The sequence below is a fragment of the Chelonia mydas genome, chromosome 7 (genome assembly GCF_015237465.2).
Source record: "Chelonia mydas isolate rCheMyd1 chromosome 7, rCheMyd1.pri.v2, whole genome shotgun sequence".
In the NCBI taxonomy this organism is placed as follows: Eukaryota; Metazoa; Chordata; order Testudines; family Cheloniidae; genus Chelonia; species Chelonia mydas.
In genome coordinates this window covers 53,903,901-54,044,594 of record NC_057853.1, presented here as the reverse complement: position 1 = coordinate 54,044,594, position 140,694 = coordinate 53,903,901, and the positions used below count along the sequence as shown (strand labels likewise).

General features: G+C 50.3%; 4 protein-coding genes across 11 annotated transcripts; 2 read left to right on the top strand and 2 right to left on the bottom strand.

Moving 5' to 3' along the window:
* Positions 1 to 20,691: 20,691 nt before the first annotated feature.
* HIF1AN (hypoxia inducible factor 1 subunit alpha inhibitor) lies at positions 20,692 to 34,331 on the bottom strand. The gene is made up of 8 exons (XM_007053374.4): positions 34,112 to 34,331; positions 30,373 to 30,623; positions 28,663 to 28,811; positions 26,502 to 26,647; positions 25,538 to 25,644; positions 25,011 to 25,074; positions 24,484 to 24,594; positions 20,692 to 23,106 (listed from the first exon to the last, which is right to left on the bottom strand). Exons 1-8 carry the CDS (start codon positions 34,292 to 34,294, stop codon positions 23,062 to 23,064), a joined length of 1,056 nt encoding a protein of 351 aa, XP_007053436.1. The 5' UTR covers positions 34,295 to 34,331; the 3' UTR covers positions 20,692 to 23,061.
* Positions 34,332 to 46,913: 12,582 nt separating this feature from the next.
* Positions 46,914 to 54,101, top strand: NDUFB8 (NADH:ubiquinone oxidoreductase subunit B8). 2 transcript variants are annotated; one of them, XM_043550349.1, is made up of 5 exons: positions 46,914 to 47,009; positions 48,439 to 48,565; positions 51,235 to 51,334; positions 53,288 to 53,443; positions 53,881 to 54,101. In XM_043550349.1, the coding sequence occupies exons 1-5, from the start codon at positions 46,952 to 46,954 to the stop codon at positions 53,971 to 53,973; spliced, it is 534 nt and encodes a 177-aa protein (XP_043406284.1). In that variant the 5' UTR covers positions 46,914 to 46,951; the 3' UTR covers positions 53,974 to 54,101. The 2 variants fall into 2 exon arrangements, with proteins under 2 accessions (XP_043406284.1, XP_037761168.1); XM_037905240.2 differs by lacking the exon at positions 46,914 to 47,009 and adding an exon at positions 47,568 to 47,720.
* Positions 54,102 to 57,601: 3,500 nt separating this feature from the next.
* Positions 57,602 to 97,579, top strand: SEC31B (SEC31 homolog B, COPII coat complex component). 6 transcript variants are annotated; one of them, XR_006291989.1, is made up of 27 exons: positions 57,602 to 57,757; positions 63,457 to 63,545; positions 65,396 to 65,519; positions 66,550 to 66,745; positions 67,956 to 68,051; positions 69,242 to 69,382; positions 71,269 to 71,411; positions 71,651 to 71,750; positions 72,680 to 72,841; positions 74,733 to 74,885; positions 76,097 to 76,327; positions 78,114 to 78,188; positions 79,445 to 79,531; positions 80,070 to 80,178; positions 80,536 to 80,714; positions 82,767 to 82,893; positions 83,746 to 83,891; positions 84,998 to 85,171; positions 85,768 to 85,956; positions 86,948 to 87,146; positions 87,557 to 87,859; positions 92,780 to 92,835; positions 94,209 to 94,355; positions 94,730 to 94,846; positions 95,562 to 95,633; positions 96,203 to 97,011; positions 97,072 to 97,579. XR_006291989.1 is itself a non-coding variant. In XM_037905237.2 (27 exons), exons 2-27 carry the CDS (start codon positions 63,467 to 63,469, stop codon positions 96,232 to 96,234), a joined length of 3,534 nt encoding a protein of 1,177 aa, XP_037761165.1. In that variant the 5' UTR covers positions 57,602 to 57,757; positions 63,457 to 63,466; the 3' UTR covers positions 96,235 to 97,579. The 6 variants fall into 6 exon arrangements, 5 of the variants coding, with proteins under 5 accessions (XP_037761165.1, XP_037761162.1, XP_043406282.1 ...); XM_037905237.2 differs by adding an exon at positions 89,371 to 89,467 and having other exon boundaries at positions 96,203 to 97,579; XM_037905234.2 differs by having other exon boundaries at positions 96,203 to 97,579.
* Positions 97,580 to 106,245: 8,666 nt separating this feature from the next.
* WNT8B (Wnt family member 8B) lies at positions 106,246 to 135,728 on the bottom strand. Of its 2 annotated transcripts, XM_007072265.4 has the most exons (6): positions 135,487 to 135,728; positions 120,103 to 120,136; positions 117,558 to 117,696; positions 115,527 to 115,652; positions 110,127 to 110,269; positions 106,246 to 108,329 (listed from the first exon to the last, which is right to left on the bottom strand). In XM_007072265.4, exons 1-6 carry the CDS (start codon positions 135,552 to 135,554, stop codon positions 107,772 to 107,774), a joined length of 1,068 nt encoding a protein of 355 aa, XP_007072327.2. In that variant the 5' UTR covers positions 135,555 to 135,728; the 3' UTR covers positions 106,246 to 107,771. The 2 variants fall into 2 exon arrangements, with proteins under 2 accessions (XP_007072327.2, XP_043407987.1); XM_043552052.1 differs by lacking the exons at positions 117,558 to 117,696; positions 120,103 to 120,136; positions 135,487 to 135,728 and adding an exon at positions 116,065 to 116,181.
* Between the last annotated feature and the right edge of the window lie 4,966 nt (positions 135,729 to 140,694).

Sequence of the window (140,694 nt, the reverse complement as noted above, 5' to 3'; positions counted from 1 at the left end):
ATCAGACCCTGCTGCAGACACAGAATCAGGCTGTGGGGTCTGATTTTCAGAAGCACCCAGCCCTGGTTTCACTCTGCTTCCACTGAAGTCCTTGGGAGTTTTCTCACTGCATGTAGTTGGAGCAGAGTTAGGTCAACCCTGAGTGCTTTCAGAAAATCCCAGTGATACAGTATTTCTGCAGCATCACACGTAAGCAAACATGCTTTACAGAGAATGGGCCTACACAGAGGTGTTACACTAGGTGCTGGGCATGCACAAAGTAAGAGACAGTCCCTGCTCCACGCTCTGTTTGCGGTCTCAATGGACAAGACAAAGGATGTGTTCTCCCCATTTTGCAGGTGGGAAATGGAGGCCCGGAGAGATTCAGTGATTTGGTCAAAGTCATAGGAATCCTGATTCCCTGCTGAGTACCTTATCCACAAGCTCTCCCTATCGGGGCAGGGGAGGGGAGAGCCTGCATCACCACTGCTAAACCTTCTGCAGGAGCTTGAATGTCCTGAGCAGCCAGCGGATTGGTGGGGAGCGCCAATCAAAAGTAGGGAATTGTGAATGCAGCTGAGTTTGGATCCAATTCAGGGGGCCACAGCTCCGTTCAAGGGATATATATGCCCTATAAAGGACAGTGTGTTACATTTAACTTAGCCAAGGTATGAGGGGCGTGTGGGTTTTATGGACAGCACTTTTGGGCTGGCCTCGTCACCATTCCTAAATACAGCCAGCCATTAGGATGGAGGCTGGGTCCATACCTGTCATATTGGCAGATAGGTGTTCAAAGCCCTGAGTTTGAAGCCAAGTGTGTATGTCTGTAGTGACCATGTATGGATATGCACAGGGATTCATTAGCCATTATCACAATGGGGGCGTTATTGCATGCATCTGATGCATGTGTGTCAGTTTCAGGGTTGATCTTTATGAATCAGAGACTGCAAAGTGAGAATCTGGCTGCCCCTCATCTCAGAGTGCTGACGGGGCGCTGCACAATAAAGGGACAAAAGTAAGAGAAGGGTGGAAGGGAAGGCAATACGGTCTAATGGGGAAGGCATATGATTAGGAGCCATGGGTTATATTCCCAATTCAGAGGCTTACCTTCAACAACTCACTTCATCTCCCCCTGCTACCGTCTGTCTATTTAAACTGCAATCTCTTCCTGGCTGGGCCTGTCTCTTCCCGTGTTTGCACAGCACACAGCACAAGGGGCTCCTGAACTCTAATTAGATTAATAATTAAAATTACTAGGATTATTTTGTAACTAAACTGAAGTGGATGAAAATATAAACAGAGCCATTTATTCAACACTCCCACCGTTGTTGCCCATTTATTATACACAGAGTCGAAAGTGGGTGCATGACATGGCACAAACAGAAGATGGTACAGTCCCTGCCCCACGGTCTAAAGGCTTGATCCTGCAAAGAGATTGATGCAGCCCTCGTACTGCCCTGCCAGAATGCCTCAGCACAGACCCAGAGAAGCCACCACCAGAGAAAAGGGAGGAGATCAGCCTCTGTGGCAGATTGGCTCCTTGGCCGCTCAGCTGAGCCCACAGTCACACACTGGCCAAGCGTATCTTCGTCCCTGTCATGGCTGCACCACATCTATGGGCCCATGATTTTAGATCCAGAGGACCGAGGTTCGAGCCCCATAGAAGACCCACCCAGGTGGTGGCTTACATGGGGATCTGAACTGCTGGTCCTCTGATGTCTGGGATGAGCTTCCCCAGCCAGTGAGTGCTGGTGGGGATGATGCTTTGAGGGATTAGCAGGGGTGAACGTTGGCCGGTATGGTGGACCAGTAAGAAGCCAACGTTAACACGCTGCTGTGGCAAAGGACGCTCTTTAACGTCATTGGCCCTTTTGCCCGGGCCGCTGATGCGGGGGGCAAAACGGGTGCTGCCCCAGGGCCAGCGATTTAAAAGGGCAGCAGCCAGAGCCCCCATCCCTTTTAAATCACCACCAGAGCCCCGGGCAGTGCGGGCCAGGCAGCATGGTTGGGCTGGCTGGGGGAGGCTCACCCCCCAACCCCGCCCCTTCTGCCCGAGGCCCCACCCCTTCCACCCAAGCCCCAGAGCCAGGCCCCGATACCGGTAAGTGTTTAATATTACTTTCATCTCTAGGGATTAGCCACTAATCCACTTGATCCCGTGACCATTCCCCCAGGCAGGACGGTTCTGAGTCAGTGACTACACGCATCCTCTTCAAAACGTAGTAGTGAATGGCCAGGCTCTTTCAGGAGTAGAGAGGTGGGCTGGACGGCCACCTCCTGGCTCCCTCATCTCTAGGCACAGGCACCTGGCCATGGGACTGAAACCCCTGGCAGCTGCCTTGCTCTGGAGGACAAGGCTTGTTGAGCATGGCTGAGTGATCCCAGCCGCTCCTGTCATCACAGCTGCATGAATCCTCGTTCTCCCAACGCAAGGCTCGCTGCCTCTCTGTATCACCCCATTACATTGCTAATATCTTATTGTTCTTTAAGATTTTGAAACTTGCTGGGAAACATTTACAGATAATTTTTTTTTTTTTGCCTGCAGTCACTGTGCCTAATGCCCAGTCATTGAGTGCCATATGTGTTTATATGCACTGCAATTTTCCACTTGATTACATTTTACCACAAACAGTTTCATCCACTCTGCAAAGACAGCAGCAACATATCCATAAGGTTCAGAGCAGCCCGAAGAGTGCCACCAGCCCAGACCGACAGAGCTCAGACAGCGGCACGGCCAGTGTCCAGAGCAGCCCAAACAGCCGAATGAACCGACGCCCAGACACCTCCAACATCATAACCCAGGATGTCTCGAGCCTTCCAGACCCCTAAATGGAGCACACAGAGTTACCCTGCCGTCCCTAGCTTGCACCTGGAATATCTGGCTGTCTGAGAGGCAGCAGAACACCTGTAAGAGGAGGGCACACCTTAGACAACTCAGGCTATCCACGAGATACAGACTCTCCTTGGCGTTCCTGGGCACCTGGAACTGAGCACACAGCTGTTCTGTGAGAAGGTAACAGCACCACATGCCAAGAATATTTTATTCCCCTCTCTGTCCCTGGGCCCCAGACCGTCTCTGTCAGCGGGTTCTGCATGCCTAGGCTCTAGCATGGCCTCTAGGCAATCTGTCTGAGTGGTACCTTTCCCCCAGGGCAGAGGTTGTCAAGCTTTTCTAAAGCATGGCTCACATCTCACGGGTTGTCTCATGGAGCACGTCTTTCCCATTTGCAATCGGGTGGGCCATCTTTTCTCCCATTCACAACCATACAACATCCTGGCAGCACCTACAATTGCTTGCATGGGAAAAACTCCTATTAACAGCCATGGACTTTGGATCAGGCCCACTGTGACTGTTTAGGCCCACAAGTCTGTCCTGCTCTGAAACGATCGATGTCACCAGCAAAGTGGAGGTACTGGATGTAGGAACATAGAATCACAGAATCATAGACATTAAGGTCAGAAGGGACCATTATGATCGTCTAGTCTGACCTCCTGCACAACGCAGGCCACGGAGTCTCACCCACCCACTCCTGTAACAAACCCCTAACTTATGTCTGAGCTATTGAAGTCCTTCAATCATCGTTTAAAGACTTCAGGGTGCAGAGAATCCTCCAGCAAGTGACCCGTGCCCATGCTGCAGAGGAAGGCGAAAAACCCCCAGGGCTTCTGCCAATCTGCCCTGGGGGAAAATTCCTTCCCGACCCTAAATATGGGGATCAGCTAAACCCTGAGCATGTGGGCAAGTCTCACCAGCCAGACACCCAGGAAAGAATTCTCTGTAGTAACTCAGATCCCACCCCATCTAACATCCCATCACAGGCCATTGGGCATATTTACCGCTAGTAGTCGAAGATCAATTAATTGCCAAAATTAGGCTATCCTATCATACCATCTCCTCCATAAACTTATCAAGCTTTGTCTTGAAGCCAGATATGTCTTTTGCCCCCACTGCTTCCCTTGGAAGTCTGTTCCAGAACTTCACTCCTCTGATGGTTAGAAACCTTAGTCTAATTTCAAGTCTAAACTTCCTGATGGCCAGTTTATATCCATTTGTTCTTGTGTCCACATTGGTACTGAGCTTAAATAATTCTTCTCCCTCCATGATATATTTATAGAGAGCAACCATATCTCCTCTCAGCCTTCTTTTAGTTAGGCTAAACAAGCCAAGCTCCTTGAGTCTCCTTTCATAAGACAGGTTTTTCATTTCTCAGATCATCCTAGTAGCCCTTCTCTGTACCTGTTCCAGTTTGAATTCATCCTTCTTAAACATGGGAGACCAGAACTGCACAAAATATTCCAGATGAGGTCTCACCAGTGCCTTGTATAACAGTACTAACACCTTTTTATCTCTACTGGAAATACCTCCTCCTGATGCATCCCAAGACCGCATTAGCTTTTTTCACGGCCATATCACATTGGCGGCTCATAGTCATCCCGTGATCAACCAATACTCCGAGGTCCTTCTCTTCCTCTGTTACTTCCAAGTAATGTGTCCCCAGTTTATAACAGAAATTCTTGTTATTAATCCCTAAATGCATGACCTTGCACTTTTCACGATTAAATTTCATCCTATTACTATTACTCCAGTTTACAAGGTCATCCAGATCTTCCTGGATGATATCTCGGTCCTTCTCTGTATTGGCAATACTTCCCAGCTTCGTGTCATCTGCAAATTTTATTAGCACATTCCCGCTTTTTGTGTCAAGGTCAGCAATAAAAAGATTAAATAAGATTGGTCCCAAAACCGATCCCTGAGGAACTCCACTGGTAACCTCCTTCCAGTCTGACAGTTCACCTTTCAGTGTGACCCGTTGTAGTCTCCCCTTTAACCAGTTCCTTATCCACCTTTCAATTTTCATATTGACCCCCATCTTTTCCAATTTAGCTAATAATTCTCCATGTGGAACTGTATCAAATGCCTTACTGAAATCGAGGTAAATTAGATCCACTGCGTTCCCTTTGTCTAAAAAATCTGTTACCTTCTCAAAGAAGGAGATCGGGTTGGTTTGACACGATCTACCTTTTGTAAAGCCATGTTGTATTTTGTTCCAATTATCATTGATCTCAATATCCTTAACTACTTTCTCCTTCAAATTTTTTTCCAAGACCTTGCATACTACAGATGTCAAACTAACAGGCCTGTAGTTACCCGGATCACTTTTTTTACCTTTCTTTAAAATAGGTACTATGTTAGCAATTCTCCAGGGGTACAACCCCTGAGTTTACAGATTGATTAAAAATTCTTGCTAATGGGCTTGCAATTTCATGTGCCAGTTCCTTTAATATTCTTGGATGAAGATTATCCGGGCCCCCCGATTTAGTCCCATTAAGCTGTTCGAGTTTGCCTTCTACCTCGGATGTGGTAATATCTATCTCCATAGGCCTTTCTCACTTTATCCTACATGTTCTGACCTCAGTAAGGTAGCTTTCCTTGCTAATCCCTCCCATCTTCCCTTCCTTGTAGGCTTTCTGCTTTTTCTTCCAGCTTGGTCTACAACTCCTGCCTATGAACATCCAGACTAACAAAACTGTCCCCACTCCACAACCAGGGCCCCCAGTAGAGAAATGCAGTGTGAATTCTATTCCTTTCTTTGCATCCATTGCCCCTGGAGAACAGAGGATGTAGCAGAGGATTTCCAGCTACTAGGGACATCTGCACAGACACTACAGCTGGGGGACATTTTTTTGAGGAATAGTTTATTCACCAAAATATACAGCTTCAGTTGATCTCAAACCATTTGCAAATTTGACACAAGTTTGGCCCAAAAAATTATTTCAGGCTACAGTCACAAGGGGACGTCAGCTTCATTCACAACCCAACTGGAGAAGTAGGTGGTGGTACCAGTGCTAGCCTTATAACCCTTTGCCAAGTAGTTAGAGCACTCACCTGGAATGGGGGAGAAGGCAGGTCAAACCTCACTCTGGAGCAGGGGTTTGAACCCGGGTCTCCCCTGTCCTAGGTGAGTGCCCTAACAGTTATAGGAAGGGCATCACCAACACCTTCTCCGTGAATCTAGCTCTTTAAAAATACCTGGACACAAAACATTTCGAGTCGAACAGTGTTTTGTTTGACCTGAAATGGACTTTTTGATTTGCCTAAAATCCTGAAAGAGTTCACATTCGATTCAACCCAAACCAATTCTTTCTTTTCTTTAGAGCTGCCAATTAATTAAAAATCAGTTATCCTCCCAGCTCTACGAGACATGTCAAATAATCTGTCTAGGTACTTCCCCTCCATATATTCTAGGTTACATGGACTCTATGTTCTTAGTTAGAGAAAACCAAGAGCTCTCAAACCTAGCTCAGGGGAGTTTACTTCAGAGCAGCTTCCTGGAAGAGCTCCTTCTACACTTCTATCGCTACGTCAGAGCTGGATGGGAGACAGTTTGCAAGTGGGGACCGCAGCTTCAAGCAGTACGATTCAGCTGTATACTCAGGCTGCAGTGTTTGTTATTCTCCCTTTATCACAGATCTATGCATGAGATAGCCAGTAAGAGGGGGCTGCATACCCAAGGCTCATTATTCTATTACACGAATAGGTTTTCAGATGGGTTTTGGATCTAGCTCATCTCACCGCAGATCTTTAGGGATTTTGCCCCGGCCACCTGGTCCTGCAGGGATCACCTGGCGTAACATGATGTGGCATTGGACAGGCATGTGCTAGGCCTGGTTCTGCTCTCATGCTGGTGTAAACTAGGAATAACTCCACTAACGAGACTGAAGGTGCCTGGTGTCAAACCAGCATAAAGCCAGAACACAGTCAGGCTAAAGCCACTGTGATTTTAGCAACATTTGGACATTCCTTCCCCCAGCATGAGGGAGAGTTTTCAGATGTGACCTGTGATTTTGGGCATCTCACATTTTGATTACCCAGCTCTCAGAAAGTATACTGCACATCCACCCTCTGAAAAATCCAGCCTTTTTAAAGGGTCTCACTTTGGGTTCTCAAAGTCACTAGCGACTTTTGAACATCTCAGCCATAGGATGGCTAGGTAACTCGTGTTACTATTTCACATTAATGTTTTCCATCATGGTCAGTCGTCATTTGTCTGAGATGGTGAGAAAAAGGCAATTCCCTCTTTTAAAAACAATGATAAAACTGACTTTGCAAACAAAAGTAACAATAGAATTCAAATGAACTGCTGGAGTTCAGAGCTACCTCTTCCCATGTTAGTATACTCCCTTTGAGCTTGGAGGGAGAGAGGAAATACTGCAGTGAACTGGTGAACGCATGTGTGTCACCACTGACCTCTACTGGGTGTGGTCAGAACTGCTCAACTGTGCATCACCGGCCCTATACTGCAAAGTCCCTGGGGATCATCCTTTAGCAGTGGCTTTGAAGAAGGGGGTGAGATTTACCCCCCAAAGAAAGCCATGACATTCTAAATGGCCAGGGTGGGCAATTTAGAGACAACCATAAAATCCATAGCTGTCTAGGACTTGTTACCATACTTTTTAGCCATCCAAGCTGATCAAGGTCCAGGCACTGATAGCATTTCGTAAGCTGGCCTGTCTCATTACTCGCATAGATCCTTTCTGCAGGTGACCAGCACTGGATAAACGCTGTCAAGGACACTGGACAATTTCACCTCTTTTTACGTTTTTATATTTAGGAAAAGTTACTTACTCCATTTTCTTGGCTCTGACAATTCAACCACCAGCGTGTCGCTCAGACAATCTCAGGCTCCCTCTGGAAAATACAGATCCACTAGACAATGATCTGTGGCCCCAATGGGCCACCTCCGAGCAGCTAGAGGACTTACCCAAAGTGAGTCAGATTCAGAGCTGGGAGTAGCGCTCAGGTCTCCTGACTGCTAGTCCTACACTATAACCACAAGGCCAGCCGCCCTCCCCATCAAGATGTGCAATATGGGAATGGTTGTTCATGACGTGCTCCCACACAAAGGGCTCTGGTTGGGCGAAGTGCGATCACCTGCCCATGGCCCAGTGGGGAACCACCACAGCTCTGCCAAGCACTTGCAATCCTCTCTTTAAACTCTGCTGTGCAGAGTCTCAGGCACAAAATCAATACCCCCTTTAAGGAAACATCAGTGTGAAACAATGAGATGGTGACCTCCTCACCAGGCTCTTTCTCTGCTGCTGCCGTTGGAGGTCAGGGGCATGCTGTGGGCTGGCTGGGAGGTATGTGCAGCCGTCTTTCAACAAGGGTGCCCAAGAGGAGCTCTGCCTTTAGACACGTTGCTGAAGAGCTAGCATCCCCCTGGCTTTGTGTCACTTCATCCTCTGGAGACACAATTTGTCTTCAGTGCCAACAGGCGAGGAAAGACATGGTGAGGGAGTCCCCACTCACCTTTCCTAGTAGCTGGTGGCCACACCACTTTGGATTGTGACTGTATCAGCTCACGCCACCCTGGGATTTCTCCGGTCTGGGGAAATCACAGGGTACTGCAGAAAGTAGGTGATGCTCTCCGCTCTGAGTCTGTTGGGAACTTATCTACACCCCAGCACAGTGCCAGGGAACCCTGAGCCTACTAGAGATACCATCTTTCAGTTGGGTTGTGTTCCTGAACCCATCTAGTCACTAGTGATCTTGTGTGTTTCACAAGACGAGGCATGTAGCCTCTACCTATGTGAAACGGGGTAATTACATCCTTCCTGCCTAAACTCCTCCTAGAGTTTTATCAGACTAGAGGTTTCTTTTCCACTGTGTCCAGAAGTTTAGTGCCACTGTTGTGTAGCTGCCACATTTAGTGCCACAGTGGTGGCTGCATTTCAGCGTTGGGGAAAGTAATCCCTACCTTCATCCGGTCTCCTTCATGCTCATGCCTGGCTCACGCTTACATTTCCATACTGTAGCCTCTCATCTAGAAGGACCCTTTTGCTGTCCCGTAGGCTCAGCGTGAGGCACCTCTGCTCAGGTCGGCCATCTTTCATCATTTTCGACTCCCTTTTCTCTTTCTCCAACTTCCCATCTCTGGGATTTTTCATTTCAACCTCTCTCTGTATGCTGGGCCTTCTGACCTCCCCAGACTCCACTCTGAGAGGAGGAGTCATGTGATGCTGGGAAGTGGAGTTTGTCCACCCTGTGAAGAACAAGTCCTTCTAAAAGCCTGTGGAGCTACTGGCCTAGGGAGAGTGGCCAGGTTAAGAAGCCCCTCTAGGAGCAGAGCAACCCTCGTCCCATGCTGAAGCACTGGGATTTGGAGATCATTCCTGTTACGTAGAGGAGAGAGTCCCTCCAGCAGCACAGCACCCCTTGACCCCTGGCAGAGGTAGAGAGATGCTGCATAGCCAGCTGAGAATGGATGGACCACACTTCCCGCAGCACAGCTCTCTGGCCCTAGTCTGGCTCAGGCTCTGAAGGGCGTACGTACCGCATGCTCTCCCCAAGACTCTACTGGCTGTGGAAGCATGTTGCACATCCAGGCTATGATACAGTGTGTCCATGGGAAATGAAATAGACACACAAAGACAGCCTTCTTCCTGTATAGGACAAAAGGAATTCTGGGGGTAGTGATTCAGGCTGGCCTCCAGCCAAATACTGTGATCACAGGTGCCCTCGATAGTCCATACGCAGATGAGGTTAGAGTCTATAGCTAGATCGGGTGAGATTCCACAGAGGTGGGCGCCAGGGGGAGCCATAAAAGATGAATAGATTTTAAAGCCAGAACAGACAGTTATGACCATCTATCCTTTCCCTTTGCTCCTTTCCCCTCGCCACCCCTCTCCTCCCACATCTCTTCCCTCCAACCACTTGGGTGGATGCTGTTATTTCCTCCCTCCCTCTCCCCCCCCCCCCCGCCGATTTCTTCCCATCCAACTTTGCAGTGAAACCAAGATTCAAGAAATGACATGTTCAAGTTGCAGGGAAACGACAGATCCATCACAGCTAACAGTAGCCCACATGGCGCCCGGCCTGGCTGGCGTCCCGCTGCCCATTTCCCAGCTGGCAGTGACAAGGGTCCCCAGTTTGCAGCGGTGTCACTCCGGCAGAAACGGCTGGGCTGATTGGTGAGAGAACATGAGGGTGTCAAAAAGGTGCTCGCAGACATTTCTTGGCTGCCTCAAGGAAATAAAGGCCATTGCTGAACCTGTCAAAATGATTAATAGCTTACACAGTATGGGGGGAGGGAGGGAAAGAGAATGGGAGGAAGGAGAGGAAGACAGATGGGACGGGGGAGATCTATAAATACTGGGAAGAGCAGGAGATTTAAATAAATACAATATTACCTTTGTGCTTGGAGAGGAGATGGGAATAAGCAACTCGAGGGGCTCATAGTCACATGCCCAGAGATACAGGGGGAAAGGAGAAAGCCAGAAGATGAGTGGGCAGGAAGTGGGACGCTCCAACACCAGAATCAGAACCACAAGATCCAGGCCTGGGCCCAAGCCTATGGAACAATCAGAAGCTCAGACTTCAGAGTGTTACCCCAGGACCACCAGTTCCGTGTATGGCCTCATCTGAATGCAGGCTCACCAGTGCCAAGCCCCCAAAAGCCTGTGAGTGCTATCTTGGGAGTGGCAGGCTCATAGGGAAGCCCCACACAGTGCCAGATCCACACGAACAGCCCTGTGAATGCTGGCCTACAAACATAGCTTCACAAGCAGAGGCTGCCAAACTCCAGGCTGACAAATTCCAGGCCCCCCAGCTCCACTCCCTGGAACAGGTTGCCAGCATTTGCCCCACATTCTCATCCTGAGCAGCTGGCAATCCTGCTGGAAAGTGTTTGTGTGTTTTGATAACACACTGTTGCAGGTGGCTTCTTGCCCCCATGGGATTATAAGGGAGGTGAAAGCAGTTCTGAGAGAGAGGAACTAGTATGTGGGCTGAGCAGTTCTCAAGGAGGAACGCTGGGAGCAGCCAAGCTCGGGGAGTAGGTTTGGGGTTGATTTTCTGTTTCATTTTGAGTTCCTTTGGGGAATACAGCCAAACCTCAGGAAATGCAGCTTGTGTGGTCTGCATTTAATGCAGGTTTGTCACTTGGGCTCCATGTATACAGGCTGATGCTTTTAGTTCTGAAGGGTCCCAGTTCAATCCCCTGTCAAACAAGATAATGGTCATTACACAGATATCTCCCACTGAGCCATCCAACCTTTCAAAACTAAAACAAAAACTCTAGCCTTCATTGAGGCAAATGAATCCAAAGACTGTGGTGGTTCCAGACCAAACCGTTCTATGGACAAGACACAACCCAAAAAGTCAGAACAGACTTGGAAAGAAAAAAAATCAGCCTTTTCCCTACTTTCTGAACGCTCCAGAATGGCTCATCCAATGAACCTCAAGCTTTCCACACACAAACATCGCCCTGATGCACGAGAAGTTTCAAGCAGAAAGGACTTGTTTGAGGCAGCTGAGGGAGCAGCCAACACTGGGATTCTGGAAGAGAGCGAGAACTGGCTACAGCAGCTCCATAACTTGGTTTGGTTGTTCAGCACTCATGCACTTATTCTAAAGGCTACTTGGTAATAAACTGAGCTGCTCAGAAAACAGCCAAACAACAAAACCAAAGCCAGAAGACCAGGGTTTTGACTCATGCAAGCCCTGTCTAGAGTCAGGCTCAGTGAGGAAGCTCTACTCACAGGGAGCCCGCTCTAGAGCTGAGTTTAGATTCAGGTGCTGGTGGACATGGGGATTCCTTGCCACCATGAGAAACAGTGCAATCGATTCCAGCTGTTGGGCACTGATTTTACCAGAGGCCTTTGTGATAGTTGGAACTGCTAGGACAGTGTCTTCCAAGAGTCTCCACTAGGATGTAGCTGTGACAATGCTTCTTGCTAAAAAAAGTGTAATCAACCAGCTTGAGTCTAGCGTTTTAGGAACACAGAAGCTGCCAGAATGGTCAGAGATCCAAAGGCCAGAAGGAACCATTGTGATCATCTAGTCTGACCTCCTGCATAACACAGGCCAGAGAACTTCTGTAAAATAATTCCTTTTGTGTCTGACAATAGCTACCAACCAGATGCTTCAGAGGAAGGTATAAGAAACTCTGCAGTAGGTTGTTATGGGAATAGCCTCCCTCCAAGAAAAGTGTCTGCACTGAAGCAGGAGGGTTTATATTAAAGCTGGTCAACATTGTTTCGGATTTCATAATTTCAGTGAAAAAATAGGATAAAATTTGAGTTCTTTCATCATTCTGTCGGATTTTGATCATTTCCTGTTTATATCCCTTCCAAAACTTTTTTTTTGCGGTGGGAGGGGTGAGAGTTCTTACGGTTTGGGAGTTTTGTAAATGATTATTTCTCATTCTAAATCTGCAGTAAGTGTGAAAACTGCTGACGGATAGTGCAAAAGGGTAATTAGGGCTTAATGATTACCAAACATCCGTGCATGAATTTCTCTGGAGCCTAGAGTTGAAGGAAGTGATAGGAAACGAGCAAGTGAAGGAACATGGTAATGGAAACAGATAATTCTTCTGAAGTAAGGCGTAAACATTGTCAGGAGTTGTTAAGTAGCAAGACAGAACAGATTCCTGCTTACCTCAAAGTGAGCAGAAAATCGGTGTCTCCAGCCTCTTCAAGATCAATTGAGCCACTGAATGAAACTTTGCTTGTTGAAGTGGTAGAGCAGAATATTGTATCCAAGCTAAAACAGACGCCAAGGAAGGGAGGGGACTACGGGGCAAAAGTGGGAGAATGGAAGCATGGAGGGCAGAAGGAGTGGGGAGGGAATTGGAACAAACACCCAGCCAATCAGGAGAGGGGGGGAAATGTCCAGACTGAAAAAACTAGTTGACCACCAATAACATCAGAAGCCCTTGCACTCTGCACCCTCTCTTCCCTGCTCCTGCTGACTGAATTTCTGGGTAATGGTTTCTTCCTTCCCTGAGCTCACATGGCTTAGAAAAGGGGTGAAGGCCTCGTAATTGGTTGAATCAATTTGAAAGAGGACCAATGGCCTAGCTTCCCACTGCAACTTGGTGGAGCACTCCAGAAGTCTAGAAATAATAGTTTGAGACTTCAAGTAAGGTGAAGTTTCTAACTTCCAGGGTAATTAATCACCAGAATAACTCACCTAGGGACATGGTGGTATCTCCCTCACTTGAAGGCTTTAAATAAAGATGGGATCTCTTTCTAAAATGTATGCTCTAGCTCAACCTCAAGATATGGGCTGGTTGCTTAGCTGGCTGCTTAGCACATTCAGATCAACTTGATCAACAATAATTTCTGTTGAATGATCTTCAACCTGGGGCTCACAAGCAGGTATAGAAGGACATGACCACTTTTCCCTTCCTTTACGGCTAGATGGGAGGGATCCCTGATACTTCTCTATTGTACCATCGGGTCATAGAATCATAGAACTGGAAGGGACTTCGAGAGGTCATCTAGTCCAGTCCCCTGCACTCAAGACAGGACTAAGTATTATCTAGACCACCCCTGACACGTGTTTGTCCAATCTGCTCTTAAAAATCCCCAGTGATGGAAATTCCACAACCTCCCTAGGAAATTTATTCCAGTGCTTAACCACTCTGACAATTAGGAAGTTTTTCCTAATGTCCAACCTAAACTGCCCTTTCTGCAATTTAAGCCCATTGCTTCTTGTCCTAGCCTCAGAAGTTAAGAACAATTTTTCTCCCTCCTCCTTGTAACAAGTTTTTATGTACCTGAAAACTGTTATGTCCCACCTCAGTCTTCTCTTCTCCAGACTAAACAAACCCAATTTTTTCAATCTTCCCTCATTGGTCATGTTTTCTAGACCTTTAATCATTTTTGTTGCTCTTCTCTGGACTTTCTCCAATTTGTCCACATCTTTCCTGAAAAGTGAATCCCAGAACTGGACAGAATACTCCAGTTGAGGCCTAATCAGCATGGAGTAGAGCGGAAGAAGTACTTCTTGCATCTTGCTTACAATACTCCTGCCAATACATCCCAGAATGGGGTTTTCTTTTTTTTGCAACAGTGTTACACTTTTGACTCATATTTAGCTTGTAGTCCACTATGACCCCAGATCCCTTTTCGCAGTACTCCTTCCTATGCAGTCATTTCCCATTTTGTATGTGTGCAACTGATTGTTCCTTCCTAAGTGGAGTACTTTGCATTTGTCCTTATTAAATTTTATCCTATTTACTTCAGACCATTTCTCCAGTTTGTCCAGATCATTTTGAATTTTAATCCTAACCTCCAAAGCACTTGCAACCCCTCCCAGCTTGGTATCGTCCACAAACTTTATAAGTGTACTCTATGCCTTTATCTAAATCATTTATGAAGATATCGAACAGAATTGGACCCAGAACTGATCCCTGAGGGACCCCACTCGTTATGCCCTTCCAGGATGACTGTGAACCACTGATAACTACTCTCTGGGAATGATTTTCCAACCAGTTATGCACCCACCTTATAGTAGCTTCATCTAGGTTGTATTTCCCTAGTTTGTTTATGAGAAGGTCATGCAAGACAGTATCAAAAGCCTTACTAAAGTCAAGATATACCACATCTACCACTTCCCCCAATCCACAAGGCTTGTTACTCTATCAAAGAAAGCTATCAGATTGGTTTGACACGATTTGTTCTTGACAAATCCATGCTGTTATTTACCACCTTATTATCTTCTAGGTGTTTGCAAATTGATTGCTTAATTATTTACTCCATTATTTTTGCAGGCACAGAAGTTAAGCTGACTGGTCTGTAATTCCCCGGGTTGTCCTTATTTCCCTTTTTTAGATGGGCACTATATTTGCCCCTTTTCCAGTCTTCTGGAATGTCTCCCGTCTTCCATGACTTTTCAAAGATAATTGTTAATGGCTCAGATATCTCCTCAGTGAGCTCCTTGAGTATTCTCGGATGCATTTCATCAGGCTGTGGTGATTTGAAGACATCTAACTTGTCTAAGTAATTTTTGACTTGTTCTTTCCCTATTTTAGACTCTGATCCTACCTCATTTTCACTGGCATTCACTATGTTAGACGTCCAATTGCCACCAACCTTCTTGGTGAAAATCAAAACAAAGAAGTCATTAAGCACTCTGCCATTTCCACATTTTCTGTTATTGTCTTTCCCCCCTCATTGAGTAACAAGTGTACTCTGTCCTTGGTCTTCCTCTTGCTTCTAATGTACTTGTATTTGTATGGTATGGAAAAGGCCAGGAGACCTCAGGCTAGGATGATTAGATGTCCCAACATTAGGGTCTTTTTCTTATATAGGCAATTATAAATCCCCCTCCCCCCCAAAAAAAATAGTGTCCCGATTTCTTACATTTGCTATCTGGTCACCCTACCTCAGTCGTGTGTTCTAGTCCCAGCTCTGCTAGTGAGTGGCTGTGATGCCTTTGGCAAGTTGCTTGAGTTCCCTGTGGCAAGAGGCAATCACTGTTCTACTTACCTATCTCACAGAGTGGTTGTGATGCTTCATAATGGCTATCTGGAACTTGGAGATCTTCTGCTGATGGTTGCCATATAAATGGCAGGAGTTATCACACACAACCAGGACTAGGCCTGGATCCTCCAAAGGCAGAAGGGAAGGGAAGAGGCTCCTTAGAACAATGCTAACTTTGGTGCATGAAAAAAGACCTGCCTGCATTTTGTTTTGCCCATAGGCTGTTGTGAAGGCCAAGACTTTAACTGGCTTCAATCACCATTAGCCAAAGATGGTCAGAGATGCAACCCCATGCTCTGGGTAGCCTTAGGCCTCTGACTGGCAGATGCTGGGACTGGACAACAGGAGTGGATCACTTGATGATTGCCCTGTTCTGTTCATTCCCTTTGAAGTATCTGGCATTGGCCACTGTCAGAAGACAGGACACTGGGCTAGATGGGCCATGGGTCTGACCCAGTATGGTCATTATGTTCTGATGAAAATTAGATGCACCATTACCATGAATGGTGATGACTGAGGAGTGGGTAGGAGGGACTGTCCAGCTACACCCCTTGGGCAATTTCAGGAAGAATTGTATTATTAACAGTCACAGCAATTATTTATATCACTATAGCACCCAAAATTGGATTGGGGCTCCATTGTGTGAGGTGCTGTACACACAGGCCTGCTCTAAACTACGCAGTCAGGTCGATGTAAGGCAGTTACGTTGACCTAATTATGTCAGTGTCTACACTACAGCCTTGCTCCTGCCAATGTAAGTGCCCTACTACACGGACATAACTCCACCTTGACATAAGCCCTACGCCTCTTGTGGGTGTAGTTAGGGCAACGTTTAGTGTTGGTGTAGACACTGTGTTATTTACATTGGCTGTTGGCAGTCTTGTCAATTTCAGAGCTCCATGCTGCCCCTGTCTGGCTCCCCGCTCCAGGAGGAGAGAAGCCTTGGTGGTGCCCCCCCACACCTGCTCCTGGCAGGGAACAGGGAGACAAGAAGCCTGGGTGGCAGCTTGGCTCCAGGTCGGGAGCTGGTGGTTAAAAGTGGTTTTTTTGGAGATTAAACTGGTTTAGATGGGCTACAGCCCCTGCCATAAGCACTGCACTTTTATCACTGTGTAGGATCCCTTTAGATTAATGCAACACCCTCAAAGCCCTTCAGGGCAAAGATTGTGTCTTGTGTTTGTACAGCACTCAGCAAAATGGGACCACAACCCCTGTTGGGATCTTTGGATGCCACCATACTATAAATATTTACTACTATATTTGTGTCTGAAATTGGCTTATCTACGAATGGTACAGGTAATATCTAGGCTTGTTGGAACTTAAGAGCTCAAAGGGGAAAAAAATCAGTTTATTCCCTATGTATTTGACAGTACTTTGTGCATAGTAAATTTTACCATTTCTCAAATTTGGGAGTGTCTGACCCACAGCAACAGGGAGAGAAAAGCTTTAAGAACAGGAAAATGTGACTGTAAAAGACACAAAAATTGGCCAGGGAACTTGGGGGCAGATGGAAAACACGAAACTCGTTTTTTGAAACTGGCTACGTTGCCAGTTAATGATGTCCCTTTAACTATATTATGGATCTATGCTTCCTGGCATCTTGTGAACACTCCAACTCAAAAGTGATACTATAAACCAGTGTGTGAACAGGTTTAAGCTATTGTTTTCCTATCTACTGGATTTGCTCTTTGGAACACAAGATCACAGAACTGGTCTATCATGTCAGTCTGGTATCTTGCTTCTGCCAATAACCAGTGCTTCAAAGGAAAGAGCATCAGAGCTAATTGTGTACTGCTATAAGGATGGAGAGAATTCCTTCCTGAGCCATGCAGCAGTCCTGACATGCTGATGCATAAGCTTTGAAAGCCTTTATTTTTCAGCATCTAGAACTTCAGATAGTACTTGTACTCCGGTAACAACTACACCAGGTGAGGCACTTGTCCATACAGAGAGGAAGACGCAACAGAAATTAAAATCCAAGACAAAGAGGAGGAAGACAATCACAATATACAAGAGAGTTTAATATGCTTTAAACATATGCATCTATTAGATATACCCCAATGCCACGCCACAAACCCATTAGTTGCTGGCTAATTTCCTCTTGGCATTAAAGAAGTGAATCCAGAGGAGAGATCTGAAGAAGAGTGCAGCAACCTGATGTATCAGTTCAGAGAGAGCATTCCATGAAAGAAGGGGCAGCATCCAAGGAGATGGTTGCAGGAGATGCAGACAAGTGGGCAGTTTAGTGAGCACTGGTCAAATTAGCCATTGATGCTATGGGACCAGATGATGTCCTATGCTAGTGAATGAGAGAGAGAGGCTACCGGCTGTGTGCATACTGCTCCCTTCTTTATTTGCCTATCATGCATCCATCAACCACCTCCTTGTTCTCATATGCTGCATCATCATCAGGAAGGGAGCGTGAGCAGCGTTCACTTTGCCCATCCTAATCTTACATGTGTCAATCAAGACCACTCTGGCCCTTCTCTGCCTTGTGAATCACTGATCTGAGTGAGGCTTTAGGAAAAATTCTCTGCAAGACTAAGCTGTCCACACACCTATTGCTGGAGGTTTGCAGCAGGGCCCTAAGAACTGAGCCCAGGTGGCTGAATGCAGCAGGGAGGTGGATCGGTGATGTGATCTCTTCCTTACAGAGCAGTTGGCTCGGAAGCATTGACCAAATGGAAAGATTTTGCGCACGGTGATTCCCTGAAAGTTTTTTGGCCGTGCACAAGTAGGCCTGTGGTCCCCTTCACAGCCCCTCAATGCTACTCCTCACCTGGGCAGAGGAGGTGCTGTAGAGCAACACTGACACTCCGAGTTGCATGCCTGAAGGCTGCCTTGCTGTGGAACGCCTGGCACTGTGGTAGCCAAGTTGGCGGCTTCTATTGTTTGTGCGATATTTTTCCTCCCTTCTCACATTCTCCTAACAAAGATTCTGATTAATGATCGCTCATTCCTAATTGTCAAATTTCTTTTCCTTCATCCTGTGTCTAATCACCAGTGACAGAAGCCATTACGCAAATGAGAGCAGACGACTTCCCACAACTGTTCTCGTTGGTAAAAGCCTTGTAATTTAAAGCTCTGATTTGTAGAGGAAAGCTGCGTTTCCCCAAGGCGTCCGGGCATCTGTTCCACTTACACTCCGAGAGCCTCCACTTCCGCTCCCTCCCCCGCCAATTAATCCTCTGCTCGCAACAAATATTTGACTTGAAAGGCAGTAATTAGAACTTACTTTGCATGCGTTCACCACAGCGAGAGCTTCGCCTCCTTCTTCCTCGGCTTGCTCATCTCAGAACCCATCCCATGCAGCAGCAGAGCAAAACAATGCACGACGGAGGTGGTGACTGCTTGCCTCCTCAGAGGGAAACTTCCCGCTGACCTCCAACCTCCCAAGACATCGTGGTGGTTGAAGCCCAGCTCTTCAACTGGAGGGAGCTGAGCTCCAATAGCCATCAAAATGCACCAGGAACCGCCTTACAAAAAGAAGGTGGCGGCAGAGGGGAGAGCAGAGATGTAGGAATATAAAGGAAAGACCAGTGGAAGGAAAACACAGTGTTTCCTACCTCATATGATGGTTGTGAGGCTTAATAAATGGCTCAGGGCAACACACTAAGCTGTGAAACAGAAGGCTGCAGCTAAGGGAGCTGGGAAAGCTGCATGATCATGGACTGCATACCATGTCTTGAAAGCTACTGCCTGACCTCCCTGCTCCCTTGGTGCCCCTTAATGCAGCCAGCCACAGGGCAGTTCATCTGTATGAAGACAGTAGCAACCTGCCACCTTTCTACAGGACACTGTTCAGCCATGAAAGCACATACAGCCTGGAACCCTATGGCCAAAAGGAGGCCTTCCACTTCCCTAGGAGAATCTGCCTTCAAAAGAACGGGGGAGAGGGTAAAGACAAAGAAAAGGAAATGGGAGCTAGAGAAGAGAAAGAGAAAACTAGAGAAGAGACAAGAAAAGGATGTAAATTAAACACACAGGAGTCAGATCAGGGGTGTTTTTCTCAAGAGCTCTAACACACTCACTGCATGACTCACTTCACTTTTGTGCCTCAGTTTCCCCATCTGGAAAAAATGCACGAATTCATCCCTCCCGATTCTGTTGTGAGGCTTGTTTGTAAGGTGCTCTGTGTTCAGTGGATGCAAGCAGCCACCAAAGGGCGAGTGGACATTTCTGAACTGTGGCCTGTCACCAAAGTAAGTTACTCAAAAGGCATGCTCACAGCACAGACACTAGGCAGGGTTAGGACAGGCACTAGGAAAGGGTCAAGCCAGGCACTCTCACACATACCCATAATCTGACTGCACCATCCTAGAGCTCCTCAGACCAAGTAACCCACTGCCAGTACCTCTGTCCACCCAGCTGCCCAGCTCTCCACCACCCCCTCCACTCCCACCACTTCATACTTGCCATTTCCTCTCAAACAGAGATACCAAGAGACCTAAGAGCAATCACACACTCACCACCCCCATTCTGCAGTTTTGTTTTACAGGTTAAACACAAAAATCCAATCAGAACATTGGGTTAGGGAAGTTCCCAAAACACCTTCATGAAGAAGCCTGATCTTGCCCACCCAGCCCTTCCTCAGCTTACTACACCTGCACAGTAGTTACCTAAATCAATTCCCACCCATTGAGGTTTCGCAGATGGCTGAATACACACGACAGTTCATAATGAGCTACCAGGCCTGTATGTACTCATTTCCTGGAAGTGTAACAGACATGAGGCAATACCCATAGGCATTGATGCACACCTGAAGTATGTACAGGCAAGCTCCCACAAATACTAACCTGGACCTACAGGTGCAGATCTGCTGCTTACCAAATTAAGTGAGGAATTGGCTGAATGCACAATGGGGATGAGATGGCTCAGGGGACTGATAATGGGATATGCGGCTTTTCATCTCTACGCTGCGCCTGCATCTCCAGCACATGCTGGTGCTGACTGACAGTCATGACTACCTGACAGACTGGGTGGTCTCTGGGAAAAGTTCTCATGCTTGTTGCCAAAGGAAAAGAGTCCATATTGAAGGCCATAAATCAAAGAGGACTAATTTACACTCGACAGTGCTCTCAAAGGTAAAGGATTGGATCAGCCATATACTAGACTCCCTTCTCACTCTTACAGGCATGGTTCCTTCAGATCAAGGGAAGGCTGCTTGGAGGGGCAGTGTTCGCAGCTTGCACTGCTAATACTCCTGCTACACTGGCTCTGAGGATAAAAGGATGTCAGAGGCTAGGGCTCTCAATCAGGCACCTTTCACCTGCACTGAATTCATTCAAACAATCTGAAGTGAAAGAGTTCTGAGTTCTAACCTCCATCTGCAACCAGCCTGGGTGGACACCTCCATGTCGCTTCCCACAGGAGTCCTGATTAGATGCCTTCCTGTTCTCCTTTAGGGAGCAGCACTCATACAGAATAAAAGCCACACACTTCTGTTGTTCAACATTGGTTGTATTTAAGAACTACATTTCAGAAGGTACCATGTGTTTCTCACACACACATACATAGCTTCCCAAGACCAGGGCAGGGGCACTGAAAACACAGGGTGGAAAGGGGGGTGGGGGGGGGGGGAAGAGAGAGAGTCCATCAGTGCATTGTAAACTGAGCTTTCATGCCAGTCAAGTGTAGCAAAAACTGTTCTGACACTTCAAAGTTAGACCTTTGGCAAATAAAGAAGAAAGGATCCCAAAGTTCCAGATATACCATCCTTCATGAGCCCCTTGGAACTCTCAGCCTGGGCTTCAGGAGCTGGTGGTGCCCAATGAGCTGCTCAGAACACTGGCTGAGACTGCTGTGCTCCCAACAGTGGCACGCAGGTGAGATTCCAGCTGAGTGTCTTCCCACCAAGGGGAGAGAGAGTGCACACACCAACAACTCTCGGGAAGGCTTCACTTTCAGGCAGAGGCAGAAGAGAGTCCTTCCTCCCTCCCCCAAGGCTGAACGTTGACACACATCCAGCTGAGTGACCTTCGTTCTGATCTAGACAGTGCTCTGCAGAGGAAGTTTGTCTCCTGCTGCTCTCTTTGACCTTGATTACATACTGCTAAGTCAGGGACACAGAGGTGTTTGGTAACAAGACTCCTGCTCTGTCCCATAGCACCTCTCTTGGTATCAGAGCCACAAATAGTGATGGTCAACAGTTAGACACCGAAGTTCCATCCAGATGCTGTCCAACAACTCAGTTTTGCTGAGTCTTTCTTCTATTCCTGCATAAGAGAAGTTCACAGTAAACGGTACAAGAGTCGTCCCAGCACAAGATGGGACATGGCATGCCATGGATATCATTCTGTTTCCCCAACAACATCTCCTCCCTGGGCTACACACTTCACAGAAACCCAAATGTCACAATCAGCCCTAAACAGTCAAGGAGACAAAGCACTAGGAAACATAGTGAAGAGAACACCCTTCACTGGTCAGCAGGGTGAATTAGATGGGATCCAAGCCAGCTTTTCTCATCTTGATGATCAATTACAACCGTGTTCAGTATGCAAGTTTCCCACCCAGGAACAGCAGAGCAGGGCAAGGCAAGGCAAGGCTCCATGTGAGTTTGGAAGGCTCTGCAGGGAAAGGACTAGGAAGGCATGCTACTTTTTCAGGGCGATTGCCAGGACTCTAAAAGGAAGTTCTGCTGCTCCTGTAGCCTCTCTCTTCTCATTTTGAAAATTGTCGTGCCAAGTATGAGAACACAAAGGATTCAAACAAAATGAACACAGGTATGAAAGTTTCCCCGCCTTCCCACGTGACCGTACAAGGAAGGGAGCAACACAACAGCCTCACAACACACAGAGTTAATTAGTAAAGGGCACTTTCTGTGTTTTGTCCAGGAAGCCGGCACCCCCTGGTGGAGAAAAGGGAAGCTGATTTTAACTGGGTATTCGTCAGTCTCAGGGCCCCAGGAGATCAATTTTGACATGGTTTCGTCATGGGAGACTTGGTGAGTGCCCTCGTAATCTCTGTCTCCCTCACCACGTTACATCCACTTCTAACCATGCTGCAGCTTTAGAGAAAAGCAGGAGACCTTCACTCCTCAAAGAGCTCTGCTGTGAACGGGAGAGAGGAGGTTTCCTGTGACCCATTTGACAGAGGCAGGACTCAAAGGGTGGCGTTGTGTGCACACATACTGTATGGATTCAACTTGATCACCCTGCTAGGTACCAAGCTCCCAATACCCTGAGCACTGCATCTTTTGGGAGGGGGGTGGTGGGGGGGTTCCAAACCATCTTTCCAGTTTCTCCTCAAACAAGTCATCACATGCTCATTCCTGCTGTCCAACAGTGCCAGGACCCAGCAAGGACAAGACCTCTAACACAACAGGATCATGGAACCTAAGGCTTTCTGCTATCCAGGCTGACTGTCCCAGATTTCAGGGGTACTGTGTCCACTGCCAGCTCCATCACAGAAACCCAGCCACTGGGCTTGTGGAAACAAGACCACTCCTGGCTCCCTTCCAAACTGTTCTTTCAACACTTTAAATTAAAACCCAAAGAAGGAAAGCATTCGAGTGCCAGACGCCACATTCCTCGTCTCGGCAGACAGGGGAAACACACTTATTGGAAGCTGGATTCTTGCTCACTAAGTGCAGGTTCTTTCTTGGGAGATTCAGTTGGATGACAGTGAGGGAAGGGGGAAGGAGGTGGGCTAATGGTTTTGCAGTTCCAGTAGTCCCCTTAATTGTTGTGGAGTGGGACAGAGATGGGCCAGCAGCCCATCAGTCTTAAGTGCTGCGTGCAATACTAGCGCTCAGTATCTTCCATTACTCGTGAATGAAGCAGCTCCACCGTCAGTCACCCAGGTGGCCAGGGACTAGTCATACCGACCCTTAATCATCATGTTCAACAGGGGACCCACCTGTTCAAGGCAAAAACAGATTATTAGCCATGGCAAGCGCACAGCAACAAGGGCGGCACAGCCTGCAGCCTGACTACCTCAAGCTGTTATCTCATCAACTCCCACAAGCTAAGCTGGGCCAGGCCAGGCCAGAGAAGGGAATCTCAGAGGAACACAGATTGGGAAGAAGTGGAGCTGGTTATTCTGCCCGGTTAGCAGTGAACCAATCTCCTGATAAGATTCAGAGGAGATGTCAAATGAGTCTTGATCGCTTATGGTTATTAAAGATCCCCTAGCATCTTCCACCAGAGTTAACCACAGTGTCCTGGCCAGTAGTGACAACTTTCCTACACAAAATCCCACCCGCAGTTTCAACTGGATACAGTTTTCTTCACTTCCTGTTCTAATCTTATGCCACACTGAACAGGGGCTGCTTTATTTTGGAGTGGAGAAGGAGCATTTCCTCTGTATCACCAGTAAGGTACTCTGGGGTCACTTAAAATCACAAGCATTATAGAAAGGGAAGACAATATTTGTCCCTCAATCCTAAGGTTTGGCCTGCAGTCAAGGCTGCTCCTATCCCTCAGCATTCCCTGTGAATAGCCAGGGAAGGAATCTCTCATTATGCATTAGTAATGAAAGGCATTTTTATTTGGATCATCCAGATAGCACGTAAATTGGATAAAGAACATTTGTTGACATTATACAGAGATTTAAGTGTTCTTGCACTAATCAGTGGTCTAGGACCAGTGCTTGGAAGGGTTTACTGGCCATGAAAACATTTGTATTCCACACCCAGTATTTCAACCTCCACCAAAGAGGTAACAGCCCTTCAAAACCAGATTCTGATTCCCAGTTTAATCCACTGCATCATGAGATGCCAGCTGGTAAAAATCATATTGGAACTCAAGTGGGGGGAAAAAAGCAAGGTGGTATTCAAAATGAGTCAGTTTTGAGGTCAAATCTCTCTCAACCCAGCAGAGCTAAAAAATAAAATTGTGTATCCCACTGAAAAACTGATTATGGAGCATTTATTTATCACCCTCCCTGCTCCTGAAATATCATACCTTAATGTTGTCACTAGTGCCTCTGACCAGCATCCTTTTCTGCCAGCATCCGCAACCAAACAGCGCAAGCTATGGGCAGTGGAGACTATTTCCCAGTTTTTGCACTATGTCACTGGTTGTACTCATCAGCCCAAGCACTGTGATTTGAGGATCTCAGCCTTTTGTGTCCAAGGACTATTAGGGTAGAGGATGAAGAACTACCACTAGTGCGGTGTCACCCCTCCCCATTAATATCACAGGCAGCCTCAGGTGGTTTGCTGGGATCCAGAGTTCTGCAGTCCACACTTGGACATTTCAGTGGGGGTGGCAGCATCTCTAACTTTTACTTTACCTCTTGTGGGTTTCCCAGGGCCTCTCCCAGCATCTTCTCAATGTTCCTCATTATCGCCACTTTCTGATGCGCCTTTAAGGGATACTCAATTCTCTTTGGGGTGGGAGCACCCTGAAAGTAAAGAGAAAGAACACCTCATTGTGTCCTTCCTGAAATGCCTCAACCTTACCCCAATCTTAGCAAACAATGCCACTCACACCCAAGCACCCTGGCTATTCAACTGCAATACCCCCATGCCTCCAGAGGAAGAAACCTTGCTAGTGACAAGTCCTTATAGACAAGATTAAGAATGGGTTAGAAGAATACATGCCAGGGATAGTCCAATCTAGGCACACTTAATCCTGCCTCAGCTCAGAGGGGTGGACTACATAACCCCTTGAGGTCCCCTCCAGCCGTAAATTTCTATGATTCAGGCAGTAAAGTTCTCCATGCTTGCCATCCTGTCTTCACGGTGGGGTGCCACAGGGACAGTGGGAATCCTACTGAATAATGGGCTACCACAGGAGTGCAGACGGACATGTGCTTACCTTGTACCAGAAGTTCACAGTGATGGTGGTTCCGCCATTCAGCAGAGACTCAATGTGATGCCACCTACATGGAAACACAAAACGGGAGAGCTACTATCAAAAGAATGAGCTACACAGACATAAAGTGTTGGATGCAAGCCAGAGTGCAGGAGAGGCACCTTGGCATGTCACTCAGTCACCAGCACAATTACTTGAACAACTCCCCTTAGTTATTTAAACGTGTATTGCTAGAGCACATCTCACTGTAGTATGCGAATGCCTCATGCATATTAACAGATTTATCCTCAACATTCAGAGGTAGCGGATATTATTACTCCCATTTCACAGATGGGAAACTGAAGCATGGAGTGGTTAAGACTTGTCCAAGATCTCATTACAAATCTGTAGCTTGGCCAGAAATAGGAGCTGAGATCTTCTGAATCGCAGTGCAATGCTTTAATCAAAAGACCACCCTTTCTGTCTAAATCTCTGCACCTGCTGGCCACACTCCCTCCCCTCCTTCTCCCAGCTCATTGGATCCTCCTTACCAGTACATAGGGATGTAGAGCACATCACCCGGGCCTACCACTGTCTCATAGCCAACCACGTTCTGGAAATTGGGAAACTTCTCATAGTCAGGATTGTCGAAGTCCACCTAGCAGATCAAGAGACAAGGATGCAGCACTGATCAGCCAGAGGGAGGAAATTCAGGAGTGCACTCTGCTCAGACAGCAGCCTCTACTGCAGGTTCTCCCTGCAGGTCTGTCCTGTGCAGCAGTTACATTCCTATACAGCGTACCAGTCCCAGGTGCGGTGTATAGTTCCACACACACTTCCAACTCCTGCAGCACAGCCCAAGGCAGATCTGCATCAAGTAGCTCTCTTGGAATAGGTGTCTTGTTAAATACTTAAGAAAAAGAGGAGAGGAGGGAAAGGTACGAGAGAAGAAGCAATGTCCCTGTTATTTCCCATCAGCAGGAAATGCTTATGACTAAAAGAAAAACGTCTTTGGACCAAAGCAAACAAAATAAGAATACTGGTACCATTCCAGAAGAGTTATGTTCTGTGGCTGACAAATGCACCACTCAAACACCCAAAGCACAGTGAACAACACTTGGCATTTCTACAGCATCTCAAGGAACTGCCAACATTCAGCTTCATAACACCAGTGTGCTAGACAGAAGATGGGAAAACTGAGGCACTGAGACTGACGTGCCCTACTCAGGGCTAGAGCTCTGTCGGCTCCAAGCACTAAAATATACTGCCTCACAGTGACACTAAAGAAGTCTAATTCATAACACTGATGCACAATAGAGTCCCATTTTCCAGCACCACATATCAGTACCAAAGGTAACAACTAGTGGACGTGCTCTAAAGGCTCAGCACCAGGATAGGCACTGGTACACTGTACTGATACTGGCATATCGCCCATGGATTTAGTGATTTTTATGCACTTTCTTTTCTGGTGTGTAGTAGGGAATAGATCCAGTTCACTATAGATCTTATTCTCACCTGGCTCTGCCTGTCACATGGATGGTGCACAGGGTAAGGGTAGAGGCATTCAAACTGATCTGGAGGGAACAGGATACACCGCTTGTAGCCCTTAATCTGAGCGAAGAAGTTCTGTTGCTCATCATAGTGAGCTGGTGTCACATTCCCTGGACAAAGAAAGAGACTGATAACTCTCACGTATACTTTAAAGGCTTGGGCAAAGGAACAGGTTATAGGCCTCACTGGGGCAACAACGAACTGCCATACATGTCTATAGAACTAAACAGAGCAAAGGATCCTAAAGCATTTTACAAACCAGGCATTACAGCAGGGCTAGCAACTGCTAGAGTTAAAGTTACAGAACATTTTCCATTTTAACCCCCATTCTCAGTTACTCCCAACTCTCACTTTTCAGGATGAGTTTTTCCAATTTGGTCTCAGCCTGAAGGTGGAGGGTAACATTTATGGAAAGTTTTAAGAAAACCTGTTCAGCTGTTTGAGTACAAGAGTGGGAAAGAACCTGTTTTAAGAAGACCCAATAACTTAAGAACCTTGATGTCTGGAGAAAGGAAGATGAAAATATGGCATAGAAACGGCCCTCTCTAAAAAGGGCCCTACATGGTACATTTGCATGCTTTGCTCACAAATTTCTTTCCACTCCCATGAGATGCCAAATGACAGTTCCTTCACAGTAGGTCTTTATAACATGACTGTCCCTCCCCTTTCTCTGATACTTTGACCAGCAGTGAGATAGTTAGCAAGACTGATTCTTTTGGTTAGACTTGAGTCAACTAGCCCTTAAACCAAACCCTGGACACCACTCTGAGCTATTGCTTCTGTAAATTCAGACCTCACTGCGTTGGTTTACATTTTCTTTGCATTTTGAAGGTATCTTAGTGACCACAATGGCTAGACACTTAAAAGAAATTAACTGGAACTGTAGATTCTGAACCACAAGATGGCAACCTCCAGAAACATGTCCCATTTCACCACAGCAAACTGACCCAGTCTGAACCCTCGGTGACTGACTGCCCTGATGAGAATTGGAATTCATCTGACCAAGATACGACCCTTTGAAAAGTGCCAATGCAGTGTTTTTGAAGGGTTACAGAAATACACACAAAAAGCTGCTCTGCACATGGATGAATAGCTTACACTTCAATGCATAGGTATAAGTGTAGCCAGAACTTGAACAAGCCAGCAATTTGAGGATTTTAAGATTGTACCCCAGGAGATACAAGTATGATGGACAGCTGGATTACGTTGCATCCAGCATGCCTCAGAACTTTTAAAGTTCATCCTCAAAATGTCAAGGTAAAGAAATATCAACCTCCTACTAAAATGCTCTGTATAAAGGAAATGAAGTAGTGTACACATTTTCCAGTACCTGAGTCTACATATCAGTCTCTAAATTAATTAGAGGTTCCACTTTATGCTATATTTTAGGAGTTATATATTTCCAAGTTCCCCAGTGCCCGATATAATTTTGCAATATCAGATTTAAGTCTCATTCAAGAGACAGCTCCTCCCTGCAATACACTGCCCATTAACACTATCCTGGGGCACTGCTTCAGTACTGATTCAGGAAAGAACGTCTCTTAGTAAGTTACCAGCATCTCCTCCTGCAATATCTGGGCTTTCCTTGGTGGTCTCCCATGCAAATATTGAACAGATCTAATCCTGCTTAGCTTGCAAGATCTTAAACTCTGATCTTCTCAGTTCTACTGCTGGTCCCTGCTTGCAGTTAATTCGAATACATAAAAATAAGTTAGAGGACACTGTACTGAGCATCAAATCCAAAAAGCCTGAAGTGCTCAAGTAAGACACAGGGATCAGTTCATCTCCCACTGATATATGCCAGGGGTGGCTATGTCAACTATTAGTTCAAAACACACTGCACAACTCTTGTCTGTATCAGAGTTGACACTTCAGCGAGTAATTAGACACGTAGAAATTTATCTTCCAGCAACCACAAGCAGAAGGGTACTCTCCTGACCCTCTCTCCATGCAACAAATTAAAAATTGGGTGTACAAGGAGTCCCCCCTTAAAGCTATCTGTGCTGCTTCAGAGACACTCTGCAAACAAGTGGTAAGTTCAGCTGAAAGCGACCCCCAGAGTTGAAATACACCAGAATTAGCCAAGTCTCCCTCATGCCCTTCAGAATCAACACTGGTTGCTTACCTTCCATGCCAATAAGCAGCAAGTTGGAAGTCAGTTGCCCCCAGCCACGCTTCCCTTGCTGCTTGTTAATCCAGTTCCAGTTAAAGCCCAAGAAATCCACCACAATCTTCCTTCCAACCGTGTCATTCAGAGTCTGCTGCAGATACAACCTGTATTTCCCAAGGGAAAAATGAGTGTTAAGCATACATATGTATACACAGGCATCTTCTCATCCACCCTTAGAGAGATGTCTTTCCCGGTCTTCACACACACACTCCACACTAACAGAGACAGGTAAATTTCATGTATGTGAAACATGTTAAGAGGAGACCAATATCACAAGTTAACCTCAGGAACTGCCTGGAGAATTACATGTCCCACTCAGCTCTCTGCAAAAGAGGGAGATCTAGTTTTTAGAAATTCTACTCTGTCACCAACAACAGTGGCAAGGAAAACTATAAGAAATGTAGGTGTCTGTGGAAAGGAAAAGTTCCAAAAATCCGAGGGATCAAACTTCGCCTGCAGAATTTCCCACCACAGGAGGAAATTAAATCTAATTTAGATCAAACAGTAATCGGTTGAGTAAAGATTTTGGGATGAGTGGGGCTTTGGAGCAATCCAAAACGAATTCTGAAATCTCAGAGGAATGGCTAGAAGAAACACTAACCAGCAAGTGCAGCAGGAAGGAAGCTTAAATCCCAATCCATTATCAAGCAAGCGACTGTACAGTCAAGCAAAGTTAATCAATATCCCCCAAATTAACTCTTCCACTTACTTTCAGTCACTAACCACCAGAGGGGCCTCTCTGATTAAGAGTTCCTGTGGGCAGAATGTCTGTGAGGGAATATAGCACATCAACCTCAGATCTCAGCTGGTCATACACCAAGGTGCCTTTAGTTGTAGGAGACCAAACTATCAGTGCCTCAGTCACTGCAATCTCAGCGGTACATGCATTAGACGCCCTATACCCATATTCACCAGCAAAGCTGTGTAAGGTCTGTGATAGGTTCTGCCATATCATCTAAAAGGGAAAACCTGAGGGGGAACTGAATGGCTCTGAAAACTGGTAATGGTATACAGAGCCACTGGGTGGTATATAGCTGGTTCAAACTCGGCCAAGGTTAATAGCATCCAGAAGTTGTTACCATCCAGTAACTGCTTGGTGGCCTGTTGAAAGCAGTTGCTGTGATAAGTCTAGTTGCTAGTGGATAAGCATCCACATAAATATTGCCAGCACAACTGCCACTAATTTGCACCATTGCTAGCAGTCTCAGAAGAGAGGCCATGCAATATACAATAAGAGACTCGACACCATTCTCATCTGCCAAGTCAGAGCTAGCATACATTGGTTGGGCAGCATAGGAAAAGTTGGATTGCCAGTGGGTGACTTTTCTAGGGATCATGGCCTTTAGCCTTCAGCGCTGCCAAGCAAAGCATCTTTCAAGAGCACTGTATTCCTGCCAAAGAACGTGAAAGTCCAATCAGGAAAACACTGAAAAATTCTGTGATAAATGTAGACAGACATCTTTGAAATACTTAACAAGTGGATGACCAAACCCAGGACACCTGAGAACACCACCCTCCTCCAACACTGAATCTGAGGAGGAGAAATCATAGTGAAGATGAAAAAAAGCGGGTCCAAATGCTCTCTCAAATCATTTACAGTTCCTAAATCTCAATCGATCACCAGTTAAACCTGTGCAACTGGAGAGCTTTCCAAGTATCACCTACCTCTCACCACTCCCTTGCTGCTGTATTTCCTGGAGTCTCTCCACAAACTCACTAAACTTCATCTCTTCCCTGTTCGACTTCGGCTTGAAGTTCTTGAAATTGGCCATTTTCTTCTCATCATAGTACAAAAACTTGTATGTGCTGGCGTTATACACTGAGAAGTCCCCATTGCCAATGTTCTCCTGGAGGTAGTCCAGGTCCCACTTCAGGGCAGGATACACCAAGTTTGTATCTGTCAGGACCACTGGCTCCTACATAGCAAAAGAAAGCACATTGGTTCAAGGATTTCTGGAGAAACTGGGAGATACGTAACTCATTATCATAACCATACAGTTTCCCTTCTGAAGCAGTAGGAAGGGGGAGGAGGAAAATCAGGCAACAGGGTCTGGGAAGGAGGAGGAAGAAAGTCCCAAAAATACAAGAAAAATTAGGAACTAGTCACCACTTTCTCGTGACACGCTCACAAAGGAGTGCCAGATGCCACTAATCAACTCTATAAACCAGTCATAGAAGCATGTCAGGGAAGGATACAGAAATTACTTTATTTGGTTATACCACATGGTCTTTCTAGTCCAATATCCTGACTTGGACAGCAGCTAGTGCGAAGGATAATACACCCCCACAATACATAGAGTATAGGATAGGATATGAATACTCCACACCGCCTTATAGTGGTCTCGGGTTTGATTCCTGGACGGGTGAATCTAGGAATGATGCTGAAGAAGAGTGTTCTGTTCCAGGAAAGTAGGTAGAAATATTTGTATTGATCCTTAGAAGCCCCTTTGGTAAGTTAAGGAGCAGTGCTGAAATCTGAAAGGAACCAGTCTCTGTCTCATCCTCCTCCAACAGAAAGGTCAAGCTGAGGTACAGGCAAAGGGATAGCAGAGATTATCCCATTTCCTAGATGGACACAGATGTAGTCAGAATCCTCCCTAGAAGGAAATTCCATCCATCTCCCCATACCATAAACAGTTACTTGAAAACACCCCAGCCTTTTCCATACTTCTTTCCACACATACTCCCCAAACTTCTTAAGAACCACCCCTATGTTTCTAAAAGCTAATCTACACTAGAAGCACTATATCGGCACAGCTGCACTGCTGTGGCGTGTCTGGTGAAGACGCTCTTCCGTCAGCATAACGCCAACTCCGCAAGAGGCCAATAGCTGTGTCGGCAGGAGAACATCTTCATCAACATAGCGCTGTCCACACCGGCGCTTAGATCGGTATAACGTACGTTGCTCCGGGGAGGTGGCTTTTTCACACCCCGAGCAACGTAAGTTATATCAACATAAGCGGAAGTGTAGACGAGTCCTGAAACTTGCATGCCCACTTCCCTTCTTATGGATTTGCTTCCATGAAACCACAAGTACCTCACTCATTTCATAGACATTAAAGATGGGGAAGCCTTACTAAATCCCATCTACTTTGAACCATGGCAACGAGTATAGGATTGGTCCCTACGGTACTGTCTTCAAATTGGTGACAACACCCAAATTTGGCATCAAAGTCCAAGTCTGTAAAAACATTACTTTCCAAAATAAAGTTTTCATGATTTACATTCCAGAACAAAGATCTAACTTTCCCTGAAGCTTTCGCAACTGAAACAGTGCAGCAACTAACAGAAAGGCTAACATTAATTTTTCAATGCCCAAATTGAGAAAAAAGGGAAACAGCCAATGTGAGAAATGATAATTTAATTACTTTCAATATTAATGTTGTTCCTCACAACACAAGAAATTAAAGCACTGCTTACAGTGTATGATCTTGTACATGGCAATGACTCAATTGGCTTCTCTTGGGAGGTGATTCCACAGCCCAATTCTCTCTCCTTCAGAAAGCTTTCCCCATACCTAACCTACATTTCCTCTCTAATCTTCTCTCCTTTACTCTCAGTTCTATCACATATACCACCTTCAGAAATCCCGCTCTTGCTAGGTGCTCTCAGCCTTTGGAGACTTCCTCCATGAGCCTTTTACCCACAGCACATAGATCCCTGGGCTGCTAACACCATCCAGAGTGAGTCAGCAGGTGCTCACACCTGCTCACCAGGAACCCCAAGTGCACATGATCTCCCCCACACAAACACACTCCTTGACAGATACACATCAGCCCCCGCTATCAGCCCCAGCCTCCCACCCATGACACCCCCGGGCCTTGTCCCCACACACCCCCAGCACTACCAAGTGCCCTGCCCCCCCACACCTAGTGATCCCCCCACCCCCATCACACTCTGTACCTCAAAGCAGCACCCTTAACCCCCATATTCAGTACTGTCATATAATTATGATATGTTCTGTTCAAAGTATGCCTTGTGAGGTATCATTTTAAAAGGCTTGATCTGTTGAACATTAATATTCTGTTGGATTGTACGTACTATCATTGTATGTGAGGTTATTAAGTTTTGCTATGTGTGTGTTACTGAAATATGTTGTGAGGTTGGGAAGACCCACAACCAGCTTTTTAGATACAACAATGTTGTATCCAGAAGTATTGATGGCCCATTGAAGGGAACCCACTTTCCCAACAACCATCTCAGAGAAACCACACATACAATGGCGACTGCTTGACCCACATCACAGCAAAAGATCTTCCCAGCAAACTTGAAGACAGTATAAAACAGTGGAAGTGACATCGTCATTTAGCCTAACTCCCCCCACAACTCAACACCTGGAAGAAACATCTAGAGGACAAAGACTTTGAACTGGGGAGGGTGGTCCTGGGCTGGAGGCATAAGCGCCAACTCCGGAGGTGCTCCAGCCCCAGAGCACCCACAGGAAAACAATAGGGGGAGCTCAGCACCCACTGGCAGCCCCATGGAGCAGCACCTCCTGCCCACCACAATCAGCTGTTCAGCAGCGTGCAGGAGGGGAAGGAGAAGCAGGAGCGGGGTGTGCTTGGGGTAGGGGGTGGAATGGGGTGAGAAGAGGCAGGATGGGGATAGGGAAAGGGCAGGAAGAGGCGGGCGTGGGTGGGAGCTTGGGGGAAGGGGTGGAGTGGGGGCAGGGCCTGGGGCATAGCGGGAGTTGAGCACACCCGCCCCGCCCTGGGAAAATCACAAAGTCAGCACCTCTGGCTGGAGGAGAGTCCCAGGCTGTGTACTGAGGAACTATACTGTCTGTCAGGGCGAGACACTGCTTGATTCAAATCCTGTTTAGCTTATATAACTTAGACTGCAAATTTATTTTATTTCATTTCTTAGGTAACCAACTTTGATCTCTATGCTAGCTATTTATAATAACTTAAAATTCTTAAATTTCTGTAGTTAATAAATCTGTCATATTTTACCTAAAACAGTGTGTTTTGGTTGAAGTACTTGGTAAGTCTCTGCTCAGTTTACAAAGGCTAGTGTGTGTCTCCTCCAGTCGAGGGAGGGGCCAAGTGGGTAATGAACCTTACACCGGGCAGGCTTCTGACCGGAGCAGAACCTCACAGCTCTGAGGTCCGAGGCTGGGGGGAACTGGCTGGAGCCTCAGTGTTGTTGGTTCATGAGCGTCTGGGAGGAGCATTCATGTAACTCAGCTGGGTGTGTCCCTGCCTGTCCACGTTTGCGTAAGCCCAGCACCCGCCAGAGCTGTCTGGCTTGACACAGCCTCACCCTGTGAGGGATGCCCCCGGCTGGTGGGACAGAGGCTCAGCAGCCCCGCAGCCCCTCTCGCCTCGCAGAGCCCTCCCCACACCCAGCGCTCCCCACCTCACGCCCCTTGTCACGCAGGCGTCAGCCCCCGCGGCCCGGGCACCTCGTTCTCGATCAGCTCCTCGGCGCGGGGGTCGCTGTGGCTGAGCCGGGGGATGGGCTGCGTCCGGAAGGTGTAATGGCGGAACTGCGACTCGCTCCAACCGGGCCCCGCCGTCTCCTCGGCCTCCTCCCGGGCCCCGGAGCCCCCCGCCTCCGCGGACGAGGAGGAGGAGGCCGCCGCCATCGCCGCCTACACCGGGAATGGAACCCGGAACCGGAAATACCCGACTTCACCTCCATAGTGACGCCGGAAACAGAAGGAAAGCCATAGAGAGGAGAAGCCCGGGGGGCTCCGAAGTGGGAGCGGCGCCCCCAGCAGCACGGGTGGGAGAATTGCCCTGGGGAAAGGCTACAGCGCCCCCAGCGGTACAAAATGAGATAGTAACAGGGAGAGGACTGGGAACCTCAGGATTGTATTCAATAATGTAAGGCCCCAGTTGAGGAAGGCCCAGATCCTCAAGGATATTTTAAAATTTTATTAAAGCTAATGTTAAAAAATATATATAATACACAGGTTGGGAAAAGAGTGTCTGTACATCTGGGTATGGTGCTTAGATTATCCACAAATACAAAGTTAATTTTTAAAAGTCATATGATACCTAGAATCAGAGGGGTAGCCATGTTAGTCTGGATCTGAGAAAGCGGCAAATAGTCCTGTGGCACCTTATAGACTAACAGACGTATTGGAGCATAAGCTTTCGTGCGTGAATACCCACTTCTTCAGATGCAAGAAGTGGGTATTCACCCACGAAAGCTTATGCTCCAATACGTCTGTTAGTCTATAAGGTGCCACAGGACTCTTTGCTGCTTTCATGATACCTAGAGTACATAATCAGCAATAACCCAAATTTAGGTGAATAGATTAACAATACAGTTTAGATATCAGCATCTGAATACTCTGGTACATCAGTCATGAAAAGATGTACGGAAATTTGGTTGTGGAAAGCAAAATATATCAATGCGTGGAGATTGTCTGCTCAGTAGTTGAGAATTAGGTTGGTTCAGAGGCAGATTTACCATGAAACAAACAGCGCAGTGGCACTGGGCCCCCAATGACAGTGGGGCCCCCAAAACGCAGGACAAATCTCATCTGACAACCTGCCCCCGAGTCCCAGCCGGCGGCGCAGCAGGAGACCTGCTGTCCCCATCCTCACAAGCAGTGTGCAGAGACATGCCAGCAGCAGGGCTAAGGCGGCTCCCAGCTCGCTTTGCCTCCCTCCCTCTGCGCCGCTCCTGGAAGTGGCCGGCATGTCCCTGCAGCCCCCGGGGGTCTGTGTGTGTGTGTCTCTCCATGTGTTGCCACCGCCCTGACTCTGCAGCTCCCACTGGCTGGGAACTGCAGCCAATAGGAGCTGCTGGGGCGGTGCTTGCAGGCAGTGGCGTGCAGAGATCCCCTGCCCTCCCCCATCTAGGAGCCACTACCAGAGGGGTGTGCCGGTCGCTTTGGGAGCCATGCCCCCAAGGTAAGTGCCGCCCCCTGACCCCTCCCACACCCCAACCTCCTGCCCTAGCCCATAGCCCACACCCTGCACCCAAACTTCCTCCCAGAGTCCTTAGCCTCTCCCAACCCCGTCCCAGCCCAGAGCTCGCACCCAGCACCCAAACACCCTCCCAGAGTCCACACCCCCTCCTGCACCCCAAGTCCCTGCCCCAATCAAGGTACCTCACTTTATTTTCATTTACTTCCTATTACTTATCATATAGGAGGAGGATGAAGAAAAAAATAATGAAAAATGGGGTGGAGGGGAGATAAGAGAATGTTCTTTTTTTTGGCTGGGTCCTGGGAGGAGGGCCGGGGGGGGGGGTGCAAAAATGAAGCTGGACACAGGGCCCCACTAACTCTAAATCTGCCACTGGGTTGGTTGTCCATTTAGAAAATACAATCCATGAGGAAAGTATTTGTTACTTTCCAGACTGTGACTTTCATCAGCACTCCAGCTCATCCCTCCTAGTATTGCCGATGTCCAGTGATGTGTTCTATGTAGGTGTCCCTCGACCACCTGATGCTGTCCGACACCATAAGTTGCCGCATCAGCCGAGCGTAGCATTGACCGATTCCACATTCTCTCAGTAGTCACTTGTTCCTGGGGTCCCATGTGCCTACGGCTCCAACGATCAGTGAGTGTGTCTGGACTGGTAACCCTTAGCTCTCAAGGTTTCGGCCAGAGGGGCATATTTCTCTACCTTTCAAGCTTGGGCATCATGGAAGGCCGGGGTCCTGTTCTCGAAGGACACTGTGACGTCCACCATGATGATCTTCTTCCGGTCCTCGTTGGTGATGACGATGTCCAGTCACAGTTGGCTGTCAGTTCCGGAGATGGTGGAGTTTACAGCAACCTTCCCCACGGGGGGCGGGACGGCTCTGGCCAAGTGATCTTGGATGGCATTGTGTCGCAGCTGCCAACCTCTTGAGTGGGGCTTGCAGCTACACAGGACATGGGGTAGTGTCTCGTTGACGTAGCCACACTTCCTGCATCACTTGTCCCGATTCCCGTAGCAGACGGCTCCGTTCAGTGGGATGCAGTTGAGCTGGGCCCTGTGGATGAACCTCCAGTCGGCAAATCGGGTGAAGCTGCCCCCGGGGAGGAAGTGGCTGCTGGCATCCCCCTTGCATGTCACCTCGAACGCCTTTCCTGGTCTGGCTTCCGTTTCAGGTTTTCCACATATTGGCAGCGGATGGCATCCTTCAGAGTCCTTTCCAGCATGGTTCTAGCTCTTGTAATGATGATAGTGTGATTTGTATTCTTCACCTGTGACACCAGGACTCCCAACTCCTGGCTTTCCTCGCACCACATCTAGTGGCAGCCGATACACTTCTCCAGTCGTCACATAGCATTGCGGGCACGAGTCCAGAGTGAAGCAAAGTCTCCCCTGTCTCTTTCAAATTCACCTTCCAGCGAGTATTAAACTCCTATTGATTTCTGTGGGAACTGGGTGGGAATACCTTCAGGAAGTGGGTACAAAACCTTCAAGGACATAACTCTGTCCATGTTCTACAAAGTGCATGCTTCAATACCACCGAAGTCAAATTAAACACATACTTGAGTGCTTTACTGAATAGGGGTCAACAGCAGAACTAGGGCCTAGGGCTGAGGTTTCTTTGGGCTGGATAGGATGGCTCCACGCACAGGTTTCACTGGATTAAAATGTTGCATGTCACTTTAACGTGGCTTGTGTAGTCGTGGCATAGTGCTGGGAGAGAGCTCTCCCAGCGCTCTAAAAAAACCCCCCTCCGTGAGGGGCGGTGCTCTGTCTACACTGGCACTTTACAGCACTGAAACTTGCAGCACTCAGGGGTGTGTTTTTTCATACCCCTGAGCGAGAAAGTTGCAGCGCTGTAAAACGCCCGTATAGACAAGTTCTAAGACAAATAAGTTTGTTTACATTTACAGGTTTGTAAAAAAACAAATACATTTGTTTACATTTATACTGCCCTCTTCTTATTTACATCACCAGAAAGTGAAAGCAGGCATTTGTGTAGCACTTTTGTAGCCAGCATTGCAAGGTATTTACGTGCCAGATATGCTAAGCCAGGGGTCAGCAACCTTTCAGAAGTGGCGTGCCGAGTCTTCATTTATTCACTTTAATTTAAGGTTTTGCATGCCAGTAATACATTTTAATGTTTTTTAGAAGGTCTCTCTCTATAAGTCTATATATTATATAACTGAACTATTGTCGTATGTAAAGTAAACAAGGTTTTCAAAATGTTTAAGAAGCTTCATTTAAAATTAAATTAAAATGCTGATTTTACGCCGCTGGCCCGCTCAGCCCGCTGCCAGTCTGGGGTTCCGTTCACCTAGGCTGGCAGCAGGCTGAGCGGGGCCTGCAGCCGGGACCCCAGCTGGTAAGGGGCCAAAAGCCAGAACCCCAGACCAGCAGTGGGCTGAGTGGGGCCGGCAGCTGGGACCCCACACTGGCAGTGGGCTGAGCGGCTCAGCCCCCTGCTGGTCTGGGATTCCATCCGCTGGCTCCTGCCAGCCAGAGTCCCAACTGCCGGCCCCTCTCAGCCCGCTGCCGGTCTGGGATCCCGGCCCTGCCCACATAGAGTGGGTACCTATCTTCTCCCTAGTTCTAGCCCATTCTCTTCCTCTCTCTCTGCACTGAGCGGAGGGTGGGAGTGCACTGAGCACAGGGCTGGGGGTGAAGGAGCAGGCTGGGGGTTAGGGTGCAGGGTCTGGCCAGGAGCTAGAATGAGGAAGGGGGCTCAGGGTTGGGGCAGGAGGTTTGGGTGTGGAGTACTTACCTGGGCAGCTCCCATTTGGTGCGAGAGGTTCGGGTGGTAATTTGCGGGGGGGGGTTTACAGGGGTTTACAGGAGCTCCCGTTTGGTTCTCAGGCTGGGGGTGGGAATGTGGGGGGTGCAAGAGTCAAGGCATGGGGTGTGGGGGATGCAGGAGTCAGGGCAGGGGGCTGCATGTGTGTGAGGAGGGTGCAGGAGTCAGGGCAGAGGGCTGGGGGCATGTGAGGGGGGTGCAGGAGTCAGGGCATGGGGTGTGGGGGGGCTAGGTATGTGTGGGGAGTGCTGGAGGCAGGGCTGGGGTCGTGGGGGGGTGCAAGGGTCAGGACACAGGGGTGTGAGAGGGTGCAGGGGTCAGGGCAGAGGGCTGGGTGTGTGTGTGTGATGGGGATGCAGAGGTCAGGGCAGAGGGCTGGGAGTGTGGGGGGGGGTGCAGGGGTCAGGGCGGAGGGCTGGGGGTGTGTGAGGGGGGTGCAGGAGTCAGGGCAGAGGGCTGGGAGTATGTCGGGGGGTGAGGGGTCAGGGCAGAGGGCTGGGGTCGTGGGGGTGGAGGGGATATGCCCTGATTCTACCCCCCCTTCCCCAAGGCCCCGTCCCCACCTCTTCTCCGCCTCCTCCCAGTAGCAGCGAGCCCCCTGCGGCTCTGCTTCTCCCCCTCCCTAGCTAGGGCCATCAGCTGATCGGCAGCAGGGAGGGAGAGGAGGAGGGGCAGGAACCCAGCACACTGGGGGAAGAGGCAGGGGAGGAGGGAGCTTGCACAAGCTTCTTCACCCTGCCCCCATGGGGGGGTGGAGAACAGCAGGCCAGGGCAGGCAGGATTTTTAATGGCACACTACTGCCTGCCGAGGTCCTGGCCTGGGTTCGCAGGGGGCTGAGTGGGGACCCGGCAGGCCACAGCGTGCCATTAAAAATCAGCTTGCGTGCTGTCTTTGGCACGTGTGCCATAGGTTGCCGACCCCTGTGCTAAACATTCATATGCCCCTTCATGCTTCGGCCACCATTCCAGAGGACATGATTCCATGCTGATGATGCTTGTTAAAAAAAGAATGCATTAATTAAATTTGTGACTAAACTCCTTGGAGGAGCATTGTATGTCCCTTGCTCTGTTTTACCTGAATTCTGCCATATATTTCAAGTTACAGCAGTCTCAGATGATGACCCAGCACATGTTGTTCATTTTAAGAACACTTTCACTGCAGATTTGACAAAACGCAAAGAAGGTACCAATGTGAGATTTCTAAAGATAGCTACAGCACTCGACCCAAGGTTTAAGAATTGGAAGTGCCTTCCAAAACTGGAAAGGGACAAGGTGTGGAGCATGCTTTCAGAAGTCCTAAAAGAGCAACATTCCGATGCTGTAACTACAGAACCCGAACCACCAAAAGAGAAAATCAACTTTCTGCTGGTGGCATCTTACTCAGATAATGAAAATGAACATGCATCAGTCTGCACTGCTTTGGATTGTTGTCGAGCAGAGCCCGTCATCAGCATGGACGCATGTCCCCTGGAATGGTGGTTGAAGCATGAAGGGACATATGAATCTTTAGCACATCTGGCACATAAATATCTTGTGATGTCTGCTACAACAGTGCCATGAGAACGCCTGTTCTCACTTTCAGGTGACATTGTACACAAGAAGTGGGCAGCATTATCTCCTACAAATGTAAACAAACTTGTTTGTGTGAGCGATTGGCTGAACAAGAAGTAGGACTGAGTGGACTTGCAGGATCTAAAATTTTACATTGCTTTATTTTTAATGCAGTTATTTTTGTACATAATTCTACATTCAGAAGTTCAACTTTCATAATAAAGAGATTACACTACAGTACTTGTATTAAGTGAATTGAAAAATACTATTTCTTTTGTTTTTTTACAGTGCAAATATTTGTAATAAAAAATAAAGTGAGCACTCTACACTTTGTATTCTGTATTGTAATTGAAATCAATATATTTGAAAACTTAGAAAACATCAACAAATATTTAAATAAATTGTATTCTATTATTAACAGTATGATTAATCACAATTAATTTTTTAATCATTTGACAGTCCTGATGCATATGCTTAACTTTAATCACGTGAGTAGTCCCTGTCACAGTTTCCTCTATAGTTCAGCAAAGGCACCTACCCTTAGGCTTCTGGCTGCCAAGCCATCGCCTCTCTTGGGTCGTGACCTGAATCTCTCTCTCTCGCTCCTGACCAGGTGTGATGCTGTATGATTGAATATGATCATTTATATCATTGATATCACCACTGTTATAAAATTGCAACATATCTTGTACAAAGTATATCATGTCAGGCATCAATGGAAAAATTATGAGTAGCTAACTATGATTATCCTGTTTATAAACATGTATCGTCTTTGTTTCTGAAGTTATGAATATTGGCCATGTACTGGTATGTTATGCATATGTTGTAACAACCCTCCCCAGCCCCCAGAATTTACATTAGGGTCAGATAGCTATGTGTTGATGGCCCATTAAGGACACTCAGCTCACAATGGGCCATAGAAGAAGTTCATCCTGCCCAGTAAGCCTTTCCTGTGGATGGCCTCAGAAAGAATATGGATAACAGCTAGTCCTGTGGGTCATCAAAGCATGTAAGGGCATGTGATATGATCATGTGACCCTGGATTCCATCTTGGGCCACTAATTTTCCATGCATCTGGGCTGTGGGCTTTGTTTGGGACAGTAAAATTCCATGCACACGGCAGAGGATGTCAAAGGACCCCTGAGAGATCTCCATTTTGTCTTCATTTACTGCTTATTTCTCTGGACTGGATTTCTAAGAAGACAGCTTTGAACAAGGACTGATGAATCCCAATCTGTTTGTGAGCTAGCAATTTATTCCATGACTGCTGTGATGCTGATCTATGAACACTGAAAATCAATTGTATGTATATGATCTTGTGACGGGATCCCTGGGGTGCAGCCTGGGATTGTGGGACCACTGTGTACCCTTAACTCTCCAGCCTGGGCTGTCTCTCACAATGCTTTGCTAGTGACAAGCAGCAAACTCTTCCAGGTGCTGTTATCCCTCAGCACAATCGCATGTGAAGCCCCACACCCAGCTAGATTGCATGAATGCTCCCAGAGCCACTCATGAATCACACAGAAAAAGGCACCAGCCAAATCCCCCCAGCTTCCAGCCTTGTTCCCCAGGAATATACCATCTTGTAATCTGCCCTATTTCTCAGTGGTCTGTCCTACATTTGGCATCCTCAACTGTGACCCACTAAGGTCCAATGACACCAGGGTATTTTAAGGCCAAACAGTTCCCTGCCTTCACAGTGTTCTTCTCAGCAAAAAGAGTCTGTCTGAACAGACCTGCTTGGTTTCTCTTCCGAGACTGATAACAGTGTGACTGCCCAGTTATAAATTACCACACAGTTCTTCCTATGTAAGCTTACTCTATTCTTAAGGTAAAAGCACTACTGAGAAAACATATTAAAAACAATAAAAGAACCTACATGCAAGCTTACCAAAGATCACCCCAATCCTAACACAGAGTCTGGCATGAGCAGGCCTTCCATCTCCATCGTAGCTTCAGCTCAGAACAAGCTCACAGTCTTATGGGGCCTCAATAGGACCAGTCCTTCCAACCCATCTCTCGGGTGTGGACCAGGATTCCTGTCCATTTGCTAGACCTGGCAGAAGGCCTTGAGCCCCTTTAAAGCCAGGCTACTTATCTAAAAATTCTTTCTTTGTGCGTTGTTCCCTGGAGAATCCAGTTTGAACTAGTTTATGCAAACCTCTCCTGCTTCAAAAGAGGATAACTGGAGAATTACATTAGCATCCCCCTCCTCCTAGAGGAGTTATTGATACACAATTGCAATTTTAATGCAATGGACCCCAAAGATATTAAACCTAATTCAATGAGGTTTAACTTCATTCAAGAGAATTTATCTTAATTCCGTAAGGTTTATGCAGGATATTCTCAGCCTGTCATAGTCCCTCTTAAATCAATGCAATTACTCACGTATACTTAAAGTAAAGAATCCTTTAAGGTATTTAGGTGCCTAGTTCCCAATGATTTCAGTGGGAGTAAGGCTTCTAACTACCTCTGAGGATCTGGGCCTTAGCGTTTTCAGAACTGGGACATACGCTTTGATCCTGCTCACACTGAAGTTAATGGCAAAACTTCAGCTGACTTCAGTGGTGCAGGATTGGGCCCTAAATTAACAACTATACTAAATAATTTAGGTCCAGAATCCAAAGATATTTAGACTCCTAACTTCCATTGAGACAAATGGAAGCTAGGAGCCTAAATACCTTTCTGGATCTGTGCCAAATTGACTTAGGAACTTCACTGCATGCTTGTTGGTTAACTACAAAGGACTTGGCAGGGCTCAGCTACCAACATCTAAACAAGACAAGACATTTTAGAAAAAATTTACATAGGTTCAAATTTCAACCTCCCCACCCCCATCCACACACTTGCACTGTATTTCAGATACATCTACGCAGTTTATCGCTGTCTGAGCTGTAGCTCACGAAAGTTTATGCTCGAATAAATTTGTTAGTCTCTAAGGTGCCACAAGTACTCCTTTTCATTAAATTAGTAGGTTTATAATTAATGTTGTTATTAGAACAAATGAGTTTTATGACAAATTATCTGTGATAAGTTTTGATCTGCAAAGGTTTATAATGTAGATCGTTATAGAGACATTACCCGTTATGGCTGATGTGAATAACTGAAGGAAAATGAGTTCAACTACCACCGAGTTTACATAATGAAGTAAACTGTAGAATCTGTTAATGTTAATATCGATCTTATCTACAATAATATATGGCCTATATTTGAAAAATAACATCAGTAAATTAACATACTTTTTCAGCTGTTCATATTTTCCTGGCTCTACCAAGATAAGACAATTACATTCCTGTATTAACTTTAATAATATTGATACTGATACAGAAAAGGCAATCTGCATAACAGAGCCAACTGCAGAATTGATCTTATTTAGTATTGATCTATTTTTCCAATAAGATGCTGCCCTGTATTCGAAAGATAATATCTGTAATAAATTCTCATTAACATATAGCAGATGATGACATCCAGAGAGAAATATCACATCCATGCCCTTTTCATGTATTAGCTTTTAAATCAATATTATAATAACAATAGTTGATTAAATAATATTTTTAGATGTGAGATTTTACTTCTTGAGAGTAGGTTTTTGATGGGTAGGCACAAACTGAAAATGCAATTCTCTCAAGTTGCAAGAGTGTGTATGTTGCGTCCTTGAGCAACAGAATGGGCAGAAACAAAAGGGTTGACACCTAATTTCGTTCCCTTTGCTATATTTGTCAAATGAGAATCTAAGGCCAGGTTTATACTAGTCACTTTGCCAGCACTGCAATGTCAGTTTGGTGTGTGATTTTTGTGAGTGCAATATTTCTATGCAACAAAAGCCCTAGTGCACGTGCACTTATACAGGCATAAAAGCGCTCTTGCTGGGATAGTTTATTTCACACACCAAATTGATATGAGCTATTCCAGCAAAACTTTGTAGCATAAACTAGGTCTAAGGCATTTCTATCCATTTGTGAGATTCACTATTAAAGGAAAGCAATTTTGGCATAAACTAATAACACTTATATGGACAACTAGGAACTTTTGAGAGAAGCTCATGAACAAATCAAAACGAAAAGACAGTGTTGCTCAAACCCATTTCAGATTAAGGCTCTGATCCCGCAAAGACTTACACATGTGAACCATTCCACTGAACCAGAGGCCTGGTCTAACCAGCAGCAGCATGTGAGCAGAATCAGTGGGTGCTGACCAATGCACAATTCATTGTGGATTGAAGCCTAACCTCTTATCAGTACCACTGGCCCAGCCCATGGCTGCATTGTACCTGACATAGTCACCTCTGGACAAAGTGAGTATGGAGTGCTACCAACTCAGACTCATAACATTACTATGTTTTTGTCTAGGTACTTGGCTTCCTTTCCCTAACAAGAAAAGGAGTACTTGTGGCACCTTAGAGACTAACCAATTTATTTGAGCATAAGCTTTCGTGAGCTACAGCTCACTTCATCAGATGCATACTGTGGAAAATACAGAAGATGTTTTTATACACACAAACCATGAAAAAATGGGTGTTTATCACTACAAAAGGTTTTTCTCCCCCCACCCCACTCTCCTGCTGGTAGTAGCTTATCTAAAGTGATCACTCTCCTTACAATGTGTATGATAATCAAGGTGGGCCATTTCCAGCACAAATCCAGAGTTTAACAAGAACGTCTGAGGAACGGGTCGGGGGGGGGGTAGGAAAAAAACAAGGGGAAATAGGTTACCTTGCATAATGACTTAGGCTTGAATAGAGACTGGGAGTGGCTAAGTTAATTGTATCCAATTTGCAAATGAATTCCAATTCAGCAGTCTCTCGCTGGAGTCTGGATTTGAAGTTTTTTTTGTTGTAAAATAGCGACTTTCATGTCTGTAATCGCGTGACCAGAGAGATTGAAGTGTTCTCCGACTTGTTTATGAATGTTATAATTCTTGACATCTGATTTGTGTCCATTTATTCTTTTACGTAAAGACTGTCCAGTTTGACCAATGTACATGGCAGAGGGGCATTGCTGGCACATGATGGCATATATCACATTGGTAGATGTGCAGGTGAACGAGCCTCTGATAGTGTGGCTGATGTTATTAGGCCCTGTGATGGTGTCCCCTGAATAGATATGTGTGCACAGTTGGCAACGGGCTTTGTTACAAGGATAGGTTCCTGGGTTAGTGGTTCTGTTGTGTGGTATGTGGTTGCTGGTGAGTATTTGCTTCAGATTGGGGGGCTGTCTGTAGGCAAGGACTGGCCTGTCTCCCAAGATCTGTGAGAGTGTTGGGTCATCCTTCAGGACAGGTTGTAGATCCTTGATAATGCGTTGGAGGGGTTTTAGTTGGGGGCTGAAGGTGACAGCTAATGGCATTCTGTTATTTTCTTTGTTAGGCCTGTCCTGTAGTAGGTGACTTCTGGTCACTACTACACTACTTCTGATCACTACTACAGGACAGGCCTAACAAAGAAAATAACAGAACGCCACTAGCCGTCACCTTCAACCCCCAACTAAAACCCCTCCAACGCATTATCAAGGATCTACAACCTATCCTGAAGGATGACCCAACACTCTCACAGATTTTGGGAGACAGGCCAGTCCTTGCCTACAGACAGCCCCCCAACCTGAAGCGAATACTCACCAGCAACCACATACCACACAACAGAACCACTAACCCAGGAACCTATCCTTGTAACAAAGCCCGTTGCCAACTGTGCACACATATCTATTCAGGGGACACCATCACAGGGCCTAATAACATCAGCCACACTATCAGAGGCTCGTTCACCTGCACATCTACCAATGTGATATATGCCATCATGTGCCAGCAATGCCCCTCTGCCATGTACATTGGTCAAACTGGACAGTCTTTACGTAAAAGAATAAATAGACACAAATCAGATGTCAAGAATTATAACATTCATAAACAAGTCGGAGAACACTTCAATCTCTCTGGTCACGCGATTACAGACATGAAAGTCGCTATTTTACAACAAAAAAACTTCAAATCCAGACTCCAGCGAGAGACTGCTGAATTGGAATTCATTTGCAAATTGGATACAATTAACTTAGGCTTGAATAGAGACTGGGAGTGGCTAAGTCATTATGCAAGGTAACCTATTTCCCCTTGTTTTTTCCTACCCCCCCCCCCACCCGTTCCTCAGACATTCTTGTTAAACCCTGGATTTGTACTGGAAATGGCCCACCTTGATTATCACACACATTGTAAGGAGAGTGATCACTTTAGATAAGCTATTACCAACAGGAGAGTGGGGTGGGGGGAGAGAAAACCTTTTGTAGTGATAAACACCCATTTTTTCATGGTTTGTGTGTATAAAAACATCTTCTGTATTTTCCACAGTATGCATCCGATGAAGTGAGCTGTAGCTCACGAAAGCTTATGCTCAAATAAATTGGTTAGTCTCTAAGGTGCCACAAGTACTCCTTTTCTTTTTGCGAATACAGACTAACACGGCTGTTACTCTGAAACCTTTCCCTAACAAGATAATGGTGGGTGAACTCTTGTAATGACAAGTTGCAGCTCTGAGCCACGGGGACGGAAGAAAGAGAAAGCAGGGGAAGTCCTGTAAAGTAGCTGGATAAGCGTGAGCTGGAGAGGATGGCAAAGGGGAAATGGGAAAACAGGAAAGCTACTGTAATGCTATGGTGGGGAGCCGATGGAACAAGAGGAATGAGAAGGCATCTTATAATACTGCAACATGGATGTGAGACAGGGAATAAGAACACAGAAGAGAGCTAAGGAATCATGGCTGCTCCTGTAATGCTGAAGGACAGGGCTGTACCGGGAAGGCAGAGAAGGTTTTTGCAGTTTGCATTGTGGAAGAGCTATCCCAAAACTGGCAGTAATCCAGGTAACCACACTGATTAGGGCTGGTTTAGTTTTCCATATGACCTCCCTGGAAACAGGTGCCTTTAATTGGTATGAGTCTCTCTCTGGCTCTGTAGAGCTGCCAGTAAAATAGCCCATTCCCTATACCACACAGGATTAGGTTTGTAGAGTGCCATTTGGGAGAGCAACTGAGCAATGAAGTGCTCCATCCCCTGGAGAAGGGCAAAAGGAGAGGGAGAGGCATCACTGCCAGGTTTGGGGCACAGAGCTGTGAGATGCCTGCCAACCAGCCACAGCCCAGGGCAGGAAAGGGCTGCAGTGCAGCTGGCACCTCAAGAGCCACCAGCTCACCCAGGCCTCTTTAATCCCTTCTCTGAGGCCCCCACCTCTTTAACACCTCACCTAAATCCCCATCTCACCTCAAATCACCTGAGTTCCCTGCCCCATCCCACCCCACAGCCCCTCTAACCTCTCTGACCTAACCCATCCCTTCCATTGGGCCCCAGACCTCCCACATACCTAACCCATCCTGTCCCCCAAACTCCTCTAGGCCCCACCATCCTAATGCTGCCAACCCCCAACCTCTCCAAACCCCTCTAACTTCCCCCCCCAAACCCCTCTAACTTCCCCCCTCCTCTCCAAACCCCCCTCCTCTCAAAACCCCTCTAACCCCCCCACCTCTCAAAACCCCTCTAACCCCCCCCCATTTGAGCCCCCCACCTCCCCTAACCCCCCGAGCCTCTGACTTCACTCCAGCCCAGCTCCGCCCCGTCTAGTCTAGTAAATCCGAATCCGCCCCTCCACTCTATTGACCGTACCCGGCCGCCGTCCTTTTAGCGCCTGCGCACTGTGGGCGGAGGGGAGCTGATGGCGGCGGCGGGGCTGTCAGGTGTCCGCTGGCTGCGGGCGGCGGCCTTGCTGCGGGCGGCGGGGGGCCGGGCAGCCCCGCTGGGGGCCCGAGCAGGTCAGCGAGCGAGCGGCGTCCTGCGCCGCGGGTGACGGGGCAGCGCAGCCCCGGGGCAGGCCTGGGGGGCCGTGTCCTTGGGCGTCTGCGGCGCCGGGCTCAGTGGAGGGAGGGGGCTGGCTTGGGGCTCTGGGTGCCCCTGGGGGAGGGGGTTGGGGGCTAATTGGGGGAGGGGGTTCGCCCTCTTTAGTGGGGGCAGTCTCTTGTGCATCCGTGGATCCTTGTCTGTGATTCAGGAATTGCAGAATCAGGTGGGGAGGAGGAGGAGCTGCCCCCGCCCCCCGCACACAGACCCTGGATTCTTGTGTCTGATGCCCCCAATGCAGATGATTTGCCCTCTATCCTGGGGGTGATCCTGTGAAGCATTCCCTCTTTTCACTGTCTGCCATGTATTGGGGTGCAACCATCATCGGCTGCTCCCAGCTGTGCTCTGCCCTGAACATAAGCACGGCCATACTGCGTCAGACCAAAGGTCCATCTAGCCCAGTATCCTGTTTTCTGACAGTGGCCAATACCAGGTGCCTCAGAGGGAATGAACAGAACAGGTAATCATCAAGTGATCCATCCCCTGTCGCCCATTCCCAGCTTCTGGCAAACAGGCTAGTGACACCATCCGTGCCAGTCCTGGCTAATAGCCATTGGTGGACCTATCATCCATGAACTTACCCTGTTACGATGAGCCTCCCAAAGAGCTTTGACTTGTGTTTTCTGCCTTCAGCTTCGGGCTTGCCCAAGCACTTGATGCCTGGACCTTACCCCAAGACCCCAGAGGAAAGGGCAGCTGCTGCTAAGAAATACAATATGAGGGTGGAGGACTATGAGCCACATCCGGATGATGGCATGGGGTGAGCTACATAAGGCACTGAGATTATTAGACCCTTGAAGAAACGCAGAAGCAGGTATCAGCTGGTACCCGGCTGCAGGGAGGATCTATTTAACTGAAAAAAACTGAGGGGTCCTTGTGGCACCTTAGAGACTAACACATTTATTTGGGCATAAGCTTTCGTGGGCTAGACCCCACTTCATCAGATATATGAAGTAAAAGATACAGGAGCAGGTATAAATACATGAAAGGATGTGGGTTGCTTCACCAAGTGTTAGGTCAGTCTAATGAAATCATAGAATCATAGAATATCAGGGTTGGAAGGGACCTCAGGAGGTCATCTAGTTCTAGTCCAACCCCCTGCTCAAAGCAAGACCAAGCCCCAACTAAATCATCCCAGCCAGGGCTTTGTCAAGCCTGACCTTAAAAACTTCAGAGGAAGGAGATTCCACCACCTTCCTAGGTACCAGTGTTTCACCACCAGTGCTTCACCACCCTCCTAGTGAAAAAGTTTTTCCTAATATCCAGCCTAAACCTTCCCCACTGCAACTTGAGACCATTACTACTCGTTTTGTCATTTGCTACCACTGAGGACAGCCTAGATCCATCCTCTTTGGAACCCCCATTCAGGTAGTTGAAAGCAGCTATCAAATCCCCCCTCATTTTTCTCTTCCGCAGACTAAACAATCCCAGTTCCCTCAGCTTCTCCTCATAAATCATGTGTTCTAGTCCCCTAATCATTTTTGTTGCCCTCCGCTGGACATTTTCCAATTTTTTCACATCCTTCTTGTAGTGTGGGGCCCAAAACTGGACGCAGTACTCCAGATGAGGCCTCACCAATGTCGAATAGAGGGGAATGATCACGTCCCTAGATCTGCTGGCAATGCCCCTACTTATACAGCCCAAAATGACAGGTTTCAGAGTAACAGCCGTGTTAGTCTGTATTCGCAACAAGTCCTCCTTTTCTTTTTACAGCCCAAAATGCCATTGGCCCTCTTTGCAACAAAGGCACACTGTTGACTCGTATCCAGCTTCTCGTCCACTATAACTCCTAGGTCCTTTTCTGCAGAACTGCTGCCTAGCCATTCAGTCCCTAATCTGTAGCGGTGCATGGGATTCTTCCATCCTAAGTGCAGGATTCTGCACTTGTCCTTGTTGAACCTGATCAGATTTCTTTTGGCCCAGTCCTCTAATTTGTCTCGGGCCCTCTGTATCCTATCCCTACCTTCCAGCATATCTACCTCGCCTCCCAGTTTAGTGTCATCTGCAAATTTGCTGAGGGTGCAATCCACGCCATCCTCCAGATCATTAATGAAGATATTGAACAAAACCGGCCCCAGGACTGACCCTTGGGGCACTCCACTTGATACCGGCTGCCAACTAGACAAAGAGCCATTGATCACTACCCGCTGAGCCCGCGATAAATCAATTAACAGCAGGATACCAAGGGACGAGAAATAACTTTTTGAAGTGGTAAGAGAGTGGCCTGTTACAGACAGTTGACAAGAAGGTGTGAGTAATAGTAGGGAGAAATTAGTATTGGGGAAATTAAGTTTCGGTTTTGTAATGACCCAGCCACTCCCAGTCTTTATTCATGCCTAATCTGATGGTATCTAGTTTGCAAATTAATTCCAGTTCTGCAGCTTCATGTTGGAGTCTGTTTTTGAAGTTTTATCTCATTAGACGGACCTAACACTTGGTAAAGCAATCCACATCCTTTCACGTATTTATACCTGCTCCTGTATCTTTTACTTCATACATCTGATGAAATGGGTTCTAGCCCACGAAAGCTTATGCCCAAATAAATTTGTTAGTTTCTAAGGTGTCACAAGGACTCGTCATTTTTTGTTGTTGTTTTGTTTTGTTTTGCTGATTCAGGCTAACACGACTACCTCTGAAACTTACAACTGAAGTGCTTGAGGTACGCTGCTGCAATATTAAAACACTTCATGTACCCCTCAACGCTCCAGAAAGGCAGTGTACTCTAAAAGGTTAAATAAAAACAAGTCACTGGAGCTGAGTGTGCAACACATTATGGAGGACAGAGAAATAATGTTGGGATGGAGGATGATTGTATAGGCACTGGACTGGGACGCAGAAGGCCTGGGTTCAATTCCAGGCTTTGCCACAGACTTTATGACCTTGAGCAAGACAGACTGTATGACCTTGAGCAAGTCATTTTCTATGCCTTAGTTCCCTGTGAAATGGGGATGATATGTCCCTTCTTCAGAGGGGTCTTGTGTGGCTAAATTAACATTTGTGAGGTGCTCAGTTACTATGACAATGGGGACACAAATATCTGGAATATGGTGTTAATGGTGATCTAACTGCAAAATGCCTTTCAAGTTAAATGCTTTAAATGTGGGGAGGGATGGCTTGAGATAGTCACAAGGAGAGAGGAGGAGAAGCTGAGCATATTCCAGTAGCACTTGCAATTTGCCCGTATAAAGACAAAATAAATAAACCAGGGGAAGAGGATACACCATATAAGCAAAGTCATCAGTATGAAGGCAAGCAGTGCCGTGTTAGTTAACGTGTTTTTAAAAGGTGTTTACAAAATACTGTAGGTTCAAGAGCTACTATAGCTAATAATTTTCTTGCTCTGTTATTCCATTTTAATAGATTTTCCTAATGATCTGTACCATACAATGGATTTAAATAATTTCTGTTTTATTTGTATGTTTCCAATAGGTATGGTGATTATCCCAAACTTCCTGACCGATCTCATCATGAGAGAGACCCCTGGTATCAGTGGGACTACCCCGGTCTGAGACAAAACTGGGGAGAGCCGGTAGGGATGGTGGATCTTTTTGTTTCTACTGAGCATTAATGTTCAACTAAAATAATATTTATGTAATACTTTACCATCTCACACCGATGTTTGGAAAGGAAATCTTAGGCCAAGAAAGTCAGGGTAAATCCCTATTCTGCCCCCTCTCCCATGCACCCCAAAAAAGGCCAAAGGATTTTCAGTGTCCATACAGATGAGACAGGGCCTCTGTATCTTAGTATCTTCCACAGTAAGTTGAAGGGCTGAGTCAATCATACTGGGATTTGAACGTGTATCGAAGAGTCTTAAATGCTTCAGATCCAATGCCTGCATCACTAAACCATCCTTTCTGCTAGATCACAGAAGTTCACGCCCTTTCAGCCCAGTGGGTCCTGCCTCTGCTGTCACTGGTTCTGGGGTTGCTTTTCAATGGAATGGGTGCTGGGTGGCCTTTTCCCTAGAAACTGCTTGAAACTTCCTTTCTGACACTAGAAAAGTAGACTTAAGAGCCAACTCCCAATGACTAGTAACTTTTGCTGGTAAGAGAATGTGGGGTTTCTGTAGGTGGTTGAAACTGAACCATAATTATTTCACTTGGTGGATGACATGAGCTGTCCCTAAGCAACAGAACTAGAGGGAAAACAAGCTTTTGTGTGTGTACTGGGGATTCCAAAGTGCCCGGTTGAAGAAATTGATTATAGTGGAGGGATAACTAAAAGGAACTCAAGTCAATGTTTTTACCCTGTAGTAATGCTGCGACTTGAATTTACGTTGAGTAGTTATCTAATCTCTCTCAGTACATTCTCTCATGTAGTGAGGATCATAGGTGCAGTATAGAAAGGCTTGGGAATCGTCAGCTTGGCTATTGAGCTTTTAAAAGCAATGGTGCATGAGAAGTGTTGCAGTGATTCAAGATACCTATGTCCTTTGGCTCTCTCTAATGCTGAGAAGGCTCTGTATTGATATTTGCTGTCCCTGGGGTGATTTGGGGTTGTGGTAATTTTCCGTTGCACATACTGTCTCTTGGTCACAGTGGAGCACAAGTTCTTTCAGTGAGAAGTGTTGGAAATAGTAAAAACTGCCCTCTTTGCTTGTAAGAGATGGTTTCGTTTGTAATGGTGAGAGTATGGCTCCCCTGGTGTTAGATCAAACAGCTGTGCAGTCAGGCCCACCATCAGCCACCATCTGAAGTAATGAACTGGGAAAGTGAAGACAGTATGTGATCAGAAACACTGAGTTGTCTGCATTCTGGTTATGTGTTCTGCTTAGCCGCTCATGTTTAAGATGCTTGACTTTTAGCTTCTAGGCTGAAAGCCCCTTGTGAATGAGAAGCTTAAATGTGCATCTGTTCAAGCAATTGTATGCAACCTGTGGAGGTCATAGGATAACTCCCATCCCATCTTTAATCTGTTAGAGTTAAATAATGGTGCCTGGTGCATTATAGACAAGTATGTAGATAAGGAACGTGTTCCAAAGTAGCAGGAAATCACTTGTGATTTTTTTGCTGTTCTAACTCTACTCAGCAATATACATCTGTGGGGTCCTCGGATGCCAGGAACTCCTCACAAACCATTGTACTAATTCCTGCTGTGCCTTTTTGTGAAGCACCATGAGAACAAAAGAGGTTCGGAGACACAGTTGAAGTGGTTGTGGGTGGATAAATGTGGGTTCATGGTATTTTTTGAAAAATAAACAAAAATTGAAGTAGTATCGTTTAATTGTTTGAGCAGAAAGCTGGAACTCAGGGTTCCTGAGTTCTGTCCTTGACCACCAGCAACTCACCATGACCTTGGACAAGTCACTTAGTTGCTCTGTGACTGTATCCCCATCTGTAAAATGAGGGTAAAATTTTCCTTCTGGTAGTGTTGTGATGTCTAATGTCTGCAAATTGCATTAAGTTTCTCGGATGAAGAGCCAGAGAATTGTAGAGTGCTATTGGAATAATGTAACCGAGCCTCCCCCTTTATTGTTTAGATGCACTGGCACTTTGACATGTTTCTCCGGACCCGTGTTGACACGTCCCCCACTGTGGTACCCTGGCACACCATGCGCAATCAGTTCTTCTTCTTTATTGGCTTCATGCTGTTTATGTTCTGGCTTGGAGAAATGTACCCATCCTACATGCCTGTGGTGAGTAATGAGGTGGGGCAGGGGGAATAGGTCTCCTAAGAACTGTTGCTGCATGCCACTGCCAGATGCCCAGAGCAGTGTCCTCTTGAGGTTGAATAACTTGGGATACAAAAGCCCCGCTGCGCCAGCGGTGTGGCTTTGGACAAGTCACTTAGGCCCAAGTCCTCAGAGGTACTTAGGCATGTAATTCCTGTAGAAATCAATAGGAATTAGATGCTAAAATACCTTTCAGGCTGTTGGCCTTAGTGTGTCAGGGCCCCACTGTCTCCATCTGTAATAGTGGTAGAACATTTTGCTTCAGAGTGGTGCTGTGAGTGTTGCATGGTGCATCAAAGAGACAAAACACTCTGTGAGTGTGAAGTATTTGCCCATAGGTTTTCTAAGTTGCCTGTTTGAATGTGTTGAGCTTGCTGCTTCACAGTTATGTTCCTCTGCAGGGACCGAAGCAATATCCCTACAATAACCTGTACCTGGAGCGAGGGGGCGATCCCAGCAAAGAGCCCCCAGAGGTGAAGAACTATGAAATCTGAAAGATGCATGGAAATGTAGCTCTTCTCCTGGGACATTTACTCTGGGGGTCCTCCAGAATGTTCACTGCAGGATGCACTAAACACTTGTTCTCTAAGACATTTACTCTTAATGAAATATATTGTGAAAACTCTTGTGGTGGATTTCTTTTCTTTGAAGAGGCTATAAAGTGGGCAGTGACGTTACAGTGACTCCACCATTATCTCTGAGCGTGGGTCGAATTCCCTTGTGTATAGGATGGTGCTTCAAGAAGAAGGCCAGGGGTGTTGATCCTTATGAATCTGTGTGTAAGATGGACACTGGAATTCTTTAGATAAGTCTGATTCCAGTGCCAGCTACCAAGGTTGTCCTTGCAGCTGTTGGAAGGAGAAGAAAGTAAAACAGAATTCTATTATATGTTCAAAGATGGACACAACGCCTTTGGGTTATTCAAGTCTTCCATGATGCCATCTATACTATGAATAATTCTACTTCCTCATTGGGTTGGCTCTTCTCTCTCAGCCCTCCTCAGGCAGCAGCCGCAATCAAAGTTTAAGAGTTGCCTTATGTACTGGTGGATTAGGACCACAGAAGAACCTAGCCTTTGAAGTGATACATCTCACTTTAGATAAACCTTCCATCCCTCACACAGGACAAAATCTCCCTCTAATCTTATACCCATTTTTGAGCAGTAGTGCTGCTTACCACAGTCTGCCACGTTAGTGTAGGAGTAATCTATTGCTGTGTCTTATTGACCTTGGCTGTTGAGGGCATGGTTGGTCTTCTGAACTCAACAGTTATTCCCTAATGTTTTAGAGAGTTTAAGGAGTGTATGTAGTAGCATACTTCATCCAATGAAGTGAGCTGTAGCTCACAAAAGCTTATGCTCAGATAAATTTGTTAGTCTCTAAGGTGCCACAAGTACTCCTTTTTGCAAATTCAGAGTAGCAGCCACGTTAGTCTGTAAGTAGCAGTATGTTACTTTCCTTAAATAATTTCAGTGTGTTGCCTTTTGCCTAGAAGTAAACAAAAGCATTTTCTAAAGTTCTTAGACCTCAAAGCTGCAGTAAGTGTTCAGCAGGTGTTTGAAACTATAGTAAAGAACAGAATTATCAGACACATAGATGAACACAATATGTGGGGGAAGAGTCAACATAGCATTTGTAAAGGGAAATCATGCCTCACCAATCTATTAGAATTCTTTAAGGATGTCAACAAGCATGTAGACAAGGGTGATCTAGTTTATATAGTATACTTGGACTTTCAGAAAGCTTTTGACAAGGTCTCACACCAAAGGCTCTCAAGCAAACTAAGCAGTCATGGGATAAGAGGGAAGGTCCTGTCCTGGATCAGTACCTGGTTAAAAAATAGGGAATAAATGGTCAGTTTTCACAGTGGAGAGAGGTAAATAGAGGAGTCCTCCCAAGGATCTGTACTGGGACCTGTGCTGATCAACATATTCATAGATGATCTGGAAAAGGGGTGAAACAATGAGGTGGCAAAGTTTGTAGACAACTATTTTGGTTAATTTTGTATTAAGTCCAAAGCAGACTGCAAAGATGGGGATCTCCCTAAACTGGGTGCTTAGGCAACAAAATGGCAGATGAAATTGAATGTTGATAAATGCAAAGTAATGCACACTGAAAAACACAATCCCAACTATACACACAAAATAATGGAGTCTAAATTAGCTCTTACCACTCAAGAAAGAGATCTTGGAGTCATTGTGAGTAGGTTTCTGAAAACATCTATTCAAGGTGCAGTGGCAGTCAAAAAAGCTAACAAAGTTAGGATCCATTAGGAAAGGGATAGATAAGACAGAAAATATAGCTCTATTATATAAATTCATGGTATACTTACACCTTCAATACTGCATACAGTTCTGGTCGCGCCATCGCAAGAAAGATATATTGAAATTAGAAAACATACAGAGAAGGACAACAATGATTAGGGGTATGGAAGAGCTTCCATATGAAGAGAGATTAAAAAGACTGGGACTGTTCATCTTAGAAAAGATGACAGAGGGATATGATAGAGGTCTGAAATGATGACTGTGGGGGAGCAAGTGAATAAGGAAGTGTTTTTGCCCCTTTGCGTAACACAAGAACCAGGACTTACCCAATTAAATGAATAGGCAGCAGGTTTAAAACAAATATAAGGAAGTAATTCTTCATCTAACATATAATCAACCTGTGGAACTTGTTCCCAGGGGATGTTATGAAGGCCAAAAGTATATCTAGGTTCAAAAAAGAAGTAGATACGTTCATAGAGGGTAGGTCAGTCAATGGCTATTAGCCAAGATGATCAGGGACACATCCTCATGTTACATTACATTGGTTATTAGCCAAGATGATCAGGGACACATCCTCATGTTAGTATCTCACTGGAAGTGTCACATACAGTGGAGGTCTTTGAGGAAGCACATAGAGAGATAGTTTGGGGTCCAAGGAACAGCTGAAAGATACAGGCATAGCCAATATTGGGCTAAAGCCCTGGTTGTCCCCCCTTCTCTTACCCGGCACAGTAATTGAATGCTCCAGTGTTGTGTGGAATACAAGAAGGGAGCAGGGGGTTAATATGGGGTGGGGTAGAGTGTAGTGGATAAATGTCCCAGTGTGGGAGGGGGATAGTGGAGATGTGGTTAAAGCCAGAGTGTGAGATACTACAACAAAGGGAAAGGGGGAGTGCCCCAGTGGGGTGGAGGGGTTGATACCTGGGGGGCAAGTAGTGGGGGGTTCATGCCTCAGTGGAGGGAGGCAGTGGGGGGGGGGTGATGCCCCAGTGGAGCAGAGTCCTGTTGGGTAGATACCTAGGGGGGTTGATGCCCCAGTGGAGGGTTGATGCCTCAGTGGAGGGAGGCAGTGCGGGAGTTGATGCCCCAGTAGAGGGAGGCCCTTGGTAGGGTTGCCAGGCATCCGGTTTTTGTCCAGATGCTCGGTCAAAAAGGTACCCTGGTGGCTCTGGTCAGCACCGCTAACCAGGCTGTTAAAAGTCCGGGTGGCGACGCAGTGGGGGCCTGGGGCCAAGGCAGGCTCCCTGCCTGCCTGCCCTAGCTCAGCGCAGCTCCGGGAAGCAGCTGCCAGGTCCTTGTGGCCCCTAGGCGCATGCACAGCCAGGGAGGCTCTGTGCACTGCCCCCACCCTGAGGGCCGGCTCTGCAGCTCCCATTGGCTGGGAACCACGAGTAATCAGAGCTGTGGGGGTGGCGCCTGCCTCACCCAAACTCCCTCTTGGAGCCCGCCTCAACACTCCAACCCTCTACCCCAGGCTGGAGTCCCCTCCCGCACCCAAACTCCCTCCCAGATCCTGCACCCAAACTCCCCCAACGCCCTCACCCCAGCCTGGAGCCCCCTCCTGCACCCCAAACCCCTCATCCTTGGCCCCACCCCAGAGCCTGCACCCCCAGCTGGAGCCCTCACGCTCCCCAAACTCCAGCCTGGTGAAAGTGAGTGAGGGTGGGAGAGACTGAGGGAGGGGGAAGGGAGCGAGCGGAGGTGGGGCCTCGGGGAAGGGGCGGGGCAGGGATGGTCCCCTTTTGGGCAATGAGTTGGAAAGCCTAGGCCCTGGGGGTTGATACCCGGGGGGGCTGATGCCGCAGGGCATGTGGGGGCAGAGATGGGGGGAGGGGTTCGATGCCCCAGTTGGGGGCGGGGTTAGTGTGTGTGTCTGAGGGGAGGAGTCACATTATACACTGATCGGCAGGAGACGCTTCGCGGACGGAGCTCTTTGGGCTGTTGGCGGCCACCATAGAGCAGGGAGTCTCGGCCGCCCTGGGTCAGGAGTCGCGATAGGGAAGGTACCGGAGCCGGTAAGGGCCGCTCTGCCGGCGCATGCCCCCACCCCCCAACTCTGACCCCGGCGCGGGCCCTTCCCACCCAGGCCCGGCCCCAGCACGCCCCCGCCGGCCGATCCCCCCACGCAGGCGCGGGCCCGGCTCTGGCGCGGCCACTGACAGGGAGCCCCCCCCCCCCCCCCCCCCGAGCGCTCCAGTCCCGAACCTCCGCGCGCCCCCGCGGGTTCTGAGAACCGGGTCCCCGCCCGGAGGGGCCGCGCCGCGCCACGCAGCCACGAGGCCGCCCCACGGACGGGCTGGAGATCGGTGGCGTGGGCGCTCTGGGGTCTGGGCCCCTACCTGCGGGCTGGTTTCACGCGTGGGTCGTCGCACAGCTCTCTGCTAGTGGCCACATCCGCAGCCCTCTGAGCCCCTCTGGCTTGGGAGTGTCACTAGTCCTCTGTAGTACAGCAGCACCCAGGGGCCCAGCCGCGCTCGGCGCTGTACGGACACATAGTGAGAGACAGTCCCTGCTCCCAGGAGCTTAGAGTCGTCAGGCGACACCGGTAAAGGGTGGAGGAATAGGAGTGTGTTTTTAAATTGGTGAGGTTGTGTAAGGGTACGCGGGAAGCGAGTGGCAGAGCTGGGATTGTGATCCCAGGTCTCCTGTGTCCCAGTCCAGTAATCACTACGCTGTCCATTGTGTGTACCACAGTGCAATGTAGGGCTGAGTATTAGCCCTGTATTCTTGAAGGAAGGTAGGAAGTCCTTTTGTAGGTTGCCGTGTGTTATGCTGAGTCCTGCCTTCCAAAAAACCCCTCCTTGCACGCTGCAGTGGCTTTGCAACTGGCATTAGAGCCGTCCCAGTGTCTCCCCTTTGGGTTCCTACTGCCTGATGTTTACTTTTATTTATTAAAATAGGCTCAATCTAGGACAGTGAGAATTAGGGGAGAGAGAGATCAGGGAATCCAAACAGAGGAGCATGTAGTATAGCGAGGGCTTCTGATTTTAGGTTTTAATTGATAAATGCCAATAAAACACACCCTCGATTTAAAAAAAAAAAAAAATCTGCGTTTATCCAATCAGCACTGGAAATGATTACTCAATTCATGCTGACTTCACCCCTTTCCCAGTGCAGTTTGTTTATACAGGCGATGCTCCCTGGTTTGTAGCTAAGCACTTGTCTACACAGAGCTGTAGTGTGGACTGCAAAGGTGTGATTTCTGAAGTGCAATAACGGCACATTAATAGGTCCGTGTAGACCCTACTGGTGCACGCTAAAGGTTCCCTAGTGTGCTGTGCAGTGCAGTTTGAAACAGTACTATATGTATGTACAAAGAGAGCCCCAGAAAACCCTGATTTTTGGACATCTACCTGGAAGTCAAAAATTGCTAAAAATAAATTCTGAAAAATGAAATGAATAAGCCCAGAAAAACAGAAGCCCTAAGGGTAACCTAGTGTGTGTGGCACTGAACTAGCACTCAGGAGACCTGGGCTTAATTCCCAGTTCTGTCATTGGCTTCCCTTTCTGTGCCTTATTTTCCCTTCTGTAACATTGAGCTAAGGGCACTGACCTCTGTAGTAAAGCGCTTTGAGATCTAAAGACAAAAAGTACAATGTAAGAGCTAGGTATTGTTAATTCTAGGAGGAAATTTTGAGATTTGGGTTGAGTAGGGAGGTCTGTAGGAAGGGATTTCAGGTTGACAGTGCTGGGATTGTAAAAGAGGGAGTTGATCTTATTAAAGGGGGATTGGGAATGCTGTTATCAGGCCAGTTGTGGGGTTCTGGCTGCTGATACTACAGTATCAGTTGTAGCTATTTATAATGCCTCCATCACTACAGTAGCTGGGCACCTCTGTTTCCTGTGTAGATGACATATTGCTGCCTCCTTTAGCAGTGTCTGTATGATCCATCAAGAAGATGAGAGAGATTGTTTTAATTTTGACAGCTGTGTATCTCAGTACAGTACCTTCTCTTCCCTCATGTCCCTGGTGGACGGGGCTTGTCTGACCTGCTAGGCCTAGCTTCCCCCATTCCTAAAGTACTTCCATCAGGACACTTTGCAACAGATCGTGGCTAAGAGAGGCTTCCGGGAGTGCTGAGTGTCAATAGCAGCTGAGACTCGTTGCTATCTGGGATTTGTCAACTGCTCCCCTCCTGCAGATAGTGTAGGAATTGGTATGACTAATGAAAGAGATCTTGAGAGAAGCCTGAACTTTCTCAGTGACCTGAGATGTTACTTCTAGAACTAGATAGAACGCCAGATGGTGCACTCTCCCTGTGAATCCTGCTGATTTAATAATTTCATAGCTGTCTGGCTCTTCCTACAGCAGCCAGAAGAGGTAGCTAGAAGACTGTTTCCTTACTTTGAGGGTCATTAATCCTGTCCTGGACACAGAGAGATAAAGTGTGCAGAAACATCATGGAATTCTGAAGGCTCTTGGTTACTGACTATCCTTGATCTTGTCTATCAGTGTAGGGCTCAGAGCTGCGGTTTTGCCTTCAAGCCTGAAACAGCAGATTGGTGTCCCAAAAACCCCTCCTATTGCGGAGTGAGACACTGTTGTCCCCAAAAGGCTCCCAGTGCCAATTCATTTGACCTGAATTGATTTCTCAGCCAAAGTATATGGAAGGTGCCTGGAAGGCCTGTGAGATTGTAACCTCTTGGTGGATCACTCTAATCCAGTTTATTTCGGCCTTCCTTTGTTCTGCTGACATAAAATGTGGTAGCAAAACTACTCCACTGGCTTGAGAACCAGGGATGCCCATGCTCTGGATTGGCAGCCTCTTCAACAGCATGGTCCAGGGTCTCTCTCTTAGTATTGTTAATATCTGGCTAGTCCAAGTGACGCACTCCATTATTATTACTTATGTTACTGTAGCATCTAGGAGTCCAGGTGTGGACTTCATTTTGCTCTCTATCTAAATACAGACCCGTCCTTTCCCCAAGGAGTTGATATCTAAGTATAACACAAGAGCTAACAGGTGCATTCAGACAGATGGGGGAATACAAGTAAACAGTGAGAACACTGACCAGCATCTTGGGTCAAGTGTTTTGTAGGCATCATGGCAAAGGAGCGTTCAGAGGAGGAATTTGAAGGTGGATTACGCATTGGTTTTGTGGATGTTTATGCAGCGAACCTCCCAAGCATGTGGGTACTGGGGGAGAAAGAATGAAGGTGTTTGAAAATGTAACAAATGGGCAGTGGGTACTGGCATCAGGGACCGATCGAAGGTGAGCGCTGACAATTCAGTAGCTAATGAGAGCTGATAGGCAGAGTAGGGATTGACGGTGAAGGGCCTTGAAAGTGAATGTCAGCAGCTTATGTTTGCTGCCCTGCAGAAGGGGGAGCCACTGGAGGATTCAGGAATGACATAGGTTAATGATCTTTGCAGCTGCATTGCCAATATAGAGTCAGGCTAACCAATGCACTCTTTGATGTGCTGTGTCCTGCTGGGGTAGCTGAGATCAGCAGGGTTGGGACTACCGACTGTCCTAGGTATTGGGTGTGGTCTCTAGGGGACTGGATGCAAGACCTTCCCTTGACATACTCGTGGGTACATGTGATGTCCTCCTGGCCAGGCTCAAGACTGTAGATTCTTTTATAGTATATTTGTGCTTCATTGCTCTAATTTAGATTGTAAGCCCCTCCTAGCAGGTCTTTCTTTGTTTTTGCCTGTTAAATGCCAGGCAACAGCAATCAACACAGGGCAAGGAAGACCCTGAAAATGTTATTCAAATGCCACTCACCCCAGCTGCTTCCCTGGTGGTGGCCCGTGGTCCCTTTCTTCTCTCTCCTGATGATTGCTATTCCCTTCCCCGTCTTCCAGTGATCTAGTTTGGAGGGAAGAGGCCTCCTGGCTGCTTTGGGGTGGTGTTGCTTGGTAGAGGGGCTCCTTTGCTAGGTGGGAGACAGGGAGCCCCATGTGTACAACCTGCTCCTGTGTTGATTGCCCTGAGGAAGCAGGAGCCAGCAGAGAGCCAGGTAAGGCGGCTTCAAAGAAGCCCCCAGCTGCTGTCCCAATCTCTAACGTCAGTGTGGTCCATGAGTGCTCAGCATACTGGGGGGGGCTTGGCAGCTCTACCTGCCTCCAGGAAGTGCCTGCTGCTTCCCTCTCCTCATGTGCCAAAAGTAGGCTAAACTGATCTCAGTTTCACTCCCCATGACTAGTATGCGGAGCTGACCATGAGGGTTTTTCTGGAGCCATGCCAGAGAGAGGTGCCTGACAGAGAGTCTGATAGAGCCTAAAAGGAAAGGGGGCAGAGCATGCACTTCAGGGCATGAGAACAAACATATAGCTCTCTGTCTTCCATGAGCCGCTTTGTCTGCTGCTGCTGGGGGGAGACTCTTTCCACCCCAGAGCCCTAGGATGCCTAGGGAAATGGTCATGTGATCTGTGCTGTATAGCCTCTGCTCAGATCCCCCCTGGGCCTCTGATAAATTAGGGTGAGCTTAGCATGAGAATGGCAGCAGGTAGCATGAGCTTCAGTAGATTCCACAACAGATTAACACTCACAGCATTAAAGAAATTCTGATCAAGCGGCCTGCCCTGTAATGAAAGGGGAAGGCCTTTGGTGGAGGAGAGGGACAAGAAGACCGTACCGCTTGCTAGCTCCAGGTACACTGGGAATGCCTACCAGACTCCCCCTCTGCACACACTTCAGCTAATCAGTGGCCCTGGTTACACATAGGCCGAACTAAGGCTGGAAGTGGTTTCAAATCTGATGTCTAATACACGTTGACTGGCCTTTGGGGATGGGCCCCTGAAATCAGAAAATGCATCCATGACAGAGAACTCTGCGAGAAATAATCATTCCAATTCTAGCATGGATAGGGCAAAGTATCAAATGCAGATACTTCCTATGTCTGGCCTATGCTAATGAGTGTTATGGTGTCTATTCTATAGAAACTTGTAACACAGATCAGATTCTAGAGCTCAGTCCTGATCCTAAAGCTCAGTCCTAACTGTGTTCCAATAGCCAGTGGACTATGGGTGAGTCTGGAATATTACTGTGCTATGTGTATTGCAGTAGTGTCTAATCCCATTTCCCAAGAATTAGGGAAGCTTTTTTCCCATTTTGCAAGCAGGGGCAACTCCTGTACTGAAATGCTGAGTGAATTGCCTGGGGTCGCTGACGGAGTCATTGTCAGAATGACTTCGTGATTTTGAGCCACGAGACCACTTATTTCACTGTTCACAAACTGAAGCAGAATTCCAAGTGAATTTCCTTTTGGACCTTTGAATGATATGGAAGTGAGAATAACATGCATTAGCTAAATCAGATAATGTAGCAGTTTGCCTTGTTAGCACATCTCTTTTGAGTTTTCCCTGCTCATTTTAACTCTGTGTATGTATTGACATCGGTATGTTCAGTGAGCTTACAACCCTGAGAGTAGCTTAGCTTGAATGCCCTTCTGTAGCTAAATGAAACCAAACCCAGACTGAAGACTTAAGTATGTAATTTAGATCCCTTTCCTGTAACTGAGGGTCCTCTGTAATGAGAGTATGGGAAGAGCTCAAGCCACAAAGTAGAGTCACATACTGGAACCTGGGTTAATTTGGATTTTTTAATGAATTCCCAAACACCCCAGCTCAGCCCTGCTAAATGCTATTCACCCACCAGGATTTATTTTATCATTTTACAGGTAGGCAAGTAGATTGTGTGGCTGGGTTGGTGAATTTCCATGCTGATGTTGCAAGACTGTGCTAACCCCAGTATACATCTCTTCTAGAATCCAGAAAATGAAGCTAAAGGAAATTGAGCGAACAGCTGTTCAGGTGTGGAGTCCAGCAAGCAACCACCCCATCTACCTAGCGACAGGTACAGCTTCCCCTAGCCGTAGGATTCATGTGAGAATGAAAGTGGGAGCCACACAGGTGGTGTAATCATCCATTATGTGCAGTGCAGAGAGACAGGACCATCTTATATTCCATCAAGAACCACTTGAATTCTTTTTTGAGCTGATTAAAGTGATAGTGGCAAGATAAATATCAGGATCTATTTTTTTAAAAGGTGACTAGTGACGTTTGGATGCCCAGCTTGAGACCTTGAAGGAGACTGCTTTTCAGAGTGTAAATTCTCAGACCTTTCTGATCTAACGTCTAAACGAGCCCATGTAAAGCGTAAAGGCACCTGGCATTGGCTACTGTCAGAAGACAGGATACTGGGCTAGATGGACCATTGGTCAGACCCAGTATGGCCGTTCTTATGTATAAATTTGGACAACTGATCACTTTTTAAAAATCTAGTGCCACATATTTTAAAATGACTTTGCACTTTATTTGACTGCATAAACACCTCCAATTATTCAACATGATAGGACCTTACAAATCAGGCGCTTGCTTTTCACCATGTATTTCTTCTCACTTCACTCAGTTTAGATGCTGGACCACAGACTAATGTTCTCTTTCAGTATGGTCAGTTTCACTTCCTGGTCTTCAGAGGCTATTGCTTTTGGGTTCCCAACACTGCAAAGTGAACAATCAATATGAAGTTGTTCACAATGGAATTCCAAGCCGTTTCTATTTGCATTGTTCAGCCCCCAAACTTTAGGTTTCATTTAAACACTTAGCAATGTCCCTTTAATATCTGATTTGCAGAGTTTGCAAATTCCTTGGATTAGCAGCAGTACAGGCTGGTGTAAATGAGGAGCTGATGACCTGACATCGCTACATTGTGACAACAAGCCAGCTGTGTCTCCTGTCTAGGGTAGTCTGGGCTCTCATCTTGTCTGTCTTCTTGCCTATTCACTCTCACAAACTTTCTTCGGTTCTGGCTATCAGGGCCTCTCTACACGACAGACGCAAGCAGGTCCGGGCAACTGGCTAAAGTTCAGTTGATTATAAGTATGGTTCCAATTTGCAATCTAGACTGATCCTTAATTGTGTTTTGTAACCAGGCTACATCTATGGTCAGCCCAGGAGCACTGGCTGTAGTCCTTCTAGATCAGGAGTGGCACAATTTCATAGTTTGGATCACTTTTCTATAGGGTATGTCTCCTGTGCACCTCTTTTCCCATTGGCAATCGAATAACATTCCTGTGGCAGCTACAGCACTTGCTTGCATGGGAAAGTTACATTAGGAAATTACTCAATATATCTTTAGCTGCTTTTATTTGAATGTAGCAGCCGGAAACAGGGAAGAGAACCAGCACCACATTAGCAGCCAACTCTCCATGGACCATCAGCAAGTATTTGAGAAGCCCCAGTTAAGGAACCTCTGATGTGAATTAGATCTCAAAGGTCTGACCAAGACTTTATGAACACAATTAAGGCGCAGTCTACAGTACAAATTGGAACCATAATTGTAACCAGGGTCCCTGAAATAGCTGCATTAGTACAGAAGACAGGGCCTTTGTGGGTGAGGCTGGAAGTATCGTAGGGAGCAGGCACAGGGACTTGATTTGTGTTGTTCAAAGGGAAAGGCACATTTAATTAGAATTCTCAGGATCAGAATTTCTTGAGAAAGATCTGATCTCTTTTTAAAGCCTTTGTCTTAACGTGTGGTTCTCTAAGCTGTATGTGCAGGCAGAATGCTCCCACAACACCATGGTAATGCTGACCGTCTTTAAAGAATTGGTTTATTTTGCCTTGCAAAAGCCTTGTTCTTTCTGTACCCAGGGCCCGTTGAGAGTTCTCACCTATGTCCCCTCTCCGCGTACTTTTGTCTAGGAACATCTGCTCAGCAGCTGGATGCCTCCTTCAGTACAAATGCCACCCTGGAAATCTTTGAGATTGACTTCAGGGACCCTTCCCTGGACATGAAGTGCAGAGGAATCCTTCCTGCTTCCAACAGGTACTGGCGCTTCCTGCTAACGTGTTGGTACAGTGGCTGGATCTGACTAATGACCAGTGCAGGGCGAGATTTGAGGAGGGGGGGGGGGGTGTTCAGATCTTCAGGGTGAAGCTGATCACATGTTGGGGCCTGGAAAGAATTCTGCCCAGCACCAATCCTCCAGTGCATGCACATTGCACAGCTTGGCAAGGTGGGAAGAGTTTGGCAACTCATCTGTTCAGATGGAGGACCATGGTACATCCACATTGATCAGTGGGGAAATCTGAAGGTGCCATAGGGTGGCTAGGGGTGGGTGGGTGAGTGGTGACTATTGGCCCACATCCCATGTAATATTTTGATGAGGATATGAAATTAAAAGGCCATGAGATGGAGTAGTGAAACTGGGCAGGAAGGGGCTGATGGTAAACCTATTCACCAGACAGTTTATTAATAGGAGGCAGTCCTGGGGTTCAGGGATATTTACACCACAGAGCTACAGCAGTGCAGACGCCCAGTGTAGATGCTAACGCTGATATAAAGCAGGGCTTGCGGTGGTGCCACATACCCTGGTTTCCACCCAGGATATTTTCACAGAATTCAAGGCCACAAGGAGCAATTATGACCATCTAATCTGACCTCCTGTATAACACAGGTCAGAGAATTTCACCCACTGATTCCCACATCCAGTTGGGGCAGTGTATTTAAACTGGGTGTTCAGATCGGTGTAGCTACATCAGTGCAAAGTCCCTAATGTAGCTATGCTTGTACTGGGCTGACCTTTGCAATTCTCCACCTGGAAGGTGTTGGGGGGGAGGCACAGCTCTTGGGTGATGAGGACCCCTTGCCCTCTGAGAAAGGGAGCTGCCCTTTGAGATGGAGGGTGATGGGATACGTCTTGGGATGTATGATGGGTGTGAGCTGGGAGCATCGCCCCCTGGTGCTGGGATTCTTAGCAAAAGTGCCTGTGCGTGAGTTAGCATGAACTGACTCATGTCAGATGCTGTTGCTCTGCCCTGACTTTACTCTGGCCAGGTTTCTCTTTTCTCCTTAGGTTTCACAAGCTGATCTGGGGCAGCTTTGGAAACGGGCCCTCTGATTCCTCTGGGGTGATTGCTGGTGGAGGGGATAATGGAGTGCTAACGCTGTTCAGCGCAACCCAGATTCTGACATCAGGGACAGAGCCTGTGATCGGACGGAGGGAGAAGCACACTGGCCCCGTTCGAGCTCTTGACTTTAATCCTTTCCAGGTGTGCAGCCCATGAAATGTTACAGCTGCCTTCTATCATGACCTGGCGCAGCCATCCTGGCTTCCACACTGACTAGCTCCCTTGTTCAGAGGGATTAAGTCTTGAGTAGACAGCCTGTAGACTGGAGCAAAGAAGGGGCTGCTTGCAAAGGCACTCAACTGGGACTCAGGAGATCTAGATTCAGTGCTCCAGACTCCCTGTGTGACCTTGTACAGATCACTTCATCTCTCTGTGCCTCTGTTGCCCATCTGTAAAACTGAGATGCTAATACTCCCTTTGTCTTGTCTAGTTAGACAGTTAGTTCTCTGTGGCAGGGATACTCTTAGTATGTGTTTGTACAGTGCCTAGCACAGTGAGGCTTTGATCATGGTTGGAGAATCTAGGCCCTGTTGTAAGACAAATATATCATAGTCTGAATACTGAGGTGTCTGATGGTCACAAAGACCTAGATGCCAATTCAGGGCTTGCCTCAGCCCTTGTGGATGCCCTGCACCTTCCTGGAGCTTGGAATGCCTTTGGCTCTCGGCCATTGGACTGTGTTTAGTCAGACCGGGAGACTGTGGCATTCTGCCCCTTGGCAGGGTGTGCTGGGGGGAGTCAGGCTGTGCACGTGTTCTGAACATGCAGTTTACTAGGCAAAAAAAGCAGATGTGATCCACAGCCAAAGAGGGGAGGACTGGAAAGGAGTCCGGGACCATGACTAGTCATAACCTGGATAATTCCTCTCTGCTCCCCAACAGGGTCTCCCCATCCAGACCCAGTGGAGTACAGGCGTCATTTCTAACTCCATCCTGTTGTCACGGTGCACTGTTAAATAGCTGCCTTTTCCCACCTTACCAATGGCTGTGTTTCAGAGATCCCTGTTTGTGGTCACTCTGCCCAATCTGCTCAGTATTTTGGAATCCTTTGGGGTAGCAGGTGCCAGAGATATAAAATAATCTTCTCTTCCCTCACCCCAGTCCCTAAGGTCCACTTGGGGTTCCGTCTCCCTTCCCCTTTGTACTGTGGGCACTTTTTCTGGGGGGGGGCCCACTGCCCCAGCAGGGATGCATTCTGGGCTGGGCCGTACCAGTGATGTATGATTCCACTTAGCTCACGCCTCCTCTCGTTTTGTTGTTTTCTTTTATTGTGGTTAGTCTAAGGATATCCGTTCTCTACCCCCATGGATGTCGTGAGTGGAGAGATAACAGTGCTTTTGCTTTCCCTGCAGTGTAACCTCCTGGCCTCTGGGGCCAACGATTCTGAAATTTACATCTGGGACTTGAATAACTTCAGTGTGCCAATGACGCCAGGGGCTAAATCTCAGGTAAAGGGGCTTCTCTGTGGTCAGGGTCCTTGTTCACTAGAAGTGCTGCGTCCCTGGACAGCTACCTGAGACTGGAGGGAGCGGGGAGTGATCCCACTCCAGTAACAGCCAGGGATCCATCTGATAGGTGGGGCATGGAACAGACCCAATCAGTCACTGGGGAAATAGATCAGAACCTAAGAGCAGGCCTCTTTTCTGGGAGATGGCAGAGGTGGTCCATGTGGCAAGGGGGAGGTTGTGCGGTGTTGGTGGGTGCGCTGCTGGGCGGGGATAAGTTCTCTATGGAGACTTTGCACTAGGTGGATTTGAACGAGATAACCAATCAGTGTGTTACATCCTCTAGCTGGGCAGGTCGGGCTCTCCGTAATATGCTTATTGGGCCTTTCTGGGGAAATAAGGGTTCTGCTAGCAATCTTGAGAGACACCAGAGGCTTCGATTAACGTAATACCACAGCGCAGCGGCGCAGCCAACAAGCAATAGGTGGGGCGGGGCTCATCTGTCACTCCTGGATGGTGTCCCTTGGCTTTAAAGGGGAAGCAGCCCTTTCCAATAGTGATTTTTAAGCGAGCGAGCTCCCCCTTGTGAGCAACACAATTAGCTGTTGTCATTCACTCAGTGAAAAGACTGCTGAGCCTCTCCTGGGACAGAACACCCTCCTTGCCTGCCTTGTGCATTATGATAGGGTGAAGGGAGTTAGCCCTTGATTCTGTGCGCTCCTGAGATGCTGCAACAGGTCCTCTTCCCATGTGTGTTCTCTCACTGAGGTCTCTAGTCTGCAGCCTAATCTCCGTATATCCCAGGCTGCTGAGCCCTTCAGCCCTGTCTGATTGCATTGCTTCACGTTGGCATTAATCGTGTATGACACACGTGGCCGATACAGACTGTGGCGTGGAATCCAGTACATGCTTTCTAAACTTCATGGCCTTTCCTAGGGAACGTTCCCTTTCAGAATGGCGTTTTCCTTAGTGTTCTCCACCTAAAGGCTTCCCCGGCCCTAGCCGGTTGCCATCAGTGCTGCTGATGTTTCCTACCTGATCAGCAACTCACTCAATCAGTGATTGTGGCACAGAATGTATAGATCCTCTGGGAATGCGTCTGAGCCCTTAGTGCACTCTGAGTCAAGCCAGTGATGGGAACCCCATTCTCCCACACGGGTATAATGAATCTGTGGCCTCTCTTACCTCGTCAGCCTCAAGAAGACATCAGCGCGGTGTCCTGGAATCGTCAGGTGCAGCACATCCTGTCCTCTGCTCACCCCAGTGGGAAGGCCGTCGTGTGGGACCTCAGGAAGAACGAGCCCATCATCAAAATCAGCGACCACAGCAGCAGAGTGAGTGGGGGAAGGACTGTGGGCTGGCCTCCCAGGGCTGGCCTCTCAGTTGCCCTGCAGCCCACCAGTGCAAACGGGCTGCATGGGACCCTGGAGGAATAGCCCCAGAGCAAGAGGCCTTCTGTGCAAATGGCAGGGATGACTCTGCAGTACCTACCCCTCCCATGGGATGCACCTTTGCACGGGGCATCTGATGTGCAACGTTTATCAACGATGTGCAAGAGAGCCTGGCTGGGGCATTCTTACACCTTAGGGATTCTGTGCCACTGCGGTGGCCCAGAGGGTCCTGTTGTTTGTCCCTCTTAGCATGCTGAGGAGAGAGGCAAAGGATCAGATGGGCCATGGGAACAAATTACTTGCCCGCTCCTTAGCGTGCTCCCTCCAGATCAGTTTTGAGGCGCACAGGCATGTGGGAGGTGTGTGGGGAATTGATGCTGCTGCTGTGCTGTACATGGGGTGAACACAGGGCAGCACTCTCGTGGGCTGGGAACCTGCACCTTCCACCAGCACTAGGTTCACATTTAAAGCAGCGAAGGAAAGGAATAAAGGCACCAATCTGTCAGAGAGCAGAGGAGCTGCAGCCAAGTGTCTGATGTTTCCGTATGTCCCATTGCTGTTACAAATGTTTCTCTGCGGAGGGGAGAGCCAGATTCTTGTGTGTCTGGGCCAGCAGTCAGGTGAACATATGACCTTGCCGGGGTGAGATGTGTGCTACAGAGGCAAGTCTGGGATCTCCATCTACAAGGCAGATGAGGAAAACTGTTCCTTGGACAAGGATTGCATTAGAAGCTCCATGGCTGGTGAAAGAAAAGAAAAAGTCCCTGCACACTAACCAAGTGAGAAATGAGACCCTTTGCCCTCCCTTTGCCTAGGGTGCTCTTGCCCTGGAGTTCTAGCTCATTCCTAAGAGGAGTGTGGTCTAGTGGACTGGTCAGGGTACTTGTGAGTTTTAATCCTGGCTCTGCTACTGATTTCCTGTGTGGCCCTGAGCCAGCCCCTACATATGTCTGCTTAGTTTCCCCATCTGTGTAACTGGTGCACCAATGTTTACCTTCCACATGGGGGTGTTATGAAATTTAGCTGGTCTCTAGTGCTCTGGAGAGTTAAGTACTAAGTGTTATGTCTCTGGGCCACCGAGGGCATGTCTACACTACAATCTTAAATGGACCTATGTTAAGTCAATTTACAGCCATTGCAGTAATTATTGTGGTGGCTGATGTCCACACTACCCTCCTTCTGTCGGTGATGTGTATCCTCACCAGGAGCGCTCCCACCAACTGAAGAGGGGGCAGTGTTGGGGGCCAGCTGTTCTCCGGGCTTCTCGCCTCCAGCGGGGAGATTCATGCCCGGAGTCCGGTTGGTTGTCATGCTCTCAGAGGGGGATCCAGGGAGGAGGCAGCCAGGCTCCCAGCCAGGAGGGAGCTGGGGGGTCAGCTGGGCTCCCCGCCAGAAGCATGGAGTCAGGACCCCAGGGGACAGCAGGGCTCCCAGCAGGGAGCCCAGGCAGCTGCCCAAGCTGGGAGCCTGGGTGGCAGCCCAGCTTGGAGCAGAGACCTGGCAGCAGTCTGGTTGGGGACCCAGGTGCTCGCTTTCTTGTCAATTTCACAGCTCCAGCCCTGAAATTGACAAGACAGCTAACAGTCTACAGGGACACTGCGTTGCCTTAACTACATCAACATAAGCGCTACGCCTCTTGTGGAGATGGATTTATTATGTCATTGTAGTAGGGCACTTATATGGGCAGAACAAGGCTGTAGTGTGGACACTGACATAATTACGTTGAGGTGAGCTGCCTTACCTTGACCTAACTGATTAGTGTAAACCCAGCCTTCATTTGTTGTCAGTCAGCTCTACGGTGTTGTCAGCCTATGCTGTTGTGTCCTCAGATGCACTGCTCGGGAATGGCCTGGCACCCAGAAGTTGCTACCCAGCTGGTCCTTTCCTCTGAGGACGACCGCATGCCGGTGATCCAGATATGGGACCTACGCTTTGCCACCTCTCCTTTGAGCCAGCTGGAGGGGCACACAAGGTAGGAGCCTAGCTCTGCCTCTCAGAGGATTCCCATCTTTCAGGGTCCGGCTGTCTGGCTTTTGAATTGAGGAGCAGAGATGTCTGAGTTTCATTCTAGTCTGACTGAGGCAGAGAAGTGATGTAGCAATGCTGCTGCTGTGCTAAAGTGTCCACATAAGCTGCTACAGTGTGACTGGACTAGGGAGTGGGACCTTCTTGCTTTCATGGAGTGACTGTGTTACGTCTGGTCTGTTTCAGGGGAGTCCTGTCTATCTCTTGGTGCCAGGCTGACCCTGAGCTCCTTCTCAGTAGTGCCAAAGACAACCGGATCTTGTGCTGGAACCCCTGCGTTGGTGAGGTGCGTTGCAGGTTTGATTCCATGGCAGTAAGTACACGCTTTCTGCCTGGTATGTATTTGCATGCTGTGCCAAGGGTGTGTCATTTAACATGTTGTCCCACTTTGGTGCATTCTCCAAACCATTCCGATGCCTATTCTGGAGAGAGCGAGAACGCGCGTTGTCTGTCCGTCTACCCCAGGACTTTTCTTTTGTTGGTTTATTTCTCCCTTTTTGTTGCTATTTTTCTTCTGGGGTATCTCCTTCCCTTGACAGCAGGTGCTACCATATTACAGTGCTGGGAGCAGAAGCACTTTAAGTATGTCTATCTACACTTGTGGTGGCGTGTCGCATATAGACGCTTGCACACCCAGCTAGCATGGGTAAAAATAGCAGTGTGGCTGGAGAGGTGCAGCTTAGGCTAGTAGAGTAGAATGCCCTATACCTGAACCCCTAGGTATATGCCCTATGTGGGCTCTCTGTGTACCCAAGCCATGACCCCCACATCTACACTGATTTTGCAGCATAGTGTCCCTCTGTCTCTCTGCTTCCGGACTCTCCCCCTGCTGCTGGAGGCTTCCGTTGTGGTGTGTACCTGCAGGTGTGGTGCCTGCAGGATACATGCCACCCCAAGGCTAGTCATAGCCTTTGAAAACAGAGTGAAGCTGACTAGGGTTCCACATTCCAAATCAATTTCACTCTGCAGCCCAAACCCTTCTGCTCTTACACACTGCAGCTCTCTGGGGCCTCCTGGCGTTGGTGCTAGTTACTCTGAAATATTGCATCTGCAGTGTGTCCTAACTGGTGGACTACAAGGAAGTTGATCGTGATCAGGGTGCATTTTGCATGGTGAGATGTCAGGAATGTGTGACAGACCTGCATGCGTAAGTGGCTTGGGGGAAAACAAGTGACTGTTCCTTATAACATTCTGCCTCCTCCCCATCCATGTTAGGTGATTTATGAGCTGCCCACTCAGAGCCAGTGGTGCTTTGATGTCCAGTGGTGCCCTCGGAATCCATCAGTCTTCTCCGCTGCCTCTTTCGATGGGTGGATCAACGTTTATTCTGTTATGGGTGGGAGCCTAGCAGCTCAGCAGAAGACTCAGGCTGACAAGGTAGAGTCCCATGGAACAGAGAACGGGCGTGCTGGCTGGGCCAGTGATGGTGCGGCAGTTGGTGCTTGGGTTGAGGGGGCACTGGAAGGTAGAGTGTTGTTTCACTGTGGCCACAGGTGCTGTAGTGAGCCCACCTGTGTGGGGGTCTCTGGTCCACACGGTGTTTGTGAAAACCAAAGATTAATTGTGGGGAGGTGGTCTGCCTTTAGGCTGGCCGGCTAAAGTCCAGCCAGAGCCTCAAGGATTCTGGACCAATGTTGCTGATTGACAGAAATCTGACTCAGTATCCTTTTATCAATTTTATTAAAGCTATTAAACAAAAATAACATAAAGTAAACGTATCACCCCGACTAAAGAATTTTACCCAAACCATCCTAATCTATAGCTTGGAGCAAGTTTTTGATATTAAAACTAAATTGTCATCTAATGTCAGGAACACAGCCTCTGAGCCAATTACAAAGTTTCCTTCTTAAATTTCAATTCTCCCTTCCCCCAACAGAAATATTACAATACAGGCCTTAGCAGAATGTTCTGATAAGCCAAAGTTTGTCAACTCTTATTTGGCAGACAGCTTGGAGTTTCTTAGGACTCTCAAAAGACAGGACATGCTTTAATGAGCATCTTTATGATGCTGTTTAGAGATGGTAAACCTGGTGAACTTTCTGGCACTTTCCCTGTGTAGACGTCACTGGTGCATATACACATAAATGTGCAACCAACCACACTGTTTTATTCTCTAATATTAATCTGGGATGTCTTCCACTTCATACAAACAAGGGCAAAAATAGAAAAAAGGAAAATAAAGCGACAGGCAGGTCACAGACTCCTCCGCTCTTGTGGGGTTCTGGACTGTTTGGAGATAGCTAGAACTGCCGTCAAGGAGTTAGCAGGTCCTGTGGCTGGCCCAGTGCTGCACGTCAGCAGGCTTTTACGGGCGTAGGCAGGCTGGTTGAGGGTTGGCATAGCCGGTGTGGTGGTGTGCTGACTACCTTCCCCTGAGGTGATCAGTTTTGGGGCTCTAGAAGGTCAGTCTTCCCTCAACGGCCTTGTTGACCTAAAAGGTGAAGCTTCTCAGCCTTACCCTGGGTTCTTATTATTTGTCATCTTCCTTCACTCTGACTTCCCTGCCTCCCTCCAGGATCTTTGGATAAATCTGGTGCGAGACCTATCTTGGAGCCATGCAATTTGGTCCTGTTAGGTTCAAGTTGGGTCGTGCGTAGCGAACTTCAGTTCTGGGGAAGGACCTGCTTAAGCCAGCATTTAAAAAAATGGTTAATGTTTGCATGCCACAGGGGCTGCATGTCCGTGATCTCCCAGAAATATTTAAAAAATACAGCTCAGGACACTTTTGAGGAAGCTGCCACAGTGTCCTCTGGGTGAAAATGTCGCGAGATGTCGTCATAGCGCCAGTTGACAGAACATTCAACACACAACCCTATAAAAATAACTGGTTTAAAAGACCCTCGCAACAAAGAGCCACTCAACAGTCCCCCATCAGCAAAAATTAAAAACAAGTCAGACAAGTTATGACCAGTTGTTCGCCTTCTTTGTGGGAGACAATGACATTTAGTAATCTTTTTATTTAGGAGTGAGGTGGTAGGACAAACAGCTTCCCTTTGGAAGTTTTCATGTTAATAGAGAGAAGTAACTTCTCAAGCTGAAACCCATTTAAGAACTAAAACTCATTGAGGTTTGTATAAGGTCTGTATCCCAGGTATGCTGTGTCGCTCATAAGGATGTGCTGGCACTGCCCCTGGGAACATGCTAATATCCTATTTCTTCACCACCGAGAATAACCAGAGGAGGGTAACTAACAACTGGGCCGGGCTGAATGATCTTATTGCCTGGAGAGTGAGATGTAACTTTTTTTATTTCCCTCCTCTGATCTCAGATCTCCTCCTCCTTTAACAACCTGGACCCCTTCGGCACGGGACGGACCCTTCCTCCTCTTCAGGTGCCGGAGCAGGTGGCTCAGACCACCTTGATCCCTCCACTGAAAAAGCCCCCCAAGTGGATTCGCAGGCCGGTGGGGGTCTCGTTTGCAGTAAGTGTGCGGCGCATTCTTGCCTGGAAAGGAGAGTGGTTATGGCCCCCATGGGGGGCTCAGAGGGGATCTGGTTCCCATGTTAGGAACCGTTGTGATTTTTATGGTGCTGGCAGTTTTGATGGAGGGCTGTGTGGCTCCGTTGGCAGGGAATCCTTTGCTGCGGTGTTCAGAGGCCTCCCCAACAACATCGGTCCCTATAGCAGTGATGGGGGCTTGCTCTGAAGGGAGGGAGCTGCTGTTTGACTCCCATGTCCTTCCCATTGGATAGTTAATGAAACTAGCCCAGTCTCAGAAGTGCTTTCCTTGTAGGCAAGGTCTGTTCTCTCCTGCCTTTCCTCCCAGTCCATTGTCCATCTTTTCCCCTTTCCCTATTCCCTCTTCTCCCCCATATCCTTACTGTCTCCCTCTCCTCTTCTGCCACCCCGCTTTTCTCCCAGGTTGTGCTGCTGCCCTGCTTTCTTATCCGCTGCCCTGGCTCGTGCCATTTCAGAGTAGTGTTGTAGCCAATTTGTTCCTTCTGTCATCCATTTAGCATTGTATTATGTGCTGTTATGATCAGTTCATATGCTATTTCATCTATAATCAATGTATGCTAAATAGATGTATGTTACTAGGCCGTAGGCTTAAGAACGCTTGACATGAGTGGGTGACCTAGGAATAACCCTATGCCAGTAAGGTCATTGTGTCTGTGGTCACTATCCTTGGACTTGGTGTGCTCCTAGAGTCTCCACATTTGAGAAAAGCACCAGTGGTGATTTTCACTCTGTTAAGCTTGAAACTGTAGCAACAGGAGGTGAACCCACAGTAGCATAATACAAAATTACTAAATTAAATAAGTAAAGGCTCCAGTGTACTCCATTAGTTTGATGATGTCTGTTGCAGTTGGCCCCTCTGTTGCAGAGAAGAGTCATTCCAAAAAGCATCTGGTCCTCTGTGCTGTTGACGTTTGCAGTGAGCTACATATGACTGCATACACACAGTGGGTGTCACTGAGGATTGTGGTTCTGATGCTGCAGGTCCTGGGTTTGATCCCTGCAGAAGACAGCAGCATCTGTGTGTGCGCAGCTGTGGTGTGCCTGGGTTCCTCGTGATTGCCCTGTTCAGGGCCATTGATGTCTGCTGAGGCCTCTCCAGCTCCCAAGATTAGAGTGTGCTGGTTTTTACCCTCACGTGTATAGGCACTTACTTTTTCCCTCTCTCCTTCTCAGTTTGGGGGGAAATTAATCACGTTTGGCCTCTCCAAGGCCCCAGCACCGCAAATGCAGCAGAGTCCCCCACGCCAGGTGTTCATCAGCCAGGTCGTTACTGAGACGGCGTTCCTGGCCCGATCCAGAGAACTGCAGATGGCCCTGCAGTCGGGAAACCTCCTGGACTATTGCCAGAGCAAGATCCAGGCAGCCCAGTTGCAGTTTGAAGAGAATCTCTGGAACTTCCTGAAGGTAGGACAGCCCTGATGAAGGCCAGAGACCTCATTCCAATGCCTCTGCATTCCTGGCATGGGTTCTCCATGTGCCCATCACACTTGTCCCTGGCCTCATGTATTCCCAGCTCTTCAAGGGACAGCAATAAACAGAACAGACTGACTGGGAGTTTCGCCATAAACACACCCCATAACCACCCGCTTGGGGAAAGCCTTGGTTAAAAGCTAAACGCATAGGGTTGGAGGCCTCCTCTCCTTTTCATAGGTACAGTGCTGGCATCAGACTGTGTCGGGGGCTCAGTCAGGATACTGTACACAGCAGTGCCAGGCAGACACGCAGCCTCCTCTAGGCCTGTAGTGATCTCAGTGGAATGCACTCCCTCGTTCCCCAGGCAAAAGCCCTAATGGGCTGAGATCAGCCTGGAAGGGTTGAGGCACCTGTGATGTCAGCAGGATTGTTTGCTCCCTCCCTCAACCCTGTTGCCATGTACACCATCCAGAAGGTGATTGAGCGCTTTGCCTCTATCTTCCGTGCCAGACTCCAAGGTCCTTAAGGCCCATCAGTTTAAGGTCCTTAAGACCCATCAGTTTGAGGTCCTGCCTAGTGTTTAACTGAGGCCCAGCCAGCCTTGCTGCTCCCTCCAAGTACAGCCAAAGAGAGGTGCTCTAGCCAAGAGTGCTTCACTTTCTAGCCAGGGCCTGCAAGAACTAGATCAGCTTCTGTCTAGCTTGGACATAGTTGGGCTAAATCCTCTGTCCACACTTGGTCAGAACTCCCGACAATATCACTGGGAGCTTTGACTTCAGATGGGCTGAGGGCTGGAATCTGATCCCCTTCCCCAAATGGAACAGTACCTTACTCCACAAGTAGTCCCATTGACTTAAATGAGGCTGGCTGGAGGAGTTAGGTCCTACTCAACACAAGTAAGCATGTGAGAATCTGGCCCTGAGTAAACTTCTTGATTAGTCCCTTCTTATATTGGGTGATCACCTTCAAATCCCACCCAACTTCTCATCCATTGGGACAGAAACAACTCTGTGTTCCATGTATCACTGTCGGCCACAGACTACAATTGGAGATAGCAGCCTGCTCCATTCACTGGTCCAGTCCAGTTTTCTCTCTAGTAGACAGCACTGCCTTCTCCGACTGTGGCCTGTGGATCGCAAGCAGGCCGTGTTGTGAGAGAGGAAATCAGTAACACACATCCGTGAGCAGTAATAGTACTTAGTTCTTATACAGAATTCTCCATGCCTAGATCTCAGAGAGCTTTACAGAAGTCCCATTTTACACTTGGAGAAACTGAGGCATAGAGACACGTGACTTGCCCAAGGTCACTTAGTGACACAGATCTCCTGACTCCCAGGCCAGTCCTCTGTCCACTGGACTGTGCTTCCTGATGAGTGCTATAGGCATCTCTTATCACAGAACAGCTGTACTTTCAAGTACCGTTCCAAATCACGGCAGCTTGCACGAGTGATTCTGCAGTGTGGGGATCATTACCATAGTGTAACTGGCTAAACGATGTGTGTTAAAGGAAGCAGTACCTGTGTTAGTTAATCAGTGTCTGTGCCAGAATGCGATGACCAGGTTTTATTGCATTGCTGGTAGATGAGGTTAACAAAGTCTCAGCCTTCATCTTCCAAAGGGCAGCTTATTCCAGCTCCCAGGGAACACCCAGGGTCCCCTGGTGCTAATCTGTAAACTGAGCACTACATTTTGCACTGCCATCGGCAGCTGGATGTTGTCTCTGTGCAGATGCCTGGTTTTACGCACCTCTTTGTCTCCGATCTCCTTTGGGGCCCAGGTGAACATGGAGCCAGAATCCAGGACTAAACTCCTGAAGCTGCTGGGTTATAGTAAAGAGGAGCTGCAGAAGAAGGTGAGTAGCCTTCTTGCTAAGCAATGTCTTTATTTAACAGAGGCAGTGGCTGGTGAATTAGGGGACTGGTGAAGAACAGATTCAGGGGGTGCAGGAAAGAGGCATCTGCTGCACTATGTATTTTATAAGCAATTCCTCCTGAAAGGTTTCACTTGGGGGTGTCGCTTGAACATCTTTGCACCTGAACTAGGACTGGTCCTGTGGACTTAGAAGTGCATGCTTGATTTGTTTCATTTGTGACCATGTGACTAGTGCTACAATGTGCTGGCTAGGGCGGGGCATAGTTCAGGTTTCAATCCCTCCCTCCAGTTCTCCCAGTGCACCTTGATCCTGACTTCCATCTCACCTGGACAGCTCCTCCATCACGTCTGGATGTGGCCTGCAGGACGCTCTGGCAGGCTCTGCCTTGGTCGGATGCTGGCTAATTGTGTGGGGGGTCCGTGATGCGCACATGGGAGCTATCATGAGACCACCACTTGTGATCTAAGCTGAGACTTGAATCCTGGTCTCCAGAGGTGAAAGGTTAATATACTTAACCCACAGAGCTGCTAGGTGGGAGCAATGGGGAGGGTGGAGTTAGGGAGTTTTCCTCCTCTCTCTTCTAATCTCTCCTGATCACTAGGCTCCTGCCCTACCCAGGGTAGCTTTACAAGATGCCAGCCCCTAACTCAAACCTTCACTCATTTCATGAACAAGTCCCAAAGCAGGTGACTCTGAGGGAGTGTACCAGCAGCCTCTGGAAATTTCAGGAGTTCAGCACAAACAGAGGTCCCATTAAAAGGAAAATTCTCCTGCAGCTTTAACCTTTCACCTGTATCACGGCAATGCAGCTTTGTCCAAACTCTCTCTGCAAGCGCCACGTGTTATTAACTCCCCTCCGAATGCTCGGCGAGAAGAGAGAGATCCGGGTGAGGTATGGAAATAGGTGGAAAGTGGATGAGGTGGTACGTTACTGGAATAGTGCTCCAGGTGGCACCGACAGAGCTGCAAAGGAGACGGATCTTGCACCAGTGAGGGCAGTGTTATGGCAAGGGGCAGAGAGGCCTGTACTAGCTGAGTAGCAAGGGGAGCCGGGAGAGGTAGTGCCTGTGATGCAGGATGGGGACTTTAATACAGAGTGTGATTTTTGAACCGGCTTTTGACGTGCTTGGGGAAGCCGATGGAGTTGTTTGTGGCTTCAGGAGACTTGGCCTTTCTGCTGCCCACACGTTCAGCTTTGTGCAGAGGCTTGACTCCGCAACTCTGTTTCTTCGCAGATCACGTCCTGTTTGGGGAACGGTATCCCAGAGAAACAGAACTTTCCTGAGGCAGATGGCTTGGCTCAGGCTGCACAGATGGCTCAGGTAGGCCCTGGTCTCCTCACTGGTCACTGAGAAGTGGGCGTCAGGGAGCAGAATGAACGAGGAGGACAAATTCCAACAAGTTCTGGGGCTCAGTGCAGGACTCCCTGGGCTGGACTAGGCAGTCAGAGCAAGGGAGGGTGACATGCAGGCTGTTGATGACACTACAGCAAGCCTTGTTCGAGCAGCACTCAGTTCTCAGTTAACCCAGCACTCAATGCGAGGGTTAACCTTAACCCTAACTTAGCTCCATGGCACAGCTTCTGGATGTCCTCTTGGGACCTTCTGGGGCAGGCTGGCACTCCTGTCATTGCTACACCGGTGGAGCTGCACTAGTGATAGTGCAGTGGCAGGAGATATGAAGGAGGCGGCCTGTGAGCTTCCATGCTGAAATCAGCTATAGAGAGAAACTCCCAGCCAGGTAGAACAGCTGCAAACCACCCTCACCCAGCTCTGTAATCCATTGAAACTGTCTTAGTCAGGCTCGTTCTTCTGGGTGTGGCTCACGTCAGCGTACACTCTCCCTGCTCTCTTTGCACAGGGCTCAAGACGCTCCGTGACCGAAGTGGGTACTGCTTCTTCCTCTTCAGGGTTCTTTGACAGTCTTGTCCCTCAGGACATGAGCATGTTGGAGATCCCGGTCACAACAGGTATTGCATGGCCCACATTATGGGAAGGGAGCCTCTGCCCTATAAGGTGACACAGCCTGGCCCATTGACACGCTGTGCAGTGTACCTCAACCCACCTCCTCTCCCCGTGCCCTTGGCATTGACCAGTGCATTTGCAATGGGAGGCCCACAGAGGACAGAAACCCTAATACTGGATGAGGATCCACTTTCAGCACACGTGGTTTCTGGAGTGAAAGGCCTGGAGATGGATCGCAGTTGTTGCAGAGCTGCCATTCCACTAGTGTCCACGGTTCATTGCAGCCAGGGTGGTGGTGGGGCCCCTGGATGAACTGTTCAGTTGCTCGCCATAGTGCTGTGCATTTCTTTCCCCCTCTCCAGACACGGATGGGCTGATCAGCCAGGCGCTCCTGGTGGGGAACTTTGCCGCTGCTGTGAAGCTGTGCGTGAGAGCTGACCGTTTTGCTGATGCCATCATTCTGGCTATCGCCGGGGGGGAGACGCTACTGCGGGAGACCCAGATGCAGTACTTTGCCAAACGGAAAACAAAGATTTCTCAGGTGAGTGCCCAGCGGTGTATATCCAGGCAGAGATGGACGGGGCAGGGCAGGAGAGAGCAGACTGAGGTGGATGGAGCCCGGGCAGGTGTGCTTGCCTGCGTATACGCGGGTGGCTGTGAATGCCCCTGTGAGTGCATTGGCAGGGGTGAAATGCTGAACCGAGGGCTCTGTCCATCTAATTTCCAGCTCTGTCTAGGTATTTACACTGCGCTCATGATACCTTTATAAAACTTGCTCTCATCCAACAAATGATCTCTGCCTGCAGAGCCAGGATTTCCGCCCTTCTCTTCAGCTTGCGTCCAGCTTCTGGTATCTTCTGCCTCAGGAGGTTGCCGTTTAAATTATCCAACCCTTTTAGAAACCCATCAACGTTCCCTGAGCCTTAATGACCCTTTTCTTATGTTACCACAGAGCTGTTTGAATCCCATGCTGCACAGCATAAACTGATCATTGTAAGGACCAGGAAAGAATTTTCCTCCTCCTTTCTACAGCATTGCATTACTAGACGGGGCATGGGTGGGTTTTCGTCTTTGGCAGCAGTAAGAGCCAGTTACTGCTGGAGGCACAGTGGTGGACCGGGGGGCAAGTTCACGTGAGCAGCTGTGATGTGGACACTGCATGCGAGTGTGGCTCTGTGTGATGTCTTGCTCAGACCACCTAGAGCTGAGAGCCACTATGTTACCACTCTGCCATAGCAAGAGTGAGCGCTCTGCTGCTGCGAAGCTGTGCATCGCTTCCCTGGCTGCCTGGCCAGCACACTCGTCAAGACTCTGCCCATCTAAACCTTGCCTTGCAGGGAACAGTCAGTGAACCCAGCGCCCGAGTTCCCCAGAGACGTGTCTCTGCCGCATCCGGTCCCTCTCTTTGGGCACTCACAGCTGGTATTACGTTTGCTGCTTCCAAAGAGACAGAGCACACGCCAGCCTGTTAGCTTAGAAAGCGTGCTGTGTTTTGTTTGTACCCAGGCCTGTCTCGTTCTCTGGCTTAGTATCACTTAAATCCTTGTACTTTAAGAAAGTTATTCTAGTTTTATGACTAACATTTAATCTTAGCAAGTTACAATCTCTGCCTAAGCAGTTTTCTTCACCTGGTCTACACTGAGAAGTTAGGTTGGTATAACTACATTGCTCAGGGTGTGAAAAATCCACACCCCTGGATGGCGTAGTTAAGCCGACCTAACCACCAGTGTAGAGAGCGCTAGGTCAATGAGAGAATTCTCCCGTCACCCTGGCTACCGCCTCTCAGGCTGGTGGAGTACCCATGTTGACAGAAGACCCCCTCCTATCGGCATATGTACACACACACACAACACACACACAACTCACTACAGTGACTCACTGCAATGGCGCAACTGCACTGCTGCAGCATTTTAAGTGTAGACAAGTCCTTGCTCACCTCAAGTTACCAGCATCTCTAGCCCACTGGACCCAACATTCACTGAATCAAACAGTGCTGTTCCCTAGGTGACGGGTAACTAAAAGGTCTTTTCGCTCCTCTTGTATTACCCAAAGTCCATTGTCTCTGCCTCAAGAGCCAGGAAGGCTTGCTGGTGTGCAGACTCCGTCCCTGCTATGATTGTTAAGCAGTCTTCTCCCCAGCTTGTTTAGCCTGATGGCTTTGTTTACCTTCTATGTAAATGTACTTTCATTGTACTCTGCCTGTAGCCAAGCTGGTCAGACTGGTAAAGGCACATTCCTCTGTCTAGGGCTGGCTGAACACGTCCTAAGCACACATACAGAACTCTTTGTACACACCCCATACATACATCACAATGATTTTTCAGGACCAGCTTGTCACCAGTTTACGTACGATACCTTATAGAACACCTTTGAGGTGCGTATTCTGACAGCAGTGTGTTGAGGGAATGAGTATGTCAGGCCTGATGTGAGTTACGGTATGGGGGGCCATCTGCCAGCTGGCACTAAGGGTGCTCCCAGGGTCACTCTGTTAACCCAAGTGCAAGATAGATCTCTGTGTGAGCACGTATGAACCTTTATAGCTGCATCTGAGGTTTGAACCTGTGGACTGACAGGCTGTTTGCTTCTCCTGCAGCTTCTTTCCTCCATCGTGCAGCAGAACTGGCAAGAAGTAATCTGCACATGTGACCTGCAGAGCTGGAAGGAGGCACTGGCCATCTTGTTAACGTACTCCAAACAGGAGGAATATGCCCTGCTCTGCGGTAGGTGGGATGCTTCATTTGGTGCAGAGTGCCTCCAGACTGTCTACAGAGAGAGATGGATGGAGCTTGGGAGGAAATATTTCGAAAATGGGCTAAGAGCTTTCCAGACAAGACAAATGAGAGCGTGACCCATCTGTGGGCTAAGGCAGGAGGGACAGAATCAGTGGAAGTGGGCTATATGAATGGTAAGGCAGGGCAGAGTCTCATGATATGGGACAAGGATGTGTCAATATCTCCTTCAGCCTGCATCCATGGCTTGGGAAGAGCTATGGGCAGAGAGGGCAGTGACTTCTACTGCTGCCCAGACCTAGGTCCTGAGAAAGGTGTGTATATGTACAGGGCTCATCCGGGAAGGGGACGGAGCTCCTAGGAAGAGGGAAGGTAGGAGGGATGCACCCGACCTGCAAGTGGTTCTTCCTACTGCTTGCAGTCCTCACACACTTGCAAGCCTGGGCACAGGCTGAGAGTCACTTGGTGAGGGCTCAGTAGTTTTCCTCTTAGAGCCTGTTTAGGGCTAGGATTGACCTGTGGGAAATGTGGCCGGCCAGGAATGAGCTAGCGATTGGGGTATAAAAGCTCTGGAGGCCATTACCTGGGAACCAGCCAGTGAACGGTAGCTGAATGACAGGGGTTTGCTATATTGTTTCCTTCCCTATTTAGCTTTAGTCAGGCTCTTGGCTATGGATTCATTGGTGACACCAGCCTCTGCACCATGGCACATTAGCTCTCTTCATGTGGCTCCTAAGTTGCCAGTGTGCAAAGCTATTGCACGATTTCTAAGAGCTGGGCAGGGGGAGAAGGAGCTGATGGGAGCAAATAAGTGGAAACTGCCCCTTTTCCTCCTCCCTTTAGATATGCTGGGGGCCCGTCTGGAGTCAGAAGGCGAGGGGCTGCTGTCCAGCGAAGCCTGCCTATGTTACATCTCATCTGGCAATGTGGAGAGGTTGGCAAAATGCTGGGTAAAAAACCATGAGACCACATCGCCCCTAGCTCTGCAGGTACAGATGTTTTGATGTGGGCGTGAAACCTCCATAGGCTAGGATCTGTCTGCAGGATCCCAAACAGATTGGAGCCTGAGCTCCAGCTTCTCCAGTCCTGCAACTTCCAGCTGTCTCCTCCTAGCCTAGGTTCTGGCTAAAGGAGCTTTGTGTTAAGTTGCAAGGAGTTGTCTGTTGGCACGAGATGGCCTGGATCAGCATGTGCTCAGCGGCAGGATGGGCTGCTGTGCGATGGACAGGGCGTGGTGGTGATCTGTCTGTCGAGGAACTTAGATGTCACTTACCAGCATGGTTTCTGAGCACCTCTGCGCATCATCCTCTCCCCTCTGAGAGCAGGGCCGTGCTTTCCCGGGTGTGGGGGGAACTGAAGCACTAGAAGTCTGTGACTGAGCTGGAAATGGAACCCAGTCTCCCAAGTCCCAGGCCAGCACCCCTGTCCACTAGACCATCGTTCCTACCTGGGCAACCCTCGGTGTCTTTGGTGTCATCCAGTGAGTCACCCATGGACACCCCTCTGCCAAAATGGCCCTCAGCCCTGTTGCCCTGTGCCCGAGAAATAGAATAGTGGTGTGTGTGTCTTCAGTGCCTCATCTGGTTCTGTTCAGAGCTGGCCTTTCCCCTCCTAAACTGGGACTCAGGACACCCCTTCACATCCCAGGAAGGGCCAGCTGATGATCACCGCAGCTAGCTCTGCTGCTGTGTCCTGTAGCCCTGGAGAGCCCTTCTCAGGACAATGTTAAACCCTTTCACGCCCAAGGTGGGATTTTCTGTCTCATGGAGATGCCCTGAGGAAAGCCCATTAAAGAGATGCTGGCAGGTGCGGTTTGGTTCCTTACCAGGAAACTAGCCCAGTCAGTTTCCCATCCCAGATCTCACACCCGAGCAGTGCTGCTGCTCTTGTGTTCCTGGCTCTGAAATAGGTTGTGCTGAATGAAATTCATTCCTGTTCCAAGTGTGTTCAAGGAGACCTTCCTTCTCTCCCTTGGGCTGACTTCTGACCCTATGCCACCTCGGGGTGTGTGTCCGAATGAGATGGATAGTAAAGCAAGGCTCACGCTCAATGGAGTACTTACGGCATATGTTGTGTCTTCATCCCGCCCTGTCAGGACCTGGTGGAGAAAGTGATGGTGCTGAGCAGGTCCATTGAGATGCTCCGAGGCTCCGCGGGGCCAACCCTGGGCCCTGTCTTGGCAGAGCGGGTCACCCAATATGCCAGCCTCTTGGCATCGCAGGGGTGTTTGGCGGCAGCAATGAGCTATCTACCCCGCAGCTCTGATGAGGTAGGTGAAAAATGGATAGGCGGAGAAGGTGCTGGAGAGTGTTGTACGCTGGCTCTCTACACCGCAACTTCCAACAGGAAGCTGTAGATTCTGAGTAAGGTGGAATCTTTCCCTTGGGGGTGGTGCTCTCAGTTTTCCTTGGGAGCATCATCTGCCTCAAAGAGTCTCGTCTGGCGCCGTAGAGGCCAGGGCAGGTGCGGGGATCTCCGTGCTGCTCCTTGCAGTTCTTGGCAGCTAATAACCAAAAGGCTGGTGGGGCAGGCATGGGTGGGAGGGTGCTTCACAGGGTTTGGTGATCCACTTTGGAGGAAGGGAAAAACTTGGCGGGCCCCCAAGTGGGAGAAAGCCCTGGAGGTTGGGGAGCCTTGGCATGGCTTCAGAGAGCTCTCCCAACGGAGATCAGGGTGGTGTCTTGGATCCTGAAGCTTGCAGCTTCTCTTTAGGCCCCCAGGGTTGGTTATCAGGTGCTGTGTAGTGATGAAGGCTTCATGCCGCCGCCAGTGTATTGCACCTAGCGGCCTAAGGAGTTATTCATAACCCTAGGGAGCCTTCCACCTGTGGCTCCCGAGGCACTTCATTAAGTCTCATTTTTTCAGTTCCTGATCCAGCAGCTCCGAGACCGTCTCTTCCATGCTCAAGGGGAGAGCATGGGCGATCAGCAGCCTCCTCCTTTCCCCTATGCTCCTGTGCACGTTGGACCAGTTAGCCACCCGTTGCCGGCAGCCAAGAGCAGCTCAGCTCTGGAAGCGTCAGCCCACAGACCAAGTCCCAGGCATCCAGAGAAGGTAAGTCTCAAAGCCTAGTGCCATGCCCAGGGCTAAGAAGCACTGGGGAGTGGGAAGAAGACAGCTAAAGGAGGCTGATGGGATGGCATCTGTCCTCGGGCAGATTGGCGCAGCTGACTATAGGGCACCCCCAGCTCCATGGTACAAACCGCGTTAGCTGAGGGCTCTTCCTAGTGCTGATGGGCTGAAGAGAGTTTGGGGAAAGACTCGGCAGTTCTGGGGCACACAGGTAACCAAAGAGCCAGTCACTAGTCTCTCCCGTGCACCCAGCGTCTTCTTCCTCGTGGAGTGTGGCCTGCACAGAGGACATACCCAGCATGCAGTGGTCCATCTGGATCCCATTAGTCCAGACCTCCTGACTGAGACGGCACGTTTTCTGCAGTGCCCTGGGGTCCTGCAGGCTGCACCTCTGTGTTGAAGATGTGGGGGGCTGCAGCTGGCTCCTTTGTGCTTTCAGTAGGATGGGTGCCCCTGTCACGGGCTGAAAATACTGCCTTCCACAGCAGCCAGGTCCTCCAGAGCCAGGTCAAAGCAGGAGCCCAGCCGGAAGGGAATCAGCGTCCCCGTCCCTGGCTAAGGGGGTTACTCTGGTCCCTTTCCCGGGGGATCGTAGGGCCCCGCCCGTAGCTAAGGGGGTTACTCTAGTCCCTCTCCCAGGGGTGCGTAGCCTGAAGGAAGAGCAAAGGATGAGTGCGTGGTGCCCTTGCAGAGCTGGCCCTTCTGATGGGGAAAGAAAGCAGCCAAGCCCTGCACTGGTACGGCCAGCAGCTGCGGCCCTGGCAAAATGGAGCCAAGCCAAGTGCCTGGTGCCCGACCAGGCTGAGCAGGGCAGCCGTTGTTGGAGTCTCCAGTGTGCCCTTTTTGGGCAGGGGAGGCTAGTGACTAGCCACTAGTCACAAGAGAGCTGCGGCAGCGCCCGCAGTGGCCACAGCTCTTGTTCAAGCGGGACTGCCAGGTGGGGCTCACCGCAGTGTCTGTGTTTCCATTACAGCCCATGTACCAGCCATCCTTCACCCCTCCAGCGTCAGTTCAGTCTTCAGTGCCTTCACTCTTCACGCCTCAGCCAGTGCCCATGGCTCCTCCTCAGGCCAGCACTGCCCCCCCTACCAGTATGTACTCCAGAGCAGGAGGCCGGCCCCCTTACAGCCAGTACACCTCTGGCTTAGCACCAGCTACGGTTCCAGGGCCAGGTGAGAATGCGCCAGAGGCACAGCCTATAAAGCCATTGTGTCCATCAGGGCAGGGAGCGCCAGGTGTGCACTTTGGGCCCATGTCTGACTCTGTTCTGTACATGCCATAGTGCTTGCAGCTTGGCTGGGGAGCAGGCTGCTCCGAGTTCCCGTGCACTGCCAATCCCACGTACCTCGCTGCAGCTTGGCCATGTGCTCCTGGCTCGGTCAGGAGCCCAGGGAGAGGCCTCCGGTAAGCTGCGGGGTGGGATGAGGCTTGAGGATGGGCATGTGGGAGAAGGCCGGGCATGTTTCTGAGGGCATAGCTTAGGAGAGGAGGGTGCTTGCCAAAGCGGGAGGGAGGGCATGGGAAACACCCTCCCCCTGGTAGGAGAGGGGCCGCCAGCTGACGCTGTTCTCCTTGGTTTCAGCATTGTCCCAGCCTCCACCATTCAGCCTGCCAGGAGCCAGATTCACTGGACCAGCTGCCTTTCCCAATCAGCCTCCTATTTCAGGACAGCCTGGGCCTGTTGCACGCCCTGGCATTCCAGCACCGGGATCAACCTTCTTCCCTCCAGCCTCGGTCCCTGCACAGCGTCCTGCCGCAGCCTGTCCTCTCCCCATGGCGGGGCAGTCCCCTATACTTTTCCCTTCAGCTCCTTTCAGCTGCCCCCTGGGTGTGGGCTACCCTCAGGGGGGCCCTGGAGCTCCTAGCATCCCTCCCCCTCCCACCGGTGAGTATAGTTTGGGTGTCTTCGTCCATGCCCATCCCACATGGGATCCGGTAACGAGGGTCTGTTGTACCAGGAAGCTGGCAGCTGGAGCTCTCTGACTGGGCTAAGAGAACTCGTGGCGTTAGGGCTGGGGTCGCTGAAGTGCTGAGACCCCCAGTTCTGGTGAAACACTGTTAAGAAGACTGACTCACTCAGGCTCCTCCGCGTTTCCATCCTGCTCCCCACAACCTTGGGAGGAGCTGACCCGGCACGGTCCCAGTGTGCGCTGGGGAAACCACTGCTTCAGTGGCAGCTCCATTTCCATGGGGACACTCCACACTCGTGCTCCGACCCTGGTGAGGGGTCATCTCTCCACTGGCATCCCTGCTTAGCTAATCAGGATGATGGGTGCCTTAGAAGTGCTGGGAGTGGTGGGTTCTCTCTCCAAGGAAGAGATCCTCGCTCACCTGGCTGTGGGATAAAATGCTTCCTTCTGTGGCACTCCAGCTTCCCCTCGCTCCTCATTTCCAAGGGGCTCTCCACTTGTTTCAGAGTCTCCTGGGCCTTGAGGGTTGTTCGTGGGTTCTAGTGATAGAACCACAGGCACCAACTTTTGTCGGCGCTGGTGGCTGCTCGCGCCCCAACTCTGCCCCTCCCTGCCCCATTGGATCCCTCTCCAAACCCCCGCCCCGGCTCTGCCTCCTCCCCCAAGTGTGCCGCATTCCCCCTCCTCCCCCCTCCCTCCCAGGCTTGCCGTGCATAACAGGTGTTTTGCGGCGCAAGCGCTGGGAGGGAGGGGGGAGAAGCAGGACCCAGCGGCGCGCTCAGGGGCGGAGGTGGAGGTAAACTGGGGCAGGGCGGGGCGGGGAGCTGCCGGTGGGTGCAGAGCACTCACCAATTTTTCCCCGTGAGTGCTCCAGCCCCGGAGCACCCACAGAGTCGGCACCTATGGATGGAGCTGTTTCCTGCCAGGTGGCTGGTTTGAATCCAGCCCAGCTGGGGAGTGATGTGAAGTCATTGCCACCTGCTGGCCCAGGAGAAACGAGCTGGTGGTCTTTGACTGGTCCCTGGTGGACAGATGTTTGCATTGCCTGTGACATCATCACACTGGATTGCAGCCTCAGAGGAGAGGCTGATGAATGAAGGTCATGGAGACCATCTTAGGGGTAGTCCCTGCGGGACATGACTGCAATACGTTGTTGGAGCCCAGGGGAAGGCTGCAGTGTTTGTGCCTGGGCTGTATCTTGTGTTGAGCTAGAGCCAGGAGCGTGGCCTCCAAGAGCTGTCAATCCAGCACTGCTCCTCGGAACCAAATTCACCCTGCTGCCAAAGGAGGGGTTCCTTGGATCCCCTAACCTGGCATCCAGCCTCAGCTGAAAGGGAAAAGTTCTAGGGTAAGCGGCTAGATTCTTGCCCCCTTAGCTCAGGATGGACCGAATCTTCTGAAATGGTCACTGGGTGCTGTTGGGATGTTACTGATGAACTAGAAGCTTGATGGTGACTCTGACTCCAAAACCTGCCTTGATTTTCAGGTGTCTTCTCCTGGCTAGATCCCCACCCAGATCCTGCAGGCAGTACGAAGAGCAGCCCCCTACCTCTGAGTGGGGGGAGGTGGTCCCGCTGCTTCCAGTGAGATGATGAGATTGCACGCGCGCGTGCTCCCTCGCAGTGCGGCGTCTGCCTTGCACGCCTGGGCAGTTGTACCAGTGGCTGTGCAGGAACCTAGGTGTCAGCATTGCGGCTTGGCACTGGAAAGCCGCACCGAGGGGCCAGCTGGGAGTGCCCGGCGTGCGTTTGTGGGAGGTGCAGATGTAATTAAGATGCTGCAGACCTAATGCAATTGGAGCCCAGGAATGTAAAGAGGGGCTCTTGGCCTCCAGCCCCTCTACGGCTTCCCACCCAGCCCTGGAGGGATTGGAGCATGACCCCTGTGTCTCTCTCATCTCCCCACCCTGGTGTCAGCTGGGCTGGGGAGCGGCTCCTCGTCCTCCTGCACAGCTAACAGCAGATACCACGCCTCATCTTCTTTCCAGTCCAGCACTATGCATCTCAGGCTCCCCGAGGCCCTTCCCAGGTGTGCTGGGGAGGCAGGTCTCTGCCGTGGATAGGGCTGTCAGGGAGGCATGGATGGGCTGGTTTCCCAGGGGAATTTGAAAGCCAGTTTAAAGCTGCTTGCCAGCTCCCCACCCTCCAGCAGCAGACAGGAGTGAGGACTGGGCTGGGGGCATAGGCGCCAACTTCTACTGGCACCACTGGGTGCTCGACCTCCCTTTGCCCCTGGCCCCGCCCTGACTCCACCCCTGCCCTGACTCCACCCCCTCCCTGCCCCCACTCCAACCCCTTCCCCAAAATCTCTGCCCCCTCCCCGCCCCTATTCTGACTCCTTTCCCAAATCCCCTGCCCCCCCCCAGCCCCGCCTCTTCCCCTGGACGCGCCATGTTCCCGCTCCTCCCCATCCCTCCCGGAGCTTGCTACAGCTGTTTGGCGGCGGCAAGTGCTGGGAGGTAGGCTGAGGAGCTGGGACATGGCGCGCTCAGGGGAGAAGGTGAGGCGGGGCGGGGAGCTTACCTGCCGGTGAGTGCAGAGCACCCACTAATCTTTCTCCAGCTCTGGAGCACCCCGGAGTCGGTGCCTATGGCCGGGGGGCGATGGCAGGTCTAAGTTCCAGTCCCGTGCCTGTCGCTGTTCCTGGGTACAATCTGCTGTGGAGCCGTCAGCCCCTGCTGCATTCCTGGGCATTGTTTTGCGGCTCTTGCTGTGGGGAGGGGGTCTTGTCCAGTCATCCCTAGTGAGGGTAATGCTAGGTGACCGCAGGAGCCATCTGCACAGAGGGGGCTGCGGACCCAGAATCCCTTGGGCCAGTCTCTGGAGCTTAGCAGTGGGAGGCTTTGCCTGCCTGGGCATTGGGCTATTGTGCAATGGCCAGTACAGTATGTAGGGCAGAACTGCAGGAACAAAGGGTCCCCACTACTATCCCTGCGACAGAGGCACAAAAATCCCTGGGGCTCCGCACAAATAGGAACACCGAGCTTGGCGTCGGGTCATTTGAGACCCGCAGGCTGAAAGCCCCAGGATTTGGGCTGAGGATGAAGTGTGCGAGGTCTCGTATCTCAGGGCACAGATTGTTAGTGCTAATGGGGCTGGGGTATACACAGATCGTGTACAAATACGCTTTCCGGAGAGCGTGTTCCTGATTTCTGGGGTCGGTGCCCCATGGCTTACCCCTCCCATTTTAGGGCCCGAAGACCCCGGTCGGATCATCCTGCCTGAGCTACTGCGTTACACTGGCGGTAGTGTTTCACCCAGCGATTCCTGCTGGCTAGGCTAGTGACGGGTGGCCGAACTAGATGTAGAGAGCGCCAGACTGTCGTTTGGAGAAATCTCCATTGCTCTCAGAGCGCCTCAGCAACAGGGGGAGGGCTGCAAGCCTGTTGGAGGGGGCCTGCTCATGGCAAAGGAGAATCCCTGGACCCCATCCTGGGCAGGGTTAGTCTTCCCAAGACTGCAGGAGACAAGGTGGTCAGGGTGCACCCAGAAGAGCCTGATGCTGACTGTAAGTTGCCCAGAGTGAAGTAAAAGGCTTCTGGGTAAAGCAGAGTTCATGCAAGGGCTGAGAATCGGGTTGGTCTAAAGCCCTGGAGCAGTGCCAGAATGTGCTAGCCTCAAGTGTCCTTGTGGGCATGGCAGCATTTTAAGACACGGTCTCTTAGGAATCACCAGAGCTAGAAATAATTGCAGACTTAATTAAGCTACTGAGCCGAACTCCTCTGAGAGTGATCCCTGAAACCCGCCGGGAGGAATGGCTGCAGAAGTATTCTAATAATCATTCAATGCACTAAGTACCTTTGCATCTTTCCCAAGTGATTAACAAGCCACCTCCTGTGAGCAGATAGGGATTGGGGTGATTTACTAAGCTGTCGTTTATTTCTAACTCCACTGACTCCTTCGATATTGTGCCTTAAAACGAGGCTGTACCCACACCAGCTCTTCTCTTAGTAGGAGGGCTATTTGGCTTGTAATGCTGAAGGGCTCCAGTCAAGGCTCTGGCCCCCCTCCGGATAGCTACTGTACAATCACTAATCAAGAGAGACTGCCCCAGGAATGTGCTACTGAGGTGAAATCTACATTGCGGGTGGGAATGGGTAATCTTTCCCAAGAGCTGGTCCCGAGCCTGCTATCGGAAAAGGAAAATCTCTCTTCCCCGACCTGCCCGCATTTCTGCCAGTGCTCCGGACTGCCCCTGTGTGGTGTTCGTTTCACTGTCGCTGTCACCCACAGCATGGAGCTGTGTCCCCGGTACTGCACAGGCCATGGTCTGGTTTTGTGGGAAGCCTGGAACTTGGCTCTGGACCTTGGAGCGCTTGAACACTGCACACATGTTGGTTCGGTCTTGGCGGTAGAAGTTTGCAGCCAGGGCAGAGATTTGGAAGCTGCGGACAGTTGAAGTCGGGGGGAGGGATAGCTCAGTGGTTTGAGCATTGGCCTGCTAAACCCAGGGTTGTGAGTTCAATCCTTGAAGGGGCCATTTAGGGATCTGGGGCAAACATTGGGGACTGGTCCTGCTTTGAGCAGGGGGTTGGACTAGATGACCTCCTGAGGTCCCTTCCAACCCTGAGATTCTATGATTCTATGAAGTGCTTTTCTTGTGCCGGTGGCATGAGACATGGCATGGAAACAGTCCACAGCCCACGCATGCGCTCCAGTTCCTGAAGCCAGAATTAAGGGACTCCTCCGGGGGGAGCAGGGGATCTCAGACTGTGGACCCAAAGTTGACCACAAAGCCTTTCCACGAAATGTTCTGCAACCCAAACAATGGGGGTTGAAAGGGGAGGTGGGTCTAGGCCCAGGCCCTTCCACTTACAGAGCAGTAAGAGATTGAGCCCCACCACCTTGGAGTTCTCTTCTAGTCTCATGCCTGTGTCTTGCTCTTTGTCCCCACAGGTCAGGAATCTTGGAACAATCCCTCTGCTCTCAGGGGAGGCCTTCAGAAAAAAAAGGTAAACCTTGGCCAAAGCATCTGCCTCACTGTACCTCCAGGGAGCGCAGAGTGAACGAATGGCCCCTCCCCACGTCCCTTTGTCACTGTCACCATCCCCACTTGGCAAATAGGGGAGCAGAGACAGAGTTGACTTGCTTGAGGTCATGCAGTGAATGACCCAGGTCTCCCAGCTGCCCGCATTGTTCCTCTGCCAGGGTGCCAGCCGTCTTCGCTTGGCTTCCCAGGACAAGTGTTTTGCAGTGTGCATTTCCCTACAATGGTGCCTCGAACACCGTCCTCTCTGCTGGCCCTCTCCCTGCTGTGCGTGCCGCTCTGCTACAGCACCTGGGTTGAAAGGTGGAGGCTGCTAGCGCGGTCTCCCGCCTCGATGGGAGCCGGGATCTTCTTCAGAGAATGGCGCTGTCGCTAAAACACAGCTTTCAGACCAAAGCCCCTCCCTCTGCGGCCGTGAGAGAAACCAGGCTAGAAACCTGCTAGCACCACCCAATTTAAACATGGTGCTTGGCTGTGCCCCGACACCACCCCTACAGCACCTCCTGTTGGAGTAACCTTGAGCTCCCAGTCACCAGTGCGGTTTACTGCCTTCTGCGGGAGACCTTTGGCTGGAGTTGCTGTGAGCTCTCCCACAGCCAAGTGGCCCTTGCAGTGACTCCTTCAGCGGGATCTGTGAGCTGAGATCCCCCACAGCAAATGCTCCTACACCATTTCCATCGCTGCCTCCTGCTGGCTGGTACAATAAGCAGCCCTCTGGCACACTCTCCCCCCCACCCCCTTTTGTGCTGAGCAGATGCTGGGGGCTTTCTGGCAGCTTGGCTGGGAACCTGCTTCAGGCTGTGCTCACTACAACAGGATTAGCCTCTCGTTAAAGCCATCTCCTTTTGATCTAGCCTGGTTGGAGCGAATCTGTCCTGACTCCCTGGCTTTCCGGGGGTGGGGTGAAGTGTTTGCAGGAGACGCTCCCCCACCCCCCAGATCCTGGGACTTTCCCTGACGCTTGGCGCTCTGTGCGGCTAATCTCAGCATTCATGACTCGTGCCGCGGCAGAGCCGAGTCGGCTTTCTGGGGAGCGGCAGTGCCTGCTGCGGCACATCCGTTTGATTGAACGATTTCAGAGAGCCCAAGGGGTTTCTCCGTGCAGCCCTGGTCACCGGCTGGGCATTGGGGGCCTCCCGCTCTCGTTCTGAGGGCCCTCGGGGTTTAGAGAGAGGTGCACATTGTGTCCTCGTCTGGGATTGCTCTGCAGATTCCCAGGCTCTTGAGCTAGCAAAGATGATGAATTTGGCCTGGGAAAGTGCAGACAACCCCCCGGTTCTCTGAAGTGGACTCAGTGCTGCCACTGAACGTCTTTTGCTGTTTTCTGTTCCCTGGTAGTTGTCAGAGAAGTTCACCCCTCCAGCTCCAATCACAGCTCCAGTAATGAGCCTCCCTACAGAGCCACGGGCCCTGCTGCCTCAGATTCCCAGATCCCAGGAACCTGGCCAGGCACCCCCGGGAGCACCCAAAGAAGGCAGCATGCAGGTAACCCAGGGGCATCACTCACACCCCAGACTCCTCGCAAGTGTGAGGAGCAAGCTGGCTTGTAAGAGCTTTATCGTTTGGTGACACTGGGGCTTGGATCTGTCTCTTCCCCACCGTAGCATGGCCAGGACCCCAGGGACCGCTCCCTGAACCTTGTAGGAAATGACCGCGTTCGGGCAGGGCAGGGGAGGAGGGAGTGAGCCATGCTGCGTAAGCAAGTCAAGAGGACCCCAGAGGGCTGCAGGCTGTAAGGGAACAAGCTGCAAGTGCAGCCATGTGTTCCCCACAGTGGCAGGGGAGTGAGCTGTGGGGCATGGAGTTCACCTGCCCTGGGCTCAGCACGCTGCCATTGGCTGCTTTTCATTTGGTGTCAGTTTCCCCAGCTGCCCACAGAGAGAATCGAGAGGAAGGAGCTGCCCCCGGAGCACCAGGGGCTGAAGACCACCTTCGAAGGGCTGGTGCAGCGCTGCAGTGCCGTCGCCACCGATCCCGTGAGTTGCCTTTGTAGCTGCTTTTCCTCCCGGGTTGATCTCATAGCTAAAGCAGAGGGCCAGGACTGGGGTCTTGTCCCAGCTCAGCCACTGACTTCTCTCCCTGCCTCACCCCATCCACTGGTGCTGCTTCTCTTACCAGGGGATTTCCTCTTCCCTCCCTCACACCCCCCCATGCTCTACAGTCTTTCTATGCCCTTCTCCGTTCCTGCAGAGCGGATACTTCTGCCCCTACTGAGCCTCTGCCACACAGCCCCTTCCCAGGGGCTTGTTTGTCTCCCCACGGGTCTCTAGAAGGGATGGGGATGGGCAGGGGGAGAAGTGAGGCCAGGGCAGGATATTGCTGGGAGCAGCCGGGCAGAGGCTGCCTCTGTCCAGCCTTGCCGTCAGGCCCGCCGGACTGTTTCTCGAGCAGCTGCTGTGGCCTGCATGCTGTGGAACAGGGTGGTTGCTCAGGGCTTGCAGTGCGGCGGTCTGGGCTGCATCTCTGGAGAGGGTGGAATGGGCCAGGGTCATCGCAGGCACAGCATTGTTGGCAGGTGCAATGGGGGGATATTTCCCATGGGGCACAGCCAGGGGGTGCTGTGGCGGTGCTTGTTACGGTCCATGCCAGGTGCAGCTGTTTGCAAAGCAGCCTGGGAGGAGGTGGGAGCAGATGTGGCATGGGAGGTTTGCCCCTTGCAGAGCCCGTGGTGAGGATTTCTCTTCACTTCAGAAAACCAAAAGGAAATTGGAGGATGCGGCGCAGCGGCTGGAGTGCTTGTACGAGAAGCTCCGGGAGCAGGCCGTAAGTGTGCAAACCCCTCCGCTGCCCTCCTGCGTGCCCATCCTTGGCCCCCTTTGCAAAGAGCTGTGCTCTCTGCGTGGCCCTCTAGAGATCAGTGACCTTTAACTCCTTCATCCCATCCCTCAACCAGCTGAGCTCCCCTTCTTCCCCAACACCCCCACAGCGGCGCCAACTCTGGCCAGCGTGGGGTGCAGGAGCCGTGTGGCTGGGGCACGGTGCAACGTGCTGCTGTTACAACATCAGGAGAGACTCCTCGTGTGTATGTCAGACAGCCAGTGACCAGTCAGAGGCCACTGGCCTCTCTCCTCCCCTTGGGCAGGAAGCAAACTCCCTGACAGGTGACTCAGCAGGGTCTTGGCTTAAGGCTGGGACTGGGTAGCTTGATCCACCAGAGAGGAGCAGGGAGAGGGTCCCAAGAGCCGTGGTGAGGCTGAGGGGTGGGGATGGCCCTTCAGGCCCCGTCACTGAGCAATGCCTACCCCAGCTATAGGTGTCCATCTGGTGCATGGCTGGCGTGGGGGGTTTACGGGTAGAGCGTGAGGCTGAGGCGGCAGTGCTCCTTCCCGCAGCTCTCCCCTCACATCATGATGGGGCTGCATGAGATCGCTCGCTGCATGGAGGCCCGCAGCTACCAGCAGGGCCTGCTGGTCCACACCCAGGTGGTGGGCAGCAGCAGCTTCAGTGAGGTGTCTGGCTTCATGCCCATCCTGAAAGTCCTCATGACCGTCGCCAGCAAGCTGAACGTCTAGCGCCTGGTGCGGAGGCGGGGGGCACCGTCGCCGTGGAGACCGAGCGGGATGGCGAATCCGAGCGCTGCGCTGCAGGCTCCCTCCAGCTCCCGAGCAGCGTGTGGGAGCCAGGCCAGCCCCGTCCCCCTGGAGAGACCCCATGGGGGAATGACTCTTTCCTTCCCATGGCTTGTCAGTGTTTGTATGGCCGGCCAGGTTGCACTGAGATCCGCCCAGAGCAGCTGTGTGTCTGCTCCACCCCCGGCCCCATACACAGATGAGAGGAGACTTTCAAACTGAGGCTGGCCCCCTTGGCCCTCTCCATGCCCCCTCGCCCTCTAGGCCGATGGTTCAGCAGGGGCGCGTGCTGGCCTCTGCTCTTCAACTGCCTTCTCCTCAGCACACTGCACCTGGCTGCCTTTTCCTTACCCTCCCCCACTGTGCCCCTTGAGCGCCTCTCCCCACACCTGACCCCTTCCGCGTCCTGCCCCGGTGCTCTCTGGCTCCCCTGCTCCTCGTGGGGAGCACCGGGTGGCTCTCTGGGCTCCCTCGCAGCATGCAGTGTTTGTTTGGAAAGCTGCACTGACTGGCCCCCAGCCTCACGTGAGCACCTATTCTGCTGCCAGCCAGTATTTTGTGAAAGCCCCTAGGCTGGGATTTCAGAGCTGGCTAGGGGATTTTGACACGTGGGAGATGTGCTAATCCCCTAGCCAGCTCTGAACACTTCACCCTAGATGGGGAGGGGCCCCAAAGCTGGGGGCACAGTGGGTCCCTCCCAGCCAAGTCTGGGACACATCCCCTTCATCCTGCAAGGCCCATTGGCACAGCAAATGGAGGGCCCTTGCTGCAGGGAATGGTGCTGTCTGAGCCGGAGGCCGTGCTGAGCCCTGGCTTGGCATTCGGCTGGCGTTGGCTCTAGTGAACCCGAGCGGTGATGGGGCCATGGGGTTGGCACTTGGGGGCACAGGGTATTTCAGGGACATGTAGCTCTCGCGCTGCCCAGCCCCCTGCTGGTGAAGCCCTCCCCTTACCCTGTGACGTTCCATGCTGTTTGACACCCCTGCTATCCAGTGCAGGGGCAGCCTCTCCCTCCCACCAGTTGGATCGGGAGCACCCCCTGCTGAATCGGGGTGCTCTGCCGGGACCCTCGGGGGGCGGGGGTGTCTCTCCCTCGCTGTGTCAGCACAAAGTGCCTCAATAAAGCTGCTTTTTGTGAAATTGGCATTTCATTCCTTGGCTCTGGGTCTGTCTCATCCATCCATCTCCCTTCCTACCCCCCCCCCCCCCCCCCCCCCGCAGCCGCTTATGAAGAGAGATCCCTTTGGGGAAGCTGCCATTCTCAACAGGGCTTGAGGGTCATCTCTGCCTTCAGGGGCGAAGGGCAGAGCCTGGCTCTGCAGCTGGCTGTTGGTTTGGGGCACTGCTGCAAACTGGATGCTTCCCCTGTGGGTTTGTGCTTCAGCGTTTTCTCAGGCATGCTGGGAGCCCAGGCTGCCTTGGTTACAAACCACTTACAGTTGTAGCACAGAGACAAAACATGTCCCCTGAGTGCTCTCCTCCAGTATTAAACCATCTGTCCTCACCAGGCTGGGGGGCCTGGGCTGGTTTGGGGCAGAAAGTGATCTTTGGGGTTTTGCACTAGTGACCACTACCAGGTATATTAGTGTGCAAGCTTTGAGCTTGTGTATGAGATCCTCAGCATTGCTTCACAGGTGTCGGTGGGGCTGCACCAGGTCACACCAGCTGAGGATCTGGCCCCTTGTCTCCACGGCAGTAGGCTCAAGCTCAAGTTTCTGCTCCCAATCAGGCAGAGTGGGGTTTTGACCCTGCTCCCGTGTCCCAGGGGGGAGGGCTTATCCACTGGGCACTTGGGCAGAAGGGTGCTGGGGCAGGATGTTTCATGGCACTTATTTTCATGCTGCAAAATAACTCTCCCATTCAGTGGATTCCTCACCAACACCAGTCTCTCATCTTACAGCCCTGCTTTAGTTTCCCTCAGTATTTTGAGTTTGAGTCATGCTAGCAAACTAGCTTCTCCTTCCTGGGCGGTACCAAGCCCTCAAACCAAAGCTTGGCTGTACTATGCACTGGGTCAGACTCACCAGCTGGCTTTCCTACTTCCACCCACCTGCAGAATCATACGCCCGGCCTGCAGGCAGCAGAACCATCTGTGTCCCCCTGACCACTTTAGCTGAGTCTCCTATTTCAGGAACTAGATTCGGCATATTGATCCTGAGCAGCAGAGTCATGGGTGCTCAACCTCAGCCTCTGGGTCTTTTACTTGAGAGAGTTTGCGTGTGTGTGTGTGTGCGCGCGCGCATGTGGACGGCTGAGACTATTCTTACTGCAAAACTGGTTTTTGCTCTTCACGTTCACTTTGCATGTGGGTTTCACAGAATTGCAAGGCACTGAACCAATTCAGGCACCTCAGGCTGGCTGGCACAAGGGCTGTGGATTCCAGTGCCGCTGGGCGCTAACCAAAGCAGAAAGGAGCAGTCGGTGGAGAAAGTGCGGGAATAGTTTGCAATCTGCATTTCCATTTTACTTGGCTTTTTTAATGCTGTTTGGGGGCTGACGTAACCCACGCTCTCATCCCGCTAACAACAGAGAAAAGCACTGTATCGTGGGTAAGGCAGTGGACTGGCACCCAGGGGAGCTAGGTTCCATGCCTGACTGCCACAGAGGCTGTGTGTGACCCTGGGCAAGTCATTTAATCCCATGTGTCTCTGATTCCCCATCCCTAAAAGAGCCAGAATAAGCCTTTCTTTCTCCCAGCCTTTGGCTGGTTCAGCCAGTGAGCCTGGACACTCTTTGGAGCAGGCCCCCTCTCCCATTGTGTGTGTGAAGGCCAGAACGAGATGGGGCCACATCTCAGTTGGTGCTTCTAGCTCTTACTTTCATGCAAATAATAATTCAGCTCCCAACTTGGCTCCCCCAGGCATTAAACAAGCCAGTGGAAAAGTGAGCACAAAGGCCTGAACTACATATACTGGATCCTGGGACCTGCCCAGCTGTGAAAAGTGATGGCCAGGCCTGTCCATCCGTCCCCTGGAGCCACCATGGGGCATTCCCTCCAGGCCCCTTCCTAAGGCTCTCTGAGCAGTCTGACAATGGGGCTTCAGCAATGGTCTTCCCTGGAGAAGCTCTTCCACAGCCCAGCACCCCTTGTTGTCAGGGATTCCCCCAATATTAAGCTTAATTTTTCCCTTCTTCCCATGGATCCTAGAGTAAAGGCCAAATCTTCCACGAACTAACCCCCTCCCTCCAAGCGTTTGCAGGCTGGTCACAGCACTTAGTGCCTTTCCTTCTAAGACAGAGTAGCCATGTTTGTGCTAATAATGTAATACCTGGCTCTTTCCAGGTGGAGAGCTCAAGGCATTTTCATCATATCTCTGTTTACAGATGGGGAAAGTGAGGCAAAGTGACTTGCCGAAGGTCGCCCAGCAGGCGAGTAATAGAACCCGGGTTTTTTGGAGTCCAAGTCTAGTGTTCTAGCCCCTGGGCCACGCTGCCTCTACTAAACTGTTTCCATTATGGTCTTCCCCTTGGCCTGGTGTTGGCTGATGGTGCAGTGAGGGCCAAGGGTTTACAGCTGCCTGGCTGCACGTCTCCACCTGTGGGCGCCCATACCGCTGGGTGTACCGCAGCGTCCCGGCACAGGGAGTGCGCGTTCCACTCTGAAAGAAGGGCGCCTGCCTTCCCAAAGAGTAGGGGGCCGCATGAGAGCCCCGAAGGCCCAGAACATGCTAATCCCGCTGTAGATCACATCATGTCTGCAGGCGAGGGTTGTGTGTATGTGCACGGTGGAGGCGAGATTGTTAGGCAGTATTTGTTTGTAAAGCCACTTGCTTGCAGGATAATACTTGCACTAACTTCTATTGAAGGAGCAGTGTGAGTCCTTGCAAAGTCCTTTCCCAAAGTGTCTTTGAAGCCAAGAACCCATTGAAAGGAAGAAAGGCCTGGAGAGGGGATTAGTTTGTTCAGCAGCTGTGAATTTCAGTGGGAGGCTGATGAACTCCAAAGTCTTTGTTTAAATTTTTTGTAAGCAGCTCGGCTGGAGTGAGAGACCCACACAGAGGCCGCGGCCTAAGACAAGAAGGAATCCGAGCGGCGGGGAGTTGAAAACGCCCCACAAGGACTTTTCCCAAACACTTTCGGAAAAGGTGTTGTGTGGAGAACGGCGGGGATTAGCATGTGAAATGGGGTTTCCATTGACTCCGGGCAAGGGAGGGGAAAGGGGCTGTCTTGGGGAGTTATTAGCATTTGGTTCCCGTCTGTGCCTGTCCGTTAAGAGGTTGGGCCTGGAAGGCAGCTGTTTGTGTGTCATCTGGGCAGAGGTGACCACCTGGGAAGCCGAATGTAAATATTTCTCCTCGAAGGAATGCACCTTCATTAAAACGCAATGAATACGGGGAAGCATCCAATACTGCGGCACAATGGCCTGCTGCCTTTGCCGCTGGGGCTTCTTGTGCCCGACTCACCCCAGGCCTGCTGCGTGGGTCAGTGCCCTGTGCAGCTGCTGGGCTGGTGTTTCGTTCCACAGAAAGGGGCAGGCGGAGGGGGCTGGACCCCCCGGCTGTGGCGCTCCCAGCAGGCCGCCTGCTCAGCCTTGGTGGGGAGGGGGAGATGGGGCTGCCCCTCGCCAACAGGTGTCACTGTGCTGAATGGCAGTCGCTGGGGAAGGCCAGAGCCTGGAGGCACCAATTGTGTGGGGAATAATACGGCCAGTGAAAGAGGGGTCTGGTTCCCTGTGGACTTGGCCTTGGTGCATTCCAAGGCAAGCGGGGAGGGGGGCGCGTAGCAGCTCTCGCGGCTCCCCGTTCTCCCCTCGCTGGCGGAGCAGCAGAGGAAATGGAGAGAGAGTTCCGGCCAGGAGGGGGGAAATCAGCCCTCTGGGGCTTGCAGACCCTCGGGCTAGTCCTGAACCCTCCAGCTCCTTCGGGTGCACCTACGCAGCACGCAGCAGCAAGCCTCCGGCCCCAGACTTGGGCTTGTGGGGCTCGGACTCCTGCGCTAAATCTTGCTGGGGAGATGCTGCTGCCAGGCGCTCAGGCCCTGACCCCCACCCTCCCCCAGGCCTGAGAGCCTGAGCTGCGAGGTCGGCACAGCATGGCAGCCCGAGTCCATCGCCCCAGGCTCGGGGCCTCGCTGCCGCCTGCTGTGTGGCCATCCCCGCAGGGGCCGGGAGAGCTCACCTGCTGAGGAGGGGGGGATGGGAGCAGAGGCTGCTAATGCAGAGCAATGACACTACGGCAAAGCGGGCAGGGGCCCGTCGTCTAAGCGGGGCTGGGAAGGAGGTCGAAATATATTGGTGGTGCTAGGAGGAATCCAGGGCGTTGTCTGAGTCTTTGGAAGGGGAAATGCACAGGCCCTGGTGCTCAGCTGGTGGCAGGGGCCAGGGCTCCTTGAGGTGAGTGGGACGCTGGCCACTGACACCAGCTGAGGGGCTGGCCCAAGGCATTTACTCTGTGAGCTAACACCCCAGTGTGTGCGTGTGGGCGGGGGGGCCCTGGAGAGGCCCAAGTCAGAAGGGCCTACTGTGATCTTCTAGTCCGGCCTCCTGTATAACGCTGGCCATAAATGAAGGAACGGGGAGGTTGCTTTGTCACACAGGGAGTCTGGGGCAGAGCCAGGAACTGGACCTGCTCTCCTGGGTCTACTGGCCAGGCTTCCAGTCCAGCCAGGGCCTACACCAGTGACCACCCTTGTCAGACTAACAGGCTAACACGGCTGGTGCTCTGAAACCCACCCTTGTCTTGTGACTCTTGGCTAGCAGAGACCTGGGGTGGGTTTGAACCAATGACTGGGTACTGAGGGTTACCACCTGGCTGGTATTTGACCGGCCTGGGCGGGTTTTTTATGGATTTGCCAGTGTCCAGAAAAATAATTTAATCTGCCCGAGGGGGATGGGGGTGTTACATGGGTCTAAAGATTTGCATTATTACCACAAGGCAGTGGGGTAGCTAATGGTAAAAGCGTCTGTGCCCAGATAAAGATGCTGCCGTGTTCCCACTGCCACCGTTTAAGAGATAACAGATCAAAACCGTTGAACATACAGCAGCTGGCTGCCTACCAACATGCGAGCGCACCGCACATGTGAAAGAGAGGGTTTGAGTCACGCAAGAGTGAGGAGACGTGCGACGTTATCAATCTTATCTATGGGTGTTCTCTGGCTAGACAGTATGTAGATAGCCATGGATTTTTCACCTTCAGTCCATTTGGTATGATGCCCATCCATTTGCATTTGGAAAGGAAGATGATATCTGTCTAGATACTATCAGTGGCTGTTGAAGGTGGGGTTGTGGAGTTGCCTTGTGGCTGGGGGTTGGGGTTGTGGTGGGCTTGCCTTGGTGGGGGAGGGGAGTGCCAGGTTTTTTTGCATTTCAAAGATGGTAACCCTAAGCCCTGACCATCTGTATGCCCCAGTCCCAGCCCCCGAGCCAACCAGCCCCCAGGAGGGGAGGGGCATGTTGGAAGCCATTTGGATACCATGGTGAGGAGCATGCTATATATCTGAAGATTAGGTCAGCCTGTGCATGGTATGGGCCCTGCAAAGGTACTGGAGGGGAGTACATGGAGGTGTTTACCCCTCTTGTGAATGGGGCCGTTTGATGGAGAGAAAGCAGCTTCCTGGGGTCCTGCCTGCTTGCAGCGTGTAGGAGAGAGACAAGAAGGGACTTCGCAGCCCCCAGCTCCCATGGCTCAGAGGCACTCTTGCTTCCTCGCATATTGGGCCTAAGCCCAAGGTCTTGCCGCCGTGTGCTCATCGCTGCAGGGTGCTATAGGCCAGGATGAATGTTCCCTCCGGGTGCCTGAGAAATTATATTCTCCAGTTCCCCCCCGCAGGACAATGCCTCGTGGGGCTGCTGTCGCGAGGTGGTTGCATTTGTGATGGCCGAGCACTGCCCACAGCTAGTCTAGAACACCCCGGGGCCCCTCCCACTGAGAGGAGGCACCTAACGAGTGAAGACAGTGTTGCCAGTTCTGAAATGCGCCCACGCTGGGCTCCAGGGGCAGGGTCAGGAGCAGAACGAACCCTCCTCCTCCCCTAGACAGCCCATCACAATCCCCTTTGCTCTGCCCCCCTCACCTCCTTCTCTGGGACAGGAGCTAGACCCGGCAGCCTGGCTTGAAGAGCAGCAGGCCCAGGCTGCCGACGCTGAGCCCCTCCCACTGGAGCTGTTTCGGGGTGGGGGGAGAGGAAGGGGTTCGAGCCACTTGAGCAGCCCCGCCCGCCCCCTGGACAAGTTGACTCTCCTTCGCTGTCAGCGGCGTGGGAGGCAGCTGCCCAATGGGACTGAATCCGAGGGACGCTTGCACACGCAGAGACACCCACGCTAGCTCACTAACAATGCTGGCGAAGCTGCAGCAGCCCGGGCAGTGGCATGCGCTAGCCGCCTGGGTCCATGCCTCGCATCTGGGGCGGGCCTGTACGTGGGCAGCTGGCCTGGGTCGCTGCTCGCGCTGGGGCGGCTGCACCGCTAGTGTTATTCAAGCGAGCTGCACCAAAGCTAACTCGGGGACGTGCACACGCACTGCAGTCACACGGTGCATTGCTCTGTAGCCCCACCCTGAGAGATCACGGTGAGCAAAACTGCGCCAGTCTCCAGGTCTCAGGCCGGCTTGCCTGGCAGCCAGGAATGCCGGATATTGGCCGAGATGCATTGGCACAACCTTCTCAATGACTTTTCCTCAAAACAGTGAGTTGAGACAGGACCATAGTAGGTGAGATCATCCGTCTCAGCAGCTGGTTTCCTACACCGAGGCCTGACCGTTGCTTTAAGAGGGGCTGTCCCCTGACATCCCATCACATGGCATTGGCAATCTCCTCCAATACCAGACGCAGTTCCTCTCTATGGGTCTTCCCCAGGCACTGAGGACATTGAGCCAGTTCCCAGGCTGCAGCTCAAAGCTCCCTCAACGTCTCCAGAGCTCAGCGCGTGAGCCCAGCTGCAGCTCACTCCGGGAAGACTCGGTGTTTGTTTGCCCCCCGCCCCAGGGAACACAGCTGCCCCGGAGGCAGAGCTTGGTCTGGATCCAAGTGATCTCTTCTGAGGTCGCTCGGACACTCACGGCATGACCTGGAAGCAGCTGGAGGCACCCCAGCAGGGTCTGTCCATTGCTGCTTGGCAGGTGCTGCGTTGGAGGCAAAGGACCCGTTTTGTGCTTCCCGCTCAGCCAGGTGCCCAGTTGTCAGTGTCTAGCCACAGGTGGCAAGGGAGCTCCTCTGCTTGCGCCACCTCCCACAGCAGCTGTCCCAGGCCGTCTGTCTGCTGCGCTGGCTTGAGAGACTGATGCTGGGGAAGGGGCTAATGAGGGGCTATCAGAGGGCTACCCAACAGGGAACGGTGACATCGACCAGGCAGCTGCACCGTGATCTTCCCTGGCACCTTCGACAGCCCAGCCAGGGCTGCTGCCCTCAGAGGGTGGATGATAGAAGGGTCTCCCGAGCACCAGCGGGAAACATGAGCCCGTGCCTCCGCCTGGAGTCAGTCAGGTCCAGGCAGGGGTAACCTCCACTCGCCCATTGCCCAGCCCCACCCCCGAACCACACCCGGGCTGCTCTGGGCGCTGAACGGGACGGACGTGCGCTGGCAAGTTAGCCCCAAAGAATCCTCAGCCGCACTCTCCTGGGTTTCCCAGCCGGGGGATTTGCCGGGGGCGGTCCATGAAATAAGGTGGAGGGATTCAGTCGGTTTGTAAGTGTCCCTACCACAAGCCATGCCCATCAGCCTGGGCACTAATCCCCCCACCCATGTACACACACACACACGCAACGCAGGGGAGCCTGGCACTGGAGACTGAAGTAGAAGAGGACTGAGAGACGCTGGCAGGGTAGAGAGCAAGTGTCTTTACTCTCAGACAGAAAAGGAGTACTTGTGGCACCTTAGAGACTAACCTGCCATGTACATTGATCAAACTGGACAGTCTCTACCTAAAAGAATAAATGGACACAAATCAGACGTCAAGAATTATAACATTCAAAAACCAGTCGGAGAACACTTCAATCTCCCTGGTCACTCGATTACAGACCTAAAAGTAGCAATATTACAACAAAAAAACTTCAAAGCCAGACTCCAGGGAGAGACTGCTGAATTGGAATTAATTTGCAAACTGGATACAATTAACTTAGGCTTGACTAGAGACTGGGAGTGGATGGGTCATTACACAAAGTAAAACTATTTCCCCATGTTTATTCCCCCCCCCCCCCCCACACACACACACACACACTGTTCCTCAGACATTCTTGTGAACTGCTGGAAATGGCCCACCTTGATTATCACTATGAAAGGTTTTCTCCTCCCCCCCGGCTCCTGCTGGTAATAGCTCACCTTACCTGATCACTCTCCTTACAGTGTGTATGGTAACACCCATTGTTTCATGTTCTCTGTGTATATAAAACTCCCCACTGGATTTTCCACTGAATGCATCCGATGAAGTGAGCTGTAGCTCACGAAAGCTTATGCTCAAATACGTTTGTTAGTCTCTAAGGTGCCACAAGTACTCCTTTTCTTTTTGCGAATACAGACTAACACGGCTGCTACTCTGAAACCTGTCAATACTCTCAGACAGCTGCCCAATGGCCCCCACATGTGAGATGAGTTGTCAGGCCTCAGTCTGGATCCCAGTGTATCCACCTCGCAAATACCAACAACATGTCTGGCTCCCTGACAACAGAGGTCAGGGCCTGACTTCTCACCCTCTCTGGGGCACGGCTGAGGGAAGGGGGTGGAGCAGTACTGAGGAAGCTTGTCCATCTGCTGCTCATGTTATCCACTAAGCAGGGCCAGACAGGGGACTTTGCTCTCCAGAGCTCTAATCACCCAATTAACTATCCAGCTGCTAGTGAAAGAAAAGAACCCAAGGACTTAGACACACCAGCATTTTGCAAGCACTTGGCTACTGATTTATTGCATTGACTATTGGTTTACAAACATGGCTACAGGAGAGAGCTACTGGCCAGTAATTTAGCTAGGCTGGCTCCTGATCAGTCTACAAGAGATTTCAAACAGCGGCCACTGCAGCAGAACAGGTGACAAAGGCACAGCCCCGCGGGAAAGCGTTCAATCACGGTGCCGGGGCAGTGAACTCCCACGTTGCACGGCTGACTGAGCGCACCTCACCCCCTGACTAGGACCAGAGACATATCAGCCAACTCTTTACAAGGCGCACTTTGCCCGGAGCATATGTACAATCAGTGTCAAGGCAAACTGTTATGTATACATCACAGTCACTGTGCAATAAATTAAACATCAAAGTGCTCAACTGTCCTATTTACACCATCATTAAATAGTTACCACCGGTGTTCTCAGCCTAGGGGGGAGGGTTTAGTAGTTAGTGTGAGGCGTAAGAGTGCTTGGCAAATGCGGGGGGGCGGGGGGGGAGCGCTCGTCTGCTCAAACCCTCCTTTGAAGAGCCTTGGGAAGGCGCGGCGGGGCTGGAGAGCAGCAGTCGAGGAGCCTCCCTGGGGCAGCATATGAGAGCCTTAGGGGGGAGGAACGCTCCCAGCGTGGCGGGGAGGCCTGACGCGAGTGTGAGCATGAGAGCGCGAGTCATGGGATCCCTGGCTGGACGCAGTCAGACAGCGGCTGATTAGGCAGGTCAAATGGCACCCTGGAATCTCACCCCGCTAAGGCGCTTACTTACACTGCGGTGCACTGTAAGGAATGGCAAAGCTGAGCAAAGGGGGAGGGGCGGAGCAGGGGCGGGAAGGTCTCTCGTCAGAGGGCTCTCCCACCCGGGGATGGTTGCACCCCTTCTCTCTCCCTTCACCCCACATGGAAGAGGCAGTGATTTTTTTTTAAAATGCCTCTGACTGTTGAGAGCCACGCACAGGGAATATTAAACAAGGCCCGCAGTTTCCGAGCCTGCGGTGCTGCTGTCCAAATCCAGCACTGGCGGCTTGATTGGCTCAAGGTTTGCAGGACTGTTCCCCAGGCCCAGCTTTGATTGCCACTCTCTCTAGTCTGCACATACCTGGCGAGCTTTGGGCGCTAAGGCTCCCCGATACCAACCCTGTGTTTGGCTCGGGACACCGACTGGAACAGCAGTGTTTCCATCTGGTGTTAACTAGCTAGTTCTTGGTGTTGCTAGTGTAAATCCAGAGTCACCCCCGCCACACGGTGGGTCGGAGGGGTGTGGCTCTGGATTTAGGTGTGCAAATCCCAGCTGGCTTTGTCTGTGCTGGGGGTGTGGGCCACAGATTGCTGGAAGTGAGGACCACTTCCCAGTGCAGACAAGGCCCTGCCGTCAGCAGCCTGTGGCCTGCCATCGTCACCAGAGGCACTGTTTCACGCACCGGCTGGACAGTGCCCAAGAGCCGATGCCTTCCTTGGGGCTGTGCTGGGGAACAGAACAGAGCCAGGAGGGAATGCTGCCAGGGGACAGGAGACGAGGCACCAAGAGGACGTTAGGGTTTCCTCTTGAGCTTGCGAGTGGCCCCGCCGCCCCCGCTCCGTTCCCGCTTCTCCTTGCGGACGCAGAAGTACTTGGTGACCCGCTTTCGGCACTGCTCGCACCGCACAGCGCAGCACCAGTGGAACTTGCAGTTGCAGCTGGACACCATCTCGGCCCGCCTCTCCTCCACGGCCAGCCCGCAGTCCCCACACAGCCGCCGGCAGCTCCGCTTCTCCCACCGACTCAGGGCCTTGCCCCGCTTGAGGCACTCCCGGCCCTCGGTCCCCAGCAGCCCCAGGGTCTTGTTCTCCAGGCAATAGTCAGGGGAGTCTTCCAAGTGGACCAGCTCCTTCTTGGAGATGGAGCTGAAGGTCTCGGCGATGGCCCCCCGACTGGCCGCACTGTTACCCACCCCTTGCAACAGATCCACTTTCAGGGCCTTGTGGTACTTCTCCTTCAGGTACGTGCCCACCTCCCGGAACTCGGGCAGCTGCAGCCAGCAGGTCTGGGTTGTGCAGCTGCCCGACACACCGTGGCACTTGCAGGTCCGCTTCATGGTCCCCTTCACCGCCTAGGAGACAGAGAGGATGTAATGGCCCATCAGCCAGGACGCTCTGGCGTGCTGGTGCATTACCGTCCCTGGAGCCACTGCGCCCAGAGGCAGCTGCCAGGAGAGCTCGCCATTTTCTAGTGAAAGGAGCGTTGTCGAGATAAAAATATGGAGCAAACCCCACGCACACATTTACCCGTGTCTCCATCCAGTGTCTGAATGGAGTGATTTGCAGTGTGTGTGCGCGCACACTGCAAACCCTCCCCAGCCGGCCAGCAGAGGATTAAGACCGAAAGGATTTGCAAAACCAAATGCAGAATGCAACTGTCGCTGTCGCTGCTGCACGTTTTATGGTGGCAATTCGCCACTTCCTGCAGTGCAGCTGGTGAGGCTAGCCTGGGCCAGGTTCCCTCTACAGCTAGCAAGGGGATTTGCCTGCTAGCGCTGCACCAGGCTGCTGTGTTTGGGTTGCAAACATGACAGGGCAGATTTACATTTCAAGGAAAAGAGCCAAACTGAATGGATCAGCGTTTGTTAACTCCCTTCCCTCTCCTCTGGTTAAAGGCTGGACCTCAATTACCTGACAATCCTTCTGAAACGCAGAAGACATGGCTCCTACACTTTGCTGCTGCTTCCAGAAAGGAAACTTCAGCTTTCCTCAGTAGAGCTTCTCCGGAGTAGGGGACGATCTTCTGTGTCCGCAGCTACACTAGGCCCTAATCCTGTAACTTCATCCACTGACTACACCACGGCGCCATGCAGGCACATGGGTGTGCCCATGCAGACGAAGTGCCAGAATCAGGTCCCTAATCGGCACCCTTCTTCCCCTTCCCCCAGGGCTGTCAGCGCCATGTCCCAATAGATGGTTGTGAGCCAGTGACTGAACTCTCTCACCCTCTGGGGAGTGCCTGGAGGCCCCAGTGGGGAAACTCATCCTGTTAGAAAACCTGTGGCTATGTGCATTTTAACCAGCCTGATGCTCGCCACCTCGCAGCACCCAGTGTAGACACAGGCGAGTTGGGGTTAAAAACATGTCAGCCGGGTGTGGGGGAGCTGTCCTTGGGGTTTCCTACCAGCTGTCAACACCTTTTTGAAGCACGGCTGTCCACCATATTAAGGGCAAAAAATGCTGGCTCACCTCATGTTAGTCGAGATGTGGTAGTGCCCCAATGCCTAACACAGCAGGGGCAATCTGACCTGCCTGAAGCCAATGGGAAGCTTGCTATTGATGTCAGTGGGTCCGGGATTTCACGCAGTGTGTTTTCCCAAACTAGACAAGGCCAGGGCAGGGAGAGAGATGCTACCCAAGGGGGCTGGGGGAAGACCTGGGTTGCACTGGCACCTTCAGGGACAAAAAAGTGCAATAACGTGGCTTAGTATATAACTCAGAGGCACACGAGCCACTCATCGGCCAGGGCGGATGTTGAGCCTTTGCTGCTGGGGAGACTGGCTCTTTAGACCTGCAGAAGCATTGCGCACGCCGTCCCAGCTATCAGTGGCTGGCGATCACCAGTGAGACTGAACTTCACTGGTGCAAGGCCCCGCACACCCTGGGAAAACACTAGAGCTCAAAAGAGGTGCAGCTACCTTGAGCGCTAGCATCCGACAGCTGAGCAGGGCCTATTTCCAGCTGCACGCCCGGACCCCCCAAAGCTGCCATCCCTCCATGCCCTCCTGGCTCCGCAGGCCCAGCCCTGCTATCCATTCTTCTGCCTTTCTCCAGGGCAGCTGATCACTATCACAGTGAGAGACCGGGTACCAGAGGGCCTGGGGAAAACCCTCGCTTCCCACGGACCTGTTGGAGAGAAGGGGGCTCACCTTCCGGCCAGCTTCGTTGTTGTGCAGGTTCATGGCTGCTCTGGCATCCTGTCCCGTCTCCAGGGCATCCACAAACTGCTTGGAAATGGCCTCCCCAAAGCCCACGTTGTCGCTGCAGCCACCCCACAGCCAGCCTTGTCCCCCTGTGGAGAGACACGAGATGGGCAGTTCCAGGGGCCTCCCACATGGCAGCCCCTGCCTGCCTGGCCCTGGGAGATAAAGCATGGAACGGGTCTCTGGGTGAGATGGCTCTGCCAGGGGATGGGGAGCAGCTGGGGTGCCACCTCTGGGGCATAGCCAGCCCACAACCTGGTCACACTTCCAGATTCTCTCCTCTCACAGCCTGACGCCATTTTCATCCAGGTTTGGACACTAAGTGAGATGGAGAGAGAGATCTCCCTCGGAAAACAGCCACGAGCACCGGAGGTTGCGCTGGCCTTGTCTAGCCCAGGAATTGGAAGGTGTTAGCTAACATACGTAAACAGCCTAATGTAGATGGCACCGCGTGCCTTTAACATGTGTTAAATCCTTACAACTGGCCCAGTTAAGGCACACTGCCAGAGAAGTAAATAGTGGGGTCCCCGAAGGGCTTGCACTGGGACTTGTGCTGTTCAACATATTCATAAATGATCTGCAAAAAAGGGGTACAGAGTGGGATGAAAAGTTTGCAGATGGTACAAAATTACTCATGATAGTTAAGTCCAAAGCAGACTGCGAAGAGTTACAAAGGGAGCTCTCAAAACTGGGTGACTGGGCAACACAATGGCAGATGAAATTCAATAATTAATGCAAAGTAATGCATAGGGCAAAATAAAATCCCATCTATACATACAAAATTATGGTACCTAAATTAGCTGTTACCACTCAAGAAAGAGATCTTGGGCTCATTTTCAGTACTCTGTAAGCACTATGTTTCCAGAACACTGCAAATTTATAATAATCCTTCTCACTGTGCCTGTATCATCCTGAACTCATTCTCCAGCTTCAAAAGACTTAAAAATTATCTCCACTCATCAATGGGACAGACGCAACTGAATAATGTAGCTGTCCTTAACGTGCATCAAGACAATACCAGGGAACCTAGATATAAATAAGATTGCTGACAGTTTCATCCAGAAAGCTACAGAGAGACATAATGTCTTTAACCTGGGACATTTAGTGAAGACAGCTTGTAGGTGATTGCAATGATTTTAATAGACTGTAATTCATGATAATGTAATTATGTAGGTCATAACAACTGAATCATTATTAAAATAGTAAAGATACCAATGATAGACACATTCAGTAACTAGAATACGAAAGAAGTGTATAAATATACTGAAAATAGCCTCCCCCCCAAACCCCAGCACACACACACCTTTTAAAAAGCACCCACTGGCAAAATCAAAAGTCAGCGCCTATGCTGCCGGGTCTACACTAGGCTGTTAGTGTGGGAGCAGACACTTTCCAAACCCTAGCCTAGACAGGCCCATATCTCCTCAGAACGGTTGGGGTCGGGAGTCCCGCAGGGGAGAGCACAGCCCGAACGCCCAGCTAGGTGGTCAGAGCAGAGGCGTCAGGCTCCCTCAGTACAGAGCACCACGTCCTACTATGAATTGTGGCTATGATACAAACAATAGGCATCCAGGCTCCCCTCAGTACACAGCATCTCTCCCACCAATGCCTGGGGCACAAAAAGCAAGGACACACTAGGGGTTTTATGCAGTAACTAAACTTGTCCGTATTATTCCTCATTCAGTGCCTTACTGTCTCATTCAGCCTCACGCAGTGGGGAAATTAGCTCCCGTTGGGGCCGTTGCTACTCCAGCCCCTCATTTCACTTCCTTCAGCCCCCTCTCTGCTTCTTCCCTTTTCCCCTCTCTGAGTCTGCAATGGGGTGTCTACCCCACACAGGGGTTCTCAGGAGCGGGAGAGCCATCAGCCCACCTTGCTGCACTTAGAGGGGGTGTCAGGCTGGATTTGATATTAGACCCAGCTGGGGAGGAGCTGAGGTGTCTTCATAAAAGCAGCCAGGGGAAACTAGCAAAAGGTATGGTCCAGGGGAGGTCCTCAGGAGACAGGAGCACCCTCTCCCTGGGAAGGCTGATTGAAGAAGGCCACAGGGATGGAATTAATCCTATGGTGGGCCCTGGAAAGGGGGCCAGGTGCACAGAGGCAGGAGAGAAAGAAGGAGCCGAGAGAGAAGCCAGAGGCCCAGGAACCAGAGGAGAGGCAGTGTCAAGCACAGGTGGCAGAGAACTGGCACATGCAGCTTGGTGGTAAGAAGTGGCCCTGGCAAATAGCAGCCTGTCTGAAGGAGCAGAGATAGCTGCTTACTGCAGGGTCCCTGGGCTGGAACCCAGAGCAGAGGATGGGGCTAGAGCAACCATCAGCAGGAGGTGCTATAGGAACATGGCCAGCGATGCCACAACCGCTGCGAGGCGCTGCTCCGGCAGTGACTCAACTCCTCTAGTTGAGAGCATCCCTCCTCCTCTCGTCTCCTTGTAGTAACTCCAACGCCCAGCTCCAAAAGCACAACCTTCTACTCTCACCTGAAGTTATAGAGAATCTCCATGAGTGGTACTGGGGCTATGACATACAATCAAGCAGCTCTGAGTCCATCCAGCAGGGCCAATAGTGCACAGTAATTATAGAATCTCAGGGTTGGAAGGGACCTCAGGAGCTCATCTAGTCTAACCCTCTGCTCAAAGCAGGGCCAATCCCCAATTTTTGCCCCAAATCCCTAAATGGCCCCCTCAAGGATTGAGCTCACACCCCTGCGTTTAGCAAGCCAATGCTCAAACCACTGAGCTATCCCTCCCTCCTTTGCCAGCTCATTACAATAATAAGCAGGAGTTATTCAAAGATCTGGTTGTCCCAGGGTTAGCTGTGTCTGAACCCCGCTGGGACTGATCACGTTACCAGTAAGTGGGCTCTACGTGTGGTGCATAGAGTCTGGAGACACCCCACTAAACAATCAGTAAAGAGAAACTATTGAGAGGGGTGTGACTATCTGTTGCCTTTTAACTGTTTTTGACTTTTTAAAAACAAAATGCACTTGAATAAACAGTACAAACCCCATGTACCGAGACATCCTGCTCTGCAAAGGATGCAGAAATGCCTCCTGACTCAGCCAGTCTGCTCCCTCTGTGTGTTTGGGATTGCATCTGCTGACTTCAGTGAGTAGAATGACTGAGCGTGACTCCAATCAGCCCTGCACAGCCAGCACATCTAAGAGGGAGGGAGCTGGAGTCAATCCCAGCTGGGGCTTGATTACTAAACTCCACTCAGCTACAGCCGGGCAAACCCTCTGAAGACGATCAGCTTGCACAGGTGCCACTGAGCCCACAATTGGCCTGCAGAGCCTTTTGGATAGGGGGTGTGTGGGAGCTGGAGAGAGCCCTGCTTGAAAAAACTCTGTTGTGATTGTAAACAAGCCACTGTGAGCTGGAGTCCCTGAGAGCACTAATAACCACAGGACCATGTGTTTTATGCAGTGCAGAGTCATGCTTCCACAGCCTCCTGGATGCACACGCTGGGAGGCCGGAGTCAGGTGTGGAAGCGAAGGTGCCTCTTGCGGAAAGTTCCATAGTTTCTGACTATGGGCTCAGATTTGTGGCCACTCGGCATCGGGTGATCAGCAGCCCTATGGTTTGTGTGGCATTTTGAAACTGTTTTGGCTGGAAGGTTCTTAATGAATGGAAAGGATTCCCATCAGCTGCTAGGCTGGTGACCAACCGGGGCACTCAGCAAACATGGGCTCCGCTCAGCTCAGTGTGGAATGGTGCATGAGTCTCGCTGGTGTGATCCCCCCCAAAATCTCTGAGGTTAACCCTGGTGTCTTCCTAAGGGTTAATCCATAGAGCACGGGCACCCTATGGAACTGCTTGGCTTCTACTGTGATGCTCTCCCATGAGCCCTCTGTGAGTGACTCTCCTGCAGGGTTTTCCCACTGCACTTTCTAAATAATGCCACAAAGTGCAAAATAATGGTCACAATTAATGCAGCAAATAACATGGAGGTTGAAGAATCCATGTTGATCCAAGGTGCTTGTAACAGGGTTGAGTTGCAATGTACAGAGAGAGATGGTGTGACTGCAGGAGTGAGAGAGTCCAGAATAAAAGGAGAGAAATACACCTAACCTTGTGTGGGGAGGATAACTAGAGCTGGTCAGAATTTTTCCCATGGAAAATTTTGAGTTTTCTGAGCAAAAAAATCAAAAACTGAAATATTTTATTCTGAAATGCTGCTGCAGTGCCTCATGGGAACTGTAGTTCAGGGGCTTCACATGCCCATTCTCCTCCATGGTCTGGACTTCCTCGTGGGACTACATCTCCCATGATGCAGTACTTTCCCCTGTTGATGAGGGGAAGCCATGTATCATGGTAGTCACATGGTGTAGTTCATCATGGGAGATGAAGTTTATCTGAGGACCCTGGTCCATAGAGAAGAATGGGAACATGATGCTTCCAAACTACAACTCCCATGAGGTACTGTGGTGGCATTTAGACTAGACATATTTTGGTTTTCGGTTGAAAATTGAAAGGATTTTTTAAGTTTTCAGGCATTCAACTTTTTGTTGAAAATATTGAACTTTTCCATGGAAAGCAGACACTTTTTCTTTGCAAAAAACAAATTTTGTCAATAACCCAATTCTCCATCAAAAAAACATTTTCAGGGTAAATTTTTTAACCAGCCCTAATAATAAATTTCTGCTTTAAGCATTAATATCCTACCCTGCTCTGACATGCTGAGTGATTTCTGGCAAGCAGCTTTGGCCAAAAGTTTCAAAAGTGGCCATTGAATTTTGAGTACCTCAATTTCCAGATGTCAGTGGTCCTGAAGGCTGGTCATCCTACCACCCCACCAGCACCACCCCAACATACTTAAAAATCTGTGGCCACTTTTAAATCTATTGGCCAATGAAGCCAAACTGGCAATGACTGGGCCATCATGGTGAGTGTGTGAGGTGTCTGTGTCTGGTTTGTGAGTGGTCTGAGAGTTTGTGACTGGTTAGACTTGTGGAACTTGATTCTCTCCTCATTTTTACACTGGTCTTGCTCCATTGGCTTCAATGAAGTTATTCCTGATTTATACCAGTGTATGTGAGGAGAAAATCAGGTCTGGTTGTGTGTGTGTTTGTTTTTTTCGGGGGGGCGTTAAGAAAATTAAGCAAGGGTTGGACAAAGCTATAAATTCAGGGCTAGCTCCTCGGCTGGTCTGAATTGACTTGGCTCCATTGACTTCCATAGAACTATGCCAGCTTGCACAAGGTGAGGGTGCAGCCCTGGAACACTTTCTTTCTGGAGCCTTTTTGCCACTGGGGACCAAGGGAAGGAGCTGTTTCTCCAGGCTCTAGGGGAGAAGTGGAGAGACACCCAGGGGGTGAGACACACAAATCGCAGCTGATCTGCTTCTTACCAAGCTGCCCGTTGCGGGAGTCATCACAGCCGCAGTTGTCGAAGTCCCCAAGGCTGCAGTTCCGTGTCAGCGTGTACATGACGCCCGCCGAGCTGATGGCATGGACAAAGGCTGTCTCTCGGTTTGCTGCCAGGCACAAACACACGGGGAGGGAAAGCGCTAAAGGTTTCACTATGGGCTGCGTGGAGCAGAGCCAGCTGCTGCCATAGGGGAAGAGAATATTCCAAACGCAGGTCACTGTGGCTCTGAGATGAGGCTATGTGGATTGGGTTAACCTGGTTTCTTTTCCTCCCTGTTTGGGGCCCTTTGGAGAGTAAAAGGCAAAATGCTGCCCTGCCAGGGCTATCCCACTGTAGACAATAACGTCAGTTGATGTCGTGCTGGGGAAATGTGCTGGGATCGGCAGCCCTGCCATTTGTCCCCAGACGGGGCACAGCATGGGCACCAGCAGGACGGGGCACAGCATGGGGACCAGCAGGGCGAGCCTCACCCGTATGGCCCTGCCAGTATGTCTCTGCTTTGAGCTGGAGGGACTTACCTCTAGGGTTGTTTCCGTGCAGAGTCATGGCCTCTGCTAGGACCAATGGCAAAGGGTGACCAGTCAGGGCCCACTATGATGCTGGCACCAGGGCACTAGGACCTGGGCTGAAATGATCAACTAATTTCCCTGGGGGCCCCAGGTGATAACAACATGTGGTTCATCTCCAGGATCAGCTGGGGCAGGATTTCAGCTGGCAAGCTAGAGAAAGACCTGCTAGCTCATTGCCAATTTTCCACACCCCCACCCCCACGCTCTGGCTCTCTAGACCGCTGCTGATCCCCCAGGGTCTGGACAGAGAGCCTAGTGCCAATCCCCAGGAGCCAGCTCTACTGTAGCCCATTCCCAGTCCCCTGGGGCCTGGCAGCCACCTGGGTATCTGACAGGTTTCAGAGTAGCAGCCATGTTAGTCTGTATCCGCAAAAATAAAAGGAGGACTTGTGGCACCTTAGAGACTAACAAATTTATTTGAGCATAAGCTTTTGTGAGTTACAGCTCACTTCATCGGATGTATTCAGTGGAAAATACAGTGGGGAGATTTATATACACAGAGACATGAGGTTTCTCTGCGTATATAAATCTCCCCACTGTATTTTCCACTGAATGCATCCGATGAAGTGAGCTATAGCTCACGAAAGCTTATGCTCAAATAAATTTTAGTCTCTAAGGTGCCACAAGTCCACCTTTTCTTTTTGTGGGTATCTATAAGAGTCAGGTCTGGGGCAAAGGCATTTCCTGCTGGTTGCTGGGGGGAAGGAGAAGGGGGTGGAGTGGGGGAGCCATTTCCCTGCCCACCATGGGAGGCTCTGGCAGGCCCCAGCAACCCGCCCGCCTACCCTGCAGCGGTGCTGAGGCAGGAGAGCTGCACTGGGCAGCGATTGGACCTCAGCCCCCTGGAAGCTGCGCTGGGGAAGCCCCCCCGTCGGCCTGATCACCAGAGCAGAGCCAGGGAGGAGCTTCTCTTTAGCCAGCTCCCACAGCCCTGTTCTGAGTCTCTGTATCCACTCACCCAGCCACCTCTCCATCCCTGCGCGTGTCCCAAGGGCAGAGGCCAGGGCTGGCTCTAGCCATCTCCTCCCACAGGGGCTTTCAGCTGATTTGTCTCAGTTCCTCCTCACAGAGCGTGGCAGGCACTGAGGGTAGAAGCCTCCCCCCAGCTGTGTGTGTGTCTGTTGAACTCAACCCCATCCTTGCCCAAGTGGGGGCTCAGCAGGCACACAGCCCTGCTGTGGTGATGTTTGCCATGTCCCCATGCCACTGTGCCAGCCGTGGTCCGGACACACCTCCCTAGAGCAATGCCAGGGCGAGCCATGGGGAGAGCAGAGAGGACAGGGCCAGCCACAGGGGAAAGGGCCAGGGAAGGATGTTCCCCGAGAGAAAAGGGAGGGAGGGCCTAGTGGGAGAGACGAAGAAATCCTTAGGACAAGCAGGGGCCTGTGGGCTCTAACCTGTGGCGAGGGGGTCCCATGAGCTATAGCCAATGCTTTCCTTACCACTGCGCAGCCCGCCATGGCTGGAGAGCTGCAGCGCTCTCTCGGGGCAGTTCCAGCGGTCCCATGCGAACTGGAACTTGCACTCCTCAATGCCGCTCTGGGCCCCGGCCGCCACGCTGCTGGAGTAGATGAGATACGCCTGCACAGGGAGGGCAACGGGTCACAAAGGGCCACGTGTCCTCGGGCAGCTGCACCACCTGGCACAGGTGTGCCCCCCACGGGCAGGGCTCGCTGCTGTGGGCAGGGCTCCGGCACAGCCCAGCAGCACCTGGGAACCACAGCTCCGTTTCGCACCTGGATATTCATCGGGAGGCGGCGCCCTCTGAACACAGGATCAGGAGCCAGGAACTGCACCGTGCTACTCCCAGATGGGTGGGGCCTTGGGCCAGTGCCTGGTGCCTCGAATTCTCCAGGGGTAGCAAGAGGATGGTCACCCTGACCCGCCTCCCAGGGAGTCGTAAGGCTAAGCAGCTGGTGGCGTGACTGGGTGCTGACAGTGTGTGGTGCTGGGTGTTGTCTGTATTTCAGCTTTGGGGGTTATGTGGGAGGAGCTAAGAGGCAGGAAGAACCCGTAGGCCAGCCCCAGAGAGGACAGCTCTTGCCCTCTCCAGACCAGCACAGGATTGGGTTTGCCCCCAATGGACACCTCCAGTGTTACTGAAACACAGACTAAAGGGATCGATGACGAACTAACTTTCCCGTCTCCCCTGGGATCAGGGATCCTCAGAAGCAGAGGGACCAGACAGCGTTGGCTCTGCTCTGACAGAACAGCTGGATCCTCAGCTGGTGTCTAGTTCATGGAGCGACACTAATGTCCCCCAGCTGAGGATCTGTCCGACAGGATCTGGCTGCCCTGCGATGGAAGCCCAGCGTTAGCAGAACTCGAGTTAGCAGCCCCTGGGTTTGCTAACCTAGGGCTCGAGTGTCTACACTCCTTTGTAGCCCCAGGTTAGCAACTGTTGAAACCTGGGTTCCAAGCTGGGGCTCCATTGTCTACACCACATTATGCGGGCCCAAGTCAAACCACCCATATCCCAGACATCCTAGCACCCTCCCCACATGTGGCTGCTCTAGCCCGTTGTTCATGGTGCAGTGTTGGAAAACTTGACTGCCCAGAGCACAAAGGAAGTCAGTCTGCGGGATAGTTTTGGCAGACTCCCAGAGCACAAGTTCAGTGGGGCTGAATCTATGCTGCACGGCATTAGGGCTTGAATCTTGGGTCCCGGCTTGACTCAGGCTTGGATCCTTGGTCTGAGGCCTGGATTAGCACGATTTGTGTGTGGATGGAAGGAGGGGTTAGCGTCTGAACCTTGGGTTTACGTGGCAGTGTAGACATATCCATAAAGACAGGCTGACATAATGTGCAGTCATTAGTTCCATGGGGCCTAGTGGATAGAGCACAGCACTGGGTCTCAGAAGACCTGGCTTCTATTCCCAGCAGGGTGCTATATGATCTTGGGCAAGTCAGATCCCCCTCCCTGTGCCTCAGTTTCCCTCCAGGTAAAATGAGGGATCATGATACCGACCTCCTTTGTAACGTGCTTCGAGATCTGCAGACGAAAAGAGCTAGGTATTGTAACTTGCGACGTGCAAAGTGGGTGTCAAAATGCAGACATTCAGGGCGTGGCAGAGGTGTAAATGACCACACTGCCATACTTCACATGAGGGATCCGGACTGGGATGGCTCCGCTCACGCTGGTGTCAAAGGCCTGATTCTCCCTAGCCTCATTTACATCTGTGCAAAGGGAGTGTGAAACGCTACCCCCTGTGTGAATGAGTGGAGAGCTCAGATGTGACCTTTTTATACCTGCTTGGTGCAAACGCCCCACTGGTTGCCCGGGCAGGGGTCTGGCCTAAAGGAATTATCTTCTCCACCCTCATCCACCTCTCCCCATCCCTACACTGCTTCTGGGGCCACCCGCTGAGCCTTGTGCTCAAGGCAAAGCCCTCACGTCATGCTGTTGTGATGCCGTGGGTCAGCAGGCTGTAACTCTAGTGTCACCAGGACCCATGTCCTTACAGGCCAGATTGCAACACCCTTCATCCCAGGCAGGTCTGAGCCTAAGGGACTGCCCCACCTGAGGACGGGTGTCTCCTTGCAGGGGGCAGTGTGGTGCCCCCCCCCCCCATGGTGGGACTGTGCCTGATGTCCCTTAGCTCTCCGGGGGGGAGCCTGGCATTGTAACAGTTGACAAATGGACCCTGTCTCTGCGGCCGGGCAGTGGGGGGCCTGTGGGAACAGCCAGCTAACCTGGGTTACATGGGAGCTAGAGGCCCCAGAGCCTGGTATCCATGGGCACAGCTCTGGGATCCGGCCCCCCAGACAGACGCCCGTGTTCCCGGTGAGCAGAACCGATCGCAGGCCAGAGCGCAGTGATGGGCACAGGACAAGCAGCCTTATCTCCTCCCCACCCTCCCCCAAGTTCCCTCTGGCTGGCAGGCTGCGTGGGGAGGCCAGCAAGGCGGCTGGAGGTGGAGGAAAGGAACGAGGTGCCCCTGAGGGCTGACTGGAATCCGAAGCGCAGATCAAAGGGATTTCTCTTACCTTCGGGCCGGTCATCAGGAAATTATTCACTGACCTGGAAGAGAGAGAACAGGCCCTCAGTGGTGAGGAATCAGCGTAGTGCCGACCACGGGAATGCCAGGAATTCTGCAGTGCCCTCACCAGCTCGGAGCAGCATTGGCCTTCCAGCCCCTCCCCCTGGGGCAAAGAAGCCCCTTCCCCCTCCTAAGAGCCCCTCCACATCAGGAAATCACCTGCTCGCTGCTGGCCCATCCTGGGCTGTGGCCCCCTCGCTCCTCTTCACAGCCTGGGGCAGGGCCCTCCTCCCCCTCCTCATAATTGCCCCCACTCTCGGGCAGTGCCCCCCTCCCCTTATCACCACACCCCCACCCTGGGGCAACTCCTGCCCTCCCATCCCACCCGCCTCTTTCTTGCACGGTCAGTCTTTTACCAGTCATTTGATTTTCATTTGCAGGCATTTGCCCAGCTGGCCCCAGTGGGAATGACCCTCCTGTGCATAACAGAGCCCAGCCCCTGCCCTGGGACCAGCCATCCATCCCCACTGCACAACCCCTGGATGCTGCCCCAGCATGCTTAGGATCTGGTCCCGTGTGCACCAGCGCCACCTAGCCAAACCAGAAGGTAGCGCACATCTAGCTCCGCAAGCAGACGGGCAGAAAGGAGGGATTCCTATGTTCTAGGCTCATGCCCTAACCACCTCCTTGTTCCGCTGGACCCTGCTACCTCTAATCTAATCCAACTTGAACCAGGGTAAGTAGTTGCCGTGTTGTCAACTTCTATATATTATTCTGTCTGACACTATTTAGGGCTGTCTTAAGGCCCCAGCTCCTGGAGGCATGTCACTATGAGAATCTCGGCTCTCCTCGTGAGACAACAGTAAGGTTCTAGCCCTTGTGGTTACAGAGAAAAGCTTGAAAACAATGGCTACGAAGCCAGAAGGCAAATACAAATAACGTCAATATTGTTTTTTTTTAAATCATAAGCTTTTCTTTTAGCCTCTTACTGTCTTGGGCCAGACTCATGATTTTTTGAATGCTCAGGGGTGACTTTACTGTGCTTGGGATCATGGCTCCCACTTCTAGCTGGAACGGGAATCAGACATGATGAAAGACCGTGAGAAAAGCTATTCTCCCAGCTCATGTGGAAGTAGAAAGAAGCTTCAATCTCTTAAAGGTACTTTGCCCTGACACGGCTTTCATCTGACTCTCCCTGACTTGAGGCAGGCGTGATTCAATGATTATTCAGGGAAGTCCTGCCTGGCTTTTCCAAATGGAACCATCAGGCCTTTCAAGAGTCTCCCGCCATTGCTCTGTTCCCTCTGCTACACCCACTCCTCCAACCTGACCTAATTTCTCACTCTTTATTTATAGCTTCTTGAGGCCGCAACTAGGACCAGGTCCCCATTGTGCTCGGCGCTGTACGTACCCATAGTGAGAGACAACTGCTACCCTGCAGCACTTACAGTCAAGACAGACAGAGAGTGGGAGCGGAAACAGAGACATAATACCTGCCACAGGAGATCCAGCCAGAGCCAGAAATAGAAGCCAGCTCTCTTGTCCTAGCTGCTAGTGTCATAGAGCTTGAGGCCAGAAAGGCCCACCAGATGATCCAGTCTAACCTCCCATATCTCACAAGCCACCAGCCTCACCCAGCACCCGCACGCTAAATCCAACAACCAAAATGAGACAGTCACACTCTGTCAGTCACACCCTATCTAGCTAAGGTACAGAGATTGCCCCCATCACTATCGTATCCAAGCACCTCACAATTTCTTCAATTTATGTAGCCTTATAACACTCCTGTGAGGCCGGGCAGATCTGTTATCCCATTGTGCTGATGAGGAAACTGAGGCACAGAGTGAGATTAAGTGACTTGCCCAGGGAGTCTGTGGCTGAGCAGAAAATTGAAGCCAGGTCACCCAAGTTCCAGGCTAGCACCCTAACCACTGGCTCATTCTTCCTCTATGCTTTTGTATCTCAAAGAGGCTTTAAGAAATAACAACCTGCATGTTCTTTGGGGATAGATCAATGGAGCTACTTCACTGTGAAATAACATAGGAATTGCCAGAGCAGGTCAGACCAGGGGACCATCTGACAGTAGCCAGCTCCAATCTCTCCTAAAGAAGAAGGTATAAGAAACCCTGTAATGGGCAATTGCAAAATAATCTGCCCATAGGAGAAGTCCCTTCCTGACCCCTGTAAATTAGAGGTTGACATATGCCCTGAAGCATGAGGGTTTACATCCCTTCTACACTTTTATTCTATTTAATATAATTGTGGTTGTGCTTGTTATCCACAGCAATGTCCAGTCCTTTTCTGAATCTTAGGTAGCTCTGGGTTTCAGCAATACCTTGTGGTAATGAGTGCCACAGGGTACAGATGCGTGTATGAGAATGATCAGTATCCCTGCTACCTCAGTCTTGTCTTTGTATCTACTGAAATCTGGCATGTGTATCCTTTGGGCAGACAATACTCATAGCCAGAACTCTGATTGACTGAAGGGTCCAAGGGCTGGAGTTAGTGGTTTGAACATTTTCTCCTTCCCAAAGGTGTTCTCCCAGTGGCATCCCCAGATACTGGCTGCTGTCAGTCCAGGAACAGACTATAACATAGTCTGACTGCTGCTGTGGAGCTGGCTATGGTGTATTGAAAACTGTGTAAAAGTTGTGATCTATCACTTTAAATTCTCAGGGGTTTTCCTGATTCTGCTTGCAGGCTAGTGGGCTCTGGGAAAGCATGGGATCAGAGTCAGACTGCAGCCAGCCAGCCTAGAATAAGGTGGGGTGAGTTGTGCCTCTCTCTTTTATGGAGCAGCCTGCTTTGTCTCTCTCTGTTTTGGGGCTTTTGTGTTATCATTCTGGATTCTAAGAAGTAAAGTAGTGTTACGCTGCAACCTTCCAGGAAGAGTATTTGATGTTTTTATTTAAATTCTCTGTGTATGCTGTGAACATAACACTGTCAATCCTCAGTAAAAAGCTAGCAGGCCCCTGCATCTAATACCCTACTTTTGAACATGTTGGGCAAGTGGAATTTGGGGACGACTGAGGCAGGACTAGAGCTTTCAGCTTCATTGGCAGGATGGTGGTAGCAGAGCGATGGGAAGGCAGAAACACAAGCCTGGAGGGTGTCCACCTGGAATGCAAAAGCAGATCTCTCAGCAGTTTAGAGCAGAAGTTCCTGCTCTAATCAGATCGCAGAAGACATGGCCGGAGGTATTCATTGCTTCGAGAGGTTCAAGGGCTTCCTACCAGTAGGCTGCTCTGGAGACATACGGTAACTGCATCTCATGATTTTGAAACACTTCAGTTCCTCCCATGTCATAAGTAGAAGCGGGGGAGAGTAGGAGGCATGTCTGCCTTCATTGCCCCAACTCCCACAGGGTTAGCTATTTGGATGTGTATTACAGCAGCCTCTAGACCAAGATCAGGGCCCCATGGTGCTAGATGCTGTGCAAACACATACCCCAAGACAGTCCTGCCCCAAAGAGCTTACAGTTCACATAAGGCAATAAAGAAAAGAAGCAATCTGCCGAGGGTCACACAGCAGCTCCGGGATAGCTCCAGGAACAGAACCCCCGTCCTCAGCTGCTAATCCAACACACTGTCCACCAGGCCACAAGAGAACAGGACCCTCAGGGAGCACGTGAGACAGAGCGGGGAGTTAATGAACGGCAGAGCGCTGAAGAGGCCCCGGCAGAGAGAATGGGAGTGACAGCACAATGGAGAGAGAGACACAAGAGAAAGTGAGAGAGGCAAAAACAGTGTGAAAGCCACAGACAAAGAGATCACGCATTAGACACTGGTGCATTCTACAGGCACAGGCTGAGCCCATGTCAGGTGTTCAGGTCGGGGGCCAGGGCTGTGAAATACCATAGGGTTTTTATAGGGGGAGAGCGAAGAGACAGAGGGGCACAGAGACTATGTAACAGACCGATGCAAACCCATCTCTTATCCTCGTGAATCAGCAGTTCCATCCGACTATTGCCGACATCAGTGGAAACCCTCATTACGTCACTCGCAATCCACACGCCAAGGAACTGAGCACAGCACAACCACCGCTCGGCCTGGCCCGTGCTGGTATTTAATAACTGTGATCATCTCAGAGTGACAGAGTCTGATTCTCCTCTCCCTTAGCCTGGCAAACCAGGAACAACTCTGGCAGTCCCAGGGCCAGAGCCTCAGCTGGTGCCAAGCCGCGCAGTGCCATTAAAGACAACAGACCTATATACACAGTGTCTTCAGCTGAGGGGAAACCCTGTGGGAGTGAGAAATGAATCAGGCCCACAGCCTAAGCCTCAATGCAGACCTTACACCAGCCAAAGAAAGAAAACAAAGTGCCTCACAGGCTCAACAATTCTTACCTTATCAAAAAGGCAAACATACATCACTAGCCTTATTTCTACTGTAGAAAGACAGATGCCCCATTGCGCCAGGGTGCAGGGGAGGGCGAGCTGATTGGGCAGGGTGGGCGGGAAGGCAGCAACTGAGTGTTCGCCCCTCTCATCTTGTGCCTTGAATACTGTCATCTCCCCTTTTCAGGGCTTGCATTCCAGTCTAATCAAGATCCAGGACCCCTTGGGCTAGACAGTGTACAGACCTATATTTATTGACCGGCCCTGCCCCAAAGAGCTTATGCTCTAAGTAGATGGGGGGGGGGGCAGAAAGGAAGCATTAGTATCCTCATTTTATAGCATGGGGACACTGAGGCACAGAAAGGTGATGACCTGGCCAAGGCCACACATGGCGGGAGTCAGAAATTGAATCCAGCTCTCCGAGTCCAGGGCCCTCCTAACTGGATTTGGCTGTTTGGGTTCTGATGCTGGCTAACAAATTGTCTAGAAAAATAGTGAAAGTACTTTGGGGGGAAAAAATTCCTATTAAAAAAACCAAACAGTCACCCCGAGGAAATTCCATAGAGAAAACTCTGTAAAGAGCATGCATGTTAATATTGGATGGTTAAGTACTCAATAGTCACAAGATAGCCCATGATTACAATCTAGCCCCCTGGAAAAATGACATAACTCTTTCTGTGTCATTTTGCTCAAGGGGAGCAGCTTTCCAGTATAATCATGCACCTTGCTGTATGTGAATGCCTCAGATGGGCAAGGTATCCAGTACAACGGTGCCTCGTGTTCTGCCTTATTGCACTGAGATGAGAAGGTATCCAATGCAACTTTGCAATTTGCTGTGTTATTGCTTCCAGCTAGCTAAACACAGATAGTAATTTCTTACCTTTATAGAGAGCCTAACGTGCTTTACCAATATAACCAGCGAACACACAGGAGTCACCTAACCCTCCCGTGAAATGCAGCCAGCTCTGGGGCAGAACGTGGCAGCTGGTGAATGGCTCCTGACCACACTACACCATGGTTTATGACAGGGAATTAAGAATGCTGTTTCCAGCTGAAACTACAGGGGGTATTTTAATGTGACGAAAGCTGGGATTTCACCAGGAATTAGGGAGAATTGCCCTTCATTTTGCAACAGTTTCCATGTTACCTTTAATGAACACACACAGTCAGGATTTTAACTTTAGGTCTCGTACCAGAGGCAGCACCTCCAAGGTACAGCTCTCCATGATGCCGGGTTGCGGTTAGGAAGAGCTCCCCTACTGAATCAGCGGCAAAGAGTCCTGTGGCACCTTATAGACTAACAGACGTATTGGAGCATAAGCTTTCGTGGGTGAATACCCACTTCGTCGTATTCACCCACGAAAGCTTATGCTCCAATACGTCTATTAGTCTATAAGGTGCCACGGGACTCTTTGCTGCTTTTACAGATCCAGACTAACATGGCTACCCCTCTGATACTTGCCTACTGAATCAGTAACACTACCCTGGGTTTTCAGCTCAGTACCAACCCAACCTGCCCTTGCTTTGCTTGGGAGAGCTAAGGGGCTCACGTCTGGACTACAGACTTTATGCAGAGCATGCTCTTTATTAGGAGCACCAACAAGCCCCAGCTGAGCTCAGGGCCCCTTTGTGCTAGGTGCTGTACAAACACATCGTAAGAGACAGATAAAGGAAGTATAGTTTCTATTTTGCTGATGGGGAAACAGAGAGTTAGAGATTTGCCTGAGGTCACAAAGGGATCATGTAGCAAAGCCAGACACTGAACCCAGATCTTCTGAGTCTGAGTCTGTCCTTCTTCTCAATAGCCATACAGCACTAGAAATTGCTCCTTGTAGAGACAGAGAAAAGCAAAGGCTGGCTGCTCCCTGAAGCATCCAGCTGCATGGGGGTTTTCCAGGCTGCAGGAGCTGATTGTGGCTGAATTTCCCCAGCCTTCTCGGTGTTTGTGCTGTAGAACTCATGGAGCTTTGTGTGAGAAATGGTGGAATGCAGGAAAGTGACTGAAAACCCCTTCCCCACCCAAACTGCACATTGCGCCAGGGTGCAGGGGAGGGCGAGCTGATCGGGCAGGGTGGGCGGAAAGGGAGCAACTGAATGTTCGCCCTTCTCATCTCGTGCCTTGAATACTGTCATCTCCCCTTTTCAGGGCTGGCATTCCAGTCTATTCAAAGGCTGCTTCTGGGAACATCCTTCTGCTTTGAGCTCTCCCCCCCTCTTCTCCGCTGCCTCCAACACGAGCCTTCCATCCTCCCCTTGGAGGCCCTTCCTTTCACCCCACCTTCCCGACCCAAGCCGTTCCAGCCACTGACCCCTCCCTTCGCTCTGCCAGCCGTGCCAGCCTCCATCTCCTGCTAGTCTGCTTCTCCCGCCGTCTCCTGCACCCTTTCCCCCGGCCTCTCATGGAGGTGTGAGAAAAGCCACTACCTTACTCTGCTTGCCATCCCTCCTTCAGACTGCCAGGGTCCCTACAGACTCTGCCAGCTGATCCCAGGCTGAAACGACAGCCTACTCTGCAAAATGTGCCCGTGTCACCACTACCTGTGTCACACCCACCTGCTGGGTCTCGTCCTAAATTCAGCCTGGGCACTGTCGGGGGTAGGGACTGCTTTCTTATTGCTCGTCTGTACCGCGCCCACCAGGGCTGGGCCCTGGGCCTTGACTGGGGCCCAGGGGAACGACTGTCATACAAGAAATCCGCCTAAACAGCTGAGATTGGCCAGGATTATGGGGCTGGTTTGGGTCTGGCACTGGTGTAAATCAGGCGTAACTCCAGTGGAGTCAGTGTTCTGTTGCTGATCAGAATCAGGCCCCGTTTTATTAAAGTTATGTACGTGCTGCTGCAGCGGGGCTGGTGGTCTGAGGCCGTGCTGAGCTCTCAGTGCTCTCTGTGCTCATGCTCCACTGGCTAGTGGAAATATCGGTGCCACTGGGGACTTGGTGATTAATGAATTATTATTATTGAGGTAGCGCCTGAGCCCCCGGCATGGCCCAGGACCAATTGCGCCAGGCACTGTACAAACAGAGCCCAGAAAGACTGTCTCTGCCCCAAAGAGCTGACAGTCTAAGTGCATCCGGCCAGATCTTTAGCTTGTGTGAACTGACGTGGCTCCATTAAAGTCAACGAAACAATGCTCATTGACCCCAGCTGAGGATTTAATGGCAAGTTTCTGGAAGGGATCTAACCTCTTCTGCTCCAGGGCATGAGCCAGCCTCAGATAACAGGGGCCAGAACTGCCTGCTGCAGGGGGTTCTTGCCCCTTCCACTAAAGCAGCTGGTGCCCGCTGCCGTAAGAGACAAGTCACTGGGCTACATGGGCCATTGGTGTGATCCAGGCTGGAATGGTTCTGTTCCCAAGGATTTGCAAACTAATAATCCCAATCAGACCTACCACTGTCACCTTTTCACCAGCCAATCTCAAAGGGCTTTAGAAAGATGGGTAGCCATAATACTCTCCGTTTTACAGGTGGGGAAACTGAGGCACCAAGCAGTTGACCAAGGCCACAAAATGAGTCAGTGACAGAGCAAACCTGACAGTGGCATCTTGCACGGAGAGAAGCCAAAATGCCATCTCTCTCCTGCCAACCTCTTTGCTTCTGTATCTTCAGTTGGGTCCCCCAGGAGAGGACATATCTCCTCCCCTGGGCAGGCAGGCAACTGAATTATTTATAGATTGCTAGATTCCGAGGCCAGACAGGACCATTGGGATCATGTCAGATCCCCTGTATAACATGGGCCAGAGACCCAGAAAAACATCCCATCTGGATTTAAAAATTGCCAGTGATGGAGAATCTGCCACACCCCTTGGTAAATTGTTCCAATGATCTTGAACTACGTGGATCCCATTCCTTTTAAAATAGAGCTCAGTCCGTTTTATGAATGATGTGGATGCTGTGTATCATGGATCAGGGCCAATTGTGCTAGGGGCCCTACAACCCCACTTTCTCCTACCCCTGTATTTTAGCAGCTAATGAAGCAGGGCTGTGTGCCTCTCTCCATGGGCTAAGCCTGTGGGAGGGTCGAACTCAGCTGGAAAAGGCGGTGAGGTAGTAGGTGTGGCAGTCCCGTCAATCAGCCTCTTGGGGACACCGTGGTTTTAGCAGTGCAGAGGAGAATGAGGACTCATCAGATCCCAAGGAGCCATGAGGGATTCAGAAAACAGCCCAGGTGGTCTGATCCCCCCACAACTCTTCTCCCCGTGCAGATCCAGAGGTCGCCCTGCTGCTGTCCTGTGCTCCCCCAGCCCGGTTATATGCTACATGCCACGGCAGGGGCTCTCTGGCAGTTAATGCTGCCATAAGCACCTGTTCAGATTTCAGGTTGGAGGCTCCTCAGGGAGCATGTCTTTGCCTATGTCCCAGCCCTAGCCCTCGAAAACCCAGGGAGCCCTGAAGGCTTGTGGGGTGGAGCCATGCAGCTGTGAGGGGATAAGCCTGAATTTTGGCTGGCTTCCCACCCACTGCCCTTCCATGGCCCTTCTCTCCTCATTCATTTCCCCCCATCTGGGCCATGTAACACAGGGGAGCGAGGAGCTGCCTGTAGCCAAGAGTGGGCTCATGCCGCAGGGCAGCTTGCAGAGATCTAGGGCTGCGTCTGCAGTGGAGCTGGCAGGCGAGGTTCCCAGCTGGCATAAACGTACCAAAGTAGCACTGCAGCCAGGCTAGCACGGGGGTGTCTTGGGCTGGCTGGCGGAGCGCATCCCAGCGGGGCCGCATACTTGGGTGGCCCAAGCCACCATCCATGCAAGCCCAGCCACGCTGCCGTGGTGAGTGAGCTAGCTGGAGCAGAGCTAGCGCGGGTACCTCTCCGCCACCTGGGAACCTAACCTCCTAGCTCTGGTGCAGATGGAGCCGACGCGCCTCACTCCTCTGGCCTACCAGCTTCCACTTCCTCCATCAGCATTAGGTGCAGCCAGCAGCGTCACTGACCCAACAGAAGCAAAGCGGCTATACAGGGCTGCTTTCCAAGTGTCGCTGTCTCCCCCCCCTCACCCCACCACCCTGTACTTGGTGCTGAGCCAACCCTGCTGCTGAGCACCCTTAACTCCCACTGGAACTGGTGGGTGTCGAGGGTTTTCAGCAGCTGGCGGGGTAAGGGATCCAGGGGCTCTGTTCTTCCACTGTGCCCGGACTCCGGGAAAGCTGCTCGCCCCCCAGCTTTTAAATGCAGGATCCAAAGGGCTTTAGCCAGAGACCTGGCAAAGTTCCCCTTCTCATCACTGATCCCCAGGCCCTGGCAGCAGTGAGGGGAAGTGGTCCCTGGAGAACTGGTGAACAAAGCTCAGGGGCAGAGCAGCTCCCTTGCCAGCATCTTGGCCTTCCAGGGAACGGCCTGCACTTTTTACCAGTCTGAAATACAGACTATTTATCAGTGGGGTGATGGGAGCTGCATTGGGCAGCAGGATCAGGGAGATCTGTCCTAAAGGGGCACAGCCCCTGTGGTCTGTGCTTGGAGCCTCATGGCCCAGCCAGGCCTGCCCTGGCCACGCTGCTCCCGGGAGGGCAGAGTGAGAGCAATGGGTCTTTTCTCGCTGTGTGTTTGCAATTCAGGTCACCTAGTGCTGTGGGCCTTGGGGCGTGTGGAAATGCATAGGGTGCTGTCCTGGCGTGAGGAGGAAATGGAGCCTGCTGGGGACCACCCTGGCTGGGCACCTCCTCAGGCTCCCTGAGAAACACCGCAAGAGGCAGTGCCGTTCATTATAGCTGGGGGCAACCTCCTAACAACACCAACCCAAACGTTACCCCAGCCTTGGCAGCACCGGGACCTGGCAGTAGCACAAGCCCCTGAGCAGGCCCCTGTCAAACAGAGCAGGGAGGATTCCAGTTTGGCTTCCACAGAGTAGGACGCGGCTGGTGCCAGCGGGCAAGGAGTCCTGCCCCAACCACTCACCTAGCCCTCGATGAACAATCCCCAGGAAACAGACATTTCCTCCACGGAAATCAGAAACTCTGTCAGCTGGACTCGGATTTCACAGGCCAAGGACTAGGACTCTGGTCTGGGAGTCCAGCAACCTGGGGTCTAGTCCCAGCTCCACCTGTTGCATGAGTGAATCAAGTCCTTTCCCTCTGCTGCCCTTTGTCAGCTTCTCTGTAAACTCATTAAGGCAGGGACCCCTTGTCTGGGACCCCTTGTCTGTAAACTCATTAAGTAGGGATAACTCAGTGGTTTGAGCATTGGCCTGTTAAACCCAGGGTTGTGAGTTCAATCCTTGAGGGGGCCATTTAGGGATCTGGGGCAAAAATTGGGGATTAGTCCTGCTCTGAGCAGGGGGTTGGACTACATGACTTCCTGAGGTTCCTTCCAACCCTGATATTCTATGACCTGCATGTCTAGCACTGAGCACAATGGGGGCTTGGTCTCTGCTGGTTGCTTCTACAATGTAACTAAAGTGTATAGTCTTGCCAAGCAGTGAGTCTGACTGAGCTCAGGTTCACGTTTGCTAGCTACAGCTCTGTGCCAAACTGCTTGCCCTGTACTTTGCAGCTAGCCAGCATGGCTTCTCCGTCACTGTACGGAGGGCTATGTCTCTTCACAAAACCCCTGGGACTAATGGTCCTTCAGCAAGTGTAGGGCATAGATTGTGAATGTGGTTGCAGCATGGTTTTGTGCATCAGATGGGGACACACAAACACAATGGAAAGCCCTAGTGGGCCTTCAGGGCAAAGGACACCCTCCCTTTCTTTGTCCCCACTTCTTGAAGACCAGAGCAAGATTAGGGCTGTGTTAAAATCTCCTACCACCAGCTCAGCTCCAGGGTTGCGCGAGTGTAAACAGGGCACCACTCTCTCACCTAATCCTGCTCAGCACAGTTCTCGAGGACACGGGGGAAATGCTGGTTACACTCTTACCGACTTGGTTGAGCCAGGATTTCACCGGCCAGGAATAGAATGCACCACTAGCTCACTCAGCCGGGCTGCCAGGGGTGAAGCTGATCCAATGGTAGCAACAGGGGGAATATTTAGACAAAATTCCCTAGTGGAGGCAGACCTAGGAGACGGAAGGAAGCCCATCCTCTCCTGTCATCCTTTTGGATCAACAGAAGAGCTGCCTCCAGTCTGAAACTCCTCTCTGGCATTGCTAGATACTTTGCTTCCCATCTCCTTGGGAGGAAACCCCAAACGCTTCCTATTCAAGAGTCATCCGTTTGCAAGCTACTTGCAGTGATCTCTGTTTAGGGTCCACCATCATCTGTGTCTGAACTGTAGTGGCGGTGGCTTTGGGAGAGGAGGATGGTAATGCACGAGTTCAGAGTTTATCTAAAACATAAAAGACCAGATCGTCAGCTGGATCAATCAACATAGCTCCACTGGTGCTGAGAATCCGTCCCTTTAAGGAGAAAAGTCAGAGTTTGCTACAAAGGCCGTATATTCCCATTCACCATCTGCAGCTGAGCAAACAGGAGAGTCCAAATGCTTTTATTAATTTAAAGGGATAGATTTTTTGTGTGTGCTGGCTGTTCAGTGGTTTGAATGGCCTCGGGACAGGATCATAGCCGTCAGGGATGGAAGAGACCCATTATAATAATATACTCTCTAGTGCCAGCAGCCTCTAGCTGTAACTGTTAAAGCTGCGGAGGATTTGGTAGCAGGGCTATGAGACGGTTTGGTTATGAGGAAGATTTGCTTCAGAATGGACAAATCTATGGGTGGGAGAGTAACTGGACACTTTTCATTGCTTAGTCAGAGAAGCAAATAAGGTTAATACCAGAGCCAAAAGCTTTGTGCTTCTTCTTCGCCAGTATGATCTGATTAATGAGACCACATCTCTGTGCTGGCCACACACCACAGGGAGGTATGTAGTCCATTTGCCAGTGGTGATGAAATGTGATGTGATATTGACAATACCCATTCAATCATTTCTTCATTGTTTGCAGATGCAAACTGCTGCAGATCTCATTCCCCGTTTGCATACATCTACGTTACACTGACTTCAGTTACTACTTATCCACGCCCATTGTAAAAGAGAGCAGAATGTGGCACTAGGCCGGATCCTCAGCAGGTGTAAATTAGCGCAGCTCCTCTGACTTTAAAGGAGCTATGGCGATTTACATTAACTGAAGATCTGGCCCAGTGTACACAGAAAGGCCGGCTCCTGTAATCACTCCCATGCTGCAGCAAAACTGTCCGCTGTTTCTAGATACCTCACACTCCTCCTTTCATTCCTCCTTCAAGTGCCAGGCGAGCACGCCATGGAAAAAGTAGAATCAAAAGAGCTCAGGAGTTAGAAGGAGAAAAGTCCGATCTTGTATTTCAGTCCATGCCTGACCCCTGGACTAGTACAAGTTGTTCCTCTAAATGCTGCCATATTCATTCAGGTTAGGTTTCAGAGTAGCAGCCGTGTTAGTCTGTATTCACAAAAAGAAAAGGAGTACTTGTGGCATCTTAGAGACTAAACAATTTATTTGAGCATAAGCTTTCGTGAACTACAGCTCACTTCATCGGATGCGCATCCGATGAAGTGAGCTGTAGCTCACGAAAGCTTATGCTCAAATAAATTTGTTAGTCTCTAAGGTGCCACAAGTACTCCTTTTCATTTAGATTAAAAAACAAAATCAGGACAAGGTGCAGGTGATGGTGCTTAGTTTCATCATATTTTACAAAATTATAATAACATTAAAAAATAAATAAGTCTGAAGTCCAGCTCCTCAGCTGCTATGACCTGATGCTGCTCAGTGGAAGCCAATGGCTATTTACACCAGCTGAGGATCTGGTCCAGTGCATTTTACATGGCTATAATGCAAACAAGCCTTTGGTGCTTTCATTGTGTTTATTCTCTGTCTGACCAGACACATAGGCCCAGATCCTCAGGTGGTGCAAATCAGCATTGAGATCAATGGGGCTACACCAGCTGCAAATCGGGCCCGGGGATTCTGAGGCAATCTTGTTTTAAGGTATTTCTTTGATATCTGCTCCTCAAGGGACTTGCTTAGAAAATGGCTATAAATGATTTACTCGTATTTATTTCTTATTTTACTTATTGCAAGAATAAAGAATGGACCCAATTCAGTCCCAAAGCCACTCACACGCAAGAAACCTCCCTTCCACCTTCAGAATAATGTAAAACCAGTGACACTGAAAATTAGTGACAAAAATCATAATTTAAGAGTAAAGAGCAAGTTGCAATGCTAGAGACTGATACATTATTCCCAAAGACTGCAAAAGGAGAAGCGACTTCTTAGCATTTGTGTCTTTACATTCACTTTTTTTCTTTTCCACTTTTTATTCCTTTCCCTCCCTTATCATATCTTATAAAATAATTTAATCCCAATGTTTTGTTCTGACACCAGCCAACACAGCCATTTTAGCAACAGCACCAGTTTTAAAAAATACAGACACAATCCCCCCCGCCTCCCCCCAAAGCCCCAATATCCCATCTGCTCTGATGAGTAGAAAGAGGAATCTTGTTATTTTTAAAGCTACCAGATCAGGTGAAGAACAGCAAGGAATGGGGGTGGGGGTGGAGGGGAGGAGAAATGTCATTAGCAACTAAACTGGTAATAGTCCCTGAAAATCCCTGTCTCTTAGGCTGTCAGTGAGCCTTTCAGCAAAGCAGGATGTTACTGGGCCCACAACTTTTTCCATCAGGTGGAAGGTTTCCAAAGACACAGAGGGCATTTAGGCATGAAAGTCAACAGGGTACGATCCCTTAACTCTCATTTGTGCCTTGAGCTTTTCCTATCAAACTCCGATATTCTTCTTTAACGTCTTCTAAATCTGTCCATACTGGGTGATGAGGAATATGTATATAGAAGGGGAGTGGGGAGGGGATCAGCCCCATATAAGAAGATTTGCTATGAAGTGTCACTACAGAATAATACCTCTTCCTGCTATCCAGGAAAGATTTACTTCTAGTTTGGCATAGGAAAGTATTTGTGAGTTTGCCGTGTGTGAGGGAGGAGGGAAGGTCGGAGCTGAAAGAGGATTCGCTCCTTGTTTGCAGCAGACCGGGAGTAACTCTCAGGCAGCTAATTTGGTGTATTCCTGAGTCCTGGTGGCTGTATGTTTGATATTCTTTCATTTATATACGAATAGCTCTGGAGCCCAGGGCTCTGAAGGTGGGTTCTGACCCATCAATGAGAGAAGCCTTCCTTGGTGGGTAGGAATGAGCCGGTAACTCGCAGAGCATATTCCCCAGAGGGGGAACAGAAATAGAGGGTCCGACAGAGACTTTGGCACCTGATAGGAATTTCAGATGAACAAGAACCCCCAGAACTAGGTCATGGGAGTCCATCCCCCTTCCAGGGCCAGGCAGGTGCCTGTTGTCTATGGAATGCTGCTGCATCCAGTCTAGCTTTAATCTTTGCACCCTCTTCGGAACACTTCTGGAAATTAAACACAAACTGACAGGACCGGGCACTAGGCCCCAGTGAAATGATTGCCTGTTCGTGTTAGGAGAGATTGGGTTTGATTCAGCTGCCCGGGTCCAGACAATGGGGGATGATTAGTGACACAGAACCTGTAATTAGACCATAAAGCTAAACTCCAGCGGGCTATACTGTGAAATCTTCATCTCAGACAATCCAAATATGCTCATTTCAGACCATAAGCCCTCCTACCCAGAGCCAGCTCAGCCACATCTGGGTTTCATCATGTTCCTATCGATGTATCTGCCTAGGCATTTATACCGCACTGTAGAACCTGAGCTTCTAGCCCCGGGCTGCTCTACTGGGGAAGAAAAGAAGTCCTGGTTAATTAAGACAAGAACCACACGGACTGTGAACCTCTGGCAAAGAAGAAGTCCCTGGTTCTCTGCTTAGGTCTTCTACCCACTTGGAAATGATGGGCTAGGTGCCCCTGGACTCTCCTCAGTGGAGCTACACTACTTTACCCCGCTGACAATGTAGCCCAGTGAGTTTTAGAAAGGGACAGAGTCGTTCTCTGCTAGATAAAACCTGCCCGGCAATGAGAAAGTTTGGACTCAGTCAGTATCAGACCTTAGTAAAATGCCAGGGAAGGAAGGGATGATTTCTCAGGAAGGCAAAAGGGAACATTATTAGCTGTCTCTCGGGGTGCGTCCCAGCCACCTGCCCATGGCACAAAGTGAGATGCTCTACTTACCAGGCCTGGCAGAAGCAGAGGAAGGAAATGAGAAGGAAGATGCATAGATAAGGGTCCATGTGAAACATAATCCAAATGGTGAGGGGAGAAAGGAGATCCTAAAATACTGGGCTATCAAAAACAAAATAAGGAAGGGATAGGGCTATTTTCCACCCAGCACTCCCAGTACAATAAGGAGCTGCATGTCCCCTGAGTCCCAACTTCTATGGAGGGTGACCAATCCCAAAGTGAGAGCTAAAGGGGGTGGTGAAATGGAGCTGCAGAACTGCCGAAGAAGAGATTATCTACTTAATTAAAGATTTTTTTTCCCTAAGTCCTTCAGCCAATCAGGACACAAGTGCCAGAGAGAGATTGAGCTGATCAAAAGAACACCCCAGGTTCCTCGAAGACAAATGCACCACGAAAGGGATAAGAGGGGGAAAAATAAAAAGAGAGAAAGAAAGAGACAAAGCAAATCCCTCAAAATAATCACTGGATGCAATCTCCACCAGCACCACCCCGCCTCTCCATCCCCCCCAAAGGCAACGGGGAAGGGCTTGGATTGCACGCCTTGATCTCCTCCTGCCTTAGAGACTTCATTTGCAACCAGGAGTTGTGTAGATGCATGTGCACGGGAGAGAGAGAATGTGCTCTGCTTCTGGGAGTGGGGGCCACTCAACTGGAGGTCAGAGTGGGGCACCCTGAGTCTGCGGACCAGGCTGGGATGTGGGTATATTAAAAATATCCCTGCCAAGCTAGGAGGAAATAGAACCGATTCCTAGAGTCAGATGGCCTTCCTCTTTCAGGGTGACCTGCCCTCAGATCTGCCTATCCCAGCTCCCCTTTTGGAGCATGCCCTCCTTTGACTGGCAGGGAGGCGTCCCCTGGGGTCACCACCAGACTTGGCAGTCACCCATCTCACCTTCTTCCCTGCTATGTGTTTCTCTTCACATCCTCCTGCAAAGTCCAGCAAGAGGGGACGTCACAACCCAGAGACATCAGAGCTCGGGCAAGATACGGATCCCTTACTGAGGTACTGAGGGACAGCTGCATGTCAGGGGCTGACTGAGTCCAAAATAGCTCACTCAGTAGCTGCTCTGAAACACTTGTAACAATTCCCTGGCCTCCGAGAACATCACATATGTCATTATGCCCCCACGACCACTCTGAACTTTTCAGCGACTGTGGGGACAGAATTTTTCCTCCATTCTACCCATCCACTGTGGCTCTCATCTACCTACCCTGGAGGATCCCCCTCTAGGGGCCAGAAGCTAGTCCAGACCCCCTCGCTCTGGCCCTGCTGCAAGGGAGGATTTTGTGAGGCTTGTCTGCAGGGAGCTGGACTGGGACCTGTCAAACTCATTCCGTAGTTACAGCAGCGGTCAGCACCTCACTGCCCTGGGCAGAATTGGAACCGGTGCCCGTGAGGCGAGGAGTGCGGCAAGAGCGTGAGAGCTGCGGGCGACTGTTCAGAGAAGGCTGACTGGAAACTGGATTTTGCTAAGTGCCACTTCAGACAGACAAACCGTTCTTGGCTGGGTCCCATGATCTCAGACAGAGGCATAAGCTCTGACCTAGGTCACTGGGTAGCAGTCATGCAGCCTCCCCGACCTCAGGGCTGAGGCTGCTGGTGTCTGCAGGGACGGGAAGATTCGATCTCCCTTCAGAAGGAGGATGCTGATTGGGAGCCTGCAAAGAGGCGCTCCGAGCTCCTGGTCCCGAGACCATCCCTGTCCTGCATCCCATGGGCACAAGGGGAATGTGCAGCCTCGTGGGGCTCTGCACTCTTGGGGCCTGACATGCAGAGTGCCAGAGCTGAGAGGGCCAGCCAGCTCAGAGACCCCTGATCCTGCTGTCCCCTTCTCCCACTCCCCTACCCCAACTGACCAGTGCTCCCATCCCAGTATGCTGCCTCTCCCTCTCCCAGTCCCAGCAGGTGGAATTCTCCCTGCAAGCCTGACACTCTACAGCTCCCAGCAAATGCCCAGGGGGCAGCCCGGCTCCCAGGTGTCACACAAGAGCCCCTGGCTCACAGCATGGGAGCATATGCTTAGTTCTGTTTAGCCAGCCAGCCAGGAAGAAACCAATCAATAGAGTCACTGGGTCTTGATCTTTATCCCTGGGCCAGTGTTACAAGTTCTCCTAATTTTTTCCACTGGTCTCATGATATTTGGTGTTACTTAGCGCCCTAGCTCCTGAAGTCATGACATTAGGGGAGAGACTCAGCTTTCATTTAAGACAGAAGTATGTTTTTCACCCATGTGGCAGCAAAGAAAAGCCTAAAAACTTGGCCCAAGTGTGCCTTAAGGGCTCAGAAACAGAGCAGCAGAGAAAACCACCCCCAAATGTATTATTATTTGTAATAATCTCATGATTATTAAGCCAATCTCATGGTTGGGGGGGTCCAGCATATGAATTTTGAATGTTTGAAGTTAGCCATATGGCACACTGAGTAGTGCTGCGGGGTAAATAACTCATGTTTTGGTTCCCTGGCAAAAAAAAAACAACAACAATACATTTGGGTCGAGCAGAAATGAAAATTTTTTGACGCTTTTGGTGAACTGAAAAAGTGCCAAATATTTCATTTACTGTTTCATTTACTGTTTGCTACCCTTTTAAAAAAAATAAAATTGAATGAAAATTTCAAACAAAAAGTAATTTCAAATTTAAAAAATCAGAACATTTCCTTTCAACCAAAACAATTTGGTGAAACCAATGGCCAGAAATGTTGCCCTCACCTCCTCTCTCTCACTGCAGTGTAAATCAGGAGTCACACCACTGAAATCACTAACCTAAAACCACCATGCCCCAAGACCTATAGAAATATTTCCCTCAAAGGGGGCAAACAGCTCTGAAAAGTGTCCAGTAAGTGCCTTAAAAAGCAACCAAAATGGATCTGGAGGGCCCAGGCACCGAACATGGTTCAAATAGTTTTTCAAGGGGTCTAAAAATGCTGCAAATTTGTCAAAAAAATGTGTCAAAACTGTGTGAAAAAGCTCTGCACAGTGGCTGAGAAGGGCTCAAAAGGATATAAAATTGATAGATTCACAGAGTGGAAGGCCAGATGGGACCATTCACTGAGCTCGTCTGACCTCCTGTATCACAGGAGTGATGTGGGTGTATGCCCCACACTGGCAGAAAGAGGACTAACGGGAGCCTAATTATCCCCCAGGTGGCAACTGGAAGTGGGGAATTGATTCATTACCAGACCCAGCTGGGGAGGAAGGGAGCCTTCTTCATAAGTGCTCCGGCTCTCACAGCATTGAAGAGGATCTTGGGATCCTCTCTGAGATAGGCCAGGGGAAGCCCTGGGAAGCCCCAGGGGTGAGGCAAGCTCTTGTGGAGAGCCCTGATAAAAGGAGAAAGCCCTGGAAGGCTTTGTTTGGTACAAGAAGCTGGGAAGAGCTCTGCAGAGCTTGGGAAAGGGGTAGGGGAAAGGGCCTAGAGGCAGGCCAGGATGGGGAGTAGTGCAGAGAGGCAGCCAGGAGTCTGATGGAGCTCACTGCAGGGTCCCTGGGCTGGAACCCGGGGTAAGGGTGAGTTGGGTTCCCCTGCCAGCTCCGAGGAAGGTTGCATGACCCAAGCCCCCCAATGTAAGTGCTATTGAAAGCCCAGAGGAAAGGGACATCAAAATATCAGGGCTGAAGAGTAGCAGAAGGTCCTGGGGCAATTGTTTGCAGAACTGACTGTGACCTGGCTGAGTCATAAGAAGAGGCAGGCCACCGCAGGTGGGAGCAGCTGTTGCCTGGGGCACCAGACTGGGAGAGCATACTACACCTAGCCATGAGGGGGTGGTGTCAGCCGGGGAGTCACTCTGCTACAACAGGCCTTAGAATTACACCTGGAACTGGGGTACCACTGAGGCCTCTGACCCACCAGCCTGGGCTCCCTCTTACACTGTACTGCTGTGACAAACTGCAAATCCCTCCAGTCTGCACTACCACCAGCATTCATACAGATAGGGACACACCCAGCTGCAGTTACATACAGGCCCTCTGTCCAGCCCCTGCATAGGAAGGCTACAGCTAGGGCAACTACCATCTCCTCAGGCACGCAATCCTTCTGGAGTATAAACCCAAAATTATACCAACTTGCACTGCACTTGGAACCGTACAGTGTAAGTTAATAAAATTTGCCCCCTCCCTCAAAGTGGAGAGGAATATGCAACAGCCTTTTGCCCCTGAGTTATGATTCCCACACACTGGTTTAGATAAAGCAAAAACAAGTTTATTAACTATAAAAGCAAACACATCAAAGCAGATTACTTTGCAAATAAACAAAAAATGCAAACTAAACTTAATATACTAAATAGATTGGCTATGAATAGCAGATTCTCACCCTAAGAGATGATACAAGCAGGCTACAGATGGACAAGGTGCACTTGCTTACAGCTTGGAATCCCCAGGTGTTCCATTCACAGGCTAAAAATCCCTTTAGCCTGGGACCATCACTTCCCCCAATTCAGTCTTTGTTCCTCAGGTGTTTCCAGGTGTGTTGTTGTAGGGAGAGTGAGGTACCATCATGATGTCTTTTCCCCCTTTTATATCTTCTCCCCACTTGCTGGAAAGCTCTTTTGCTGTGACCTGGGTCAAAGAGTTCCCCTTGTGTAGTGCTATCTCTGAGAGGTTTCTATTGTACACAGTTCCTGGGATAATCCTTGTGCTTGTGTGCATTTCCTCAATGAGCCATTAACATTGTTTGACCTTTTTACTGTTGTACCTGAAAGGCTGCTTGTGGGTGTTCTCAACCTCACAACAGGTTTCATTAACACATACCTAGCCAAACTTCATAACTTCACATACAACGATAGCACATACAATCCAATGAGATATTGCTGTCTAGCAGATCAAGACTTTTAGAATGATACCTCACAAGGCACACTTTGTACGAAACATATCCTAATGACATGACAGTGATGAATATTGGGGTGTCAGGGTGTCACACCAGTTACCCCATATTGAGCCTGTAACTTGTATTTGGCTAAAGTGTCTCTTCCAGAAAAGTATCTGAAGACATCACGAGATGGAGAATCTATCACTTCCCTTGGTAGTATTTTCCAGAGGTTAATCACCCTCACTGCTAAAAACCTGGGCCTTCTTGAATTTGCTTTGAATTTCCAGGGTCCAGAAAAGTCCTAAATGTGCCCCAAACAGTTTATAAAAGGGATAAAAAGTGGTGAGCTCTCAATGCTTCTCAAAGTGCCCACTAAGTATGGAAAATGGGTCCAAA

Bases quoted from the DNA above. Each gene is read 5' to 3' on its own strand.
- HIF1AN (XM_007053374.4), bottom strand. From the start codon at position 34,294: ATGGCGGCGGCCTCCTCCTCCTCGTCCGCGGAGGCGGGGGGCTCCGGG. The intron at 26,648-28,662 runs GTAAGCAACCAG...TTCTTTGTCCAG, and splicing joins GCTGCTTATTGGCATGGAAG to GGAATGTGACACCAGCTCAC. The intron at 25,075-25,537 runs GTAAGGAGGATC...GTTTCCATGTAG, and splicing joins CTCTACATCCCTATGTACTG to GTGGCATCACATTGAGTCTC.
- NDUFB8 (XM_037905240.2), top strand. From the start codon at position 47,624: ATGGCGGCGGCGGGGCTGTCAGGTGTCCGCTGGCTGCGGGCGGCGGCC. The intron at 47,721-48,438 runs GTCAGCGAGCGA...TTCTGCCTTCAG, and splicing joins CCCGCTGGGGGCCCGAGCAG to CTTCGGGCTTGCCCAAGCAC. The intron at 53,444-53,880 runs GTGAGTAATGAG...GTTCCTCTGCAG, and splicing joins ACCCATCCTACATGCCTGTG to GGACCGAAGCAATATCCCTA.
- SEC31B (XM_037905234.2), top strand. From the start codon at position 63,467: ATGAAGCTAAAGGAAATTGAGCGAACAGCTGTTCAGGTGTGGAGTCCA. The intron at 63,546-65,395 runs GTACAGCTTCCC...ACTTTTGTCTAG, and splicing joins CCCCATCTACCTAGCGACAG to GAACATCTGCTCAGCAGCTG. The intron at 72,842-74,732 runs GTAGAGTCCCAT...CTCTGATCTCAG, and splicing joins AGAAGACTCAGGCTGACAAG to ATCTCCTCCTCCTTTAACAA.
- WNT8B (XM_007072265.4), bottom strand. From the start codon at position 135,554: ATGTTTCACATGGACCCTTATCTATGCATCTTCCTTCTCATTTCCTTC. The intron at 120,137-135,486 runs GTAAGTAGAGCA...TCTCTCTTCCAG, and splicing joins CTCTGCTTCTGCCAGGCCTG to GTCAGTGAATAATTTCCTGA. The intron at 115,653-117,557 runs GTAAGGAAAGCA...TGTGCCTGGCAG, and splicing joins CCATGGCGGGCTGCGCAGTG to CAAACCGAGAGACAGCCTTT.